The sequence below is a fragment of the Impatiens glandulifera genome, unplaced genomic scaffold (genome assembly GCF_907164915.1).
Source record: "Impatiens glandulifera unplaced genomic scaffold, dImpGla2.1, whole genome shotgun sequence".
In the NCBI taxonomy this organism is placed as follows: domain Eukaryota; kingdom Viridiplantae; phylum Streptophyta; class Magnoliopsida; order Ericales; family Balsaminaceae; genus Impatiens; species Impatiens glandulifera.
Window position 1 is genome coordinate 335,209 of NW_025919138.1, and position 144,179 is coordinate 479,387.

The 144,179-nt window shown below is 35.4% G+C and overlaps 6 protein-coding genes across 8 annotated transcripts; 4 read left to right on the forward strand and 2 right to left on the reverse strand.

Moving 5' to 3' along the window:
• The first annotated feature begins 10,122 nt into the window (after positions 1-10,122).
• LOC124917530 lies at positions 10,123-13,037 on the forward strand. Of its 2 annotated transcripts, XM_047457941.1 has the most exons (8): positions 10,123-10,439; positions 10,753-10,893; positions 10,990-11,085; positions 11,176-11,302; positions 12,229-12,335; positions 12,410-12,490; positions 12,564-12,643; positions 12,711-13,037. In XM_047457941.1, the coding sequence occupies exons 1-8, from the start codon at positions 10,131-10,133 to the stop codon at positions 12,928-12,930; spliced, it is 1,161 nt and encodes a 386-aa protein (XP_047313897.1). In that variant the 5' UTR covers positions 10,123-10,130; the 3' UTR covers positions 12,931-13,037. The 2 variants fall into 2 exon arrangements, with proteins under 2 accessions (XP_047313897.1, XP_047313898.1); XM_047457942.1 differs by lacking the exon at positions 12,711-13,037 and having other exon boundaries at positions 12,564-12,647.
• Positions 13,038-16,864: 3,827 nt separating this feature from the next.
• On the forward strand, positions 16,865-19,223 carry LOC124917525. The gene is made up of 3 exons (XM_047457934.1): positions 16,865-17,130; positions 17,329-17,616; positions 17,968-19,223. The coding sequence occupies exons 1-3, from the start codon at positions 16,969-16,971 to the stop codon at positions 18,844-18,846; spliced, it is 1,329 nt and encodes a 442-aa protein (XP_047313890.1). The 5' UTR covers positions 16,865-16,968; the 3' UTR covers positions 18,847-19,223.
• A 12,292-nt stretch (positions 19,224-31,515) lies between these two features.
• Positions 31,516-45,267, forward strand: LOC124917526 (two pore calcium channel protein 1-like). 2 transcript variants are annotated; one of them, XM_047457935.1, is made up of 23 exons: positions 31,516-31,737; positions 32,214-32,357; positions 32,453-32,563; positions 32,738-32,833; positions 33,482-33,612; positions 34,424-34,484; positions 34,698-34,864; positions 35,679-35,784; positions 35,894-35,971; positions 36,374-36,435; positions 42,183-42,255; positions 42,573-42,638; positions 42,750-42,893; positions 43,118-43,175; positions 43,265-43,372; positions 43,564-43,627; positions 43,792-43,960; positions 44,110-44,174; positions 44,308-44,398; positions 44,482-44,568; positions 44,660-44,737; positions 44,823-44,857; positions 44,963-45,267. In XM_047457935.1, exons 1-23 carry the CDS (start codon positions 31,591-31,593, stop codon positions 45,054-45,056), a joined length of 2,235 nt encoding a protein of 744 aa, XP_047313891.1. In that variant the 5' UTR covers positions 31,516-31,590; the 3' UTR covers positions 45,057-45,267. The 2 variants fall into 2 exon arrangements, with proteins under 2 accessions (XP_047313891.1, XP_047313892.1); XM_047457936.1 differs by having other exon boundaries at positions 31,553-31,737; positions 32,189-32,357.
• Positions 45,268-51,647: 6,380 nt separating this feature from the next.
• On the reverse strand, positions 51,648-58,964 carry LOC124917512 (putative ubiquitin-conjugating enzyme E2 38). The gene is made up of 7 exons (XM_047457923.1): positions 58,844-58,964; positions 58,202-58,382; positions 57,970-58,064; positions 57,808-57,868; positions 56,496-56,635; positions 55,977-56,276; positions 51,648-51,914 (listed from the first exon to the last, which is right to left on the reverse strand). Exons 1-7 carry the CDS (start codon positions 58,913-58,915, stop codon positions 51,648-51,650), a joined length of 1,116 nt encoding a protein of 371 aa, XP_047313879.1. The 5' UTR covers positions 58,916-58,964.
• Positions 58,965-78,515: 19,551 nt separating this feature from the next.
• On the reverse strand, positions 78,516-83,403 carry LOC124917513. Its single transcript, XM_047457924.1, has 4 exons — positions 82,644-83,403; positions 82,300-82,541; positions 79,092-79,292; positions 78,516-78,725 (listed from the first exon to the last, which is right to left on the reverse strand). The coding sequence occupies exons 1-4, from the start codon at positions 83,401-83,403 to the stop codon at positions 78,516-78,518; spliced, it is 1,413 nt and encodes a 470-aa protein (XP_047313880.1).
• A 41,412-nt stretch (positions 83,404-124,815) lies between these two features.
• LOC124917514 (protein DEK-like) lies at positions 124,816-125,466 on the forward strand. Its single transcript, XM_047457925.1, has one exon. The coding sequence runs from the start codon at positions 124,816-124,818 to the stop codon at positions 125,464-125,466; it is 651 nt and encodes a 216-aa protein (XP_047313881.1).
• Positions 125,467-144,179: the final 18,713 nt, after the last annotated feature.

Genomic DNA, 144,179 nt, shown 5'->3' on the forward strand with positions numbered 1-144,179 from the left:
ACATGTAGGGATGAATTCCAAGTAACTGTTTCACCCTTTTGATCATGTTTGATCAAATTTGGTTTTTGAAAAAAGTTAGATTTTGATTTTATTCATTTTAAATTAACAAAAAGGTCCCTAGCAAAGTCGCCAAGAAAGTTTTAACACCGATTATCCCCCTGGTCTATGTCCTATTCCATAGTTTATCACGTGCTGGTGAGGCACGTGGCAATATGGAAGGACTACCGCGAGGCAGCTTGAGGTTACATGATTTCAACCTTGGTTTACGTGCCAAACATCTTTTAAAATGAAACATTTAATCTTTAAAAGATTTTGAAAATACTTAGAGCGATAAGAAATTAATTATGAAAAATAATTAATCTTTTGTTCAAACATTAATAATCTAGGAGGCTAAATAACAATTTAACCAAACCCGATTTAAATCAATTAAGCATAATTAGTTTAAAGATTATTCATTTGAAAATCAGAGTCGCCAAGAGATATTATGAAAATCAATAAAATGATACGTGTACAAAAGTATTTATACCAGAGTTTCTGAAAAAAGTGGTTCGTTGTTTGTTTTCGCTCGGGAAAGGGCTTTTGCGCTATGTCCTCTACGCCCGCCTAAGGACAGTTTTCAAAATCCTTCTAAAATAGACAAAGTCTGGCTTCTATAAATCTAATTATAACATTTCTTATCTTTAATTAGTAGTTTAGGGGTCCTAAATGAGGATAGACTTTAAATAATTGTACAAAATCATTTAAAGGAGGTGTGTACATGTTGCGTTGGGGTTCAGATTTAACAAAACCTGAAAATATCAGAAAAAGATGTTAGAGAGTATAACCAAACAAGACCTAGCAAAAGAAAATTGCTTTGGGAAACATCCCAGAGAATCTTGAGAGTTACTTTATGACCTTGAGAATACCATTTTTTAGAAAATGGTGGTTTGGTTCCAAAATAGTTTTGGATTTTTGAAAATTGGAACCAAACGGGCCTAAGGATTAAACCCTAGGTTTGAGTCCGATCTTGTCAATTTGGGCTTAGTAAGGTTGAAGAGGTTCAACTTTGAGTGAGGGTTCGGACTTAGGCCTAGGGCTATAACGGTCTTAGGCTAAGTGGGGGTTTGATCCTAGGCTAGGGCTAGGGTTTGGCCTAGCTAAGATGAGGTTAAGCTTAATTGTTGGTCTTAGGTTAGGTGTCAAGGTCAATCCTAGGTCAAGTGGAAAGGTTTTTCCTAGGTTAATTTGGTCTAGGCTAGTTTTGTCGGCCCTAAGACGAATCTCTCGGTCGGGTGACACGGTCCTGAGCGGTTTCCTCGGTCGGGCGGCTCGGTCCTGGCTTGTTTTTCTCGATCCTAAGGCAAAATTCCAGGACCGGGTGCTCTTGTTTTGGTCCAAAACTTCAGAAGGCCATAACTTTTGATTGGGATGTCCAAATCACAATCCGTAAGTTGCAGTAGGTTCATATTACCATGAAGAACAAAAGCCCTAACATAAATCACGATTTTGAAAATCATAAGAGGATCAATTTTAAAACACCATTTCTAGGTCAAATTTTGGGATCTTTTAAATTAGGCCATTTCAAGGCCTGATTTTTGTTTCATTAGCTTTGAAATGATGAATATAGTTAATCCATACCAAAACAAGAACATCATTAAAATGGTTTTTGAAGACTGAATTAAAATCTAACTTTTTTCAAAAACCAAATTTGATCAAACATGATCAAAAGGTGAAACAGTTACTTGGAATTCATCCCTACATGTTAAGAATCATGTATAGCTACTAATTGAATCAACAAATCCAACTTAAAAGCAAGAACATGAAATTTCAAAAATCTAGTTTTTTAACCTTTTTTTCCAAAATCTCAATTTGATCAAACATGATCAAAATATGATTACAGTAACTTAGAAATCATCCAATCATGTATACAAACATGTAATACAACTAATTGAACCAACAAAATCAGATTAAAAGCAAGAACACAAAGTTTTAAAAATTCAAATTTTCAAACTTTTTTCTCAAATTTCAATTTTGATCAAACATGATCAAAACTTGATTACAGTTGTATGGAAATGATTCAAACATGTTTATAAACATATATAACAACAATCTGGATCAACAAATCTAGATTTAAACTAAGAACACAACATTTCAAAAACTCCAATTTTCAAACTGATTTTTGCAAAATTCTGTTCTAGGTTGATTTGATCGGGTTTTTTTCAACATAAAGCTTACACATGATATATATAATGATTCTCTACAAATAAATCACACAATCAAGCATGAGAACACGACCAAAGTGATCAAACAAGAAAATTTGAATAAATTCAAAATTTTGAATTACAAATCGAAATCAAGGCTTCTCGAATCATACCAACAGCTGGAAAACATTCCTGGGCAGTATTGGAAGTTATCCAGAAGCCTAGATCGAAGCTTGGCTCACCTGAGAAGGTTTTACAAAAAACTGTATTTGGCCAGAAATTGTAAGTCTTCGATTGAGGCGATTTGATGTGTAATTTACAGTTATTGTTTGATGGATTGGTATTAGGATGATAGGGGAGTATTTATAGGGTGGATAGGTCAGCTGTAGAAGGCCAATTCGACTTGATTTTGATTGTCGGCGTTATTATCCCTAAAATCTTATCCAGTAGCTAGTAGTCTTATCCTGGGTAAGATAAGGCTTCTAGATAAGGGAGAAACGTAGGCGCTGATGAGGGGATCACGTGGGCGAAAAATTCAACGGATTTGATCGCTTGTAGCCAAAGTTAGAGCTTCTGGAAGGTTGGACGCCGGTGATGATCGCAAATCCGGCGACCCCTGCATCCCAACAAAGAAGATGAACAAAACGGCGTCGTTTTGAGTAACGGAACGCCGAGTTCCGTCTGGTTCCTTCAACGGTCAGCCTGGTTGACTAACGGGGTCAGTCTGTCCCGTTAGTTGATCCGGTGCGGGTGCGCGTGCGTGGTTCCGCTACAGCTGGATTTTTGGCGCGCTCTGAGCTGTCGGATGAGATCTGGGCGCTCATCTGATGGTCCAGGATCCTGCTGCAAAGTTTAAACATAAAATCAGCCACACAGGATTATGCAATTTTAATTTTATTTAAAAGATTATTAAAAATCGAATTTAATTCCTTTTAATTCCATTTTTCCACAAAAAAAATTCACAAAAAATTATTTCTAGATTCATAATAACAATTATCATCATATTTTATTTTTGGGGGAATTTTTAGGAATTTTGGAGTATTTTATTTAATTGGTTTAAGTCAAAAATTAAACATAAATCATGAATAAATCTTAATTAAATACTTTTTAACCACTTCTTTGGTCTAATTTGGATAAAATATATACAAATATTTTAAGTTATTTTGAATATAAAAATCCAAAATATTATTTTAATATTATTAAACATAATAATATTATTTTGCAAATAGGGTAAGTCAAATTTTCATGTTTACAAAATATATATATATATATATATATATATATATATATATATATATATATATATATATATATATATATATATATATATATATATATATATATATATATATATAAAAGTGAAAAAGAGAGTTTATTAGTTAATTAAGAAAGAAATTAACACATTTTATTATTTTTTATTCTTAATATTAAATTTAAATAAATAAAATTAATAATTTAAAATATTTTTAAAATAATATTACAAAATCAACATTAATAGTATAATAATAATTCATGTATATATTAAACTTAACAGTGAAAAAGAAAGTTGAGTTAATTACTGTAAAAAAAAACTGATACATTTCTTTAATTTTTATTTTAATACTAAATCTAAATAAATAAAATTAATAATTTAAAATTTGTTTAAAACAATAATAAAAATCAACATTAATAATATAATAATAATTGATTCATATATTTATATATATAATAAACCTAAGTGAAAAAAATTAATAAATTTAAAAAAAAATATATATATACTAAAATAATAAGTATTTATTAAATGTTTAAAAATACAAATATTATATATATATATATAAGTATTTTTTAATTGTTAGTCATAAATTATATATTTATACACAAAATTATAAATATAAATCAACAATCTTAAATTGTATAGTGGTTGAAGTGTTAATGCTATATATTAAATAGCATAGTTCAAATCTCGTTAGGCATAATTTTTAAATTATTAAAAAATATTGATGGTTAATATGTGAAATAAAAACGTTGGTTTATCGAAGTGAGGAAATTGTTAGATGCGAATGAAATTGGTGGTTGGGTAAATGACATTCAAGGTATGGAAGACGATGATTTATTCTTTGTTGATTTGACAGAAGTGAATGTGTAAGATCACAAGATTAGAGGTCAATTGAGGTGGATAAAAATATGGAATGAGATGGTTGGTTAGTTGAAGTGAGTATGCCACACCATGAGAGATCGATTGAGGATGAGATAGATTGGTCAGTAGAAGTGATGATAAGTAAGTCGGGTTATTTATTGTAAAATATGTGAGGAGATGAATTGTTTGACCGAAATGAAAGTAAAGTCTCGAGATGAGAGGATGATTGAGATTAGTGGGATAGAAATGTGGAATGAGATAGTTTTGGTTAATCAATGTAAGTAAGGTCATACTATGAGAGTCGATTAGGGAATTGATGGGTCAAAGTGAGGGTAAAAGAGATTGGTAAAGATAGTTGATTTGACCGAAATGAAATTGTGAAAGGTCACACAATATAAGAGGTCGATTAGGATGTGGATAAATGTAGAATGAGATGGTTGGTTATCCTAAGTGAGGATAAAAAATCAGGTTGTATATTGTCAAATATGTGAGGAGATGAGTCACGAGATGATAGGTCAGTTGGGAATTGGTGACCAAAGTGAAGAGTAAAAGAGATTGGTGATGTTGGAGATGGTTGATTTGACCGAAGTAAAAGTGTAATGTCACATATGAGAGGTCGATTATCGGGGTGGATAAATGTAGAATGAGATGGATGGTTAGCCGAATTGATAATAAATAAGGTTGGGTTGTATATTGTAAAAATATTAGAAGATAAGTTGTTTGACGAAGTAAAAGAAATGTCTCGAGATGAGAGGTCGATTGTGAATAGATATATAAATGTGGAATGAGATGGTTAATTAGTCAAAGTGAAAATAAGGTAACGAGATGAGAGGTCAATTGGGGTGGATAAATGTGGAATGAGATGTATGGTTAGCCGAAGTGAGGATAAGAATGTCGGGTTATATATTATAAAATATGTAAGAAGATGAGTTGTTTGATGAAGTGAAAGTAAGGTCTTCGAAAGAATATAGGTCGATTGTGATTGGTGGATAAATATGGAATGAGATGTATGGTTAGCCGAAGTGAGGATAAGAATGTCGGGTTATATATTATAAAATATGTAAGAAGATGAGTTGTTTGATGAAGTGAAAGTAAGGTCTTCGAAAGAATATAGGTCGATTGTGATTGGTGGATAAATATGGAATGATGTGATTTTTGATTAGTCGAAGTGAAAGTAAGGTAAAGAGATAGAGAAAGAAATTGATATTAGTGATTAAAATATTCGATAAGATTAGTTATTTGACCGAAGTAAAAGTTAAAGTCACGAGATGAGAAGTCCAATATGAATTGGTAGATAAATGTGGAATAAGATAGTTGGTTAGTCTGAGTGTTTTAAGGTCACGAGATGAGAGGTCGATTGAACATTGATTGGCTAAAGTGAGGATAAAAAAGAGATTGGTGATGTTTGAGATTTTTGATTTGACCAAAGTGAAAGTGTAAGGTCAAGAGATGAGAGGTTAATTGGGAAAAATATGTGATGAGATATATGAGAATATGAGTTATTTTATCGAAATGAATAAAATATGGAATGAGAATGTTTTATTTTTATTTTAATATATTATTCGTGATTTATTAAAAAAAATCTAAATATATTATTAATATTTTTTTATTATATTTTTTTATTTATATACATTGCACGAAAATAGATTTTACTAGTTAGTATTAATTTCACATATATTACTTCCACTCTATTTAGCTCAATAAGTTTGTATGTAAAGTATAAGATATTATTAGATATAAAGATTAACTATGTTTATATATTTTATTTTTAAAATGTAAGAAAAGTAACTTATAAATATATAATATATATTTCTTAGTGAATTTTGAATGTTTATTTTGATATTTACCACTGGGCCTATAAAATAGGTTATGACTTTGTATGGGCTGATCTATTTTCTCTAGTACAAACATTTACATTTATTCTAGAACTGGACCAGACAATTTTCCAATTATTTAATAATACATTTTTTTTATGTTTATTTAAGTTTGTATATTAACTATGACATCAAATGACTTACAATAAATATAGTGAAATTTTGTTGAGATAGTGTAAACAAATGGTTTTTTTTATTAAATTTATTAACATCATTTTCAAAATTATGTTTATCAATCTAATTTATAATTTAAAACGTTTTAAGTACCTCATTTGTCACTTAGCTATCCTAAATGACGTTTATTTTCTAGAAAGCTAGTTCAACAACTCTTTCAAACTTTTTTAAAAGTGCGATTAATTCTTACGCGTTAAATATACTTACACATAAGATTTCAAAGACCGTAATATCAATCTCAACAAATTTTATAATAAAGTAAACAATGCAAAAATATATTTAGTGATGTTTTGACGCATTAAGTTTACTATGTCCAAGTGTTATATGTTTATAATTGGTATAATATTTTATTTGTATTTCTGATGTAGTGTAAGTTTTATTTAGATAATTTTAATAATTTAGTTGTCACTAAATAGATAAATAAAATTAATTTTATCCTTTTAAAAGAAAAAACCCTTAAAAAGAATGAAAAGAATCTTTTGCAGTTGTTGAATGATGAGTTTACTAATAACTTTAATATTAACTGCATTTTTTTTATTTTCCTTTTGTAGGCTTGTTAGTTTAAATTGGAATTATTTTTTTGAATAATTGGAGTGTATGATCAAGATTGTTCACTCGATGTATTTCCTATTTAATTTATTTTAGTCAAATGAGTCAAACTGAAGAAATTGTAAGGGTAACCACTACGGAAGAGTTCTTAGATTGTTTTGATAACACAACAGAATCCGTTAAGGAACACTCGAATCATGTTGAAAATGAAATAGAAGAGATTAGTGAAAATGCTACTCCAAAAAAATATATAGAAGTACGATTTGGGAGCATTTCACTAAGGAGAATATTGAAGGAATTCTTAAAGCCAAATGTAATTATTGTGATAAATATTTGGGTGGTTCTTCGATCAATGGAACTTCACATTTGTTTAAACATCATGGAAGATGCAAGAAAGTGCAAGAAGTATATTTGTTGAAGGAAAAACAAGTTATTGAGACTGATTCATTTACTGATGAAGAATTTCGAAGACATGCTACAATGTTGATCCTTATCCATGACTATTCACTTTCTATGATAGAACACATCAAGTTTAGAGATTTACTTGAATATGTTTGTCAAAAACCGATGCAATTTCCTTCGAGAAACATCACAAAAAAGACGTGTTAAAGATTTATGAGGCCGAAAAAGTTAGAGTGAAACTTTTGGTAAAAAAAATGAATCAAGAATCGCTATCACCACTGACATGTGGAATTGTACATACCAACGGAAAATGTATATGGTTGTGACAACACATTTTATCGATGATAAATGGGTGCTGCAAAGTTTTTTGTTGAGATTTATCTACGTACCATGTCCACATAAGAGCGAAAATTTGGCCAATGTGTTACAGAATACATTGTTGGAATGGAATTTGGACTTCAAATTGTCAACCATCACTGTTATCAATTGCTCTACAAATGATGTAATGGTTCAAGATGTGGTGCGTAAGACTATAGGTTGCACAAAAGTCATTTGTTATCTAACGGTGAATATGTTCATATGCGTTATTGTGCACATATTTTGAATTTGATTGTAAAATATGAGTTAGATGTTATTAAGTCGTTAATTGAGAAAATATGTGATAGTGTCGTGTATTGGTTGGCTTTGCCTAGAAGGATTGAGGAATTTGAAGATAATGCAATGACACTAGGAATTCACATGGGTAATAAATTGTCTTTTGATTGTCAAATTCGATGGAATTCAACTTTTTTCATGCGAAGAACTACTTTGCAATATAAGTTGATTTTTTGTCGATGCTCTCTTCGGGATAGACAATATAAACACGAGCCAAATGATAATGAATGAGATCTTGCCCAAGAAGTATGTGAAAGACTTGAACTATTTTTCAATGCGACTGAGCTATTTTCTTCAACAAAATATCCTACGTCCAATATATGTTTTGCTAAAATATGTGAGATTAAACTGACTTTCGTTACTTGGATAGAGTCTCTCATTGAAAAGATTCAAAATATGACAATTTTAATGATGTCAAAGTTTGACAAATATTGGTTAGATACACCTATCTTGATGGTTGTTGCTTTTATTCTGGATCCAAATAGTAAATTGAAGTTGGTTCAATATTATTTTACACATTTCTACCCAAGTGAATGAAAAACAAAGTTAGATGAAGTGCATTAAGGCCTCGTTCTTATTCAGGTTTTTCAAATAACCCTACAAAATTAATTATCACATTACTCTCTCTCTCATCCATCAAATCAATCAATTCATTAACCAAAATACTAAAATACCATATATTTTAAATTATTATTTATTTTATTTATATATATGAATACCCTTTAGGTTTTTTTACCAAAAAACATCATCATTTTCTCAAAATCATCACCCATAATCATTATTTTCTCCTTTTAGATTATTTAAATAACCTGAAACGAACAAGGCCTAAAAGTTTTATCAATTGTTGAAGGAATACACAAATAATATTCCAATGCCCCACTAACCACGAGTGACACAATTATTCTCCAGTCAATGAGTACTATCTATCATGTAGACTTTACTAGTTTTTGTGAGAGCGACGAATATATAAGCACACAAATGAAATCTGAGCTAGATATGTATTTGAAGGAAAAATTGTTTCCAACAATCTTGAATATTAATGTTCTCGCTTATTGGAATGGTGACTTTAAATATCCCACGTTACGAGCAATTGAAGAGATTTGTTGGTGATTCCAATGTCAACAGTTGTTTCAGAGTCTTTTGATAAAATTGTTGGTCCTCATCGGAGTAGGCTTAATGTGAAGATGATGGAGGCTCTTATGTGTGCAAAAAATTAGTTACCAGGTATTGTTAATAATATTTTGAAAACCAATAAAGTTCTTATTCTATTTTCTTATTATTATCCATTTTTTTTTATTAATAATGTGTTGGTGAACCTCCAAATGAAACATCGTTCATGGACGCAGATATAGATTTAGATCTAAATTGCGATAAAGATTTTGGTATAATTTTATTATTTGCGATCATAATTTGTAAATGATTTTAGCTAATTATTTTTTAATTTTTACAGATGTAAATGACGTTGAGGAGAGGATTGAAAAATGAAGATTTCAAGAATTTGATATATTTTTAAGAAAATGTATTTTGAATTTGATATAATTTGGAGATCTATTATTTTGTTTGTGTTAGATCTAGTATTTTGTTTGTCAAAATTAATTTTGGATCTGGTGTGAAAAAAAAATTATTATGTTATATATTATATTAATATATTAGATAAATATGTAATTTTGTGTCAAAATAATGAAAACATCTTATTGTTGGATTTTTTTCTAAATTGATTGAAAAAAATTGATTCTATAATAGTTAAAATGGTATTCAACTAGTTCATGTATATTAAGATTATGAGTTTTTTTAGTTGACTAGAACAAATAAATGTAACAATAAATGTAACATGTAACTTTTTCTAGTTTGTACATAAGATTACTTATAATTAATTTTTGTTTATCTTATTTTAAAAGAATAAAATAAATATTTTAAAATGTAAAAATAAATATTAAATTATTAATTAGTTAAAAAAAACTAGATAGACTAAAAAAAATCGTAAAAAAATAATTATGAACTTCTAATTTAAAATTCGGGTCGGTTCGAGTATTATTGGGTCGGATTGAGTTCTAGTAATTATAGACACTTTCGGGGGAAATTTGGGTCCAATTCAGTTCGAAATCGGATCCCCGAAACCCGGAAATTTGTCATGCCTTCAAAAGATAGGCGGGTGGGGATTCTAAGAACCGGGGTTCGACAATGCTCCGGCTTCCAACTAGTCCTGCTAGTGCTAGAGCCGTGATGCTCCAATGCCATACCCTCTTCTTCGCAAGACCTCAAATGGGTCCGCCACCAACAACCTTTTCTCCATCAGCCATGTCTTCTTCTTCCCGTGAAGCTCATGGCTTCTGCGAAAACACTTCTGCTATAACCCTTCATGAATGGCAAGGATGGGGAACACATTCTCAAGTACCCGTCATGGTTGGGGAGATTGTCGACGACTTAATGACTCTTCAGAGAGACGCCGATGCCCGTTTGACTTTCGGTGGCCTTGGTGGGAAATTGCAGGTTCAATTTGCTTCTACCCATCATCGTTTTTCATCCCTGTTATTCATTCTCATCAAATTATACCCAGCTCAATCGTAATAGTTCTTGGAATGGGTTGGTATCTTGCTTCAAAGCAAGCTAATTTGTTTCATTGGAACCAAATTGTTCATTGGTGCTAGGTTTTGACCATGAATATTCTAGACCTAGATTGATCTAGATCCAATTTTGAGCATGAACATTGATCTTGATTAAAGAACTCTAGATGATATTGCATTTGTACAAATATCTATTGATCAGCTTTCATTTATTGTTGATGTAAAATTGTGTTAATCAGGGAGACTTAAAGGTGTATGAAGATAAGAAACATAGAGCAAAATACCAATCTTTGAGTGGTTCTGAGCAGAAACTCCAATTCTTTTCTGCACGACAAATAGCATGTCGTTTGCTTGGGAGCAGAGGTTACCTTTGCCAGAAAGTATGAATTTGATCATTGATTATTCCTTTATGGGTTATAAGTGATTTCAATGTGCATTAACTTCTTTGTATGAAATTGATGATTTTTGTTGCATAGTGTTGGCTTTCTATGGAAGATTGTATGTGTTCGAGACTGATACCATCTTGCTCATTGTGGAAAGGAATGCGGTTTTGGGTGTATATGCACCCGAAGGTTTTGAAATTTTAGTCATTTTAAATAATGTATTTGTTTTACTTAACTCTTGGAATGAAATTCAATAATGGTATGGTGGTTGTTTATCAGGATTTTTTAAGACAGAACAACACGGGTAAATTGTTATGGCAAGTTTTTGGCTCCCAAGATGCGAGTTTGTGCCTTTATGGGATTTCTGAACATGAAGAAATCATGTGGGATGCATTTAAACATGCAGGTATCAATCCGTCTTGCTCTTTTTCAGTTTAATATTACTCTCCTCTTTAGGCACGAGAGTAACATTTTTGTTCTCCCATTTTATTTTATTTTAATTTGAAAACTAGTATTTTTTTTGCGACTATGGTTTATTCCCTTGAGGAGGTTAGCACGACCTCCACTTAAATTAGGTATTCCTTAGTGGGAATCGAACCTCAAGATTCTTTCCACTTGAGCTACATTGGGTCAGTTAAAAAAATGATTTTTCTCCATCTTTGTCACAATCACAAACAGATTTGAAAATTGTCAAAGTTATTATTGAAAATGATTTTTTTGTCTTTTGGTATAAGATTTGTTGTGAATCATGATCCACGTTATCTTCTAGATCATGACCCAACTTATAGCGTGATTTTTATTGTTTTATTTGGTATATAAATTATTTTCTAGATCACGACCCAATTATAGCATAATTTTGTGTTTCATTTGATATAGACATCATGATCAAATTATTTTTGAATTATATTATTTTCTTGATCATTGTAATTTTTGACCAGACATAACAAATCTAGGTTTTGGGATCATGATCAACTTGACAAAATTGTGTAACAAAACAACCTATTATATTACCTTTCTTGAAAAACTATGTATATATAGGCTCGATTTGGAATCACCATTTCGATTAGATTTCTCATCGGACGATTATCCGGATGGGATCACGTTTGGAAACAGAGTGTACTTGAACTTAATCCGCCTTAGATCCAGATAGTTCAAAAAAAGGTGTCAACAATAGAATTGCTCTTCTGGCTCGAGGCAGTGAGGGCTAGAAAAAATTGTTTTAAAAACATTTCATACCGAATATATCTGGATTGTCTTTTGAAATTCATTCACGGGTTCTTGTTTCTCCCCTTTAGTTATGTTTTATGACACATTGCTCTCCATCAACTGCAGGGAGGGGAAACGTTTGTTGTCTTTATCCTAATAAGAATGCTCCAAGCTTCAATGTGCAAGAGTTCTTTAATATAGATTCATCTAGAGATCTAGAGTGCTCAACAATGGTGATTTGTTTATACATTCTTGATTTTTTTAGTAAGAATCTTCTTGTGGTGATCTTGAAATTGGTTCTACACAGGAAAATGTAGACAAGACTTTAAATTTCATATTGATTGATGGTACATGGAATAACTCTGCTGCAATGGTTAATCGTTTAAAGGTCATATTCCTTTTCACATTCTTTTAGAATATGTAAGTTTTCTGTCTTCATTCGAATATTAATTTTCTAACAGGACCGATCAAAGGAAGTATGGGGAGATGACATTCATTGCGTTTCTTTGTCTAATGGCGAATCTGCTATGCATAGACTTAGGTGAGACAATCTTGATCTTCATGTTTTTTTGTTTTAAGGATTGATGAATTATATGTTTGAAGGACAGGCCACAACCGTCGTTGGATAGGACTTGTACAGCAGCAGCAGGCATCAGCCTGTTGAGTGAGCTTCACGAAATACAAATACTGTCGAAAGTTGGTTTGGATAAACAAGCCGAAGCAGTTGAAGAAGCTTTAACGATCCTTTTAGAAGCTCTTACTGCTCGACGGCTTCGAATGGGAAGATCCACCACTCGAAAAGCTAGACATGACTATAATATGGATTAGAAAATCTTCACTGTTGGTAAAACATTCTTTTGTGGGTTAATTTATACATGAACTGATAATGTAGACAATTTTTGACAGTATAATTTTGAATTTGGTAATGTGACAAATTAAGATATTATTTGATAATTGTCTTTTGTGAGCTCTAAAATTCTTTTTTATTCAATAAAAACATAAAATATGTCTATCTAATAGTAAGAAAATAATAATAATTTTATTAACATTTAAAATTTTTACATTATTTTTTATTTTGCTTTTCTCCTCCCTTTGTAATGTTTTGTTCTCTTTCAATAAAAAGTTAATATTTAAAATAAAATTTTCTAACTAAATAAAAAAGAATAACTAAAAATGAAATATTTTAATTGAATAAAAATATTTGAATTTCTTAATAAATATAATATTTAACATCATCAATAACAATCAATACCTTAATTTTTTTTAAATCTTTAAATTGCTTAATAAATATATAATAATAAATTAATGTTTAATAAGTTCAATTTTACAAATATTAATTAAAAACAAGCTACCAACTTTCATATATTTCAATTTGGTCATATCTCTAAAATTTATAGTCTATACTAATATTACTTAGTATATTTTTTACCTTCATTTTTCGTTCAAATTGATTTTATATTACCTATCTTAACAAATTTATTTTAATTATTTTAAACTTAAAAAAATACTACAGTGATTTAACTCAAATAATACCCAGCAATTATTATTTTTTAAAAAATAATAATTGTATGTATTTATATAATATTAATATAATTCCAAACTCCCTGATTGTCCCATACTCCCAATGGATCTGAAACTAAATAAACTACATATATATAATTGAAGGATATTCATGATTCGGCATAAAATCTGGTGATATTAATTGTAAACCATTCTCCTATAAAACTATTAGAAATATGTTACTTCAAACTACAAAATTTTATAACTTAATTTAATAGTATTTGAGAACAAAATATTGATATTTTTTTATTTAAAAAATTCAAATTATTTTTATTTGTGAGAATCAAACTCGTAATATTTAATTTGTTAGACACCGAATTGTTAACATTTAAATTAACAATGTTGAGCAATACTAATTTGTATGTATTTATTTTTGTTTGAATATAAGAAGTTAACATGATATTGATATCAAACTTACATTTTTTTACCTATTAAAATTATAATATAGTTGATTTTTTTTATTCTTTCTTAAATAGAGTGACCTTATATATTTTATTTTATTTTTTTGAAACGAAACAAAATCTTATTAAATTATAATTGTCATATCAATTTTAATATTAATAGAAATATGTTTTAACTAGTACAAATTATCCAAAAGCCATGTATTCAGGGACGTATATACATTGGGGGCTGAGGTGCATCCCTTGATTTTTTTTTTCTTCTCTTTTTTTTTCCTTCTCATTCCTTTAATTTCCAATTACCATATATATAAACATAATTTCATATTATTAATTATCTTTCCATTTTATTTAAAATTTTATTAGACATAATTTTATTTAACTAATTTAATATACTACTAATTCTTTATCATTTAATTATTTTTATTTAAAATTTTTATATTTAATTTTCTAAGTTGAAAAGTGATAAAATATCATATTTTTTTTCTAATTCTCTTCTTTACCATCCATATTCTTAATTTATGGAAAATAGTTGAGAACTTTAGATATTAGGTTTTGAGAGATTAAAAAAATAGTTGAGAACTTTGAAAATTAGATTTTGAGAAATTAAAAAATTCACTTTCTGCTTGAAAGTTTTCTCATTATAAGTACTAACAAAATAAACAAACAAATCCCTTAAGTTATAAGGTAAATACAAAATGAAAATAATATAAACGGTAATAATAAAACAGTAATAATTCTTTATAAATATTATTATTTTTATTCTAATTCTCTTCCATAATATCCATCTTCTCAATTTATGTATTGATTAATTTTATTATGTTTAAAACTGATTTATTTTATAATGTTGGATTAATATTAATATCATCTAATTTTTTTTCTTATAATTTTCATTATAACTATTTAATAAAATGTTTATTTAGTTTTAACGTTACAACTTTTACTACTACGGAGCAAACATTTTCAGCAATGAAAATGTAAAGACGGAACTTCGCAATAAAATAGAGCATGATTTTTTTGCCGACTCTTTACCCTTTATATTTAACGAGATTTATTTAAGGATGTAAATATATATTTTATTATAGATGAATTTTATGTTTTAAAATCCGATAGAGTTTAACTTATTTAATTTAATTATTATAGGATGACGTCTTCTTTTGATATATAATTTATTACACAAAATTTAAGCTCACCACAATATAAATTTCTGGATCCGTCCCTGATGTATTCACGAGTTCTTTCCAATTTTGAGTTTTCATATTTTTATTATTATATACTATTATTTCACATATATTACCATAATCTTGAAAAAGTGTACTGCTAATATTCAAATCCTTTTACATGTTTCACCAATTTATTTAAATAATTTGATCCATCCCTTTATCTTACAACTTTGATTATTAAAACATTTTAACACACATGGTCACTAAATGTGGCACATTTACCAAGTGCTAATAAAGGGGGAAAAGCAATCTCTATATGATTTCAAGATTTACTTTCTTCCTTAAATTTAAACTAAAGTAAACTAAAATATTATTTTACTAAACTTTTTTTCTTCTAAATATAGTAAATTAAGCTCTTTTTTAGTTTTTTTTTTTTAAATATCTTAAATTGAAGTAGATAATTAAAACAAAGAAAGAAGTTAATGATAAATTATTGTGTGAGCATATTTGCAAAATTAGATATTAGATAGAAGAGATAACAAGCTAATAAAATAATGACAACAATTTAAAAGAGTTAATCAAGTAGGACATAAACTTCTATTGAATTTGAAGCCCCATCCCCACCTAATGCAAAAACAAAGCTGACTTGATATCATCCACATATCTTGGACATCTAAACATATAAAAATGATTAAATAACAATATAAGAAGTGTGAATTAAAATTATATATTTTAATTTTGAATTTAGCAATCAGCATAAAGTAATGCTTCCAACTTTAGAATTTTTTAGAATTTATTAGCTTGATTTTAAAATTATACTCTAATTAAAAACATTACTTAATTCATTAATTAAAATATAAAAATATTTTTTTATTAATTTATTATATATTAATATCAGGTAAGATTTTGTATTAAAAAATATCAACTTCCTCACAATCATTAAATTCAACATTTTTTAAAATAATTTATATTTATTTTAATAAATAAACGAACAAGCTTTAGTTATTATTATTATTATTATTTTAGTGAAATTGATTATGTGACATTTTATCTATATACTGTACAATTATTGTTACTTAATATACCTAACAAGATATCATTTAATATTACATACTAATATTAAAACAAAAATCATAACTTATTAAGGTAGTAGTTAATTTGAGAGAATTTTAAATATAAAAAGTCCTAATTTTGATTATAACTTTTGAACAATAAATTGCATTAAAATAAATGATGAAAGTATTAATGAAACTAACTTATTGTTTTCATAATTTTATTAATACTTTCATAATTTTTCACTATAATTTAATACGTTCAACTAAAATGTCACGAATTTGATTTTTACTATAAAATCAAATATTTTTGAATAAATGCGAAAAACATGATAATTGTGTCTCCTACCGCTAATTCTTATTTATTCAAAAGTAAAATAAAACAAAAAAATAATAGACTAACTTCTTCTAGATGATTCAAGACCATAAAATTTTTGGTTGATAATTAGTAGGTACCACCAAACAAGCCCTAGCAATAATAATACGGGTCGGTGTGTGTTATCTTCTTAATTACGATCTTGTCTAACATTTTGGCAACGTTTTTTTTTTTGTTTGTTTTTTTATAAGACAGACAGACAAGCAAATCTGTCTTTCTTTCTTTCTCAATCTCTCAAGGTTCTACATAACCTTATTTCTCTGTGTTATCATCCTTCAATCCCTTGAAAGAAACTATCTTTTTTGGATTCTCTAGTTATGGCATCTGGATCGTCGGGCCGTAATAACTCGCCTTCTAAAGGTTTCGACTTCGCCGCCTCTGATGACATCCTTTGTTCCTACGAAGACTACGGAAACCAGGACGATGCTATTAATGCAACTCACTCTGATCCCGCCGCTATTCTAACCAATTCCAACAAGGTAACAAACAAATTCAATCAACACCCATCTTGTTTCTTTCTTTCATTGATTCTTTTTTTAGGGTTTGTGTCGTTTAGCTTCAGAAATTAGCTTTTGATTTGTGTTTGTTATCTTCTTAAACATTCTATTCGTTTATGTAATGATTGAACCAGATTCAGTTGTTCTTTCTCAGTAGTAGCTGTTGTTTATATGTATCAGGAATTTAACAAAAGCAGGATGGCTAGGTCAGCTGTACATCCAGCTCCAGCTTATGGTACAATAGATGAATCTTCTAACCATGAGATGATGAATACAATTGAGAAGACCATGAAGAGACATTCGGACAATCTTACGAGGTTTTTGGAGGGTCTTAGTTCACGTTTGTCGCAGTTAGAGTTATATTGTTATAATGTTGATAAATCAATTGGAGAACTGCGTTCTGATTTAGTTCATGATCATGGTGAGCAAGATTCTAAGCTCAAGTCTCTTGAGAAACACCTTCAGGAGGTGAGTCTATGTTACCTTTCGTTACCTGTTTGGTTTGATCAGTTACATCCATATACGAATTCAAAAGCTTTGTTTAGTCTGTTTCACATGGTTGTCATTCATGTTCAATTTTTGGTTCTATGGGAGAAGGCTTTTTAGTGTGTGGCCTTTGTGATATAGTTGGATTTGCTGGATCGCATTTTGGATGATATATATCTGCATTGGATCTCAACATGTATTGATGAATTATTTCATTCATGTTTCTTTTCGGTTGTTTCTATTGTACTTATGGATTAATAATGTCCTTCATATTATCACTTTCTAAATTGAAATTTAACGTTTATATCCCTATTCTGTTGTACTTGTTTTCAGGTTCACAGGTCAGTTCAGGTTCTACGAGACAAGCAAGAATTAGCCGACACCCAGAAAGAATTGGCTAAACTCCAGCTCGCCCAAAAAGAACCTTCCGATATCCACTCCCATCAGAACAAAGATAGACCACCACAGGTTCAGTCAGTTTCTTCCGAGTCAAAAAAACCTGAAATCATGCCAGACCTACAAAACCAACAATTAGCCCTAGCCTTGAGTCATCAAGTTACCTCCAGACCACCAGAACAACACCAGCATCAGCCAATCGGTCCTCCACTGAATACACCTCAAACACAACCAACATCATACTATATACCTTCCCAACCAATTCAAGCTCAGTTCATGCCATCATCCGAACCTCAATATCGAGCCAATCAGCCTCCACAGTACCAGCAATGGTCAACTCAGCAGATCATAACCCCACAAATTAGACCACAAACAGCGAATCCTGGTTATACCATTAACCCTTCGCCTGCAGATACTATACCGTATGGTTTTAATGGCCCGGTTAGAACAGTACAATCACCACCCCATCCTTCATTGCCACCAAACACGTATGTGATATACGAAAGTGAAGGTGGCGGTGGCCCACGAACATATCGTCCTTCCCAACCCACTCATTTTCAACAGGGCAGTTATACACCAACTAGCTCACCAATTCAGAACCAACAACCAAATCAGATGAACCGACCTGGACCTCCCCAATATGTGCGTAGCCATCATCAATATGGGGATATAATCGAGAAAACCATTTTGATGGGTTATAGGGGAGATCACGTTGCTGCTGTGATTCAGAGGTTGGAGGAGAATGGTCAACCTGTTGATTTCAATGGTGTTCTTGATAGGTTGAATGGGCAGCAAAGAGGAGCGTGGGCAGGGTAATGTTTTCTCCTTTTTCTTCAATATTCCTCGAAAGCATCGCACCATCAGCCTCGATAGGATTATGGTTATTAGTTTTCTGGTCTCTTGTTGAATAAAGGAAAACGAAGCATTCTATGTTGTTTGAGTATATCCGGGGAGAGATGAGAACATCTTGGTATTATTGATGAGTTCTCGTCTTGAACCGGTTTTGGTTTCTTGCCACGTTTTAGTGTTTGGCAACTAAAACCAACTAAAGATTTTTTTTTTTCAATGTGCTGGTCTGGCTGATTATGTCGGGTATCTGTTGTAATGTTTGAAGAACTACGTGCTGGATATGTCTGTTTTAAGTTCTTAGATTTTTTGCTTTTATTATGATTGCAAGGTTTATGCTTTGTGAGTGTTTTGTTTTTCTTCTTTCTTAGATGTCATGTTTGTCATCGATGAGCTTAAATGATTGATCAATGTTTTAAATGTTGATCAGTTGCAGTTGTAATGTTGATCAATATAAGTAGAAATACATTTAAATAAATATAATCTAGTAATCTCAGGCCTTACAATATCTCCTCTAAGTATATTTTCTCATAATTGCCATTTAGAACACTGTGATGATTTTTTCCATTGGGTGGTTTGTACAATGAGATGTTACCATTAAGTCAGTTTAATAAATAAAAAATTAAACTGTCGGTTTAAAAAAAAAAAAAATTAAAGTTTTGGTTGATTTGGTGTTTAGAAGATTGGTTTGGGTTGGTTCTCAAAATTATTGTTAAATAATATAATTATATTTTAAATTTGTTTTGAAAAATAAATATAAATTATATATATTTATTTTAAAAAATAATTATATAAATTATTTGAAATAGAATTTTAAGTTGTAAATAAATTATTGAAAAGGAAAATAAGGTATTAAACTTGTAACCTAGCTATTCTTACACAAAGGACCAAGAACACGTTATATTCAAAAATAAGTTTTTAATTTAAATTTGGGTTTTTTTTTTAAATGAAGAAGAATGGCATCTATTTAGATTTAAAAAAATGTATTTAAATTATCAATATAATAATCAATTTACATTAAAAACGACATCATAACAACAATAAAGAAAATGTAAAAATGAGACTTTATTGATTTGAGCTTATATTATATATATATATATATATATATATATATATATATATATATATATATATATATATATATATATATATATATATATAGAATGGAAGAATTATGGAACCATAATTAAAAGAGAATATGTGTGAATATCCCAACAACAGTTCCTAGGCTAGCTAGCAACCTCAAACCAAACTACAAAGCCTAGCTATGAAAATAGAAAAACTTAAAAGCTTATAAAAGGTTCTCGACTTGCGTGTCCACTTCTAAACTGCTCTAATTAAGGTGATTAATGAAGGGCTTTAGCTAATTCAAATCCAAGCTACGTACTCCAATTTCTATAAGTTTCTTTTGGCAACCAATGTTAATTTGTCTCAAGACAAATTCGAATTGTGTGGCTCTCCTTTTTTGAATTAGCTGGCTTATTTTAATCCTCGTGATATCCCCGGTGTCATTGATCAGAAACAACTAAGATATCAACCGCCCTCGAAATCAAAAGAAATTAAAACGGGGTATTCTACCTGTTGCTGCGCGAAGAAGAAGGAAGATGTTGTTGGCTAGCTGTGCGTCTGCGTTCGGGTCGAGTCCTGCATGGCCTAGGCCACTCGCATGTGTCCATGCATGGATTTAACGCCTTCCTACGTTCCGCTTGGGCCTAGATCCGGAGACTAAGGTCGCTAGTGACTTGATTGTATTGTTGGTGCATTTACCAACCCCCTAGGCCTGAGTCTGGATTAATCCACGCTTGGGTTTAGGTCGCTCAGACAAAGGCGGAGCCAGGATTTGAAATCTACTCGGGTTAATTTTTTATCAAAAAATCTATCAGGGCTAGTTTGATAATAATATTAAGTAAACAAACAAAATTTTAATGTCGCTAGTATCTTTTAGCGACGGAAAATCATCAATAACCACATTGATTTACCGTCGTTATTTATCGTCATTGTCAAATACATACAAAATATTTTTAGACTACCCGGACTACAGCCCGGGCAACCTTGTATTTGGATCCGTCCCTGCGCTCAGACCTTGACTACACCGTAGACCGCTGACTAGTCTGGATGGGCCTAAGCCCGGGTTCCGCGCCTGGGTTCGGGTCTTGCACCATTTGACCTGTGTCTGGGTCCTTTGATCAACCTGCATGGGCGCTACTAACCTGTCTGGGTATTATTAATTGTTGAGAATTTTGTTACGAAGATTACTTTTATACTGTAATCTAGCAATGTGAGATGGGTAAATTCACAGGTTATCCAAGTCTAAAACAGAAGATCAAACATAGAACAAAACAACACCAGATTTACGTGAAAAACCCTCCCAACCTGGAGGGTAAAAAACCACGGGGCCAACCAGCAAATTTCACTATAAGCAAGAAACAAATACAAATGTTCTTCTCAACTTTAAACCCAAAGTTGAGGCATACAAACAGAGAAAACCAATTTCATTTAGACTCAAGCTAGTCTAGATATAAGACACCAAGAAATTGGAACCTGAAGGTGAAAATGTAAGAGATCTACAGCCTCCTTCTCTTCTTCTTCCTCTGTTTCTTCTCCTCTATTTCTTCTCTTCTTTGCAGAATGACTTCTCTCTCTAGAAGTGATAGAATGAGCAGCATTCTTAAGTTTTGCTTGTTTTATTAAATGCCTAATTGGGCTGGACCCAAAGGCCCAACAATCTCCCCCTCCAACCCACGGAAAGAGGTACACCGATCTTCAAGTCATCACTTGGTATTCATGCCGACAAGCCGACAACAGAGTTCGAGCTTGTCTTTTGGAACAATCTTCGTAAACATGTCTGACGGGTTCTTATCCGTGTGGATTTCTTCAACTTCATCTGCTGGTTTTCTATTACATTTTTAACCAATGAAACCTCACATCAATATGCTTAGTTCTGGAATGATATGTAACATTTTTGCTCAAATCTATGGCACTCTGGCTATCACAGAAAACAATTGAATCTTCTTGTTGCATACCAAGCTCTAGGAGAAATCTAATCATCCACAATAACTCTTTACTAGCTTCAGTTGCTGCAATGTATTCTGCTTCTGTTGTTGATAAAGGCACACATTTCTGCAACTTGGATTTCCATGACACGACTCCCCCTGTAAAAGTAAACACATAACCCGAAGTGGATTTTCTATGATCTAGATTTCCAGCCATATCAGCATCTGTGTAACCTTCTAACACAGCTTCACCATTTCCAAAACTCAAACACAAATTGGAAGTGCCTCTTAGATATCTAAGAATCCACTTCATTGCTTCCCAATGTTGTTTTCCTGGATTAGAGAGGAACCTACTTACCACACCGACTGTATGCGCTATATCTGGCCTAGTGCAATCTATTGCATACATCAAACTCCCTACAGCTGAGGAGTATGGTACACTTGACATTTCATCATTTTCTTTCTTTGTTGATGGACACATCTTCTTGCTCAATTTAAAATGGCTAGAAGTGGACAACTTACTTCCTTTGCTCCTTGCATGTTGAATCTTTCAAGCACCCTTTCAATGTACTTCTCTTGTGACAACCAAAGTCTCTTAGCCTTTCTGTCACGAGTAATCTGCATTCCCAATATCTGACGTGCTTGGCCCATGTCCTTCATATCAAATGTCTTGGACATATCCTTCTTCAACATTGCTATTTTCTCAGCATCATGTCCTACAATCAACATATCATCAACATAAAGTAAAAGGATCAGAAACTTTCCATTAGAAAATCTTTTGAAGTAACACACGGATCTGCATTGGTTCTCTGGTACCCATGACTCATCATAAAAGAGTCAAATTTCTTGTACCACTGTCTCGGAGCTTGTTTCAAACCGTATAGACTTTTCTTCAATTTGCAAACCATGTTCTCCTTTTCTTTCACTTCAAAACCCTCTGGTTGCACCATTTAGATCTCTTCTTCCAAGTTACCATGAAGAAATGCTCAAGGTCTAAGTTAGCTACTAGACCTAACACTGTACGAATGAAAGTCATCTTTACCACTAGTGAGAAAATCTCCTCAAAGTCAATGCCCTGTTTCTGTCCAAAACCCTTTACAACAAGTTGAGCTTTGTACTTCATAATTTCTCCATTTTCATCTCTCTTTAGCTTGAACACCCATTTGTTTCTCAATGCCTTTCGGCCCTTAGGAAGTTCCACCAACTCATATGTGCCCATTTCTTGCAATGACTTCATCTCATCTTTCATTGCATTCTGCCACTTAACTTTGTCTTTATGAACTTGTGCCTCCTGAAAACATTTTTGCTCTCCTTCTTCTGTCAATAGAATATACTCTAAAGAAGGGTACCTTTTAGAAGGTTGGTACTCTCTCTCAAACCTTCTTAATGGGGGCTCTTCTGGCTCCTCTTGATGATGTTGCTCCCCCTGCTCAGAAATATCATAAACAGTCTCATCATCATTACTACCATTCATGTCAGAGGTTTCCTCAGTGGCTTCTTCATTATGTTCATCTTCATCTGTTACTGTTGACTGTACATGTGAAGGAATTGGTATGAGTTCTATGGACTCATCAACTCTCTCTGACTTCTCAATGATTTCTAGATTTATCCCATTCTGACCCTCGAAGAACACAACATCTCTGCATCTAACAATTCTCTTCTTTTCTGGGTCCCAAAATCTGTACCCAAATTCCTCATTTCCATACCCAAGGAAAATACATGGAATTGCTTTATCATCCAACTTGGATCTTTGCTCCTTTAAAATATGCACATATGTTTTGCATCCAAACACTCTTAGATGCGAGTATGAAATATTCTTCTTAGACCATACACTTTCTGGTATTTCAAACTTCAAAGGAACAGAGGGTGACCTGTTTATGAGATAGCAAGTTGTGCGAACTACTTCTGCCCAAAACTGTTTTGGCAACTTTGTCATCTCCAACATGCATCTCACCTTTTCTACAATGGTGCAATTCATTCTCTCAGCCACACCATTTTGTTGTGGAGTTCCAGGCACTGTTTTCTCATGTCGAATTCCATATTTTACACAATATGCTTTAAACTCCTTGGAGGTATACTCTCTCCCGTTATCAGAGCAAAGACATTTCAACTTATTGTCTGTCTCTCTTTCTACCATGACATGAAACTCTTGAAAATAATTAAATACCTGGTCTTTCGTTCTCATGAAATAAACCCACACCTTTCTAGATGCATCATCAATAAATGTTAGAAAGTATCGATTGTCATCCAATGACTCCTTCTCAAAAGGACCACACACATCAGAATAAACCAAGTCTAGCACATTCTGTTTCCTTTCTGATGTTTGACTAAAAGAGACTCTGTGTTGTTTACCAAATAGGCAGTAGTCACATAGATCCAGAACCTCATCTTTGGTTGAGGGGATGTGAAGCTTCCTCACCAGAATTCGTAACCCTTTCTCATTCATGTGGCCGAGACGTTGATGGCACAGATTTAAAGAGCTTTCAGCTTGTACTGCATTCAACCCATTCTTGAGTATCTTCACATGAGTTCGGTATAAGGAGTGCCATGACTTCCCTTTTGCTACAATCATTGATCCCTTACTGAGCTTCCATTCTCCACTACCAAGATAATGCTTGAATCCATCTTTGTCCAATGCATCACCTGATATCAAGTTTAAACGCGAATCAGGAATATGTCGCACATCTTTCAGTGTTAACTGATGTCCCAGCTCTGTCTGCAAGCAAATATCACCAATACCCATAATGCTCGAGTGACTAGTGTTACCCATCTTCACTGTACCAAGATCTCCAGCCTTGTATGTCATGAAGAACTCTCTATTTGGTGTAACATGATAGCAAACACATGTATCAACTATCCACTCAACTCTTTGGTGACTTTCTATAGGTAGATATTGTTCTTTTTCACAAGAAAGAATTACTACATCATCTGCAGTTACTGTGGCTGTAGTATTTCTGATCTCATCATCTTTCTTCTGATTTTTGTCTTCATTCTGAAGTCTTTTCCAGGCTCTACAATTTTTCTTTATGTGACCTTCTTTACCACAATGATAACATTGTCTTCCCTTAGATTTTGATCTGCTTCTGGACTTGCTATGGCCTCTTGATTGTTGTCGGTATTCAGCTCTTCCCCTGTTCTCTATGACAAGGGCCTGTGCACTATTTGTATTAGTTGGCTTCCTTCTTGTCTCCTCATTGAACAAGCTGCTAGTAACTATACTCATAGTAAGAACACCATTTGGAGCTGCATTACTGACTGTCACAACCAATGTCTCCCAACTGTCGGGCAATGATCCCAAGAGCAATAAAGCTTGCAACTCATCTTCTAAGGTCATCTCCATCACTGACAATTGATTAATCAAACTCTGAAACTCATTTAAATGCTCAGCAACACCTGCACCTTCTCTGAATTTCACATTTACTAACTTTCGAATCAGAAACGCTTTGTTACCTGTTGTTTTCTGCTCATATAATGACTCTAGCTTCTTCCACAACTCATGTGCACTCTTCTCATTTGCTACATGGTGATACACGCTATCATCAAGCCATTGTATGATTGTGCCAACTGCTTTCCTGTTCAATTTTGTCCAATCACCGTCAGACATATCTTTTGGCTTCGCACTATCTCCTTCAACCGGCTCATACAAGTCTTTACAGTAAAGGATATCCTCCATCTTGTATTTCCAAATCTGCCAGTTATTATTTGTCAACCAGATCATTGTGTTATTGCCTTCCACCTCAACCTACAAAAGCACTCTTCAAAATAAACCTAACAGCTCTGATACCACTTGTTGAGAATTTTGTTACGAAGATTACTTTTATACTGTAATCTAACAATGTGAGATGGGTAAATTCACAGGTTATCCAAGTCTAAAACAGAAGATCAAACACAGAACAAAACAACACCAGATTTACGTGGAAAACCCTCTCAACCTGGAGGGTAAAAAACCACGGGGCCAACCATCAAATTTCACTATAAGCAAGAAACAAATACAAATGTTCTTCTCAACTTTAAACCCAAAGTTGAGGCATACAAACAGAGAAAACCAATTTCATTTAGACTCAAGCTAGTCTAGATATAAGACACCAAGAAATTGGAACCTGAAGGTGAAAATGTAAGAGATCTACAGCCTCCTTCTCTTCTTCTTCCTCTATTTCTTCTCCTCTATTTATTCTCTTCTTTGCAGAATAACTTCTCTCTATAGAAGTGATAGAATGAGCAATATTCTTAGGTTTTGCTTGTTTTATTAAATGCCTAATTGGGCTGGACCCAAAGGCCCAACATTAATGGGCTTACCAGTGGCTTTGGCAGTGACTCGCCAACAGACAATTTTTCGGTCAACTCCAATACAATTTTTCCCCCCTAAAATACCTAAAAACAAAACAATATTAATAATAGATAAATTCATTCAAAATTCCTTTCTATTTTTCTAAACTTATGTTTTAATTAAAATATAGTCTAAAATTAATTATTTTAAAAATTAATCAATATATCAACGTCTCCAAAAAATAATTATTTATTTTTAATATCGTATGAATTTTAAAAAATAATTAACTTAAAATTTAAAATATACTATAAAATTGGACAGCAAAAATTAAGTGTCTAATTGGATTAGTGAAATTAAAATTTAAATTCACATTATAATTCTATAAAAATTATCATTAAATTATAATTCAATTTATTTATTTTAAAAAAAATATATCTGTTAAAGGTTAAAGTACAGACATTTTAACTTTATAAGTTAAAAAATGTATGAACTTTTTAAATTAAAAAAAATTAATTTAAAATATTAACTTATTAAATTAAAAAAAATATTAGTTTTGCATATTAACTTCCTAAATTCAAAAAATAAATTATCGGTTCAACTCGTTAATCGTGTGGTAATAATAAAATAATAAGATATTTTATTTGAAAAACATAAAAAAAAAATAAATATTGAAATTACAATTCTGAGATAAAAAAAAGAAATTGAGAATGATAAAATTACATTGATTTGAATTCTAATTCCAGTTCTTAATCTTAATAAATAATTTATTAAACCTATGAATTAAAATTAATCTCAATTTTAATTATAATTTTATGATTATCATACATACCCTTAATAATTTATTTATAAACACTTATGATTATCTTGATTTTTTTAAATATTTATATTTTTTTTAATAAAAAATTATTTTGTATTAAATCAAATAAGGATTTAAACAATGATAAAAAATATCTACAAATTTAAATGAACTCTGACTAAAAAAACTCATTTGAATGAATTCAATAACATTCAGAGATAAAAAAAAATAAAGTTGAACAAACTGATTGAAAAGAATTAATTCCTACTTAAATTTATTTTTTTAAAGTGAAATTTATCTTTGAGAGATATGTAATACCGGCTTTTTTTTATCAAATAATAACTAACCATATATAAATATGGTCAAATATCAAGAAATTCATATTAGATGACATCTATAAAAAAAAAGCTTCGAATTGAAAAATGAATTCAAAGAACTCTTTATTATTTTTTTTTTAAAAATTTCATATCCGACAACATAATCTCATTTGGTGTAAAGAAGGAAACGAATACGAATTTGAGAAATAGTTATTAATACGATCAGTGGCGGACCTAGAAATGTTTTCTCTGAGGCAAATACATAGTAACGTAGCATTTTTTTGGCAATCAAATAAATGCATTTTCTAATTAAAAATTTACTTGGTAATTACATAAAAATACTAACACACAATTACAAAATACTAATAAGCACAATTACTAAATTATTCTTGTCCATGAGTCGGTACAAAAGAAGACAAATTTATTTTACGAGATTCCATTTGTTGAAAATATTGCAATATTGGCTCATTTTCAATTGTTGAGAAAATATCTTTCTCAACATATATAACTAAATTATCATTCATCCATTCATCTCCCATTCGATTACGCAAATTAGTCTTTACGGTTTTCATTATAGAAAAAACTCTTTCAACAGATGCAGTTGCAACTGGTAAAACTAAAGTCAACTCTATCAATCGATAAATCGATGGAAACACTATATGTCTTTTCTGTTGCAACCAATTTCTGAGCAAAAATTCTCAAGTCTTCAATTGAAGAAAATTGAGGATCATCCCGCAAATTAAATAAGTAAGCCCAAAGTTGTTGTTCCAAAAATAAATAATCACTGCCTGTGAAATCTTCTGAATAAAGTTTGGCAAGACGAATGAGTTTACGAATATCAAATTTGGAGAATGAATTTCTGGGATGAAGACATGATATGCAACCAAGTAATTATGTATTAACTTCTGAAAAACGATTATTCATTTCTTGCATAATCAAGTCAACAACCTAGAATTAAATAATAAATAATAACTATTAATAGATAATAGATAAGAAATAATAACTATTAATAAATAAGAAATAATATTTATTATACCTGACAAAATATTTCCACACGATAATGATGAAGATTAGTGATAAGTTTCCCTTTTCCTCTTCGCCTACCATTGCTATCAATTATCATATGCTCATTCATATAAAGTATTGAGATCGAGTGTAACTGACAAAAACTGTTAACTTGGTCCAAAATATCATGCCATCCATCTTCTCTAATTTTTTGTAATTGATTTTTCGAAGTCGCAATCAATGACATGGCTTGAACTATATTTTGATCTCCTCTTCGTAGACAAAGTGATAACTCACTTGTAATTCCTAATAAATTTTTCATCAAATGCAACACAAAAACAAATTCATAAAAAACTAACTATATAAAAAAAATATGAAAATCTAATTTAATAGATTTCAGCCTAGTTTTATGAGAATATAAAAAAATAAAAAATGTAAATAGGAACAAAAATACAAAAACGTGATAAATATATATCATCAAGTGAATAAACACTCGAGATTACGATTATAGAATATTAATGCATATAAAAATAATATATCAAATTCTTTATTTAAATACCGAAATAAATTAAAGGTGAGACATGGTTTGATCACCTGAGCTCATGTTCACCGTTCAATTACAAAGCCAACTGGACTAAGAGTTACTTATCAAATATATATATATATAAACAAATTATTTTAAGGTTGGGGGAGGTCCGGGGCCAAAGCCCCCCTTGTAGGTCCGCCACTGAATACGATTGGAGAATATGAGAATCATACGACTCGTAAAAAATGAGAGTATTATTGGGAATACAAAAATTTGAGACGACAAATTCGATCCAGCTAAATAGAATGTTGCATCGAACAAAACGCAACACCAACTCAAATTAGAATGATAAAAAGAGAAACAAAACACTCCATGCTAACAAAATCATTGAAAGGATTATTAACCATATGACTTTTAATTGTTCCAGGTGTAGTTCAATTTGAGTTATTTTAATAATCAAAACAAATTAAATATTATTTCACTTTCTCAATTTATTAATTAAAATATTAAAATACATTTTATTTTAAATTATTAATTTAATTTATATATATCAATACCTTTTAAATCTTTTTACAGAAAAAAATTATTATCTCCTTAAAATCATCACCCATCCTTAATCATTTTCTTTATTAAATTTTTAAATAACCCATACCGAATCAGTCTTAGACCATCTCTAACATAACTAGATTCTCATATTAAAAACATTTTTTTCACTCCAACCAAACTGCATACGTAAACTCATTTAAGATTTTCTAAAAATTAAAAATAAATGTGTTTACATTATTCATAAACCCATTTTTTTAAAATTTTAAATTAGTCCTTTAATTGTTAGACTAGGTTAATTTTATATATTTAATTTTTATATAATTTTTGTACATGTTTAATTTTTTATAAGTTTAACTTTTTTTTATATAATTTCTTTTATATGTTTATATATTTTTTTTTTGTTAAAATTATTAATTTATAATTAATTTTATCATAATTTTTTTAATTGGATAAATTTAAAAAATATTAGGATTTAACTTATAAGGTTGATAAATACATAAATAAGTAGTATTAAAAGTATTAAAAAATTGGTATAAATAAAATATTCCAAAAATATTCTTTTAAGTTTAAAATATAGAATTTTGGGTTGGAGTTAAAATATTGTTTGATTTGATACTTTGAAAATAAATTTTTAGTATTGTTTTAAGTTGGAGTTAAACATACAAATATTATTAAATTTATTAAGATATAAATAATTAACAAATATTGAGAACATTATTTCATTTCAATACACACTCAAATAAAGTAGTGTAAAAAATATATAACTTTTAAATAAAAAAAAATTAAAATAATCGGCTCAAGCCCATTTTTAGCTCCGAGCTGATAAACCAAACAGAATCTTATGTCCAATAAATTAATATTTTTATTTAAATTGATTTGTTAATTTTTTAGGTAAGGCCGTATTTTTCTAAATTTTATAAAAATTTAAATCAAATCAGTGTTTCAATCAATTATTTCTCATCAATTACATGATTTATTTTATTAATTAAAATATTAAAATATTTTTTATATTAAATTATTATTTTTTATTTTATTTATATATATTAATACCCTTTAAAGTCTTTTAACCAAAAATAATCATTACTTTTTTAAAATCATTAATAATTATTATTTTATTTCTCCCTTTAACTTTTTAAAAAAACTCCAATCCAAACGAATCCTTAAAAGTTATATATTAAATGAATTCAGCATGTGCTGGTGAGTGGTACTGGTGAGAAACAGCAAACAAGTTGACACGTGGTGAGATCTGAATGGAAAATAGAGAATTGTTTTATTTATTTATTATTTCATTTTATTCTCCATTGTGTTTATGATCTTATCTATTCCATTACTAGGAATAAATCTACCATTTTACTTATTCACAATCCTTAATTAAAAATATTAATGGTATGATATTTTATGTGTAAAATATTTAATAATGTTAGTTAAAAAGTTCATATTTTAAAGAAAAATTCCAAAAAACATTTCAAAACCATCTCAGAATTTAATGATAGATCTATCTATTAATAATATAAAAAATGTATTATTCAAATATTACTAAAATAAAACATTCAACATTAATCTACTCCATTTTGATTTATATAAACTACATGCATGCAAGATTGACAACTTGACACGTTACTACATTTGTAGTTGATTAATTAATAATTCAATTATAATTAATTTCATGAAAGTTGACTTTCTTTTCCTAAAACACATAACAAGTCATTTTCATTACATGTAATTATTTATATTAAATCCTATTAATTATAAACTTTAATTTAAAATGAAAAATGAATATTACAAATATGATAAAGAATATTAATATTGAATTTTTAAAAGGTTTAAAATTTCTAAAAATAGAAAATAATAATAATAAAATGAATGTTTGCCGACAGTGTGAACAACCCTAGTTATCATACTGACCAAGTGACTACATCGGCCATCATTGTCATAATTAACAAAATCCAACTATATATTTTTTTCAATCAATTTTTGATTAAGATATATTAAATATAAATAAATTTGTGGTATGGAATTTTCATAATATTTAAAAAAACAAATTTTAACTAATTCGTTATTCTATGTTCTATGGGTAAGTTGATTGAAACGTTGTAAGATATAATAAAAAATTGTGTTTAAACGCAAAATATATATACGATGGATATGGGATTATTTGAAAAAAAGATTAGAGTTTATCTGTTATTACGGTAGATAAAAGCATTAAGAGATTCAACCGATTCTCGATTTGATCCAATAGTCGCGATAGTTTACGCGCCACGAAGATGGATGAAGCTTTGCTGAGCGAGGAAGGCGGTGGTCAACCTGGAAGTTCCGATCGGGGGAAATTTCATCCGCCGTTGTTCCATCGAAGAGCCGATGCCATTGCTTACGGTTCACCTTATCAGAAAGCGGCTGCACTCGTTGATCTGGTTCGTCATATTCATCTTTCTCTCTCTCACATACTCTATTGCTGCTGATTCATGTTCATACTCATATTTATACAAGCATCTTCTTAATTATGCTGTTTAGATTTAATGCCTGTGATTAACGCAACTTTTAAGTCTTTCTAGCTTATATAAGGATGATTTGTGTTTGAATATTTTCATTTCCGGATGTTTGACTTTCTTTTATATGTAAGAACTTTCCAGGGATCATTGGTCATTTCTAGGTGATTTTACTAATATATCAGAAGATAGAAGACATTTCTTCTTTGGTAGGATGAAGATGAAAATAAACTATAACATGTATATCTATATCTATACACATAAATAACATAAGATCAAATATTATGTGCTGTTAATTAAGGTAAAAAATATGGACGATCTCTACACTTTGCTCTTATTTTGCTATAAATTGAAATAGTTATCCACTTCTGATTAGCTGGGAATGGGAACGGACTTTGCAGGCTGAAGATGGTGTCGGGTTGCCTGAACAAATTCTTGATCAGCCAAGCTTTGAAGCTGCAGCAAAGCACTACTTCATGTTTATTCGGTTTGACATTCTTTGGACTCTTAATTTCTTGGCTTTGGTAGTTCTGAATTTCTTTGAGGTAATTAGCATATTTAAGGTTGTATTGATGCCTATAATTCTTAATACTTTGCGAGATATCAATCAAATATAAGTGGAATTATTTTCTATTTTCAGAAGCCACTGTGGTGCATTAAAAACTCCTCCGGGATTTCTTGCAATAACAGAGAATACTATTTCCTTGGCCAGTTGCCGTATTTGACTGCTGCGGAATCACTAATTTATGAGGTGAAGAATATTTCACTGATTAACTTCTTCACAAGTTCACATGGTTGCTCTGTAGTTTTTTCTCAACTTTATCTAGATTTGTTCTAGCCATTTTACTCAACTGAATGGAGAAATAAGTAGCTTGCATATCTGCTTCTGCACATACTTTCTCAAGTAATATCTACTTCCTTGCAGGGTGTCACTGTTATTGTTCTCTGTGTACACACGTTTTTTCCCATCTCCTATGAAGGATTTCATATTTTCTGGACAAGACATGTCAATAAATTAAAGGTACTCACTTCCAGTTTCGACCCTCATTTGACTAATCTTCCATGATGACAATGCATAACAACCAGTAGAATTGCCTTCTCATTCATAATATCCATTTTTGTTGTGGTTCTCTTTATAATTGGTACTGCAAACATTAAATGTCTATCAAAAGTTTGTATGACTTTTATGTCAGTTCCAGAACCTTTTTCTAGAAAATATGCGTAGGGTAAAAGATATGTGTCATGATGTTTTGGTGAAAAAGTATGTCTAATAATGAATAGAATGTCTACCACGCACAATCAGAGACAACTTTCCATATTTTTCATGGGTTGTTGGCTATATAGGTATCAATCATATTCTTGAGAATGTAAATAGTGCCTCATTACTTGCAAGCAGTTACTAAACCATGTACATGAAGAAAATGTGCTTCCACATTGTCTGTTCGGTAGTCCTAATCTTGTTGATTAGTATTTAGCTTATCAAATCCTATTAATTACCTTTGGAATATTTGAAATTGATTAAATCATCCGTTTGTAATTTCTATAATCTGTTGCTACCTATAGAACCAACCCATAATTTATAGTTTATACTATGAATTTATTTGATGGTTGAATTTCTGGTGGTTACTGTTTAAATATTCTGATATTATCTCTAACTTTTTTTTTTCAGGTTCTTTCCCTGCTAATTTTGGTTGTTGATCTAGTAGTCTATGTGCTCTATGTATCTCCAGTGGCCATCTATTTTCTTCCATTTAGGGTTGCTCCCTATATACGGGTCATTCTTTTCATTCTCAATATTAGGTATGGAAGACAAGGGCTCATTCTCTAGGTTCCTTTTGATGTCATGCTTATTTAGATATAAATCTTCCTCCTATTGAGCAAAATAATAATTGAAGCATTGCTGCATGTTTACAAACATCCGGGGCAGAGTTGAAACCTTATTTGACCTCTGCAGCTGGCTAAATGTCTGATTAACCTCATAATGTTTTCCCAAATCTGAATTTTTTTTCTTTGGGGCGTGGTGTTTCCAATCAAATTAACAATAACTACGGGATTTATGTTTTAAATGATGTAATCAAGATCTCTATTTTACTCCTTGAGCAAAACACAACAAATCATACAGTTATTGTTATTGTTATATGTCTTGATCTGGAAATGCACGAATGAATTTGCCTCATCTCTGGACTGACTTCTATTTTTGTCGCCATTTTATCTTATTTATGTTATGTGTCTAGATTCCCTGTCTATACCAAAACCTCAGCTTAAGAATGACACTGGTTCAAATGTATGTAACTAACTCTTTAAGTCCTTACATGAGAGCAAGCCTAATTTTTTTTAAGCCCCATAACCATTGCCTGAGAAGATTAAAGAAGGAAGGAGATGGTTACAGATGAGACATGATGGATAGAATTTGTCATTTCTAGAAGCCACATGGATGTTACATCGACATCACAACTTGGAAAAAATTAAAGATTTTTCTCATTTATGATAATGCATTTTTGCCTCACTTTTCTTGTGAAGACAATATACTTTTTTTATTAGAATAAGGAATAGTTATGATCGCGAGAAGAGATCATATTATTTAACAAATTGCAATGTTCCATTTGTTTAGGGAGTTGCGAGAGAGTATTGTAATACTGGCTGGAATGCTTAGCACATACTTGAATGTTTTGGTTAGTTCCCTTCTGAAGACATCTGAATTCCAGTTGCTATTTCTGATTTATTTTTCCTGCTAATTTATTTAGATAAATGCTTCCTCTAAATGTGTAATCAGGCATAGTTCTGTCACTTGATTAAGTATTGAGAAAATATTTTGTATGAGAATTTCCAAGTTCACTTATAAGTTATAGGACATTTTGCTAGTTCCACGTTTTCTTCTTGTGCAGGCTTTGTGGCTATTATTTCTGCTCTTTTCCAGTTGGGTAGCGTATGTTATGTTTGAAGATACTGACCAAGGGAAGACAATTTTTACATCCTTCGCGGAAACATTGTATCAAATGTTTATCTTATTCACCACATCAAACAATCCAGATGTATGGATTCCTGCTTATAAGTAAGTGATCTATATAAATTTTGCTAGCCTTTCAACAATTTTTGAGATATTTTGAGTCTTTTGCATCTTTTAGCAGGACTTCCCAGTATAGGATGCTCTTAAGAAAAGCATCTTCACTCTCTCTATCTACTTCACTGATTAACGCATTTCCTTTAGACGTGAATAATGTGTCATAAGTAATCTATGAGCTGGTTCACAGAGTCTTCTTCAAGTTGTCAGACTCAGTCACTGCTAAAGTTGTAGTGCAATTGGAATATACATTCTTAAAAGACATCGCCTTAGAATATGAATTAAAATTAGTCATGTTTTGTCATTTATATCATATTGCATGGACCTTTTTCAAAAAAAAATTAATCATGTTTTTTTACATACTTGTATAAACATATTACACATGTGATTTTAACATTGAAGTTTGTGTTTGGTTTACTCAAACTCACCCCCTTCCCTCAGTTCCAAACTATTGATGTAATAGGAACTAGCATGGAGAACTGCCACAACATTTCTTCTTGGTCATGTTGTCATCTTTTGTCCATTTCAATTGATTTTTAGTTCCCCTGGGCTCTCCAAATTTACATGCTCACTATGTAGACTGTGAGCTAATACTTCTAATTCACATGGCTATCTGGTTATCTATGGGAAGGCGTTTCTTGTCCTATTTCTGGAATTCAGTCTACTATATTTTCTTCTACCGTTTCATTATTTATTTTGAACACTTTGAATAAATTAGGTTTTCTAAAATGTTTGAAATCTATTTATGTAAAGTGATAAGTTTTACTTCTCAAATGTTTTATTAACTGCCTTATTCTTGTACCAGGGCTTCACGTTGGTATTGCTTATTTTTTGTTTTCTACGTGCTGTTGGGTGTCTACTTTGTCACAAACTTGATTCTTGCTGTTGTATATGATAGTTTCAAAGATCAGGTATGGTTTTCTTTTTTCCCATTTCTTGTTTTAATAGGTTTAAGACATCCTAGGTTTTACAATCATCTCACTGAGTCACTGTCTTAATCTTCATTTATTTTCATATTAGCTTGCAAAACAAGTGATAGAGAAAGACCGAATGAGACAAAGGATTCTAGGGAAAGCCTTCAAGTTAATTGATAAATATGTAAGTACAACACTATGTATTCTCTTTGTTAGTTTTCCTTTTTTCCCTTTGCTTGCACTTTTCAATTTTGTAACATTTGCGACCCATCAATTATTTTTACAAGCATCTTCATCTTTTCAAGAAAAGTAACTACCACATGAATATTCATGCTTATGATCTGTCAATGTGTGACACCTATTTCTGACAAAATTGTTTCCAAAGCATGAGTGCTCTAACAAGTACATGCAACTTCAGTTAGCTTCTTTTCATCTTCTTTTAAATTCGAACATGACATTGATATAGGAAGTTCAAATTGGTTTTGGAAAACAAGGACACTCCTTCCAATGATCACTTCCTTCCATCCTTATAACATTGAGGTAGATTCTATGTGGTAATATTTAAAGGTTATTCCTTTTTTTTCAGAACTATGGATTTATTGATAAGGAACAATGCATCCATCTTTTCGAAGAACTGAATAATTACAGGTATGGTTGACCTCCCAAATTTTCGTATACAAGTTAGCATTTTCTTTCAAGTTATATTGAAGTTATGTTAGCTGAGGAACTTAACAAATTCAGACTACTAAACAACTTATCCTTGTAGATAGTAGTCTTTTTTTTTTGTCACTTCTAGTTTTCTCATGTCCTCCAAACAAACAAGTCCTTACCAAAACTCTTTCCCATGCAAGACACTTTATGGTTCCTTTTTAATTGTGTATATGTGTCGTAATCCTCATTTTTCTTATATTTTAATTCCTGCAGACTTTCCCTATTTAAATCTTTGGTTAATGAAATTGAATTCCTTAATGTTTGTCATATTTTGTAAATAACTTGCCATTGGAAAAGCGTATAAGAGTTTTTTTTTGTAAAAGAAAAGCATATAAGAGTTCTGATTGCACGGTCCTTCTTTACAGGAATGGCATTGTCCAAACAAGTATTCCTTCCTATCCATATTTGGATATAAAATGAATGATATTAAATTCTTGCCTGAGAAATTGAATTGGAGTAATATGGGTGCAGATTCAAATTTTAATTTATAATGTAAGATTTTATGCCATTGGTAGAATTATGAGTGTTGTCAGTTTTTACCTTTATCACACTTAATGTCCTTTAAATATCCAGATTTCTCATATAAACTTAACTAACTATCTAAATAATATTTTCCATCTCTCTGTAAATTTCTACATGATATCAGAGTGAGTAGGTTTTTTCATCTCGAAGAAACCTATTCGCAATTTTCCGTTGCCTCCTCCAATGGTGAAAATAGCCATTGGAGGAGAACTCAAATAATTCTATAATCTCATATTTTTCCAAAATTGTATATCACTAAATCCCAGTGCGTTTTTGATCTCTTTTAGACAGTTTCGTCGTTTCGAAACTACAACTTTTTTCTCAGTCGAATCTGTATCGAGCTTCATCTTCGTGTCTTGACAAATTTTTTCCCAACATTTCATCTGTCTAAAAATTATCACTTTCACTTCAAAAACTCCAAGAGCCAAGTTCCAAGAGTCAAGAGCCACTACTCTGACAATGTGAAGCATGGATTAGAATCAGTCAAATTGAAAGAATGTCATCAACATTTTCATCTCTTCGGCAACATCCTCTCCACTCTAATAGCTGCCCAAGGCTTTTCCTATTAGGTGGATGACATTCTCACCAAAGTTATTCCCAAGTGGAATTTCGAAGAACTATGTGGCAAGTTAGGTTCTCTTAATATCGTTTACCCAACTTGAAGGGGAGTGTAGAATTATGCAGTTACTTGCACTCAACATGTTGCTTTGTTTACACTCAACATGTTGAGTGTTGTCAGTATTTATCTTTGTCACACTCAAAGTCCTTTAAATATCTGAATTTCTCATGTAAACTTCAACTAACTATCTAAATAATATTTTCCATCTCTCAAATTTCTACAACATTCAAATAAGAGCTACCACTAAAAGCGACCAGAACTGAATTATGCGAGAATTGAGAGGAGAAGGATGAAGTAATCTTTGAAGTTTTATTTCTCACTGGTGAATTCTTATCAAATTTTCTCTTTTCCTAGGCATGCAACTAATCTTCTTGTACTGATCTTTTCACTTCAGGTCCATTTGTTGTTAGTATGGCATTGTGTGAAGTCTGACACCATCTTTTTCCATAGACTATACTTTTCATATATTGGCTTTTAAACATAAACTATTGAAAATTACTCCTATATGCATATTTTTTATTTGGAGCCTTGTGTCACGTCCCATTTTTATGGGGTGCAAACATCGAGCCACGAGGCGTACTTCCATGATATTCCAGAATGCAAGTCTATGTAATCTGTGCTCAAGGGACTTGTGCACAGATACGAGGGACCGTGTGGGGAATGTTTCAAGGAAGAGGTTGAAGAGTATCATGCCAAGGTCGAATCGAGGACGGCCACGACTAAGGTGGGGGAGTATGTCACGGCCCATTAGAGTCACGACCCAATCCGGGGGATGTCGAGGCTCATTAAAGTCTTGGCCCGATAGCGCGCAAATCTTCTTAACCCAAGGGGAGGCCCAGTTGCCTATGTGGGCCCGGCGAATCTTCTAATCAAGGAAGAGATTGGAAGATAATCTAATTAAGGAAGGGATTGGAAGATATATTCTAATCAAGGAAATGATTATAATATATATTCTAATTAAGGAAGAGATTACAAGGGATATTCTAAATTAGGCAGGGATATTCTTGATATGGAAGGAATATCCTAAATTAGTGTAATTAAATTGTAATTAGACGTAATTCCTAATTTAATACGTGTAAGTCCTATAAATACCCTGAAGGTATTCCATTGTAATTATCAAGCATTCTTTCAATATATTCTTATTCTCAAGAGTTTTCTCTCTCTAAGTCCTTTCTTGCGTTTGAGTTCTTCTTGCATTGTGTTTAGAAAGGCTTTCTAAGCTAGAATCAGGGTCGATTTAGCTTAGTGCCGCACGGGTCGAATTTTAGCCCGTGACAAGTGGTATCAGAGCAAGGTTGTACTTCCGCATTCAAGCTGCAAGAAATGGATTCACGAACTACCGTCACTAAGGTTCCGACCGGCCAACATAAGGACAAGGGATCCAAGAGGGATAAGTCCGTCGAGAGAGGTGCTGCCATGGAAGCGCGGGTGACCCGACTTGAAGAAGGCATGAGCGATCACCAAGAAGCTCTCGAAGTGTTTAGCGCGGTGGCCGAGAAGGTGACGATGTTGGACGAGGGTGCTGAAAAGTTGGAGAATGAGTTAATGGGGATCATTAACGGTTCGAATCGTAGCATTCGTGACGAAGTGCTGGGTTCGGTTCGAGGGGAGGTTAATGACATCTGCCAGAAGGTGCTTGATCCAATCCGGGTAGAAGTCCAGGCGATGGTCGAGACCCTCAAGAGGGAGATCTTGGGGAGGCTAGAATCGATGGAAAGGCGGATTGCGAGGAATGGAGGGGAACATAGAGGTGCGGCACCTCAACGGATGGATGTTCCTAAGCCAACTCCATTCAAAGGCTCGAGGAGTGCAAGGGAAGTGGAGGACTTCCTTTGGAACATGGAGAGGTACTTTCGGGCATCAAACATACTTGATGATCGTGACAAGTTGGAGACGGCACCTTTCTTCCTACAAGAGATGGCGTTGCTGTGGTGGAGGAGGCGAGAAGGAGATATTGAACGAGGGACCTTGAGGATGGAAACGTGGGAAGACTTCAAGACCGAGTTCAAACGCCAATTCTTCCCAGAGAATGCCGAGTACGAAGCAAGGAAAAGGTTGAGTCAACTTGTGCACAAAGGAACCATCAAGGAGTATGTGAAGGAATTCCAGGAGTTGATGCTCGAGTTACCCAGTCTAACGGAACAGGAGGCACTGTTCACGTTTGTTAATGGCCTCAAGACTTGGGCACAGTTGGAGCTGCAAAGGGCCAAAGTGCGGGACGTTTCCGAGGCAATAGCGGTTGCAGAAAGACTGATAGAGCTCAAAGTGTCTGTGGACAGGCCGAAGTTCATCAGGGATGATGGGGAAGAAGGTGGGGGAGACCGCCCACAGGACCAGGAGAAATGTGGGGGAGACCGTTCATCTAAGAAGGGGCATGCACATAAAAACTCAGGGAGGCAAGCCGACGAGTCGGAGAAGCCAAGAGCCTGTTATATTTGTGGTGCCCATAATCACATAAAGTTTATGTGCCCGTTTAAGGGGGAAAAGGTTGCAGCAGTTAAAGGAATTGAGTCATCTGATGAGGAAGAAGAGACTCAAATAGGATCCTTAAGACTGCTCAATGCCGTAAAGACTAGTGTTGCGAAGCCGGACAAGGGAACAAGGAGGGGCTCTTTGTTTGTGGAAGCTTGGATCGGGGGAAAGCGCATCAAGGCACTAGTAGACACAGGGGCTACACACAACTTCATGCGAGAAGGAGTAGCCAAGGCGTTGGGTCTGCGGATCAGCCCAACAAGAGGGATGGTGAAGTCCTTCGATGTAGCCAAGCCGGTAAATGGGGAGGTTAGGAGAGTGCACACCAGGATCGGAGGCTGGAATGGGACAGTCTCATTTACCTTGGTCCCAATGGAAGACTACGACGTAGTGTTGGGACTCGAATGGTGCGATCAGGTACGCGCTTGCATAATGCCTTATTCCGATTCTTTAATCATTTCGGATCACGGGAAGACTAGCGTGATTCCAACAAGGAGAGAATCAGAGGGAATAAGCAGGTTCTCGGCGATGCAATTCGTTCGAGGTCGCAAACGTGGTAAAGAGATATTTGCCACTTTTGCCAAGATGGATGATAGGGACGGGTCCAAGGAAAAAGAAGAAGTACCCGAGGAAGTCCAGATAGCGTGTGTCGAAGCCTTCGAGGGGCTCAAGGCCAAAGACAACACACAACCATCAGATCCACAAGGTTTGGCCACAGGCAACGTAGGCCAAAGTCAGTCTGCCTTCACTCGCACCAAGTCCGGGGGAAAGGAAGCAGGTCGTGCTCAGGCATATTCAGGGGGAGACATCGAGAATATGAAGAGAGGGGCAGATCTGAGAGGGTGTGCAGTTACGAAAGGGGACGATGGAAAGGGGGAAGTTGCCCCCGCAACTGTTGAAGTCTATACGGTATGTGCTCAAGGGGCTTGTGCGCAGATTCAAGGGACTGTGTTCAATCGAGAGATGTGTGGGAAACATCTTATATCGGTTAAGGCTGGCGACCATAAGTGCACCCAATGCCGTGACGTGCAAAGGGGGAGGAAGAGCGCTCAGAGGACGCCAGAAAGAAGATCACCATGCACCGGTCTAGGGTCGTGCCGAGGACGGCCACGACTTAGGTGGGGGAGTATGTCACGTCCCATTTTTATGGGGTGCAAACATCGAGCCACGAGGCGTACTTCCATGATATTCCAGAATGCAAGTCTATGTAATCTGTGCTCAAGGGACTTGTGCACAGATACGAGGGACCGTGTGGGGAATGTTTCAAGGAAGAGGTTGAAGAGTATCATGCCAAGGTCGAATCGAGGACGGCCACGACTAAGGTGGGGGAGTATGTCACGGCCCATTAGAGTCACGACCCAATCCGGGGGATGTCGAGGCTCATTAAAGTCTTGGCCCGATAGCGCGCAAATCTTCTTAACCCAAGGGGAGGCCCAGTTGCCTATGTGGGCCCGGCGAATCTTCTAATCAAGGAAGAGATTGGAAGATAATCTAATTAAGGAAGGGATTGGAAGATATATTCTAATCAAGGAAATGATTATAATATATATTCTAATTAAGGAAGAGATTACAAGGGATATTCTAAATTAGGCAGGGATATTCTTGATATGGAAGGAATATCCTAAATTAGTGTAATTAAATTGTAATTAGACGTAATTCCTAATTTAATACGTGTAAGTCCTATAAATACCCTGAAGGTATTCCATTGTAATTATCAAGCATTCTTTCAATATATTCTTATTCTCAAGAGTTTTCTCTCTCTAAGTCCTTTCTTGCGTTTGAGTTCTTCTTGCATTGTGTTTAGAAAGGCTTTCTAAGCTAGAATCAGGGTCGATTTAGCTTAGTGCCGCACGGGTCGAATTTTAGCCCGTGACACTTGGATGTATTTTCTCTAGTGTTCAATAATTTCCTCTCAGAATTGATTTCTCCTCCTGATAGGGTGCTCCATCCCTTGATCTTTTTTGTTCTGAATACATTTTTCTTTATGCTAATATTTGAGTATTTAAAATTGATTAACCATGTGATGTTTTTCTTTTCATATGAATTTTAACTCATTTTATTGCTTATTCAGGACATTGCCAAAAATATCAAGGGACGATTTCGAGTTGATATTCCACGAGCTAGATGATAGTCAGGACTTCAAGGTTTTTCTTTTATCATTTATTTTTTTGTCTCAAATGAAGTATCTTTCTTTTAATGTAAACAAAATGGATTTTTCAATTGAACTTATTGCACTCCCTTTTGTGGCAATCCAGACAAATCTTTTTTTCATTTCTACTTGACTATAATAACATAATTAGCAAAGAGATTTTACATTGTTTGGAAATTGAGTTTAATGTTCATCACTCAAGTCCCAGATAGAATATTCCTGGTAGTTATAGAATAGCAGCTGTTAAGTAAAGTATGATTTTGTCCTTTGCTTCCCTACCTCTAGTTTTTATGAGTTTGATTTCTAATGCAGATCAACAGAGATGAATTTGCTGATCTTTGCCATGCTATTGCATTGCGATTTCAGAAGGAGGATTGTGTATGTTTTTCTTCTTGTTTTAAAGGATCAGAACGTCAGTTCATATGATTATTTCAATAAGGAATTCTAATTAAATGTTTAGAATCTTGAAGAATATTCTTTGTTTTGCAGCCATCTTATCTTGAAAACTATCCATATGTATACCATTCATGCTTGTCTGAGAAATTGAAAGAATTTGTTCGAAGCCCCATGTTTGGGTATATAGTGGCTTTCGTCCTCATCATGAATCTTGTTGCTGTTATTATTGAAACCACGGTATGACTATAATAGATTGCCTGATGGATACTAACTTTCTTCTTTGTTTTTTTTCTGCCTTTTGTGTTTCTTTTGACTGTAAAATGATTGCGTGCACCTTGGTTCATAAACTTTTTTCATACAAAGTTGACCCTCTTTAAAAACATAAATCAAATAACTGTTTGTATACTACTTTGGAAATATGTCTCACTTATACAAGCTGTTCTCTTTATCGCTGGTTGCAGCTTGATATTGAAAACAGTTCCGCACAGACCATTTGGCAAAAGGCGGAGTTCGTCTTTGGTAAGTTCTTAAATGATTTAATACGTGGGTATAATTATCTATATTGTCCAAGCACTTGTATATATTATTTACATTGTAATGTTCCACAGGGTGGTTATATGTCTTAGAAATGGCATTGAAAGTTTATGTATGTGGGTTTGGAAACTATTGGAGAGATGGGCAAAATCGTTTTGATTTCTTTATCACATGGATCATTGGTGAGTAAACTTTCTTTGATACATTCGTGGTAGAAATCAAAGAGCTCGCGCAATAGAGATTATCTATAATAGATACATAAAGATAATACTATCAAATTCTTAATCAATTTCAATCACATATGGTTATCTTCATTCATATCCAAATCATGGGATATATCGTATCTAATATTTCAATACATATTTCATTGCAGTTATTGGAGAAACAGCAACTTTCGTGTCCCCTAAAAATGTAACGTTTCTTTCTAATGGAGAATGGTAAGTACTAACATACTTTATGCCTCTTCATAAACAGTATATTTATAACATACAAGAATAGAATTTTGCTTGAACAGGCTGCAAGTATGTTGTGTGATTGAATCCTTTTCTTGTATATAATCTGAATAACGCAAATTGTCTTCAACTGCCTCTGGTCACTACAGGATTCGTTATCTTCTTCTTGCAAGAATGTTAAGACTTATTAGACTCTTGATGCATGTCCAACGCTACCGTGCATTTGTAGCCACATTCTTGACCCTAATTCCAAGTTTGATGCCTTTCCTTGGGACCATATTCTGTGTCTTGTGCATCTATTGCTCCGTTGGTTTACAGGTAATCAAGTTAATTTGATATCCCAATCAAATCATCAAAGTCAAATACTAAAATACTCTTACTTTATTTTTTATATTCCATAAATAAGTTGACCTATTTTACAATTTCATTTCATAAAGTTAAAAATATTTTTATCTTTACTGTGGCAGGTATTTGGAGGGTTGGTGAATGCTGGCAACACTGAGCTGAAGGAAACAGATCTTTCTGAGGATGAGTATCCTTAGTCATGTAAAACATTGTTGAAGAAAATTCTATATTTTGAAAAAGAAGTTAATAGGCAGAAGAAGCTCACAACAGTTGATAAGAAAATTATTTACAAACTAAATTCATTTTTCTTAACAAGACAGATATTTACTTTTCAATTTTAATGACTATCCTAATGGAATGGTGACACTCTTCAATTTACTCGTGATGGGGAATTGGCAAGTGTGGATGCAGGTAAATTGATCTTATACTAGTTTTAATGATATTAGCTAGCTTGCGATGATTTGATTAAATATTTTTATTTTGTTTAATGTCAGAGTTACAAGGATCTGACAGGAACCTATTGGACATACACATACTTTGTCAGTTTCTATCTGATTACAGTTTTACTGCTTCTAAATCTGGTTAGTCTGATCAGTCACTAACTATTACTAAAAGTTATAAGAAATTGTCGCGATTAAAATATATAATTCCATTCTTTCGGTTTACTTTCAGGTTGTAGCATTTGTTCTGGAGGCATTCTTTGCTGAAATGGAAATGGAGACATCAGATCAATCTGAAGAAGCTTCAAATGTCAGTAATCTTCAACTCGATATCTATAATATATAATTTAACAAAAAAAAACAAAAAACTAACCTCATATCTCGTATAAATGCAGGAAGTTGGTGTCAAAAACAGGCGTCGTAATGTTGGGTATTTAACTAATTTTTCATTAATCATTCTTATGCGGGAAGTTGTATTAATAATTTATAATTAAGTTGGGTTGGCTATAAATGAATGATTTAATTAATTGTGCAGAACAAAATCGAGGAGTCAAAGAATTGATGCTCTTCTTCACCATATGTTGAGTGGAGAGCTTGATCAGACACAAACACAATTACTTAGTACTTAAAGTAAGCATACTTTAATTCCTTAGTTTATATGCAAATGATTCATTTCTATTTCTATATTTGTGTTTTTATTTTTTATTTTTGTCTGTAGCAATCTATTTTTGAAAGTGAGGCTATTTAATTTTAATTTCTTACTCTTCTAATTAAGGAGAGTACTCATCATTTGTAATATGCTATATATAACTTTATAGTAAAAACTCAAATTAATCTTTTTATCCCTGTTTAATTTATTTAGAAGCAGGGTAATTACATGTTTTGAGAATTATTACATCCATTAAAGTAACTCAAGTGGTTGGAGTGGTTCATAAGAAACAAAAAATTACGAATTAATGCAAGCTTCGCAACTTAGTAGGAGTAAGGAAATTAATACTAGCTTTATTTTGTCTTTGTTTTTTCCATTTTGTTCCTTACATAATATCCTTTAAATGATTTTTTATTTATTTATATTGTTAATAGTTAATCAATTAGATATAGTTAGGACTCATGTGAGACCACAGTGGAGAGGCATGGTGGGTTAGCTCTTTGGATAGTAAATTTTGGTTAAAATATAAAAATAAATTACAATTCAATATTTGAAACAATTTAACTAACAAACATTTTCTAAAACATAAAACATGGTTTTATAAAGGAACTGTTGGAACTAATTTGGTAAGGGAATGATGCGGTGCGAGTCGAAGAGGCGTTTATGCGAAAGTTGCAGCATCCGAAAATATCTCGCAAGTGTCAGATTTCGACGATTGCCTAGTGTTTTTCGGGCGGAAATGTGGTGCTGTGAAGAAGTCATGGTTTTGCCATGAGGTATGATGGTTTAAGGCCATCTGACGACGTTTAGGAGCTCAAAATCGCATTTTTATTAGTTTCGGGTGTTTTTTGCAATTTATTAAAAGTTGTTTATTTCTTTTGCAAGCTAGGGTTTGAGTATTTAAAGAATCTTAAAAACACTTTGTTAGGGGAAGATTATTAATCAGAAAACGAGGTTTCCTCAATATCTATCAACTTTCGGTATTCGTAAGAATCAACGAATCTTGATAAAGGTTCATCCTAGCCACGCACGCTGCATCAGTTGGTATCAGTTTCCAGTCGACCCTGAGGTATGCCGCCCCGAAGACAGCCGCGCAACCCTACCCCTGGTGCTGATGATGGTGACCTTGCTGAGTTGCGACGTGAAAACGCTGAGTTTCGCCGTGATAACGACGATTTGAGGCGGCAGGTTGAATGGTTGACGCAACGGATGGATGCATCTATGCACATGCACCACCCTGAAGATGATGTTACGATGACAGATGAAAACCCTCTCGGTGGTCTTCGGAATCGATCCCCTGAACGCCCCAATCATCGCTGGGAGCAGGCTTTCAGGGTGGACATCCCTAAGTTCGATGGTAGTCTACCACCGGAAGAGTTTATTGATTGGCTTTCTCAGGTTGAAGAGATTCTGGATTTCAAGGAAGTTCCTGCAGATCGTCGTGTACCCCTTGTTACGATCCGCTTACATGGTCGTGCACAAGCATGGTGGCAGCAGTTGAAACAGACACGTGTTCGTCATGGTAAGGCAAAGCTCACGAATTGGGACAAATTCAGGAAGCATATTAGGGCTGCGTTTCTACCATATAATTACGAACGTAACCTGTACCAGCGGTTCCAGAATCTTCGTCAGGGTTCTCGTTCCGTGGATGACTATTTCACTGAGTTTTACACCTTTGTGGCTCGTGTTGACCTGTCTGAGTCCCCTCTCCAGTTGGTTTCTCGCTATATTGGTGGCCTTCGCCTCCAGTTGCAGGATATTTTGAATATGTTTGATCCCTTGACTGTTTCTGAGGCACATCAGCGTGCTTCACAGGCTGAGAAACAGCTAGCCAGGCGCGGTTCGGGTAGCTTTGGAAAACAGGTTGTCCCCACTAGTGGCATTGGTTCTTCTTCCCAGCCGGCCCATCCCACCCCAGCCCCCCCTCGCAGCACTACAGCCCCCCCGCAGGGACGTCCCGGTGGCTTGCGTTGTTTCAATTGTGGTGAAGTTGGCCATCGTCAAGCAGAGTGTCGCAACCCAAAGTCCACCAATCGTGGTCTTTTTACTGAGGTGGATGATCCTGACTCTGCTCTTCCTTCAGATTCAGCCCCAGTGTATGATGTTTATGATGATGAGGCAGCGGAGGAGTATGTTTCTGGTGATGTTGGCCCCCTTTTGGTGATTCGTCGATCATGTTTAACCCCTCGTGCTCCTGACAACGAGTGGTTACGTAATAATCTGTTCCATTCCACTTGTACCATCGGTGGCAAAGTTTGCACCTTCATCATTGATGCTGGGAGTTGTGAGAATGTGATTTCTGAGGTTGCAGTTTCGAAGCTGGGTCTGTCCACTGAACCTCACCCCAAGCCTTATCGCCTGTCCTGGCTGAGTCAATGTACGGATGTTACAGTTTCCAAGCGCGTACTTGTTAATTTTTCCATTGGTTCCCATTATCGTGATGCTGTATATTGTGATGTGGTTCCTATGGATGCTTGTCACCTTTTACTTGGTCGCCCTTGGCAGTTTGATCATTCTGTTATACATGATGGGCGTGCTAATACCTACACGTTCTTATTTCATGGTACCAAGATTGTGTTGATGCAAAATCAGCCGAAGAAGGGTGCTGCCCCCACTCATCATGCGTCCCCCCCTACCACCTTGTTGTCTCGGGGTCCTTTTCAGACCGCCATGGTCGAATCGGGCATGGTGTTTGCTCTATTTTGTTCGCTGATTACCTGTGGTGCTAGTTCTGAGGTGCCTATTCCAGTGCAGCCGCTGTTACAGGAGTTTGCAGATGTTTTTCCTGAGAATCTGCCTTGTGCCTTGCCTCCTTTGCGTGATATCCAGCATCACATTGACTTGGTTCCAGGTGCTGCCCTACCCAACCGTCCTCATTACCGCATGAGTCCCAAAGAACATGAAGAGTTGCGTAGACAGGTGGAGGACTTGCTGGTTAAGGGACACATTCGAGAGAGCCTTAGTCCCTGTGCTGTCCCGGCCCTTCTTACCCCAAAAAAGGATGGGTCTTGGCGTATGTGCATTGATAGTCGTGCTATCAACAAGATTACAGTGCGTTATCGGTTTCCTATTCCCCGGTTGGATGACTTGTTGGATCAGTTGGGTGGTGCTTCTGTGTTTAGCAAACTGGATCTCAAGAGTGGATACCATCAGATTCGTATTCGCATGGGTGATGAGTGGAAGACTGCCTTTAAGACTCGTGAGGGCTTATATGAGTGGCTGGTTATGCCGTTTGGTCTGTCGAATGCTCCTAGCATCTTTATGCGTGTGATGAACCAGGCTCTTCGCCCTTTCATTGGGAAGTTTGTAGTCGTTTACTTCGACGACATCTTGATTTACAGTGACAGCGAGGTAGCACACCTCTCCCATCTTCGTGAGGTGTTATCTGTTCTCCGGCGTGACAAGTTCTATGCTGCTTCCTCGAAGTGCACATTTCTTACTGATTCTACCCAGTTCCTCGGTTATGTGGTGTCTCGGGAGGGCCTGAAAGTGGACCCGAGTAAGGTACTGGCTGTCAATCAGTGGCCCCGCCCCTCTTCGATCACTGAAGTTCGCAGTTTTCATGGCTTGGCTTCCTTCTATCGGCGTTTTATTCCTCACTTCAGCAGTGTTACGGCTCCTATCACTGATTGTATGAAGGGGGTTAAGTTCTTCTGGACGGATGATGCCGAGGCTGCCTTTGTTGAGATCAAGCACCGACTCACTTCAGCCCCTATTTTGGTTCTTCCTGATTTTTCCCAGCCATTTGAACTACATTGTGATGCTTCGAAATTGGGTATTGGGGCTGTACTTAGCCAATCTGGGCGTCCTGTTGCTTATTTTAGTGAGAAACTGTCTAGCGCTAAACTTCGTTTCAGTACCTATGATATTGAGTTCTATGCTATTGTCCAGGCAGTCAAACACTGGCGTCATTATTTATTTCAGCGGGAGTTTGTCTTATATACGGATCATGATTCCCTCAAGCATCTTGGTGGTCAAGACAAAATTTCTCATCGTCATGCTTCGTGGGTCTCTTATTTACAGCAGTTTACTTTTGTGATTAAACACAAGGCTGGTGTGTCTAATCGCGTGGCTGATGCTTTGAGTCGTCGTCATGGGCTGTTGGCGGAGATGCGTGTCCATGTACCCGGCTTTGATTCGTTTGTGGACCTCTATCGTGATGATCCTTTCTTTTCTCAGGTCCTCATTCGCATCCAACAGGGGGATTCGAGGGACTTTGTCTTGGAGGATGGGTTCCTTTTCCGCGGTGTGCAGCTGTGCATTCCAGATTGCAGCCTGCGTTTGAGGATGATTCAGGAACTCCACAAAGAAGGCCATGTTGGGCGTGATCGTACCTTCCAGCTTCTTGCAGCTTCTTATTTCTGGCCTTCGATGCGCAAAGAGGTGGGGCGTTTTGTTGCTCGCTGTCGTGTTTGTCAGTTGGCTAAGGGCGCTTCGACTAATGCCGGGTTATACTTGCCTCTGCCTATTCCCACTCAACCATGGTCTGATGTCAGTATGGATTTTGTCCTTGGGCTGCCACGTACCCAGCGTGGTTCTGATTCGATTTTTGTGGTGGTTGACCGATTCTCGAAGATGGTTCATTTCATTCCCTGCAAGAAAACCTCCGATGCTGTGGCTGTTGCACAGCTTTATTTCAGGGATGTGTATCGCCTTCATGGACTTCCTGCCTCCATAGTTTCTGATCGGGACACTCGCTTTGTGAGTCACTTTTGGAGGAGTCTTTGGCGTTTGGTTAATACTCAGCTGAATTTTAGCAGTGCCTATCACCCGCAAACTGATGGCCAAACTGAAGTTGTTAATAGGTCTTTGGGGAACCTTCTGCGCAGTTTAGTTGGGGATCATCCTAAGGCTTGGGATCTGAAGCTGCCTCAGGCCGAGTTTGCTCACAATCATGCTGTTAATCGCTCCACTGGTTTCAGTCCTTTCCATGTGATTTACGGGCTGTCTCCGCGTGCTCCTCTTGATTTGTTAGCGCTGCCCAGCAAGGTGCGTCCTCATTCCACTGCTGCGGATTTTGTTGGTCAGTTGGCTCAGGTTCATCAGACCACTCATGACCGTTTGGTTGCTGCTACTGCCAAGTACAAGGAGAAGGCTGATTCGAGAAGGCGTGCTGTTGATTTTGAAGTTGGTGACTTTGTGTGGGCTATTCTGACTAAGGATCGTTTTCCAGCTCATTAATATAGCAAGCTTGCTGCTAAGAAGATTGGTCCTGTTGAGATTGTGGAGAAGATCAACCCCAATGCTTATCGTTTACGCCTTCCCAGCCATGTGCGTACCTCTGATGTGTTCAATGTGAAGCATCTTGTTCCTTTTGTGGGTGAGTCTTTTTCTGATGAGGATGATGCGGTTCCAGATTCGAGGACGAATCTTTTCTACCCTGGGGGGAATGATGCGGTGCGAGTCGAAGAGGCGTTTATGCGAAAGTTGCAGCATCCGAAAATATCTCGCAAGTGTCAGATTTCGACGATTGCCTAGTGTTTTTCGGGCGGAAATGTGGTGCTGTGAAGAAGTCATGGTTTTGCCATGAGGTATGATGGTTTAAGGCCATCTGACGACGTTTAGGGGCTCAAAATCGCATTTTTATTAGTTTCGGGTGTTTTTTGCAATTTATTAAAAGTTATTTATTTCTTTTGCAAGCTAGGGTTTGAGTATTTAAAGAATCTTAAAAACACTTTGTTAGGGGAAGATTATTAATCAGAAAACGAGGTTTCCTCAATATCTATCAACTTTCGGTATTCGTAAGAATCAACGAATCTTGATAAAGGTTCATCCTAGCCACGCACGCTGCATCAGGGAATCAAGTATTTAAAAAAGATGAAAGTGTATTAGGAATCATCCCAACCGAGTCAAAGCCAAAGAAGGGCAGCAAATGAACAAGAAAGAAATGATCGTGTTTTTAAATCTTCAACTTAGGAAGATCACCAATAGAAACATCTATATCTTCTAATGGAGATCACCCATAGAAGCTTCCAACTCCTCCCTACCAATAGGTTAATAATTCAGATTCTCTATAGCCATATTTTTCACCAAAATATGATACACGACTTCAAGGTCGTAATTCATGCCTCATAACCGGCCCCAATGATTTTGGGCATAACTCAACTATTGTCAATTGAGTTTGATAGAAGGATTGGATAATGAAGCAAAAATTGGGATTAGACTCTACCTCCTTAAAACACATACACCATCACAATTCACATAATATACATCTATTGTCGGTCAAGATCCTATCAATGATAACACTACAACCAAAAAGTAGATCTTCCAAACTCTATATGTTATCACAGACACTAAGGTCTCAGAAATAGTTTACCCAACAAACACATTTTTTATATAACTATGAGGAGTTGATAGAGAAATTGCATTTATAACAACTTTTCAAGACATTTACTTACTGTGAAACCAATATGAATGAATCCAGCATATATTTGAATCAATCAAATAATCCAAACAATTATCTGAAACAAAAGTTGTCAAACGTCTTAGTATCAAAGGTGCCTTTTGAAGAAGCAAACAAAAGAAATGATCCAATGTCATATAAAATTTGAAGTGAACTGAATTGTATAATCTAAATATTAGACTTTATAGATGGATGCCACTTTACGTAGCGAAATTTCTCACAGTCGGTTGCTCCGTTATCAATAAATTTGTTGACTAAGTCATCCATCATTCCACACAACGCAATCTTAAACTCATTGCTTGGACCAGATTGATCATCGTCAACAAATCCTCCTCCAAACGCCCCTATTTGAGTACCATCTATGTAAGATTTGCAAGCCGACAAAATATGATGTGCACGAACACGAAAATGCCACTTAATCAACTCTTCAAAATGCTGCATCAAATATAAAAAAATATATATATATATATTAAATTAAGAAACAAAGTAATCCATAATCATGAAATATCTATAAATAAATCTTCAAAATAAAAATAACCCAAATATAACTTGAAATAAAATTAAACTATAATAAGATATTGAGATGGCAGTGGAGGAAAATAATTCAAAATAATTTGGGAGAAAATATAGGTAATTAATGTTCAAAATAAAATTCTAAATAAATAACAAAATTAGTCATTATATAATAAAAACTGAAAAATTGATTTTTATTTTGCTAAATATTCTGTCTTCATGTTGATAAAGATCTTAAAAAGTTTAAATCTGTGAAGTATTTTAATTAAAAATCAAAATAATTAATAATAATAATATAATAATAATGACAGATAATTTTCTTTTCTTCTTTTATCTGAAAAAACAATTCATCCTGAAGATAGTCATCATTCATATTGGTAAATATGTTAAAAAAAAATGTAAAATTGAAGTGACAAAGTATGTGAAAGAGAGAATCCTTTCTAAAAGAAGGGAGAGTATGAGGTTTATTAGAGATATCGGTTTGAACTCACCAAATTCTATATATTTTTATTGTAAAATAATAATAAAAAACAAATAAATTACAAATAAATTGAAAAAGAGAATATCGTAATTTTAAATCAATTATACTTTAATGACATATAACACCGACTCTCTTGTTCATAACTGAACAAAGTTTAACCTTACATATTAATGTGAGGTTATCTCACACATATTATGTTTGTTATTTTGGCCAAATATGTCATATAAAACTTCCAATACAAATTTTAGAGCGTAAATCTCCATTTAAAGTACTAAAGTTTTTTTGGTACGAATGTTATTATATTATATAACCATATAATTCACACAAACTAGATTTTAGATCTATCAATGTTTGTTTCTTGATTATAGATCTTCTCACAAATATATAAATGTCTACATATTTAAACATGTCGTATTTTTATATCTCGTGTCATTTTTAATGAAACATTGTTCTCAATATCACTCTCCCATCAACATTAACACAAAATGTGACTAACACTAACATTGGTTCAAATTCCCCTTGAGATACATATTGATCTCTCCTCTACACAAATCTCAACAAAGTCTATCTTACCACTATGTATAAGTTAATTCTACATACTTTCTTTATGTTGAATCGTATGTCTACTCATTCTAGAATGTAAATACAAAGTCCAAACTTATAGAAGATGATGTCAAAATCTCATCACCGCAATGGATGTCTTCAACTCAACTTGTGTTGACTTTGTGCTCGATCTCATGTTCCTACTAAAAACTATGTTATTACTAACACTTCCGTTTTAGAACCAACATGCATAATAGTGCCAAGAAAGATTTAGCATGAAGCTCTCCCATGGTTTCTAAATTCAATATCTTTCTCTACAATCACACATCGTCAGTTCTTACTTGCTCGCCAAAACAAAATATTGTTGGATGCAAATAAATTTTTAAAATTAAACATAAAGTTAATAGTTACTAAACAATACAAAGTATGTCTCGTTACTAATGGTTTTCATCAATATGGAGAAACATTGAGTCTTGTAGTCAGATCAACGACAAATTTTACCGTTTTAACTTTTGTAGTTACTCGTGGGTGGTCGATTCATCAATTAGATGTGCTTAATGTATTAATACATGATACACTTGGCGAAGGAGTCTAAATGACACAAACTCTAGGTTTGTTTTATCCCAAATTTATTAATCATGTTTATCGTCATAACAAACCAATTTATTGCCACAAAACAGACCCCTCGAGCTTGATAGGCTATATTCCTCAAAGAATTTAACAAAACAAATTTAATATATCATAGATCTTGCCAATAATATAATCTTCATGAATGAGCTCATATCTCTACAACAATTAAACGTTTGAGTGATATATTCACAATTAAATATCTCGGTCACATAGAACAAGTTATAAGGATAAAAACATGTATTTCTTCCGGATTGATCATATTTCAGACAAAATACATTAAGAAATTCTTACATGATATGCATCATGTCAAACCACTAACATACCTATTGATTCAAATTCATGATCCACTTTCTAATTCTACAGTCTAGAAATCATTGGATTGATGTCAAATAAATTTTTCGATACCTACTACATATTCTCAATCATGGATTATTTAATTCAAATTGGGTTGATTGTCTAGATGACCGAAATCAATAATCGATTATTTACGTTTTTCTTCATAATAACCTCATTTTCTTTTGAATATTCAAAGAAACAATAAGTAGAGGCATAATCTCATATTATTGTGCAGTTGCTCATGCAACAACAAAATTATATTGACTTTAATCAATTAAGTGAATTAAAAGTCATGTTACCTACTCCACATACACTATGGTGTGACAATATTAAATTTATTTGTTTATCTTCTAATATAGTGTTTAATGATCCTAAATACACATAAAAATTAATTTCATTTTGTTCACGAGTTACAACAAAATTGTTTCAAATCTAATCTATACTCACCTAATACTAAATTAGGTATACCTCTTGGAAAACCATTCTTCACATAGTATGTTTTACTTTCAGGTATATAAAAAAGTAACAAATTTCTAATAATTAATTAAAATCACATTATGTTATTCGTATTTATATTTCTATTCATACCCTAGTTTTTTTATTCTTATTCTTATTTCTGTTTCATTTTTTATTTATTTATTTTCTCAATTCAAATTTTTGAATGTAATTGTAAATAAGACAATTCAATTATATATTATTCTAGTAATAAAATATCTCAACAAAAGCAGCTCGGACATATTTTTCAATTTTAGAACTTATTATTTTTTTAATTTGATCAATAAAGAATAATAGTTTTGAAATTGGATCTTTCATATTTTATTATATATCATTGAAAATCAAATTAGAATGGTCTTCACACACACAATATACAACTAATACACATATTTTAGCAAGGTTAGCGATAACATTATCTAATTTATTATCTAGTAAACAAAAACCAAAAATAATTCTATGAACAAAAAGGATCTTTAAGCCTTCTTGAAACTAACAATGCTTCTTATTTGCATGACAATTGATATTATTGACATGAGGATGAATAAGGGATATCCCTGAAAAGGAACTTAGTGACAAATTTGAGGTTCTCCATTATATTGATTTGTTTTTGTATCTGAAAGGAGAGCAATACAAGACATAAATGGTCGAGTGTCAAGCTCAATAACGATACCATCGTTAACCTGATCTGCTCTGAGTTATCGAGAGCAGTGTTGAGAACTCTCGTGAAATTAAAGACTCCATCATATTTTTTTTACACAAAACTTTGTTCCTAGCCAAGGCAAGTTAGCCTTATTAGATGCAATCTCATTACGGTAATATTTTAATTTTCAGTGAGAAAAGTTGTAAAACATTAAAAATTGTCTAAACAACAAAGCCATTCATCATGACTTCTTCACATTGGCTTTGGTCAAGGAGGCTTGAGGCTATTTTGTTTTTCTTTTCCTTGGTAGGTCATTCACAGGTAGGTCTTTAATTGGGACATACTTTTTGGTAGGTAATTTATTTTTCTTTACCTTCTTTCCTAAAAATTAATGGATGTGGGATTTTAGTCTATATAAGAAAAAAAAATAGAAGATCCTAATCTCATTTAGTTTTAAATTTCATTTTTCATTCCAATCTAACTTATGATGGAATTTAAAATAGATCAATTACGCTATCACACAAGACACATGTAGCAAAATTTGAATTTATAATACATATTTGTCAATCAAAATTCAACACTTTTACCAAATACAAATTTATAAAAAATGGATTAAGACAAAAAAAAAAAATAGGAAAAATGGTATCCTATTTACAAATAATTTTATTGTATAAAAAAAAAATCCTACATCTAACCGGTCAATTAAAATTTAAGAGAGAAAAAAATGTAACCAGCAATTTATACATACATAAGTCATTTTTCTTACTTTACTAGTAAAAACAAATTGCTATGTGTAAACATAACTATCATAAACTAATAAAATAATTTTGAAGTAATTATAAATTATACATATACATACCTCTGGTGGGCTTGTAAGTGTGTTCATCATTGTCTTTAGTGATAGGATGAAGACAGACTCATTGTAATCCTTAGACTTCTTTTTACCCTTTTTTCCAACATAAATTTCTGAATTTCCAGGTTCATTGAAAAAGGGTTTAGAGTTGAAAATCAAAACTTGTATGGAGCACAAAACTTGTGCCATGGTTGACATTTTCGGTATCGGTTCACCTTTCTCAAGCTTCCATGTGTTCAATCGCACTATTCCATCTTTGGACATGTTTGGGTTCAATTGAAGACCACCCGAATGGTAGTAAACAGTCTAAAAAAGTATTTTTGAAAGGAACAAATTAGTATAAGTACTCTTAACATCCAAAAACATAAATATATGAATTGTTACAAACATAATTAAAAGTTGATGACTTCTATTTTCTTATAACGTTTTATCGTAGTGTGATTAAATAACTTTTATTGTGATTATGTATCGACTATTTTTTAAAAAGTGAACGAAAGATAAACTCTAAACCCGAGACCTACATACCGGGAGTACATCTGGATATGAAGGAGGGAAGGCGAGATCAAAGACAAAGAGACCATCGTGATATGGGGTTCCAGCTGATCCCACTATGACGGCTTGTATAAGATCCGTTCTTGCTTCACATGCTTTAACATTTATGGAGTCTGCAAAAGATGGATATTTAACTTATGATTAATTCTTTAACAAACCAAGTTAATGGAAATAAAGTTGATTGATATATTCATGATAAAATCATTTAAAATCTCCTTGATACAAGTTATAACACAAATAGTTATAACTATAAGTCATATAAAATTCAAAAAACTACTGTTAGAAAAATAGTTAGATCAACAAAAAGAGAAAGTAATAATCCAATTCAAGGCAAACATGAGTCAACACATATCCTATACTTCGAAAAAAATGTAAGATATATAGGAAGGAAAATCGAACTAGATATGCACAAATTTTAATAATGATTGTCAAAAATTTTAAACCCGAATCACATTCCAAATCAAAAAGAAAAATAAACATCATAAAAAAGGACAAGTCAATAAATTAAACAACTTATGTTACAATTATTATTATTTTAAATTTATTTTAACGAGTTACAAAAACACAAAGTCACTTAGGCCCATTTGAAACACATTCTGAAACTAGATATGGACAGTTTCCATATTGATTGAGGCAATCAAATACAACTTCATCTAGACCTTTAAACCTTTAAGACGCTCAAAGGCAATCACATCTAAGTCTAGGGGGAATTGATTAATAGAAATATCTAAAACACATTTGATCTTTTAAAACACATTTGATCTTTTAGATGAAAAAGATGAATTTAATTTTGATGAAAAAAGTGAAGAAGAGAATGATGTTGAGCATTATGCAATTTCAAATGAAGAATATGATCTTGATCTTGATGAAGAAAAAGATTACAATGAACTTTAGATTATGTTTTGAACTTTTTAAAGTTTAAGAATTGGGCGATATACACTATTGACTATGCACTAATAATTGGGCGATAGTTTAGCCATGAACAGCTTTGACGCTATTGAGCGATATACACTATTGATAACTATGCACTAAGGTATGAAAAAAATACTATTCCTATGGTAATAATGTAGTTATCCTGAAGTACCCTAACCTAGAACTAAATATTAAGTTTTGAAGAGCATAAACCAGAATTCAAGTTTCAATTATTAATATATAACCTAGAATAGAATATTGATGACTTATCACCTTCAATTGTAGTAAGTTCTCTTAATTTTATTAAAAACCTAAATTCCATGATTTATTCCAGAAAAGAATAAAGAAGAAGAAGATAAAGCAAACTCCTCACCTGGCATGTTGTCCAGAAATTTCAACTCTTCCTGGACTCTCTTAATCCACATCGACGAAGGCTGCCACAAAAGAAGCTCATTAAAAAATTGACATATATAAGCATGCATATGTGCAACATACACATGAACACAATCAAAGATGATAATTAACATAAATTCACCTTGTGCAGATTCAATGTTTCAAAGAAGTGATTTGGAAACCTATCCACAAAATCGAATCTCCCATAATGTTTAAACTCGGTCATGTCTTCGCCACCTGCATTTAATTTAATCGTTAGAACCAAAACTGATCTACTGTCCTTCTAGAAATATGGATAACTGCACATTTTGCACTAGCACAAGATGCACAACACTCAATCGAAGATTCAATATACGACAAAAACACAAACTTACTAGGAATAGTATAATTGGGGAAAGCAACTGTCGCCAGAACTTTATCTACTTGAGTTTGCAGCGCTCGGAGGCAATCATCCGATTCATATCCGTCGCTATCATCATAATCTGAAAGACCTTGATAACTAGCATCATTATTTTCATGAGATCCAGATTTCCCCAATTCCTCAATGATATGTGCCTGAAGAAAACAGATTAAAAGTTGTCACCACCAAGCAAATTTCAGCAAATCATAAAAACCCATAAACAGGAACAGACATGGGTGTGCTAAATAAACCTCTATAAGGACAGATTGAGAGAATATGGTGAAAATATGAAGAATTTGATGAGTATAAAAAAAGAGAAACAATAGATTTAAGTTTCACCTACCATAATTGAAACACATTACTAGGTTTGTTTTCAATCCAGTGACATTTCAAGGCTTAAAGGCTATCTAATCACCAAGAGAAGCATATATCTATCTATCTAGTAAGTTGTTTATGCAACTGCAAGACCCAATTTGAATTAACACAAAACATAGTACTCTTGCCTACCAGAAAGGATCTAGAGAAGAAAACACATTCCAGATTTACTACAGAGCTTTGATCAGAGAAAAAGTAGTGATTAAAGAAAGCGATAGACTAAATGGGTAAACAAAAAGACCTGATTTTGAATTTCCTTGTTTGAGATGGAATCAAGGTAAGCTTGCAACTTCAAATGGTTAATACGATCCATATCTCTTGATCAAAACTTAGCGGCGAGCGACTGAGCGATGTTTTCTCCGTTCTTCTCCCTCTCTAGGTTCGTTCAGTAATGATGAGGATTTCCAGCATCATGGACTATTTTCACTCAAGGCGCCAAATTCTGGCAATCCCAAATGATCTTAAGGTCTTGTTTGTTTCATATAAGTTATTTCCAATAAAGCAAATTAAAGAACTATAATAATATTTTTTTGTATTTAATATTTTATTTGTTACTTTTAATTTAATAATCTAGTATCAATGTCCCCAACTTTAATTTAACAAGTTAGTTATTGAGTTAATATTTTAATATAATTTAATGAAGGGATTGGTTATCTAATTTGCTAATAAAGTTTGCAACCTATTTTGAATTTGCTCTATCTTGTTTAATAATTTTTAAATTTACATTGAATTTGGTTGTGGTCATGCTCTTCAACTAGTCATAAGTTGTAGAAGAGATGAGTTGTCGGGATCAACAAAGGTAGGTCGTCTCCCTGTCGGAAGAATCAGTATCTTCTCAGCACAAAAGATTTGATTGTTGAAGTCACATTGAAGTCGGAAGACATTCGCTATGATGCTTGAAGTGAGGTTTTCACGTCAGCCCTACACCAATTTTTGCATGTGAATCCACCTATGAACATTAATAATGATGGTCGTTGGAACTAGCCTATACTCATCTTCATTGAAACAATCTTAGTTATGCACACTGCTTAGATTTCTTCTTTTATAGTTCACTGCTTTAATTGTTATATAGTAAGATGTCATAAATAACTTGTACACTATTATTTTGGTGAGTTGTTAGTATACTTTTAATCAATTCACTACTATAAGAAAAAGAAAAAAAAAACAATTAACATCTCTTATCAAATTTTTCTTTTTTATTTAATACATTTGTAATAAATAATAAATAGCTTTATTTTGATATTGGAATCCAAACCCATTCTTGTATGGGTTACTTACCATATAATTGTCCTTCAATTTTTAAATAAGAAAAATAATAAGGAAAAATGCTAAAAATAACTATACTAAATTGTGAAACAAATCCATATCTTTGAAATATCCATGTTAGAAACATTAATAAAATCTTCAAAATTAAAAAAATATTGAATCGAACCATATCAATTTTGAGAATTTAATGTATTCACTACTTTTTTTTCCTTCTAAATCAATAATTATTAATATTTTAATTACATATTAGTTGGCTGCTCTTGATTCTTTCTAACCTTCATTTAGTATCTTGTTAGCATGAAATGATGATTTATTAATACTTGTCTGTCAATGAGTATTCATTTCAAGAACAATGGAGAAAACTTCATAGGAGTGATTTTGACAATTTACGAGCCTTTGTTACCCTAGTTCAAGTCTGACTTCTTTAGTAAGCTCCTTATAGGGTTTGTTGATGAGATTTGTCTATAGTGTTTGTCGGGACATGAGTGTAGTAAGACATCTAAATGAACGAAAAGGGGTCAGAAGACTCACGAGTCTTGTGTGTGAGTTTTCTGAAACGATCCAGCACTTTGGCTTATTAATTGGCCTTTGAAGGCTATCAATTCCCATTCAGAGAGCTAATTATAATTGTGGCTCCATGCAGTCTTGTATTTGTATTGACCATATAAAGTGAGTGTTTCTATCCTCTTGAGTGACCAATTTATTGTAAAAGTTAATTTTGTCGTAATTGTTCATATAAATAGTTCAATTTGATTGATCGTAAAGTAGTAGAGTTGGTTTCTCTTCAATAAGATTTGAGAATAATTTGAGAATAAGTAATTGGTTAGAGACTTTATCACACACAAACATGATTCAAGTAGGTGGTGGTTCTCCTTTATTGTAATAGTTCGTGGACTTGAAAACTCTTCCAAAATTGTTTAAAGTTGGTTTGTTGGTGATGGAATATTTTATGCACAAAAAATTTCGGTTAATAACAAGTAAAAAGATGCATAACATATTATTTAGCTTTATTTAGGAGGAAAATAATAAGAAATAATACTATTAATGTTCGATTTATATGAATTAAATTTTAATTTATGTTTGAAAAATTAAAACTAGCCTAAGTTTAATCTTTTTTTTTCCTTAAAATGGAATTATTTTTAAATTGATGAGTACATCATTATCTTTATCTCTATTGATAAGATAAAATTGAATCCACCTCATTTCCGGGACTATCATGGTTAAAAAAGTTACCAACATAATGTTAGTTATTTTAGTTTGGTTATTTCTAATTTAGTCATTTATAAAATTAAAAATACCACTTAAGTATCCTCACTTTATATAAAAAATAAATATACCCATAAGCTATAAACTTGATTTCACATTATAATACTGATAAGAAATAGATCACTGACTTTGAATATTTAGTTTAAATAATTAAAAAGGGAGAATTCTAAGATTAATTTAACTAATTAACTTAGGATAATTAGCCAACGATTATAAAACTAACAGGTTTTGAATATTTAGTTTAAAATAATCAAAAAAGAAGAAATTGTTAAGTAAAAATAATTAATTAAATATTAGTATTAATTAACTATTAAATAAAGAACCTAACTGTGTTAATTTAATTTTGTGCAGAATTAAATTAATAAAATGCCCAGTATTATACTAAAATCAGCATTTAATCAAAGATCGGTTGCATTTTATAAAAAGGCATAACCGGTCATTTTACAAGATCGGTAGTTTGTAAAATCGACATTTTGCAGATCGACTTATATCAAAAATACGCGTCCGGCTTTTGGACAGTTCAGTAGTTTGTAAAATTGACATTTTACAAACACGTATCCGTCATTTTACATAATCGACATTTTGGCAAGTCGACTTTTTGGCATATCGGCATTTTGCAGATCAACCTTATATCAAAAGCACGCGTTCGACTTTTTGGCAAATCGACAGTTTGTAAAATCGCCATTTTACAAACACGTATCCGATATTTTACATAATCGGCATTTTGGAAAATTGGATTTTTGGCAGATCGACAGTTTGTAAAATCGGCATTTTACAAACACGTATCCGACATTTTACATAATCGGCATTTTGACAAATCAGCATTTTACAGATATGCTTTATATCAAAAGCACGCGTTCGGCTTTTTGGCAAATCGGTAGTTTGTAAAATCGACATTTTACAAACACGTATCCAACTTTATCTATATGTGTTCGACATTTTTACAAGACGCGTCCGACAGTTTATAAATCGGTATTATGTGAAGAGTAACCGGTTATTTATGAATCGATATTTTACATCAATTCGACATTTTGCAAGTCGACTTTCTTTTTACAAAACACGCGTCCGTTATTATATAATCGGTATTATATAATCAGTATTATAAAAACCGCCTCCGATAATTTGTGACTTCAGCTTTATATCAAATTGGAGCGCATCCGGTACTTTACTATTTTGGTGATACATTGGAACGCTTCTAGTTTTATCAGAAGTCAACTTTATGCTTCTCCAGTAGTTGTTTCCTTTTTGGTGCAAAGACTGATGAAGACATTTTTGGCAGCAGCAGAGCTTTGCTAAAAAATCCAAAGACAAGTCAAACTTCCGAGATTTACGCTCCCCGTAAATCATAATCCCATTAATGACATTTTGGCTTATTATCATTCAAGTTCAGAAAAGATCAAAGAATATCTCATCTAATGTACTACTCTGGACTTCAACCAATCAAGATCAAGATAAATGTCTTATGAAGCAAATTTGTCCGTTGAGCAGCAAAAATATGTCCGTTGACATTTGCCTAGTTAAGAAGACAGAGGAGAAATTGCTTCACACCGATTTTCTCTCTGAACAATCTCTTTGCAAACCTTAAGCCATCAACTCTCTCATGCTCTATGTTAGAAAAATTAAGTTGATTAATTTTAAACTGGCCACACATTACAATTTTTGAATATTTATTCTAAATAATCAAAAAGGGAGAAATTTTTAGAAAAATTAAGTAAGTTAATTTTTAACCGGCCAGAGAACTTAATTAATCTCAATTTCCATGTGTAGGTACAGATCAAAGTCGTATCAGACCGGCTGAAGCATATACCGTAGTAATACGACTCCAAATGATCTGGCCATAATCAAGAGGAACAGACTTCAATATCATAACCGGATCGGCCAGATATAACCTTCAAATCCAACTGGCTCACATTACGAAAAGATCAACGGGAAACTTTGAAAAATGATGAAATCGAGAAGATGACGTAACATGACGAAATAGAGATTTCTCGGAAAAATACAAGAAGATAAGATTCGGATCATAAGCATGCTATAAAAACAATGATGATCTGCTTATCCAAGATCCCAAGCAAAATCTGAATCAGACGGCGAGTGCGTGCATGTTTGCCATATGTCCAAAATACAAGCCGCTCACGTCATCAGAACCTGACCGGCGCGCGCATGTTTGCTAAGTGTCAAAAAGATTAAACGTGCACGCAACATCTCTGAACCGGCGCGACTTCAGATGACCAATCCAACGGAGAGAGAAAAAGATGACCGTTAGGATATTTTTCACTATAAAAGGAAGACGAAGGGTCTTCATTAAAAACAAGCGTGAAAAAGCTGTAACAACAAGAATTGAACAACGAACAGAAAAAGGAAATCTCACGCGCGACTCTAAACAATAGTTGAAATTCTAGAAAGCATTATTGTTGTGTATGTGTATTGAGTTATTCTATTACATCATAGTGAGTGGTGTAACCGACGAGTAGTGATTAAGGCTTGTTCGGCATTGTGTGAGTGTTATAACATTCAAGTTAGTGAAAATCCTTCTCATCATCTGAGAAGAAGGGGTGATGTAGGAGAATTTGCTCCGAACATCCATAAAAAATCTTGTCTTGTGTTATTTTCCTTATTTCTTGTTTACTCACTATAAACCGATCTATCACTTACTCCAAACCAAACCGGTCCATTTCTCCTCTCTAACCGACACCTTCCAAATATCATCCATATCAAACTTTGTGTGTTGCTTCAAGCTGAAATAGACATTTCTTCCCTTGAACCCGGTTCAAGAGTCTGTGACAACTTGTGCAGTGTTAAGAAGGGGTTTTAGTCTCTAACCGGACTATCACCAATTAGTGTGTGTGTATTGTGTTGTTGTAAGCGTTCTCCCATATAAAACCGGAACCCCGGTCCTTCAAGGGCGATCCCGATCCTAACAAGTGGTATCAGAACGAGGTTCTTAACACTCAAGCAACCGAAGAAGATGGGAAGCATGACCCACAACGATAAGCCACCTATGCTAAACAGTGAAGCGTTTAGTAGTTGGAAGAAACAAATGTATCTACATCTAATTACGCTGGATGATGAGATGAGCAGAGTTCTACAGGAAGGACCGATAAGGATCAACAAGGAGATAGATGCATGAACGGCTGAAGATCGAAGAAGAAGCAACCTGGACAACCATTGCATGAGACACATCTACAAAGCTATAGACGACAACACACTCAACAAAATCTCAGATTGTCAAAATGCAAAGGAAGCCTGGGAAACGATCATTCAGGTTCATGAAGGAAATGAAAGAACAAAAGAAAACAAAATCTTAGTGGCAACTCAAAAATATGAGAACATTAGGATGAAACCGGGAGAAAACATGAAAGAATTCAGTAACCGGTTCACTAGTGTGGTTAACGAATTACAAACACTCGGAAAGAGATATGACAACCGGGAGATAATCATAAAAGCCTTAAGATCATCACCAAGCACATGGGATATCAAGACCATGGTGATGAGGGAGTCAAGCAACCTCGGGCAGATGAAGCTGCACGACGTTTTTGAAGACCTAAAAGCATACGAGTTCGAGATAAAGTCTCGAATCGAAGACGAAGCATCAACGTTAACCGCAACCAAAGCTTTGGTGACATCGGTGGAACCAGCGGTCCGTGTATCAACCGCTCCGGCTCCCGTCAAAAACGCTGACCAGATCAGTGAAGACGTGATGACGATGCTAGCACAGAAATTCGGGAGATTCATGAAAAAGAATCAATCACCATCGAACAACAATTTCAATTATAATTATGCCTATAAATCTAATAAAAGATGTTATAACTGCGACGGTTTCGGTAATTTTAGGTCGGAATGCAGGAAACCGAGGAGAGACGACCGAAAACTGGGAAACAACTATCAAAACAACAACTATCAAGGAAACAACAATCAAGGTAACAACTACCAAGGAAACGACTACCGAAGGAATAACAACTAAAGAAACGACTACCGAAGGAATGACAACCAGTAAACCGATGAAGGAAAAGAAATTCAAAAGGCACTCATCGCATCCGACGGTGGAAGCGACTGGGCATACTCCGACAACGAAAACGTTGAAGACAAAGTCACCTGCTTCATGGAAAATGAAGAATAGGTATTTGATTTCTCTTCTGATTAATTTACTAAAGAAGATTTAGTTACTGCACTCAACGAAATGGTCGCTGAGTTTAGAAACTTATCTGCTTATATACTGACCCGGTTAGAACATGAAACCGGAGAGTCAAGTGGTACTGCTGGTGAGTCATGCGAAACCACGGTATATGAACCAGCTGGACTATCCTTAGAAAATGAGGAGACATTTCAACCGGTAACCGAAGAATATGAACGAATAAAATACATTACGGATGCTTGGGAAAGATCCCGTGAAGCCGTAAACCAGATGTGCAAATATAATAGACATCCTAAATGTAAATTTGGTATTGGATACAAAGATAACAAATCCGTCAACCAAAACAATTCTAACGGGATGAAACTCACAAAAGACAATCTTCCTTTCGTAAGATTTGTCAAGAGCTCATCAACCAACATTGAGGCAGAAACGGTCCTAAAACCGGAACTAAAATATATAACGCCAACTGACTCGGAGAAATGGTTTCATCCTGAGAGAAGGAAAGCCAACCGGTCAGGAGACAAACAAACCAAAACACGTTCACCCAAAACTAATCAACAATCACCATCACGACAACATAAGGAACTCTTAGGCAAACAACAAGAGATTAAGCCGAACACTATTAGAACTATTACCGGGAAAGTGATCCGACTTATTAAAGTCTGGATACCAAAGGTACTAATCAACCATGGACCCAACTGAATGTGGGTACCAGAAATGTGTAAATATTTATTTTTTGCAGGTTAGGAGAAGTAACCGGCTAAGAAACTCGGAATGGTACTTGGACAGCGGATGTTCAAGACACATGACTGGGAACATCGGATTGTTAATCGACATCACTCATGAAACCGGAGCAATAATCACATTTGGTGACAACTCAAAAGGTAGAACCGTGGGCAAGGGTAAGATTGTCTATGATAACCTATCTATAAATAATATATTGTTAGTAGAGAACTTGCATTTCAATCTATTAAGCATTAGTCAAATGTGTGATATAGGGTATACGGTTGAATTTTATAAAAACGCATGCTTAGTTAAAAACATCAAGGTGATACATTACTAACCGGAAACCGGATAGGAAACATTTACAAGGTTGATTGGAAAACTAAGATTGAAAACCCCGTATGCATGATAGCTGGAAATGATCCAAACTGGCTTTAGCACAAACGGATAAACCATCTGAACTTTAAAACAATAAATTTCATATGCTCTAAGGAATTAGTTCTTGGTTTTCCAAACATTAAGTTTTCAAAAGACAAAGTATGTGCTGCATGTCAAATGGGTAAACAATTAAAATCATCTTTCAAAAGCAAGGGAAACTACCAATCCAAACGATGTTTAGAACTTTTGCATATGGATTTGTTTGGTCCGGTTAGGGTAACAAGTCTAGGAGGCATGCAATATACTATGGTAGTAATTGATGATTATTCTAAATTCACTTGGGTAACATTTTTGGCTTCTAAAAGTCAAGCTACACCGAACCTGATTAAACTGATTTTAAGGATACAAAATGAAAAGTTTATTCGAGTAAACAAAATTAGGAGTGATAGGGGAACTGATTTTACAAACAATAATTTAACCACTTTTTCTTGATAATTCCGGCATTAGGCACGAGTTTTCTAGTGCCAGAACTCCTCAACAAAACGGCCTGGCTGAGAGAAGAAACCAAACTCTCAAGGAAGCCGCAAGGTCAATGATAGCCGATTTGGGTGTTGCTCAAAAATTTTGGGCTGAGGCTATCAACACTGCTTGTTATACTCAAAACCGGTCCTTAGTCACTAAACGATTTTCTAAAACACCTTTTGAAATATACTATGACAAAATTTCTAACATCCGGTATTTAGGATCTTTGGTAGTAACTGTTATATTCACATCAACGACAAAACTTATTTGACCGCATTTGATGCTAAATCTGATGAATGAATAATGTTAAGATATTCAGCCGTAAGTAAAGCATATAGAGTTTATAACACTAGAACTTTAACGGTTGAAGAAACATCTCATGTCGTTTTTGATGAATCGATTGAACGAAACACTGCATTACCCTTCAACCTTCACAACAAAATGGAAAATTTCAATATTTATTCTGATGATGAAGATGAGGTTCCGGTTTACAGACGATTTGTCAATGATCAAGCGGTTGATGCTGAACCTCAGCCTGATTAAGCTGCTTTACCGCAGAAAGTTGACTCTTCAGTTTCAACTGAAAAAATCGGTCGACATGACTTTGTTCAGCCTACCGATCAGTCTAACCTTGATCAGCCAACCGAACGCTTGGAAGACACGTCCCGAATAAACCTTAGAAGGAACATAAATCATCCTCTTAAACTAGTAATAGGTAACATCTCATCACCCGTCCGAACTAAGCGACATAATTTGGAACACTATGAAAACTCAGCTTTCATATCACAAATTGAGCAGAAAAAGGTGGATGAAGCTTTGCTAGATCCCGATTGGATTTTAGCAATGCAAGAGGAATTAAACGATTTTGAGAGAAATGAAGTCTGGTACATAGTCCCTAGACCGAAACATAAACAAGTCATAGGAACAAGATGGGTATTCAGAAATAAATTCAATGAAGACGGTTTAGTTACGAGGAACAAGGCCCGGTTAGTGGCTCAAGGTTACAAACAGGAAGAAGGCATCGATTTTGAAGAATCATTTTCTCTTGTAGCTAGACTTGAGGCCATTATAATATTTTTAGCATTTGTGGCTTTCAAAAATTTCAAAGTTTTTCAAATGGATGTTAAAAGTGCATTTCTAAATGGTAAAATAAATGAAGAGGTGTATGTTGATCAACCTCCATGTTTTACAAATCCAAAACACATGAATTATGTTTACCGGCTAAACAAAGTTTTTTATGGTTTGAAACAGGCTCCAAGAGCCTAATATGATACATTAACCGCATTCTTATTTGATCACAAGTTTATAATAGGTTCGGTTGATAAAACCCTTTTCAAATTTGAGAAAAAGGAACACATATTACTTGTTTAGATATATGTCGATGATATCATTTTCGGATCAACCGATCCAAAATTATGTGATAAATTTTAAAAATGATGACTGACAAATTTCAAATGAGTATGATGAGAGAATTGAGTTTCTTCCTAGGTCTTCATGTCAAACAGATTGAAACCGGAACCTTCATAAGCCAGCCAAAATACACAGCCGAACTGTTGAAGAAATTCAGAATGGATACATGTGCCGAGGCGGCTACACCGATGAGCTCATCCGTGAAGTTAGATAAAGATGAGGACGGTCATGTAGTTGACATTACAGCATATCGAGGAATCATCGGTTCACTACTTTACCTAACAGGCAGTCGACCGGATATCCTGTTCGCGGTCGGAGTATGCGGGAGATTTCAAGCCAATCCAAAACAATCACATTATACCGCTGCTAAAAGGATTCTAAAATATTTGAAAGGAACTCAAGATGTGGGTCTTTGGTACCCAAAAGACTCAAGCTTTAATCTAATAAGTTACTCTGATGCAGACTATGCAGGCTGCAAAATCGATCGAAAGAGTACAAGTGGGACTTGTCAGTTTCTGGGAGACCGGCTTGTCTCATGAAATAGAAAAAAGAAAACCTCAGTCGCAACATCAACCGTAGAGGCGGAGTACCTAGCAGCCGGAAGCTGCTGTGCACAACTCCTCTGGATCCAACAACAACTAAGGGAATTCAGTGTGACCGCTGAAGAGTCACCAATATTTTGTGACAACACCAGTGCAATAACGATCACATACAATCCGGTGTTGCATTCAAGAACTAAACACATTGACATAAGACATCACTTCATCCGGGAGCATGTGCAACAAAAACACATCCAACTAGAATATGTCTCAACCGAACAACAAGTGGCTGATATCTTCACCAAACCGCTATAGGAAGCTATGTTTTCTTACTTCAGAAATATTTTAGGACTTACTGATAGTAAACAACTTATGCCATAATCATTAATGCATGTTTTCAAATATACATCATCATGAAAAACTGGGGTATGAACTCAGGGAGAAGCTCACGCTTCTCAAGCCGTACCTCAATAGGAAATTAAATATTCAAGGACGCCAACCAGAAAGATATCTCTAGTTATGCCTGATAAATTTATATTACCAAACCACATGTATCTATATTGAGCTGTTCAAATGACTTGGTAAAACAGATAGTTTCAATTCAGAGCTGAATAAATGTCGATCCATTTTGACATTTCTTCACACCAGAATGAACTATTTTGATAAAACAAGTCTTGGAAAACCAACCAATAAAATGCATCATGGTTTCGGTAAAATAAATTTTTCCGGCTAACTAGGGACGGCTGACCGCGTTTCCATGCACACTGAATCCTATAACTCATAAAATAGTCTACCGCAATCGAGATGACGACACGTGTCCATCATCAAGAGAGGAAGACTAACATTTTGTCCATATATTTATTTTCATAATGAAAATCTTTAGTCATCATTACTATTTCATTGGAACTAAACATTGTACATTTTAACAAGTTAACTCCATACTAATTACCTGATGACATCACTAAGCACGCTCATACTATCAACCTAGACGATCCCTCGGCTATATAAACAACCCTTCACATTTCAAAAACATCTCACAAGATCATTATTAACAAAATACTGGAGCTAATCTTATAACAAGAACATGAACTCATCTCCTCTCTTTAAGAAGATCCTCTTAGCCGACTTTGATTCGATCTACCAATATGAAGATCACAGCATTAAGGAGTTGTTTCTTGCCCTTGAAAAAACCGGGCTAAGAAAGTTCTTGAAGAATCGCTTCATCATCGACTACTTGGTAGTCGATGAATAGGGAATCGAACGCATTAAGGGCATCATTTTCGATACCGTCTCCACCTCCATCAATGAATATCACACGGTCACGGAAGCAAGAACCTCCTCTCTCAATGCTGAACTAATTGAGACGGTTAAAACGATAGTTGAAACGTCAACTGCCCCGCTCCTTGAAATGATGCAAGTCATGGTAGCTCAGATTGAGGAGCTAACTAAGCTGCAAGCGACTAACAATCAAGATCAGATCCGAAGGGACGCAGAAGTAGCTCCTCAAATCCAAACCGAAGAAGAAAATCAAGAGCGATTGAGAAAAGAGATCAAGGCCAAGGACTTCGAGCTCGCAAAGGAACTCAATGAGGAAGAACAGGCCAAACAACCAGAAACCGTACCGATTCAAGCACAACACCAAATGGTAACAAGGCGTAAGGGAAAAAGAAAGCACATATCAGACTTGTTACTGCAGATAGAACAAAGTGGTCTTCAAGGCCCACAACCGGTCGGTCAATCCGAAGAACCTCTCGACGAAGAAGAAGAGGAGGATGCTGAACCCCTACACCCAAGGAAGAAGAAAGTCGCTACATCCTCATCTGCCGTATCCACAAGTCAGAGATCATCAACCGTTCCCCAGCCTCGATCATCTAGACCGAAAGGTGGCTCTTTCAATTCAACCGACTTCCTACCGGAAGAACAAGTCTCTTAGATGACTGGTGCATGGATGCGGACAGAAGGGAAAGAGAATGGAAGGAGCAGAACGCTAAGCGGAAAGACAAAGAAAAGGGAGGACCATCCAACCCCTAGTCTTCTTTTATTATTACTTTATTTTAAGGCTTATGAACTTATCAACTTTAGTTATCGTTTATTTTATTCCGGTGTATGAACTTAGCTCTTTTTGAAAAATCTTAAGAAACTTCAATTGTCAATTGTAATTTTGAAAAGTAACTTGTTTTGAAACTTTTCTTTGAAAAGTATCAAAAAGGGAGAAATCACTATTTTTTTTTTCAAAAACTAGCCAAAATTAAGTTCTCTCAAAACCGGCCACACATTACAAGTTTTGAATATTTATTCTAAATAATCAAAAAGGGAGAAATTGTTATAAAAATTAAGTAGATTAATTTTAAACAAGCCACACATTACAATTTTTGAATATTTATTCTAAATAATCAAAAAGGGAGAAATTGTTAGAAAAATTAAGTAAGTTAATTTTAAACCGGCTAGAGAACTTAATTAATCTCAATTTCTCTATGTGCACGTACAGATCAAAGCCGCATCAGACCGGCTGAAGCATATACCGCAGTAATCCGGCTCCAAATGATCTGGCCATGATCAAGAGGAACCGATTTCAATATCATAACCGGATCGGCCAGATATAACCTTCCAATCCAACCGGCTCACATTACGAAAAGATCAACGGGAAACTTTGAAAATGATGAAACCAAGAAGATGACGTAACATGACGAAATAGAGATTTCTCAGAAATATACAAGAAGATAAGATCTGCTTATCCAAGATCCCAAGCAAAATATGAATCAGACGACCGGTGCGTGCATGTTTGCCATATGTCCAAAATACAAGCCGCTCACGTCATCAGAACCTGACCGGCGCACGCATGTTTGCCAAGTGTCAAAAAGATTAAACATGCACGCAACATCTCTGAACCACCGCGACTTCAGATGACCAATCCAACAGAGAGAGAAAAAGATGACCGTTAGGATATTTTTCACTATAAAAGGAAGACGAAGAAGGGTCTTCATTAAAAACAAGCGTGAAAAAGATGTAACATAAAGAATTCAACAACGAACAGAAAAAGGAAATTTCACGCGCGACTCTAAATGTTAGGATCCAGGTAGCCGCTGGAGGACCAGGGGTTAGACCGGTTAGCGGTTCTCACTCGAGGGGTGGTGGTTAATCCGGTTAGAGATTAACACCGGGGTTTCAATACTACACAACTTGTCACAAACCCTTGAACTAGGTTCAAGCGCGGAAGAGGTTTGCTTTCAGGTTGAAGCAGCACACTTGTTTGATGAACAAGGCCGGTTTCGGATGATGGAGGTTTGAAAATGGTGGGTCGGTTTCGGTAATCTGGAAATAGAGTCGGTTTAGAACGGTGTAGTTGAGTTAATCGGTTAGACAATAGAGCCGGCAGAAAGTAAATAACAAGATAGATTTTATGGATGTTCGGAGATAAAACTCCTACGTCACCCATTCCTCTCGAAACCGCGAGAAGGATATTCACTAAGGAATACAAGTACAATCCGATCGAGACTTATTTCCTGCTCGATAACACTTTTACAGTTTACACCGAAATTGTGAAACACACTTTATCTTTAGCACTTAGGCTTTCTTAGAATAACACAATCTTATCACTTGTAGTAAATGCTCTTAGCGTTTCACTTATCTCACTGTGTGTCCCACATTTACTCTTCTTCAACTGCCCCCTTTTATAGGTGAAATATGCCAACGGTCATATTTCACTACCTTGAATCTGATTGGCTGAGCAGGGTGCAGTGATTCAGTGTTTCAGAGATTCAGACCTGCGGTCGTTTCCTCAGACCTGATGGTCAACCTCAGACCTGATGTTCTGTCTCAGACCTGGCGGTCTGTTCTTCCGGTATGTAAGACAAACCTGCCGGGTTTGTCTTTTACTTGATGTAGGCACTATCTGTTGGACAGTTGTCTGTACTTGGAAGATCTTCTTTCTGACTTATCCCGAAGTGGAAAGATCCGGTAGTACTGATTTCTGCAGCCTACAGTCTTTCCTCAGACTTGCATGGATATGGAAGTGTTCAGTCTGTTCCTTTGGTATCGTTCTCAACAGATACCCGAATTGTCTTCTTGTTCTGGTCGGCCATTTGTCTTAACCGAATGGCTTTTGGTATGAGTGATGTAACCGGACTTCTTCTGGTTATTCCTCTGTCTTGTGGCCGATCGGCTGTTTGATGATTCCGGTTTTAAGCTTTGGCCGATCCTTTCTTTGTGCGGTCATGTGCCGAGTATTCTTGGTCGGTTTAGTAGCTTGACCGGCTAGTTTTCTTAGCCGATTCTTTTGTTTATCTGGTCCGGTTCCTTGTTCCTGCATGGAGAGTTTATTTGAGTTAGGTTTATTTGAACCGGTCTGATTTTATCTAACAATTTCTCCCTTTTTGATTATTTTATTTAAAATTATCAAAATCATGTAAGTTTGCAACCGTAGGGCGGTTGTTTTGTTTGTCCGGATTTTTGAAACTGACTTAGGAAAATTTTTCGAAAAATTTGAGAAAAATTTTGGAAGAGTCTTTATCTTATCACTAAACAATAGTTGAAATTCTAGAAAGCATTATTGTTGTGTATGTGTATTGAGTTATTGTATTACATCATAGTGAGTGGTGTAACCGACGAGTAGTGATTAAGGCTCGTTCGACATTGTGTGAGTGTTGTAACATTCAAGTTAGTGAAAATCCTTCTCATCATCTGAGAAGAAGGGGTGACGTAGAAGAATTTGCTCTGAACATCCATAAAAAATCTTGTCTTGTGTTATTTTCCTTATTTCTGACTTACTCACTATAAACCAATCTATCACTTACTCCAAACCAAACCGGTCCATTTCTCCTCTATAACTGACTCCTTCCAAATATCATCCACATCAAACTTTGTGTGTTGCTTCAGGCTTAAATAGACATTTCCGCCCTTAAACCCGGTTCAAGAGTCTGTGACATCTTGTGCAGTGTTAAGAAGCGGTTTTAGTCTCTAACCGGACTATCACCAACCAGTGTGTGTGTATTGTGTTGTTGTAAGCGTTCTCCCTTATAAAACTGGAACCCCGGTCCTTCAAGGATGATCTCGATCCTAACACTCTATAAGTGTCATAGTCCAATTTGATTGATTGTAAAGTAGTGGAGTTGGTTTCTCTTCACTAAGATTTAAGAAAAAGTAGTTGGATAGAGACTTTATCACACACAAACTTATATGGTGATTCAACTTGGTGGTGGTTCACCTTTATTTTAATTGTTCGTGGACTTGAAAACTCTTCCAAAATTGTTTAAAGTTGGTTTGTTGGTGATGGAATATCTTATGCACAAAAGTTGAAACATTATATTTTACGATTAATGACAGGCAAAAAGATGCATAACATATTATTTAGCTTTATTTAGGAGGAAAATAATAAGAAATAATACTATTAATGTTCGATTTACATGAATTAAATTTTAATTTATGTTTGAAAAATTAAAACTAGCCTAAATTTAATATTCTTTTTCCTTAAAAAATGGAATTATTTTCCAATTGATGAGTACATCATTATCTTTATCTCTATTGATAAGATAAAACCGTACCCACCTCATTTTGGGGACTATCGTGGTTAAAAAAGTTACCTACATAATGTTAGTTATTTTAGTTTGGTTATTTCTAATTTAGTCATTTATAAAATTAAAAATACCTCTTAGGTATCCTCACTTTATATAAATAACAAATATGACCATAAGCTATAAACTTGATTTCACATTATAATACTGATAAGAAATAGATCACTGATTTTGAATATTTAGTTTAATTAATCAAATATGGAGAAATTGTAAAATTAATTTAACTAATTAACTTAGGATAATTAGTCAACGATTATAAAACTGCTAGGTTTTGAATATTTACTTTAAATAATTAAAAAAGGAGAAATTGTTAAATAAAAATAGTTAATTAAATATTAATATTAATTAACTATTAAATAAAGAACCTAACTGTGTTAATTTAATTTTGTGAAGGATTAAATTAATAAAGATGTCTAGTATTATACTAAAATCAACATTTAATCAAAGACCGGTTGCATTTTATAAAAGGCATAGCTGGTCATTTTACAAGATTGGTAGTTTGTAAAATCGGTATTTTGTAGATCGACTTTATATCAAAAGCACACGTCCGACTTTTTGGCAGATCGACAGTTTGTAAATTTGGCATTTTACAAACACGTATCTGACATTTTACATAATCGACATTTTAGCAAATCGGCTTTTTGGCATATCGACATTTTGCAGATGAACTTTATATCAAAAGCATGCGTTCGACTTTTTAGAAAATCGGCAGTTTATAAAATCGGCATTTTACAAACACGTATCCAGCATTTTACTAATTGACATTTTGGCAAATCGGATTTTTGGCAGATCGACAATTTGTAAAATCGGCATTTTATAAACACTTATCCAACATTTTACATAATCAGCATTTTGGTAAATCAACATTTTGCAGATAACTTTATATCAAAAGCACGCATTCAGCTTCTTGACAAATCGACAGTTTGTAAAATCGACATTTTATAAATATGTATCCGACTTTATCTATATGTGTTCGACATTATTACAAGAGGCGTCCGGTAGTTTATAAATAAACATTCTATGAAGCGTAGCCGATTATTTATGAATTTGTATTTTAAGCCAGTTCAACATTTTACAAGTCGACTTTCTTTTTGCAAAACACGAATCTAGTATTATATAATCGGTACTATATAATCACTATTATAAAAATCGCCTCCGGTAATTTGTGACTTCAGCTTTATATCAAATTGGAGCACATCTGGTACTTTACTATTTTGGTGATACATTGAAACACTTCCAGTTTTATCAGAAGTCAGCTTTATGCTTCTCCAGCAGTTGTTTCATTTTTGGTGCAAAGACTGATGAAGACATTTTTGACAGCAGTAGAGATTTGCTAAAAAAATCAAAGACAAGTCAAACTTTTGAGATTTACGCTCCTCGTAAATCATAATCCCATTAATGACATTTTGGCTTATTATCATTCAAGTTCAGACAATATCAAAAAATATCTCATCTGATGTACTACACTGGACTTTAACCAATCAAGATCAAGATAGATGTCTTATGAAGAAAATTTATCCATTTTGCAGCAAAATTATGTTCGTTGACATTTGCTTAATTAAGAAGACAGAGGACAAATTGTTTCACACCGATTTTCTCTCTGAACAATCTCTTTGCGAACCTTAATCCATCAACTCTCTCAAGCTTTATAAGTGTCATAAGCCTTCAAGTGTGTTAGAGTTCTAAAAATTTGTATTACAATTCTACCTATTTTGTGTGAGTGGTTCGCATTGTAAGTTGATAGAATTCATTTCTGATCAACAGAGAGTGTGTGCTAGGAGTTCGAAAACATGCAGTAATTAAGTCCTAGTTGTTCGACTAGGTTGTATACAAGTGTTGTATCCAATCAAATCTTTTATTGAATATCCTTCTCAAGGTTGAGAATAAGGGGTGACGTAAGAGTTTTATCTCCGAACATCCATAAACATCCTTTGTGTCATGTGTTCTTTCCTATTGCATTACTCTAATACTGTTGTGTTGCGTCAAGTCGAAACAAACATTTTCGCACTTGAACTCGGTTCAAGAGTTTGTGACGTCTTGCGAAGAATAGAAACAAATATTAACTTCTAACAGAGTTAATATCAAATCGGAGTGTGTGTAAGCGTTCAACTTTGTGAGACCCCCGTCTCCATTGTCGATCCCGATCCTAACAAATACATTATTTTGACTTATATTAAATATGATATTTGTACAATTATTTATTATACTAGTGACTCATAAATTCTAATAATCTCTCACAAAATCATGTATATAAAAAATAAATGTGTTAACCATAATGCACTAATTTTTTTTTTCTGTAATCTCAATCATATATTGTATAATTAATTATATCAACATGGGATCAAAGATCTCGTCGATGTATTTAATCACAACTAGAACCAATAATGATCACATAAATCAATACAATTAATTGAAAAATTATATTATTATGTGAGACATGAATATTTAATGCACAAAAATATGTTCATGTCAATTTTTAACAAGTTCTACTTAAGTGAGATCAAACTTTTAATATTAATGTATAAAATGTCTTTAAAGATTATCTTAACTAAAAATATAAGTGTATACACAAACACTTGTAAGTCATAAAACAACAATGTAATATAAACCCTCACTTAAACTAAAGATCCTCAATATTAAAATATTCATGTGAGTAGTGTGCTCACGAAAGACCTTGGTACCAAGTCTTTTGTAAGATATATGATAATATAGGTTTGTTCATATATGTTATATGCTTAATTATGTACTATTTCTTTAACAACAAATATTTAATGTCAATAAATTTTGACTTTGTCATTAATTATTACTAAAGGTTATAAGAAATGGCCGCAATTAAAATATATAATTCTTTTCTTTCGATTTAGGTTGTAACATTTGTTCTGGAGGCATTCTTTGCTGAAATGGAAATGTGGGCATTAGAAGCTGCAAATGTATTTAATTTTCAACTCGATATGTATAATATATAATTTAATCAAAAGATAATTAAATTAACCTCATATCTCATATAAATGCACGAAGTTGGTGACAAATGTTGTTTTTTAGCACAATTCAAATACCACATCGGATGATGATGGGAGTGAGGAAAGTTTCTTAGTACGTATATAAAGAAACTCTTCTCACAATTAGAATCCCATGTCAGAAGATGATGAGAGTGATAAAAGTTTCATAGTCTATAAAAGTAACTCTCCTCCCTTTGATTTGTGACACCATATATTTGTATCTCTTCTTCCTTATTAATTTATATCCTTTGTGCTTGAAGACGTATACAACATTTGGCCGAACTCCATTATCAAATTCTTTTTCTTATATTTCTTCTTTTCATCTATCAGTTTTCCACAACAAGTGGTATTAGAGACGAATGTTTATCCTTGACATGACGGCTGAGGCTTCAAATGGCCATCAACTCCTTCGTCATTTTGGATGAAGACCTCGATGTCGAATTTGAAATTTGCGGTGGAAGTATTTGATGGTACTGAGTATTTTGATATGTGACAAGATGAAGTTTTAGATTGTCTTTTCTAACAGTGTCTAGACGCTGCTATTGAGGTCAAAAAGCCAGATGATATTGAAAAAAAGAATGGAGTATCATTAATTGATTGACGTGCGAAATAATTCAATTGTGCCTGTCCAGAGAGCAAACGTATGCCGTGAAGAATGAAACTTTTAAATAGAAACTATGGCAAGACTTGGAGGACCAATTTTTGAAAAAGAGTGGTCATAATAAGCTCCTTATAAAAAACATTTACTCATGTTTGATTACCGGTTAGGTACCACCATGAATGAAAATATCACTAAGTTTATGCATGATTAATTACTCTGAAATTACAAGTTACTTAAGCACAACTCGTTACTCTGAAATTACAAGTTACTTAAGCATAGCTCGTCTGATGTGTGTCATCAGCCGACTCTTCTTTCAGTATGGTTGAAGACAGTGGTTTCAACGTGTCTGACTTATAAGCTGAGTTTCAAATTCCCCCTAAGTTTATGCATGATTAATTAATTTAGATCTAGAAGACCTAAAATTTTTATAAAGTAAGAAAACTTATTCTCGGGGAGTGGCTTTGTGAAGATGTCGACCACTTATTGATCGGTGGACACGTATTCTAGTCAGACGTATTTCTGCGCTACATGATCCCTGATGAAGTGGTGTCGGATGTCGATATGCTTCGTTCTTGAGTGTAACACTGGATTATAAGTGATCGCAATATCGCTGGTGTTATCACAAAAGATATGAGAATCGTCTGCCTGAATGCCAAAGTCCCTTAGTTGTTGTTGAATCCACAACAGTTGAGCACAGCAATTGAGCACAATAACTACCTGTAATAGATATTATGCTTCTGCTGTAGACGTGGAAATAGATGTATACTTCTTGCTAAACTAAGAGATCAGGCGATCACCAAGGAACTGACACGTTCTTCTAATGCTCTTCCGATCAATCTTGCAACCTGAATAGTCTTCATTAGAGTAACTGATTAAGTTGAAACTAAAACCCTTCGGATACCACAGTCCAACACATTGAGTTCCCTTTAGACATTTCAAAATACGTTTAGCAGCTATGTAATGAGATTGTTTAGGATTATCCTGAAATCTTCCACACACGCTAACAATAAATAGAATGTCTGGTCGGGTGGCTGTTAGATATAATAGAAATCCAATTATTCCTCGGTAAACTGTTATATTTACATCTTGGCCACCTTCATCTTTATCCAGTTTGCTCGAAGAATTCATGGGTGTTGAAGCAGCTGAGAAGTGCTCCATACCGAATTTCTTTAGTAAATCATTGGTATACTTCGCTTGATTAATGAAAGTTTCAGCTTCAAGTTGCCTAACTTGAAGTACAAGGAAGAACGTCAGCTCACCCATCATACTCAACTCAAACTTGTTCTGCATCAGCATAGAAAACTTTTCAAACAGTTTGGGGTTAGTTGACCTAAATATGATATCATCCACATAAATTTGTACAAGTAATATGTGTGAATCTTTAAAAAATATGAAGACTGTTTTATCTACTATGCTAATAATAAAATCATGCTCAAATAAGAATTTATTCAATGTATCATACCAAGCTCTAGGAGCTTGCTTAAGACCATACAAAGCTTTATCTAACTTGAAAACATGATTAGGTAGAGAATGATTTTGAAAACTAGGAGATTGTTCAACATAGACATCTTCATTAAGTATATTGTTAAGAAAAAACACTTTAAACATCCATTTGATATACTTTAAAGTTTTTAAAAGCGGCATAAGCTAGAAAGATTCTAATAGCTTCTAGTTTAGCTATAGGAGCAAATGACTCCTCAAAATCAATTCCTTCCTCCTGTCCATATCCTTGAGCTACTAGCATAGCTTTATTTCTCACAATTATTCCATCTTCACTTAGTTTATTTCTAAAAACCCATCTAGTTTCAATAACAGATTGATCACTTGGCCTTGGAATTAGATGCCAAACTTTATATTTTCAAATTGATTTAATTCTTATTTTATAGCATTGATCCAATATGGATCAAGCAATGCTTCATTAATTTTCTTAGGCTCGATTTGAGAAATAAAGGCAGAGTTTGCAAATTCATTCATTAGTTGATTCCTGGTCTTAAGAGGTGCAACTAGATTACCTATCATTAATTCAGATGGGTGGTTTCTGTTCTATGTGAAGTTTGGTCCTAGAGGATCAATTGTCTGATCAGCTGTTCCAACAACATCCAAACTGTTAGCTTCCTGCTTACTTTCAGTCTGGCTGTCTATTAGACATCAACCAGTTCAGCTGACTGATTTAACGGACTGTTAGTATTGACTTGAACTTCATCATCGCTATCTGATTAAAGATTAGTTGCTTCCAACCTGTTAGTCACTTCGATGATTTCATTTGAATTATTTTCAACAGATTCATCAAAAACAACATGGGTAGATTCTTCAACAGTTAGAGTTTGTTTATTGAAAACTGTATAAGCTTTGCTAACTGAAGAATAGTCTAACATTATGCCAACATCTACTTTAGCATCAAAAACAGTCAAATGAGTTTTGCAATTGTTATGATTAAAATAATTACATCCAAATATCCTAAAGTATGAAATTTTAGGAACTTTTCCATCGAAGATTTCGTAAGGTGTTTTATTAAAATGTTTATTAATCATTGATCTGTTTTGAGTGTAGCATGTTGTGTTAATAGCTTCTGCCCAAAGTTTTTGAGATACATCGGAATCAGCTAGCATTGACCTAGCTGCTTCTTTCAGTATTATGTTCCTCCTTTCAGCAACTCCATTCTATTGTGGAGTTCTGGCACTAGACAACTCGTGTCTAATAATAGATACCTCAAGGAAAGAAGACAGATTCTTGTTTGTAAATTCAATTCCTTTGTCACTTCTAATCATTATGATACTTAAGGATTTTTCATTTTGTAGTCTTGTAAGGATTTTATTTAAATTTTCAACAATTTGATTCTTAGATACTAAGAATATTACCCAAGTAAATCTAGAAAATTAATCAATTATAACTAGAGTATATCTCATTCCCCCTAAAATGGTTACTGGAATTGGACCAAACAGATCCATGTGCAATAATTCCAGACACCTGTCAGATTGAATATTCCCTTTGTTTTTAAAAGTTGATCTGACATGTTTGCCCATTTGGCAAGCTGGACAAACCTTGTCTTTTGAAAATTTCAGTTTAGGAATTCCAATTACAAGATCTTTTGAACCAATGTTGTTAATTGTTTTAAAGTTTAATCGATTTAGTCTTTTATGCTATAGCCAGTTTTGATTATTTTTAGTAATCATGCATACATGATAAGACGTTTTATTCTTCCAGTTCATCTTGTATGAGTTTCCTATTTTACTTCCTGTCAACATGATGTTCCCCTACTAATATCTAACAAGACATGCAAGTTTTTGAAAATCTACCATGTACCCATCATCACACATTTGACTTATGCTAATCAAGTTATAACAAATTTTCTACTAACAACACGTTGTTAATAGTAAGATTACCGTTAACTATCTTAACCTTACTCATAGGTTTACCTTTGTTGTTATCACCGAATGTGATTTTTGGTCCTTAACATTTTGTTATTTATGTTAATAGTTGACTGTTTCCTGTCATGTGTCTAAAGAAACCACTATTCAGATACCAAACAGAGTCTTCCTGGAAGTTGTCCTAATTTAACTATATATATATACATTTACAACTTTGGTACACATATTCATTTGGGTCTATGGTTAATCAGTCATTTGGAGATCCATATTTGAGTTATTTTTATGGATCTCCCACTTTGAGTTGTTAATAGTGCGTATGATTTAGACTCGGTAGACGTCTTCATGTTAGCTAATGATTCCTTGACTTTAGAAGATGATTTTTGATAAAAAATTCTTGACTTTTTGTTAAGTTTTTGCTTGTCAGACCAGCTGGCTGCCTTTTTCTTAGGTTTAAGCCAGCTTGAAGTTGGCTTAATATATTTAATTTCATCTTTTAAATTTAATTCATCGCAGCTATGGTTAGTTCCAATATCAGTTAAATTTCCCTTGACAAAGCTTATAGGTTTAAGCTCGCCTTTTAATGGGTTCAACTTTTTGCTAGACTCAATTGGATTGCTCTTATCAAATCCTAGACCGGATTTATATCCGACAAGCCTTTGCTACATAATCAGCTATTTAACAACATTTGCAGATTTCGTCCAAGAACTAACCACATAGTTTAATCTTTATTTTTTAGTGGAAAATGTTTGGATTGTTTCTTTGAGCTTCTGATTCTCAGTTGCGAGCTCATTTATTTTGTTTTTCAAAACTTCCAGTTCGTTGTTTTGGGATGAAGAACTTGTACTGTCAGATTTGTTTTTCAAATTTATTTCATTAAAAGAGTCTGACAGTTTCTTGTACTCAATGACCATGTTATTGAGTACAACACTTATATCATCTCTTGTAAATTCGTCAGAGGTGAAGTCAAATACCACAATGTCGTATGCCATGAAGAATTTAACACTTTCGTCCTCACTTTCGCTTGATGAGCTTTCATCTGAGTCACTGTCAACCCACTTGCTCTTGCTTTCCACTGTCAGTAGGGCTGTTTGATCCTTTTTTTTCCTTCTATCAAAAGGCTTCTTGTCATCCCTTTTGAGGGTTTTGTAGTCAGCCTTGAAATGACCTGATTTATCACATTTAAAGCATTTTAAGTTAGCATTTGATTCATTCTTATAAATATTTCTATTAGAATTAAAGTTAGAATGATTATTCCTAATGAATTTGCCACACTTCTTGACAAATAGTGACATAGCGTCGTCGCTGATCTGCTCAAGAGACTTCACAGCTACCAGAGAAAGTGTCTCTTTAGTAGTCACCAAGGATTTTGTTATGGCAGCCATGGATGACTTCTTTTCATTCCTTGAGTTTATTTCAAACTCATAGGCTTTCAGATCAGCGAACAAATCGTACATCTTAATCTTATTGAGGTCTTTAGATTCCCACATGGCCATTGTCTTGATGTTCCATTCTCTGGGTAAGGCTCTCATAACTTTAATAACAACCTCTCTGTTTCTATATGTATTTCGCAGAGTTGAGAGTTCAATGACTATACTGTTGAATCTTTCATCGAAATCAATCATTGTCTCTCTAGGACGCATCTTGATGCTGTCAAACTTCTGTGTGGCAATCATCAACTTGTTTTCTTTCGTTTGGTCGTTGCCTACACAGAGTTGAGTCAGCTTCTCCCAAATCTCTTTGGCAGTATAACATGACTTGATTTTGCTGAACATGTTCTTGTCTAGAGTCTTGTAGAGAATGTATTTGGCCATGTTGCTGAGGTTGACCTTCCTCTTGTCTTCATCAGTCCACTCATATCCGCACTTCTCCTTCATCTCATAAGCATCCTCAGTTGTGCTTGTGGTTGTGCTGACCTTCAGAATCCTCATCGGCCCATCGATAATGACATACCAAATATCATCATCTTGAGCTTCCAGATGAGCTTGCATTCTGATCTTCCAGTCATCATAATCATCCTTTGAAAACATTGAGATTTTTTTAGAAGAGACATGATTCAAATATATGTAGTTGCTTGAGAATAGAAAACCCTCTCTAATACCACTTGTTAGGATCAGTGTCAACAATAAAAGGGGGAAGGGGTTGAATATTGCTGTGCTAATTTTTACTTTTAATGCGATTTTAATCTTGTTGAAAAATTTAAATCTATTTCTATTCTTCAAAAAATCGTAGCAAGCTCTTAAACGATTTCAAGTGCGGAAAATGCTTGCGGGATTTGAAGCTATAGATTCAGAACTGAATAAAGAACTAAAGTAACAAAACAAGATTTTATGGATGTTCGGAGATAAAACTCCTACACAAGATTTCTAAAAGGATTCCACTAGAAGACTTTGATTTGTATAGCCTATACACAAACCCACTCAGATAACAGGTCTTAACAACTGCCTATTTTGAACTCCTAGCTATCACTCACTATTGAACAAACAACATTCTGTTCAACTTACAACACTGAAATAACTATCAGGTAGTATAAAAGATTATTGCTCAACTTATTACAGTGATTTGCAAAATACACTTAGTGAGAGATTAATCAAAGAGCTTTTTGGATCGTGAAAAGACGGAGAGTCGAGAGATCTAGAATTCAAGAATTCAAGCGTTCAAAAAAATTTGTCGTTGTACTCTAATACCCTTTTTTATATTCTAATTCCTAGATATGTGGCAGCTTTTCATTTTTTGTACGCTGGGTGTATGGGATAGTACGCATAATAATAATATTCGTTGGATTGTGGCGTACAAGATTGTACTACGAAATATTCGGTAGAACGTGGTGTACTAGATAGTACTGCGCGGGCTAGTGGAATAATTGTGTACGTGGAAGTTGTATATTTTGGCGTCTTAAGATGATGTGGAAGATGTCTGATATCGAGCTCTACTGATGATCAACTCTCTTGATAAGAAAGTCAGCTGTTGGCAACTCTGCTATTGACGCAACTCAGCTGTTGGCTCAACCCAGCTATTGTCGTAGCACTCCTGTTGGCAACCCAACTGTTAATGCAACTCTTTTGTTACCACAACACTGCTGTTGGCAACCCAGCTGTTGATCCACTCTCACTAGTGAAAAGGGGATCAAAACTGAGAGTAAATAATCTCGTTAATGACCCTATATCTTTCGATATAGACCTAATACCGAAAGTTTGGGTGACTCTCGCCATTCCATGGTATTGATACTTTCGGTAAATATAATTGGGCATTTACCGAGAGATATCGTAGAGTTTTTGGTTTAGATACCCGAGAGAAAAACCGAAAGTTAATTGGAAAACTCTCGGTTTTACTCTATGAAAAAAAATCGAAAGTTTTCCAATTAACTTTCGGTTTCCTTTTCAAAAAATTCGAGAGTTATATTAAAAACTTTTGGTTTTCCTTTTAAAAAAAACCCGAGAGTTATATTAAAAACGTTCGGTTTTCCTTTTTAAAAAATCCCGAGAGTTATATTAAAAACTTTCAGTTTTTCTCTTTCAAGAAAAACCGAAAGATTTTCATACAACTCTCGGTTTTTCCTTTTCAAATAAACCCGAGAGATATATAAAGAACTTTCGGTTTTTCCCTTTCAAGAAAAACCGAAAGCTTTCCATTTAACTATTAGTTTTTCCTTTTCAAATAAACCTGAGAGGTATATGAAGAACTTTTGTTTTTTCCCTTTAAGAAAAACCGAAAGCTTTCCATATAACTCTCGGTTTTTCCTTTTCAAATAAATGCGAGAGGTATATGTAAAACTCTCGGTTTTTCCTTTTCAAGAAAAAATGAAAGATTTCCATTTAACTTTCAGTTTTTCCTTACAAAATGTACAAAATAGGCTGATTGTTTTGTGCATAACCAAAACCTGTTCAGGCAAACAAATATATCAATTCATAAAACAAATGACATTCATAAAGTAAATGACCATTATCATTCCAAAATTCTCAACCAAACCAATCATCCAAACAACTTGTTTTAAATTCAAATTAAATGTACTCAATCAATTCATAAACCCGTTTTCAGTCGAAACAACCAATCAAAACGTACTAGAATTAGCTAGTGGGGGGAGGAGGGGTGGTTGTTAATGTTGCCTCATAAACATTTCAAATCTCTCCATTCTTGCATTCATTTCTAACTTTTCCCTTTCCATTCTTGTCACAATTTCTAACTTTTCCGATTGTATTTCATTAATCGTTCGAGTTCTTTTTCATCCCTCTTTTCCTTTCAATTCCTGCAATTTTATCGCCAATCTTTGATTCTCTTCAAACAATCGATTAGTGGATCATTGTGAACTGTTGCCACTTCGACGATCCTCACGAAAGTGTGTGGGCTAGATGCCTGATCCCATACCGATCACTCCCCTATGCTTTTGTTGTCCGAACACCCACTCCGTCAATTCAAAGTCTGATATTTCCGGTTCGTTACTTCTTACTTCCTCCATCTCAACCTGCACATTTAAAATAAATTTTTATTTATATAATAAATAAACTAGATATATGTAATTTATTTAAATTAAATTAACTTACAATTTTATCTTGCGATCGTTCATCCTGGACGGGGGTTGGGTTTTCTTTTATAGGTTTTGGGGTACGGGTCCTCTTGAATATTTCAACGACAGAGGGAGTCCGTCCCATTTCAAGCGCCTATTGAAATAAATGATTTATAAAATTAATAACAATCTTTATATTAAGTTATTAGAAATAATGTACATACCAATTCTTCCTCCACTTGAGCAAACGGTCTACTTCCAGTATGATGTGAGAATTTTAGCTTATTTTTGTTAACAACATTGGTACGACAATTGTGATGTATTTGAAATAAAAAATGAAGTTAGAATAATTAATATCAGATTTTATTTGAATTATGAAACCGTACCTTAAATTTTTCCGTGAAGTAATGGTTGCGACACACAAATTCCCAATCATCTCGATTCTAGTCTCGTGGAGGATTGGCCAGTACCACCGCCTTGTCTCTTTAATGAATGCGGATATAATCCCTGTTCAAATCCGAGCGCCATCTATCCCATATCTATTTGGCGTGTGCCAATCCGGACCTTCGATATTGATCAATAGAACCATCAGTACACTCGAACGGATCCTGAAAAATAAAATATTATAAAAAAGTATTGAATGATTAATGTATAATTATGTAATGATTATCGTCATAGAAATTCAAAGTGAATCCAATTGGTTAACACTTAATGCCTTCCAATTCAGAAGATGTGAGACGGCTGAGGGGTCCCATACAACCGACCCCAAATGTCTAGACCATATTATTCTTCCCTCGCCGACACCACCGGGCCTCCCATCTACCGCTATAAAAGTCAGAGCAATCTTTTTCTCCAGTGGCATCTTAGATAGTGCGATATTCTTGTTATTCCCCCATCTCTTACGGGCGGAAGATTCTTCAAAATTATCAAATTCATAATTAGATATAAGTAATTACAAACAATAACTAAGTGTAAACATGTTACCTGTCAATGATGGGTCGGGAGTGGAATAATCCTCCTCGTCATCCTCCTTGTGAGCCTCCTCGTCATCCTCCATCTCAGCAAACATACTCTCAATAAACTCTTCAACCTCAGCATCAATATCCTCGTCATGTGTATCTGCTAGGGAGTAGTAGCTAACGGGTCCACAACTAATGGTGGTTGATCTCTAGAAGACTCTTCTCAGAGCCTTAAGTTTTCTGACTGTACAAGTATGTTTTGGTATGGCTTACACAGTTTGCTGGGTCTTTTCTCCATTTTCTTCCAAGTAGTTTTCGGACCTTTAGACATTCTTAATGCATACCATTAATAAATGGGCGAATAATTGAAATAAAGTAGTAATAAGAATGAATATAAAATAAAAAACATAAATCTACCTAATTAATTAATCGAACTATATATTGGTAAACCGCAGATTTATTTTAGTCACAATCTTCCAACCGGGTCGGGCTGATATATCAAGGGCGTAGAATACTTGTTTTGATTGACTCGCCAATGTATATGGGTCCTTACTTTGGGTTTTAAAATTCGGTTTACATTTATACTTACGAAGCCATATTTATCCACTTTCACTCATAGTTCCCCCGAGTGTGTATAAAACTACTTACACTTGAACAAGACAACTCGTTTGTGAGAAAAGTATTGTACTTCGATTATATCCGTTAAAACTCCGTAGTTTGATATAGTATCTGACCTGTTGTACCCTTCAACAACCACCCCACTATTTTGAGTGGTCAAACCTTTGTCGTGTTTCTCAGTACATAATTTGTATCCGTTTACTTTACACCAAACATACATACACGAGTACATACTTGGATCTTCGCCTAAGATATTCAGGTCTCTTGATATGTCGTTATTTTCTGCTAATTGAGCGACCTATATATATACATTCCCGAAATCCAGTTGTTAAAATAAATTTAAATTTATTAGATATGATTTTGAATTTACTCACTCTATGCTTGAAATAGGTGGCATACGTTTCTCCACGGGACTCATTGTTATTGCAATACTACATATAATCACTGTAAATAGATCAAATATTAAAGAGCATACTCTTTAATGCTAATTAATAAGACGTACCATAACAGCAAAATATTGAATCTTACATGTAAAAATGTCCTGCTTCGGGGCAATTTATCAAAATGTATGAATGAGCAGTCACTCGATCGCTATAATCCAAGTTGTATATTTTTCCGTTGGATAGGTCTTCCAACAATGAAAATATTGAAATGCCCGAGATTTCAGTTTGTGCATTTTCTTGGTCTTCTTCCTCCATATACCTGGCACATAAATTAATAATCTCATTTACAAGATAGCTCTCGCTTATTGAGGCTTCATGGTGGTTTTTATTCCGCAAATATCTTTTTATTGTACCCATGTAATGTTCAAACAGATACATCCATCGATACTGGACAGGTCCCTAAAGCAAAGTCTCAAATGACAAGTGAACCGGGAGATGCATCATGATGTCGAAGATTGACGGTGGAAAAATCATTTCAAATTTGCGAAGTGTCAATGTAATATCCATGTACAATTGTTCGAGGTCCGTTGCAATCAACTCTTTGAAGCACAACAACCGAAAGAACCGAGACAAATTTACTAACGCATCATACACAATATTTGGAAGTAATCCATGGGTTGCTAAAGGAATAAGATATTTCAATAAAATATGACAATCATGACTCTCTAATCCCGTAATTTTTTTCTCTTCTAAATTTACACAACCGTCGATATTTAAGCAAAAACCATCAGGCAACTTGAGATCTTTCAAGAATTTACAAAGACGTTTTTTATGATCGGATGTCAAAGTGAAAGGCGCTTCTGGATAATGAACCACTCCTTCATCATTTATAGGATGTAACCATTGTTTTATGCCTAAGAGTTGTAAGTCTTTACGGGCTTTAGGATCATCCTTAGTATTCTCTTTCACATTCATTATTGTTCCAAACACGCTATCACAAATACTTTTCTCAATATGCATCACATCCAAATTATGTCTCAATAATAGTGATTTCCAATAAGGTAAACGAAAGAAAATTCTCAGTTTGTTCTAATTGTCTCCCCATATTTCATGATACATCTTGGTTTCTTGCTCATATCCGTAGTAAGAATTGTTTCTTCTAGGTCTCGTACTTGCTCATAACTTTCTTGCACCATTAACAATCGAGAGGGATCTTTGTAATCTGTTCGACCATCAAACGACTCTTTATCCCTTATGTATTTGTGCTTTGGTGGAAGGAAGCGTCTATGACCCATGTAACATTGTTTAGAACCATTAACTAATCGAAGAGATACGATGTCGTTGTTACAATAAGGACAAGCGAATTTCCCTTTCGTACTCCAGCCTGACAAATTCGCGTACGCGGGAAAGTCGTTAATGGTCCATAGCAACGCCGCTCGCATGTTAAAGTATTGCGAGGTGTGTGCATCAAACGTTCTCACACCAGTTTACCACAGTTTAGTCAACTCATCGATCAATGGATGAAGAAATATGTCAATGACATCTCCCAGACTCTTTGGACCTAGAATTAACATAAATAGAATGAAATTTCTAGAATCCATGCAAGTAGTGGGTGACATATTATAAGGAACGTGAATAACCGGCAAAACACTATATGACTTTCTCCCATTTGCAAATAGTTGAAACCCATCGCCTAATAAACCCAGTCTTACATTTTGAGATTCCGACGCGAAATCTTTATAATTTTCATCAAACATTTTCCAAGTTAATGAATCATCCGGATGTCTCAACGTATCACTATCAACTCTTCTTTCCTAATGCCATCTTATCATTGGAGCCGTTTTTGAGGACATGTATAGTCTTTGTAGTATTGGTATTAGAGGGAAATATCTTACCTTAGTTGGAATGAATTTCCCATTTTGTTTCTTTCGAACTACCCACTTGTTTGGTCGACTTTCCATCTTGAAAGACCGCAAATTCTACAAGACTCTATATTTTTGTCGTTCTTCAAAAATAGCATACAATTGTTCTTACATGCGTCTATCTTCTCATACCTAAGCTCGATATCTGTAATGAATTTTTTACATTCGTAGTAGGAGTTTGGCAATTGAGAATCCATTAGTAATATGTAATCTTTAAGTAGACGCAACAACATATCGAACGAAACATTTGTCCATTGAACGACATTCTTTATGTGAAGTAGTTTCAGTAGTGCTGATGATTTCGTTATTCGAGCACCTTCATACAATGGCCGTTTGGAATCATCAAGCAATTTATAAAATCTCTGCGTATCTTAGACTGGTTCATGGTTGTTCGGGACATCATTAACGTTGGAGAACATATCACTTATAAAATTGTGCATATAACGTTCTTCATTGACATCTTCATTAACTATATTATTCATCTCCGTTCTAGAATCGTTGAATTCCGGCACCTCATCCTCCGATTGACCATCATCATCATCCAAGTCATCGGCATCATCATTGGAATCATCATTAACCACCTTAGTAGTGAGTCTATTTTCTCCATGAAAATACCATAACTCATAATGAACATTTATTCTATAAATGGTGAGGTGATTCCATAAACGACGTGTTCAAGCATTTCATGCAAGGATATTTCACGGTTTGTCGTCTTGTACTCCCAACGACAAACTCGAGGAATTTGTCAACACCTTTCTCGTAATCTAGATGATCTCGACGTAAGGTCATCCAAGTTTTATCGGGTACTTCCATCTTTCTAATAAGATGGAAAAGAACCCGCATTAATTAATATTTACTTAGTTTAATCTAAATATAAATTAAGCTTAAATTATCTAATACTATATCACTAATTTGGCTTAAATTCTCTAAATATAAATTAGGCACTATAACAAATAAACTAAAGTGAGAAACCACATGTTTCAAGGGTATTTCAATAATTTTTTAAAAATCTAATTACTAATCTAACATTCATATATATCTAATTAGAAAATCAATTCAATCAATACATATAAAACAATCAATTCATTCAATACATGAATCTAACCTAAATCAATAATAATCAATTTATTCGATACATGAATCTAACCTAAATAAATAATAATCAATTCATTCAATATATGAATCTAACCTAAATCAATAATAATCAATTCATTCACAAACCTAAATCTAATCAAATCTAACATAAATCAAACCTAAACTAACATCAATCAAACTTAAATCTAACATAATCTAACATAAATCAAACCTAAACTAACATCAATTAAACTTAAATCTAACATAATCTAACATAAATCAAACCTAAACTAACATCAATCAAACTTAAATCTAACATAATCTAACATAAATCTAACCTAAAACTAACGTCAATCAAACTTAAATCCAACATAAATCAAACCTAACATAAATCAAAATTAAATCTAACCTAAATCTAACATGAAAATCTAACATAAATCTGACAAAATCTAACCTAAATTAAACCAAAAACTAACCTACATAAACCTAAATCTAACATAAATCAAACATTAAACTAACCTAACTATATAATAAACCAACAAAAACTAACCTTGCAGGAAAAGAGCGACGAAGAAGAGTGGCGTCGTTCGTCAATGGCGTGGGAGGTGGCGGTTGTAGGTAGATCGACAGGCGGCTTTCGGCGTTCGTCGAAGGCAACTACCGGTGATCGTCGAATGAGTATTCCAGCGTTCGTCGGCCGTTCTAGAGCTGAGAGGGAAGGGCTGTGCGATTATGATCGGGAAAGGAAAGGAATTTGAATTTTTATAGGTTTTTACCATGAGTTTTTGGTAAAACTTTCGGTTTTAACCTTAAATTTTATCGAGAGTTTTTGGTAATTCTCTCGGTTTTGATGAAAAGGGATTACTGAAAGTTTTATATAGTTCTCTCGGTTTTGATATTGAAATGGAAAAAACCGAGAGTGTTTGGATAAATCTCTCGGTTTTTATTGATCTCCTACCAGTTTTTAAAAGTGAAAAACCGAGAGATTTGTGTATATCTCTCGGTTTTGATAATTATTACAGAAAGATATACTTAAATCTTTCGGTATTACCACTTCATAAATTGTTGAATTAATTGGTTTTTCACCTTTTAATAACCTTGAACAACATTAATTTAACACATTTGATAACCTTAAAACATTACACAATTCATATGATCAAACATTACACACATTCATATGATAATCAAATACAAACATACATATACACTTCTTTATATAATCCAATACAATCATATTAATTTTAACATTAAACACAATCTCAATTCTTAAAAAATAACACACACTTGATTAGCTAAGTTAGGAGTCTAGATTAGAAAGTGAAATGCCAATTAAATTAACAAATTTTGTAGTGGTAATACCAAAAGTTAATGGTATAACTTTCGGTCTTGATGGTTATTTCCGAAAGTTATACCATTAACTTTAGGTATTACCACTTCATAAATTGTTAAATTAATTGATTTTTCACCTTTTAATAACCTTGAAAAACATTAAGTTAACACATTTGATATCCTTAAAACATTACACAATCCCAATACATCATTAAAATCAAACCTTACACATAACCTTATTAACATCAAACACAAACATACATATATACTTCTTTATATTATCAAACACAATCATATACATTTATAACATTAATCACAATCTTAATTCTTAAAAAATAACACACTTGATGTGATTAAATAGTTTAGACAAAAAATGCAAAAAATCAAATAAAATATGGAATGAATACCGAAAGTTATATAATTAACTTTCAAAAATAACTATCAAAACCAAGAGAATTTCAAATATCTCTCGGCCCTATCCTTAAACAGAGGTTTTTAAGGAAGGGTAAAAAGCCAAAGTTTATGGAAAACTTTCGCAATTACCCCTTCACCCCACTTAGAAATTTTTCAAATTTTTTTGAGGAAGATTCAAAAGCGAAAGTTTATTGGAAAACTTTCGCAATTACCCCTTCCCAACACTTAGAAATTTTTCAGATTTTTTTGAGGAAGGGTCAAAAGCGATAGTTTTCCAATAAAGTTTCGCAAATACCCTTCCCAACACTTAGAAATTTTCAAATTTTTTAAGGAAGGGTCAAAAGCGAAAATTTATTGGAAAAATTTCGCAATTACCCTTACCAACACTTAGAAAAAATTTAGATTTTGTAAGGTAGGGTCAAAAAGCGAAAGTTTTCCAATAAACTTTCGCAAATACCCCTTCCCAATTCTTAGAAAATTTTCAGATTTTTTTAAAGAATGGTCAAAATTGAAAGTTCATTTGAAAAGTTTCGCAAATACCCCATCCCAACACTTAGAAAAATTTCCAATTTTTTTAAGGAATGGTCAAAATCGAAAGTTTATTTGAAAACTTTCGCAAATACTCCCTTCCCAACACTTAGAAAAATTTCAGATTGTTTTAAGGAATGGTCAAAAGCGAAAGTTTTCCAATAAACTTTCGCAATTACCCCTTCCCAACACTTAGAAAATTTTCCAATTATTTTGGGGAAGGGTCAAAAGAGAAAGTTTATTGGAAAACTTTCGCAAATATCCCTTCCCAACACTTAGAAAATTCTCTACTTTTTTTAAGGAATGGTCAAAAGCGAAAGTTTTCCAATAAACTTTTGCAAATACCCCTTCCCAACACTTAGAAAATTTTCAGATTTTTTTAAGGGTCAAAAGCGAAAGTTTATTGAAAAACTTTTGCAATTACCCTTACCAACTCTTAGAAAAATTTCCATTTTTTTGGGGAAGGGTCAAAAGCTAAAGTTTATTGGAAAACTTTCACAAATACTCCCACCCAACACTTAGAAAAATTTCAGATTTTTCTAAGGAAGGGTCAAAAGAAAAAGTTTTTCAATAAACTTTCGCAATTACCCTTCCCAACATTTAGAAAATTTTCCAATTTTTTGGGGGAAAAGTCAAAATCGAAAATTTATTGGAAAACTTTTGCAAATACCCCTTCCAAACACTTAGAAAATTTTCTGCTTTTTTTAAGGAAGGGTAAAAACGAAAGTTTTCTAATAAACTTTCGCAATTACCCTAGTTCAAAAGAGAGAGTTTTACAATAAACTTTCGCAATTATCCTATTTATTGCATTTTTTTGACAAGAGTATAAATCAAACATGTTCAATAATTTTCTCAAATAAAGGCAAACCAATAAATAAAGAAAAAAAATTCATAAACCACATTAATAAACCAAAAGATAATAATAATTCATAATTATAAAAACAAAACACACCAAATATGTCATCAATCGAACGAAAACGTTTACAAATAATTATTCAAAAACATTAATCTACTTAGTAGTTGGGGGGGAGGAGGAGGTGGTTGATTCTGCCTCATGACATATTCAACTTATTTTTCAAGAGTCTCCAATTTCTACTTCATTTGGACCCTCTCCGCTTTCAATTCAGTAACCAATTGATCTCTTTCCATGTCCCTCAATCGGATTTGCTCCAATTCCAATGCTATTTGTCTCGCCTCTTCCGCCGCGACCGAACCTGAGTCAGAACTTGATGCTCTTGATGCTGCTAGCAAGTTCTGGAATGGCAGGGACAATTTCTCTGGTGTTTTCCGAATACGCTTCCATTCACTCATCATGAATGTATTTCATTAATAAATTTATAAATCTAACCACAATATAATATATATCAAATAAAATTTAACATATATCATACTAATCAAACTAAATAACCATAATCCAAATCTAATATAACTTAAATCACAATACCCTAAATCCAAAATATATCATACATATTATAACCTAATCCAAACATATATCAAACAAAATCAAAATCATACGTATACTTAACAAAATCTAAAAAAATCATACATATATTTAATAAACAAAATATAATTTAAACTAACCTAAATCTAAACTAAAACTAAACAATAATAAATCTAAATCTGACCATATAATTACCAAACAAATAATCTAACATAACCAAATTATAACCTAATCCAAATATATATCAAACAAAATTATACATATATTTAACAAAATCTAACCTAATATATAACATATATCAAACAAAAAATAATATAAACTAACCTAAATCTAGCTAACCTAAAACTAACCAATAACAAATCTAAATCTAACCATATAACATAACCAAAAAAATAAAATCTAATCTTGAATTGGCGGTGGCGAAGGCGAGACGGTGGTTCCGTTGAGGGCGTCGGCGCGGGGGAAAGTGAAGAGAGGAAGAAGAAGTGGAGGCGATGGCGCAGGCGGAAGAGAGAGAGAGAGGGAAAAGAGAAAGGCGGAAAGAAGAAGAGAAGAAGTAGGGTTTCGTATTTATAAAGGTCATTACCAAAAGTTTTCATATTACTTTCGGTTTTGAACCTGAGTCAAAATTGAAGGTTTATAAGAAAACCTTCGGAATTAATCCTTTACAACACTTAGAATTATTTTTAAAAGTTTTATGATGTGTCAAAACCGAAGGTTTATTGGAAAACCTTTGTAATTAATCATTCCCATACTTAGAATTATTTTTCATTTTTTTGGGATGAGTCAAAACCGAAGGTTTATTGGAAAACCTTCGCAATTAACAATTTCAGGAAATGTAAACCCGAGGGTTCTTTGAATAACCTTCGCAATTACCCCATTTCCAACACTCAGAATTATTTTGTTTTTTTGGGAAGGGCAAAACCGAAAGTTCTTTGTAAAACTTTCGGTAAAAAGTTGTAAAACCGAAGGTTTTACACGACACTCGGAATCTATTTTTAATAACGAAATATTTGTTGCTCTCGAGATCATTTCCGATAGTTTTTTAAAACTCTCGGTAAATTCTGTCGGTAAAAGTCATTTTTTACTAGTGTCTGTTGTTCGCTACTCGACTGTTAGCGTAACACTGTTGTTGACGCAACATTATTGTTCGCTACTTGGCTGTTAGCGCAACACAGCTGTTGACGCAACACTATTGTTCTCTACTCGGCTGTTAGCACTTCTTATGACTTCTATTAGCGCTAGACTGCTGCCAGCGCTTCTTCAGACTGCTGTTAGCGTCAGGCTGCTGTTAGCGTCAGGCTGCTGCCAACGCTTCTTCAGACTACTATTAGTGCTAGGTTGCTGTCAGCGCTTCTTCAACTCTTTTGTTGGAGTAAGGTTGCTACTAGCGCTTCTTCAACTCTGTTGTTGAATCAAGGCTGCTGCTAACGCATCTTCAGCTCTACTGACGTTAACTCTACTGCCAGCGCCTCTACAATTCTACTGATATCAACTCTACTGCCAGCGCCTCTTCAGCTCTACCTGCGCATTAAACATTTACAGAACTTAGTTTTATTCATTTATCAATGAATCATCAAAACTATATCGTATTTTTTTTATTATCCTATATTCATTTTAATCGATTAAAGCGTTTTTTCTTAATTCAACTTAATTAATGATTTCTCTTTTAATCCTAATTCCCTCTTTTTCTTTATTTAACTTAATCTAATATTATGCGTTTAATTCGCTCACCACACGTACCCACGAAGATTTTTCTTTGTACATGAGATCTTCTCTCCCTTTTCATCCTAAGCGTCTACCAATTTTAGGAGTCCACTTAACGTCTTGTATTTTAGTGCATGAAGAATTTTATCCTAAGATAGATTTATCCATTCAAATGTTCAGTCTTTAAGAGCATTTTGTGCGATCCGAAGTTGGTAGATCTTTGTCGTACCTACCTTTCGATTTCTCCGTCCATGGAGGGGACGCATCAAAGGATTTAAATGGTAAACACGATCCGTACAATTTTACAAAAAGGTTTTCTCTTTGAAAACTATGCTATAGAACCCCATGATTTACTTTCTTTTCGAATCTCACAATAAATAGATAAGATAACTATCTATATAGAATTTTTTCCTATCTATTTGAGATGAGGAACCAAAGTGAAGTTTTATATCATAGATCTTTCCATGCTTGGCCCGTATAGGTTCCATATTAGTACGTGTTCAAAATATAATAATCTGGTTGACTTTAAGAGTCGCCACTTTAGTTTACTTCATAAAAAAATTAAAGAATGAAATAGAGTATTCACGGATTAAGGGTCCGATTATTGGTTACGCATGAGGAAAGAGTCAAAATAGCTATGTCCTATGCGCGTATCTTGTGAGATAGTCTCTACTCTGATGTAGTTGGCCATTGTTTGTGTAGGTACATTACACAATTGTATTATGAGTTCATAATTCTTTTGCTTGTGAATTCCCTAACCTTGTCTCTAATCTAGAAGGAGTAATCTTACCTCTTAATTAGTTTCCAATGAAGGTTTGCATCAAGCCATTAAATTCTTGAATGTCCATTTATCATGTCTTAAGTCCATTTATCATATCTTAAGTTTATTTAACGAGATATCCTATGCTTAGTCTAAATGTGATTCTGGAATCTCGTTAGATATTCTTAGACTTAAAGAAGATGAAATGTATTCTCGGATGCGCTCCTTAGGCACACATGTGAACCACAATGTAAACTCTCGCATTTCCTAGTTTGCTTGAATATTTTCTTGTTGATAGACATTGAATCCTTGCACATGAAGGACATCACCAATTCACGAGAATGTGGATTAAAGAAACAAAATGGGGGAATTTGATCCCCAAAGTATGGAACAACCGAAATCGGAGTTGGAAAATCTCGAGAGTTCTTGTGCATGTTAAACATATTTTTAGAAACACTTTACTCTTGGTTACAAAACTTTTCGGTGTTACGAGACACCAGCTATGACTCTGATAAAAAAATCTTTTTTTCGAAAGTGTTTTGAAAATTTTGAAAATTTCTAGGTAGGTCAAAAGTATTTTTATGAACCTACTGCAAAAATTTCGTAAATTTCGAGGCTATGGAGCTCCTAAAACGAGCATTCCAAAATAATCCATTTTTCAAACGGGCCTAAAAAATTATGGAAAAAATTATTTTTATTGAAAATATCATTTTGGACCATCCCTGAATTTTTGAATTTTTATAAAATCGTTTAAGGCTGCAATTAGAAGAACAATGTTGTTTGGCAGAAAATGAATCCAAACAAGCTTATAGAATTTCAAAAAAGTTGGAAATTGAAACTTTATATCCAAAATTGGACAAATATAATGTTGGAAGGCCGAATTGGACATTGACTCCAGGGCCAAATGAATTCAAATTCTCCTAAAATAATTCGATTTTAGAAGTTTGGGTTAAAATTGCACAAGGCTAGAAGTCCAAGGGCCTAATTAATTATGAATTAAGAATTAATTCGGATTTAAACTTTCTAGAAAATTTTAAACTAAAGGAAAGTCCATGGACAATTTGAATGCACCCTGGAATTCAGAAAATTAGATAGAAAAGGACAGGAAAAGGTTGCAGACGTCTCCGTCGTCTTCCTCGGCTTTATGTTCGTGTTCCTTTCTGACGCGGCGCAAGGGAATCTTCAACATCAAAGATGATAGCTGCAGTCGCCTCAGAATAGATCCAGGATTGTTCGCCTTGCTGTTTGTCCGAAGTTCTTGTTGGATTCTAAAGTCGAAGAACATATCATACTCCGTTCTTCCGATCTGGACCGTCACCTTCTCTAGTAGAGTTTCGTTATGTCTTCGATGCTACTCTGGATGATAGGGATTCAATGCAATGAATCTTAAATAAGGAGAATAAAGGAATCCAAAAGTGAATCACATATGGATCTGAAAAAGAAACAGATGACGATTATCGTCTATACTTTGCTCGTCAATGACCGGATGACTCCTCAATCAACACATGAGCAATCCTCGCCGCTTAGAGCTTCGAACACACTAATGCTACGCCAAAGAAGCCTTCTAGAACGTCGTTGAAGAACTTACCGACACTTATTCCTTCAATGACTGAACTTTGATGTTTCTGGCAAATTTTAGAATTGAGAAACGTGGCTAGTCTCGACCTAGCCTCTTCCTAAGTCTAGACTCAATCTGCTAGGTAAACCAAACATCCAAATAGAATTAAAAAATCATTCAATCAATTGAAATTAAACATAAATTAATTGAATGTGTTTTAATCTAACCTCTCAAGTGTGAATTCTAACAAAATGAATGTCAATGGTCATAACTGCCTTGCCACAAATGATGCAAACTCTTTAAATACCCCCATGGGCAAGGTTAACTTAAGAATTAGAAATTTTGGAAAACCGACAACTACTTCTTAGAGTTCAACCAACTTAAATTCTTTCGTAGCTGCGTCTGTGCTCATTTTTCTTGTGTAGGTAACAGGTCAAGCTACACTTTAGGCCTTTACTCTGGCAAAATGGATAAGTGTAAACCGAGTTAAAAAAAATTAAGTTAAGCTTTTTCTAGTTTCGGTTTTTGCAAATTTGGATCAACCGAAACTTTAAATGGCCATAACTTTTGACTTAGACCACTATTGAGGCTGAGCCAATACACGTTGGAAAGGTGAGCGTGTTAGCTTCTACATGGTATATGAAGGAATCTTCAAGACTAACCATAGGTCCATGAAATTCTTAATGGAATGTTAAGGGTCTCAGATTGGGCAACTTGATTTACGAACGAGCTCACATGAGCTGTAGGTTGACCCATGAGCGTTACTTAATATCAAATGAAAGCTAACTTAAATATCTTTCCAATAGTAACTCGTTTTCTCAAATTGGTTGAGACAAAGAAAAGATCACCCCATATTCTAGTTCGCTCATGGAACGAAGTGGGTGAACTTACATTGGGTTGTCGAGCTAAATTAACCACCATAACGTTTGAATGTTGAAAGGATCGGCAACAACAATAGAGACGGGGGTCTGGATATTGATGTCGGCTTACGAAAAACGGTTTGATAGAAATCCTGTTAGGGATTAATATCTCTTTCTATTATGCACAAACCCTTGCAAACTCTTGAACGATTCAAGTGCGGAAATGTTCGCTTAGGTTTGAAGTTAAGAACCAAGAATGAAAAGATGACAGAAAGAAACAACACATCAGTTTGTTTATGGATGTTCGGAGTTAACTTTCCTACGTCACCCCTTCTTCTAACAATCGGAAGGATTCACTAAACTTTCAACGAATCAAATACAATTGCACGACTAGCTCACTGTTGAATAGAACAGACTCTGCTAAACTTACAATATGAAGAATATCACTCAGTTAATACAATGCTTTGATTCTAACTCTCTTGATTGGACACAAAGTAAAAGCAAGAAAGTAGCTTACTCAATGTAACAGTATGCGTAAGATAGAATAATCTGAGTATCGATAGATCGATGATTCTTCCGTTGTCCTTGTGGATCTTTAAATAAGGTGCAGGTACCAACGGTCAAACCTTCATAATGACACGTGGCGAACTTCCATTGGAGCGCCTCCATAGTACACAACAGACTTTAAGCACTAGGATCGTGGTCGTACCAATCAGGTAGTGCGCCAAATATTCTTCAAGGATATTCCTGCAAAAACAAGTAGTGGGAAGAATATTTGCTTAACGTCTAATTACAATTCACTTCAAACTAATCTGAAGAAGTTAGACTGCACGTCTAACTTACATTAGTTAGACTGCACGTCTAACTATACATCCTCTCAGACTAATCTGAAGGAGTTAAACCTCACGTCTAACTTTCATTAGTTAGACTGCACGCCTAACTATACATCTCTTCAGACTAATCTGAAGGAGTTAGACCTCACGTCTAACTCTCATCTATTAGATTGCACGTCTAACTTCGCTAGTTAGACTGCACGTCTAACTTCGTGTGTTAGATTGTACGTCTAATTATTCTAGTTAGACTGCACGTCTAACTCTGCTAGTTAGACTGCACGTCTAACTCCGCTAATTGGACTACACGTCTAACTCCACTAGTTAGACTGTAGGTCTAACTCCGTGTGTTAGACTGCACGTCTAACTCCGTGTGTTAGACTGCACGTCTAACTCCGCTAGTTAGACTGCACGTCTAACTCCGTGTGTTAGACTACACGTCTAACTTTGCTAGTTAGACTGCACGTCTAACTGCGCTAGTTAGACTGCACGTCTAATTCCGTGTGTTAGACTACACGTCTAACTCCGTATGTTAGACTGCACGTCTAACTCCGCTAGTTAGACTACATGTCTATCTCCGCTAGTTAGACTGCACGTCTAACTCCGCATGTTAGACTACACATCTAACTCCGCTAGTAAGACTACACGTCTAACTCCTCTAGTTAGACTGCACGTCTAACTTCGTATGTTAGACTGCACGTCTCACTCTACTAGTTAGACTGCACGTCTAACTTCGTGTGTTAGACTGCACGTCTAACTCAATGCTTCTAATGTCAAATCAGTCTAATGAACCTCATTAAGACTGAGTCTAATAAAACCTGTTTTTGATACACCCGCATAAAAAACAATTAGACGCATAAATTGAGTTTTATATACATTCATCATCAAAATTCCAATAGTCAAATTACTTTGACACTTAGTCAAAATAATTTGACCCAACAATTTCCCCGTTTTTGGTGATGATGTTAAAACCTTTGCATAGATAACAAATTAAACATTCATCATATAAATAAGAAGTAAAACTTGTTCATCCATCTTACATAAAGACTTTTCAAAACCACCAATATTCAGAAGTAAGTTCATAATTAATACCATTAACAGATAAACATGTCAGATAACAATAGAGAATTTTTTTCAAGAAGAGTACAAAAAATCTTTTCAAACTAACCAAAACACGAATAATTCTTATCCTTCTCCTTTTTTCTCTCTCTTTTCCCTTTTTAACATCATCAGGAAAGACGAATCTACAACCTAAGAAGTCTCTAAGACTGCGGTTAGAGAGGAGTTGTAGACACTTATGTCCTTTTTCTTTGATTTGAGCCTACTTACCCTAAGAACATAGTCAACAACATTCTGGCTGTTCAGGGTTTTAGAAGTTTAATGATAACCATTACCATATTCATCGAGAAGACAACAAAGAAATGCTCTAAGAGGACCATCAAATCCGAAGATAGTCTTCCTGGCATAGAGCATTCTGACTAGGTTCCCGAAGGGGACTCTCTTCCAGTTGATGGCAACACCCCTTGTGATGGCCACCATCATCTCAAAGACTTTTGAACAGTACGTGTAGGAGGAATACTTTGCAAGGAGAGATTTAGAAATGATGTCGCTGAGTAAGGCAAACTCAACTTTCAAGAAGCTGCTCTTCCCGTGATTCTTCACTAGAAGGGTCGCGTCTGAGAATACTTTCATCAACTCTGACCGCATTTCGGGAGAGGAGGGAGGAAACTCATGGATTCCTACGATTGGGAGAAGGAAGAACAAGCTAAATGTATCTTCATCAAAACAAGTCATTCTGCCAAGAACAATCCCGTAGACATATTTGTCGTTGTAAAACTTGGCAGTTTCAAAGAACTCACGAATGATCTGATCGTGATAGATGCAATGGGCGCGAAGAAACATCTTCAACCCAGAGGCTTCTAATGATTCAAACATTTGAAACATTCCACGGATTGGAGTAGAATACAGAGACTGCAAATCTACTTGTAGAGATTTTGGAGAGAAGGAAGTCATTTTGACGATTCGAATTCTAGACAGAGAGAGATACAGACTTGGGAGTACTCAACCATTTGAGTAAAACCCTTTCATATATATCAAGAACCTAACGTGTAGTTAATATCTTATGATCATATCAACTGTCAAAGAGTCATAGACCTATTCCCTAGGAACACAACTGTTAATGTTAATCATGAAAGCATGCAATTAATATTAAAAGTATAAATGGAAATAATATCAGAAATGTCAGTCATTCTTGAAAAATTGAGAGACACTTGTCTTCAATTTATTTGAGAAGTGACTGGTTCATTTTATGCGGGAAAATACATGGACAGATTCATATGCAGATGACAGTTGTCCAAATAGCCATAAAATTAAAAATCTAAGTACACAAGTAGTTAGATGTTTATTTTAATTTTCACATTCTTCACTTCTTTTCTATTAGACGAAGCGTCTAATTGTGCATAAATAGCATGTGTTTCACGTGTGTCTGGTTAGACGTGAGCTTCCATTTGCTCTAGACATAACAACATCTAACGTCTATTAGACGTTTACGTCTAACCGCAAAGGAAATAAACCAAGAAATAATTTTCCAAAAAAAGATAAAAACTGCTAGAGTAGACATACATCTAAGTAGTTATGCTTCTTAAACTTTTAGTTTATTGGACGTATTTAGACCTCTGTCTTCTTGTCTGTCCACTTACACTGTCCACTTACACTTTGAACAACATGTTCCCCCTCAGTTTATGCACGTAGAAAAATCAATCAAGATCAACAAGACCTAAAATGTTTCTAAAAGGAGAAAACTTAGCTTCAGGCAGAGGCTTCGTGAAGATATCTGTCGTTTGTTGATCTGTAGGGATATACTATAGACGAATCAGCTTCTAATTGACGTGTTCTCAGATAAAATGATGTCTAATTTCGATATGCTTTGTCCAAAATGAAGAACTGGATTATAGGTAATTGCAATAGCACTAGTGTTGTCACAAATTATTGGAGATTCATCGGCCTCAATCCCATAGTCCCTGAGTTGTTGTTGAACCCATAAAAGCTGAGAGCAACAACTGCCAACAACAAGATACTCTGCTTCAGCTGTAGACGTGGCGACTGACGTCTGCTTCTTGTTGAACCATGAAATAAGACGATCTCCAAGGAACTGGCAAGTTCCACTTGTGCTCTTTCTATCAATTTTGCATCCTGCATAATCTGCATCTGAGAAACTTGTCAAATTGAAACTGGAATCCTTTGGATAACACAGTCCCACATTTTGAGTTCCCTTTAAATATTTAAGAATGCGTTTAGCAGTAGTAAAGTGAGAGAGTTTAGGATAAGCCTGAAATCTTCCACAAACACCAACAACAAATTGGATATCTAGTCTACTCGTAGTCACATAGAACAAAGATTCGATTAGACCTCTATAGGTTGTGACATCTACACTTTGGCCACCTTCATCTTTATCCAATTTACTAGAGGAGCTCATTTTGAGTGGCTGCGATAGAGTAGTTCTCCATCCCAAACTTCTTAAGCAGTTCTTTAGTATACTTGGCTTGATTGATGAAGGTTCCTTTTTCCAGCTGATGGACTTGAAGCCCAAGGAAGAATGTTAGTTCACCCATCATGCTCATTTCAAATTTGTCCTGCATCAGCTTAGCAAATTTCTTACACAATTTGAGATTAGTTGAACCAAATATAATATCATCAACATATATTTGAACAAGCAGAATGTGAGAGTCTTTAGTGAATCTAAATAGTGTTTTATCCATAGTTCCGATGATAAAGTCATGATCAAACAAAAATTCAGTCAAAGTGTTATACCAAGCTCTAGGAGCTTGTTTCATATCATACAGGGCTTTGCCAAGCTTATAAACATGATTTGGTGACGTATGATCTACAAAACTAGGGGTTGTTCAACATAGACATCTTCATTTAATTTTCCATTTAAAAATTCACTTTTCACATCCATTTGAAAGAATTTAAAGTTCTTAAATGATGCATATGCTAAGAATTTAAAGTCTTTCTACAGGTGCAAAAGACTCATCAAAGTCGATACCTTCCTCTGTATGTATCCTTGAGCAACTAAACGAGCTTTGTTTCTAATAACTAAGTCATCTTCACTAATCTTATTTCTAAAGACCCATCTTGTTCCTATGACTGACTGGTCATTCGGTCTAGGAGTTAGATGCCACACTTTATTTCTCACATATTGGTTTAACTCCTCCTGCATAGCATTTATCCAATATGATCAACTACTGCTTCACCAATTTTCTTGGGTTCAATATGAGAAATAAAGGCAGAATTGGCCATTTCATCTATTAATTGACGTCTTGTCCTTCGAGGAGAAAAGGGATTTCCGATGATCAATTCAGGTGGATGATTCCTGTTCCATATGAAGTTGGATCCGCGACGTCTAAACTTTCAATAGTTTTTTGAATAGGAGTTTGTACGTCTCATTGAGTCTCAACCGGATCAGCCACAGAGTCAGACAGCGAAATCCGTTTATCCAGAGCTTCTTCCTCACTTACAGACTCAAGACTTGTCGCTTCTAATCTGTCAGCAATGTCAATGGGATCGATGGATTTTCTCTCAACAGGTTCATCAAAGACTACATGGAGGGATTCTTCAACGGTTTGTGTTTAGTTGTTGTATACTCTGTAAGCCTTGCTTACTAAGGAATATCCCAACATGAATCCCTCATCTGCTTTAGCATCAAACGCAGTCAAATAAACCTTTCCGTTGTTATGAATAAAACATTTACACCCGAATACTTTAAAGTAAGAAACTGTGGGAATTCTTCTGTAATACTATTCATAGGGAGTTTTATCAAAACGTTTGTTAATTATTGACCGATTTTGTGTGTAACAAGCAATGTTTATGGCTTCTGCCCAGAACCTCTGAGGTACGTCTGATTCAGCAAACATAGATCTCGCTGCTTCCTTCAGAGTCCTCACTCTTCTCTCAACAATACCATTTTGCTGTGGAGTTCGGGCACTAGACAACTCGTGCCTAATTCCGGACTCCTCAAGATAAGATGATAGGTATCTGTTAGTGAACTCAGTTCCCTGGTCACTTCTAATGCATGCAATATCCAAAGATTTCTGATTCTGAATTCTTTTGAATATTCTAATCAAATTTTCAGCGGTTTTATCCTTCGATGGCAAAAATGCTACCCATGTAAATCGAGAAAAATCATCAATAACAATTAGGGCAAATATTATTACTCCTAGACTCTTTACAGAAATTGGACCAAAAAGATCCATATGTAACAATTCTAAGCAACGGCTGGATTGAGACTTCTCTTTACTTTTGAACGATGATCTGCCTTGTTTGCCTAACTGGCAGGCAGAACATACACTGTCCTTTGAAAACTAAAGTTTAGGTAAGCCAATAACTAAATTATTTGAACAAATCTTGTTGATGGTTTTGAAATTTAAATAGTTCAACCTTTTATGCCATAACCATTTCTGGTCATTCTTGGCAATCATGCACATAGGATCAGAAGATTCTTTTTACCAATTCATTTTATACAAGTTTCCTACTCTACTACCAGTTATTAAAGTGTTACCATGTTAATTCTTAACTAAGCATGCATGAGTTTGAAAATCAACTGACAAACCATTATCACATAGGTGATTAATACTAATCAAGTTATAGCACAAGTTGTCCACAAGTAACACATCATTAATGGTTAAATTACCATGGATAATCTTACCCTTACCCATGGTTTTACCCTTCTTGTTATCAACAAAAGTGATCTTGGGTCTAGAACAATCTGCTATATCGGTGAGAAGCCGTCTGTTTCCTGTCATAAGCCTGGAACAGCCTCTATCTAGATACCACACAGATTCCTCGAGACCATCATTCACTTGTATCTACACAAAACAATATTTACAATCTTTTGGTACCCACATTCAATTGGGTCCTCAGTCAATCAGTCCCTTAAGAATCCATATTTGGGTTATTCTAATGGATTTCCCATTTTGTTTAGTAATTAGTGCGTATAATTTTGACATAGCAGACGCCTTCCTGCTAGCCACTGATCCTTTAGCTTTTGAAGAAGATTTTCTTTAAAAACTCTTTGACTTTGAGTCAGGTTTTAGGTTGCCAGACCTGCTGGCTGCATCTAACTTATTTTTCAGCCAGCTGACAGTCGGCGGAACATAAGTTATTTCATTCTTAAAAGCTTCTTCTTCATAAATTGGATCAGATTGAATATTAGTCAAACATCCTTTAACAAAGCTTATTGGCTTAAGCTTGTCATTCGATGAGTTTGACTTTTTGCACGACAGGTTTGAGTCATAGCCATCAAATCCTAAACCGGATTTAGATCCAACAGGTTTTAACATGCTGATCTAATATTTGACAGCTTCTCTAGACCTTGTCCATGCAATAACTACATAGTTTAGCCTTTTGTTTTCAGTAGAAAGAACCTGAATCTATTCTTTGAGCATCTAATTCTCATATGAGATCTCTACTTCTTTCTTTTCAAAATTGTTTGTTTCAAAAGTTTTATGAAAGGGCGAAATGTTGGCTTCATATTTCACTTTCATCTCATAAAACGAATCTGATAACTTCTTGTACTCAATGGCCATTTCATTGAGTGCAGTATTTAACTCTTCGTTGGTAAATTCTGGTTTAGAGATATCATTTACCTTGGATTGGTCGTCTACCATCAAACATGTTACAGCAGGAGACTCATCTGAATTGCTGTCAGCCCATTTGGATTTGTTTTCAACACACATGAAGACTTTCTGGTCTTTCTGATTCTTTTTTGATGGAGCGTTTCTACCATAAATCTGAGTCAGCTTCTCCCATATTTCTTTAGCAGAGAAACATGACTTGATTTCGTAGAATATGTTCATGTTGATCAATTGATATAAAATATTCTTGGCCATATTATCCAGGTTATTGGTCATCTTATCTTCAGTAGTCCACTCACTTCTTGGGTTCGAAATTTTTATGGGTCCATCAGTAATGACGCTCCACATATCGCAATCAAGAGCAGCCAAGTGAGCTTGCATTCTCATCATCTAATAGTCATAGTTGTCTCTTGACAGAATAGGGATCTCATTGATGATAGACATGAATCAGGTTCTTTAAGCTTGATAATAGGAAACAGAGCTCTGATACCAATTGAAAGGATCGACAACAGCAATAGAGACGGGGGTCTGGCTATTGATGTCGGCTTACGAAAAACAGTTTGATAGAAATCCTGTTAGGATTAATATCTCTTTCTATTCAGCACAAACCCTTTCAAACTCTTGAACGATTCAAGTGCGGAAATGTTCGCTTAGGTTTGAAACTAAGAACAAAGAATGAAAAGATGACAGAAAGAAAAAACACAACAGTTTGTTTATAGATGTTCAAAGTTAACTCTCCTACGTCACCCCTTCTTCCAACCACCGGAAGGATTCATTAAACTTTCAACGAATCAAATACAATCGCACGAATAGCTCACTATTAAATAGAACTGACTCTGTTCAACTTACAATTGGAAGAATATCACTCCGCTAATACAATGCTTTGATTCTAACTCTCTCTTGATTGAAAACACAGTAAAAGTAAGAAAGCAGCTTACTCAATGTAATAGTATGCGTAAATAGAATAATCTGAGTATCGATAGATCGATGATTCTTCCGTTGTCCTTGAGGATCTTTAAATAAGGTGTAGGTACCAACGGTCAAATCTTCAGAATGACACGTGACAGACTTCCATTGGAGCGCCTCCATAGTACACAGCAGACTCTAAGCACTAAGATTGTGGCCGTACCAATAAGGTAGTGCACCAAATATTCTTCAAGGATATTCCTGCAAAAACAAGTAGTGGGAAGAATATTTTCTTACGTGACATTAATCAATTGGTTGCAACTGGCTGTTGTACTTATCTTCATAGGAAAGTGGAGCAGGAGTAGCGTAAAACTAGTTGATCGAGGGTAGACGGGTGCTAGCTTCAAGCAACTGCTTAAGCCTAGCATTAAACATATTTCACTTAGACGACCTCGTCTAATGAAAATAAACGCCCCGTCTAATAGTATAATCCATTAGACCAGTTGGTCTAAAGGGATTAGACTTCACGTCTAATTACAATTCACTTCAGACTGAAGGAGTTAGACTGCACATCCAACTTTCATTAGTTAGACTGCACGTCTAACTATACATCCCTTCAGACTAATCTGAAGGAGATAGACCTCACTTCTAACCTTCATTAGTTAGATTGCACGTCTAACTATACATCCCTCCAGACTAATCTGAAGGAGTTAAACCTCACGTCTAAATCTCATCTATTAGACTCCAAGTCTAACTTTGCTAGTTAGACTGCACGTCTAACTCTGTATGTTAGATTGCACGTCTAACTCTGCTAGTTAGACTGCATGTCTAACTCCGCTAGTTAGACTACACGTCTAACTTCGTGTGTTAGACTGTACTTCTAACTCCGCTAGTTAGACTGCACGTCTAACTCTGTGTGTTAGACTGCACGTCTAACTTCGCTAGTTAGACTGCACGTCTAACTCCGCTAGTTAGACTGCACGTCTAACTCCGTGTGTTAGACTGCACGTCTAACTCCGCTAGTTAGACTACATGTCTAACTCCGCTAGTTATACTGCATGTCTAACTCCGCTAGTTTGACTGAACGTCTAACTCCGTGTGTTAGAATGCATGTCTATCTCCGCTAGTTAGACTTCACGTCTAACTCCGTGTGTTAGACTGCACGTCTAACTCTACTAGTTAGACTGCACATCTAACTCAGTGTATTAGATTGCACGTCTAACTCCATGTGTTAGACTGCACGTCTAACTCAATTCTTCTGATACCAAATCAGTCTTATGAACCTCATTAAGGTTGGGTCTAATAAAACCTGTTTTCGATATACCTGCATCAAAAACAATTAGATGCATAGATTGAGTTTTATATACATTCATCATCAAAATTCCAATAGTCAAATTACTTTGACACTTAGTCAAAATAATTTGACCCAACAAATGTAGATGCGGAGACTGGTGACATTCGAACGGGGTATGTCTTATCTTTCCAACCATAGATCACAATTCAAAAACAAAGCATTATATAATTAGTTATGAATCAAATATCGATGGCATGTCTTGGTCGCATCGTATTCTACCTACGATTTGAGGGGGTTAAGCGCATCGACGTTATTCCGAGTATAAACGAATATGGTATAGGACTCTTCCAACTTTCTAAAACATCTAAGATCAGATAATTCCATTGAGTATAGCGATCTGGATGAATTTTTGAAATTGAAGATGTCTCTAGAATTTCTTTAACGAATATGGCTAAAAATCCTAGATTTTAAAAGTTTTTTTCCAAATGATCCGCACTTGGTGTCAGCATTGACGTTAGTACTAGCGATTTTAAATCTTTTTGTGCACGAAGCCTAATGTGTTGACCTCCATAAACTCACTCTCGACTCGCCCGTTTCGACTCGATTTTGATGTTTTTGGCCTTTTTTAAAAATTTGTTTACAACAATATTATACTCAAAATTCAAGTTGTTTTGAAGCGGTCAATCTGAACATTTCAGGTTTACCAAATTTCGACTATTTATGAAAAGTGACATTTGAACACACAAATGAGCCCCGAACTAGTGTTTCGATACATTTTGTCCAACAACAATATTACTCTTGTAACCCTCGGAGGTGACCCCGTAGCTTAGCACGTGTTGATGACACATGGTAATACGGGAGGATCTGAGATGGTTGGAGGTTCGATGCGTTTCAACCTTGGTGTGCGTGTCATGCATCATTTTTAAGAGAAAATATTAATTTAAAAGATCTTGAAAATACTTAAGAGCTTTAGAAATTAATTATGTAAAAATAACTAATTATATTCAAATTTTAATAATCTGGACTAATTAAGAATTTGATTAAAATATGATTTAAATTTATTATATAACTAATTTAAAAAATTATTTATTTAAAAAATAGAGTCACCAAATGATTTTAAAATCAGTAAAGAATACGTATATAAATGTACCTTATACTAGAGTTTCTATAAGGGGTTCGGTTTTTAGTTACGCTCAAGAAAGGGTTTTCGCGCTATGTATTCCACACCCGTCAAAGAATGGTTTAATTTTTTGAAATAAAGTCGGATTATTACATGATTTATTTATAATTTTATTTCCTTTAATTACTAGTCTGATGGTCCTAAACAAGGATATGTTTAGATTACGTAAATAATTGTATAAAATAATTTAAAAGGGCATACTTAGGGTTGCGTTGATATAAGATTAAGTAAAAACCATAAAAAATATCAGAAAAAGTGTTAGAATTTAAATAAATTCCAAACGAGGCCTTAGCCATAATATTTGTTTAGGAAATCTCCCGAAAATATTTAAATATCATTTTCTGACCTTTTAAAATTATTTGAAAATGGATTAGTGTTCCAAAATTACAAAAATAATTTTAGATTTTGAAAAGTGGAACCAAACAGGCTTTAGGAATGGAGTCCTAGGGTCTGAGTCCGTTTTTCGATTTTGGCTCAGACAGGCTTGGTCTAGACTGGGAAGGTCAAGATCAAGGCTCGGGAGTGTGGGTCCTTAGATCCGAAGGGTTCGGTCCTGGGTTTGGGAGGCTTGGTCTCGAACTCTAACTACTTGGTCGAGGGGCCAAAGTGCTCAATCTTAGGGCTTAGAAGGCTTGGACCTAGGTTTGGGAGTCTTGGTCTTGGACCTGGGTGGCTTGGTCCCAGGTCAGACCTCTCAGTTTGAGGTTAGAAACCTCGGCCGAATTCCTCGGTCGTTGCTTAAGAACACCGGTCTTAAGTCTCGGTCCTAACTCAAGAACATCGGTCCTTGGTCTTGGTCTAGACTCAAGAACATCGGTTATTTGTCTTGGTCCGGACCGAGGATTCTCGGTCCCAAGTTAAGAACCTCTGTACTTTTCCTTGGTCCAAGAGGACCGATTGTTCTTGAATTGATCAAGAATTGCCGATCATGTATCTTTAAATGCAGATCATTAAATCATGATCTGTATGTTGCAATCAACTCTTATGTCTGAAGAAATAAATATCAACTACCATGTGTCTGAAGAAATAGACATTACAGTGTCATCGGGAAAGTCGTGTTCAAAAGAAGGCTTAATCGTGATAGGTTGACATGCTAGGAAGTCTGCAATAATGCTTCATTTAATAGACTTCTGAACCGTATATGTGATAATGTATTCAAAAATCATCATCATCATCCATTTAGAGAGTTTAGGCAAAAGCAGCGTTCATTGAAATAGAAAGTGGATTGGATCTAGTCGGGATACCAATTTGATAGGGTGAGCTTGCATATAATGTCTCACTCTTTTGGTGACCCAAGCAAGTGCCCAACATATTTTCTCGGGTGTCGAATAATTCAATTCGTACCCAGTCAATCTATTGTTGAGGTACTAGACGACAATTTCGAATTTGTTCTCATTTTCTCAAGCCAACAGACTGCCTTTAACCGAATCTATCATAGTGAGATAGAGAAATAAAGGAACACCGGGCCTTGGAGGCATAAAGACCGGTATAGTATTTTATTTTTTCAAAATCTTGCTAACAAGTTTCATTCTATTAGAATTTCTGATCCTTTTTCAGGAGCTTGAAAAGAAGATCATATGTGAGAGTTAGTTTGCTAATGAAACGACTGATAAACTGGATTTTGCCGAAGAAGCCTCAAACTTCTCTCTCATTTTGAGGCGGAGGCATAGCCGTAATGGCCTCGAATTTAGAGGGATCAATTTCTATTCCACGTTGGGTAATTAGAAATCCTAGCATCTTACTGACGTTAACTCCAAAGCACACTTATTTGGATTTAGTCGATATTTTTGAATTCTTTTTAAGAATTTATCTAAGTTAGGAATATTACCCTAACAATCTTTAGACTTCACGATCATGCCGTCAATATAAACTTCCACCTATTTATGAATCATGTCGTGTAAAATCATTGTTACTGCTCGTTGATAGGTAGTTCCGGTGTCTTTTAGATCGAAGGGCATGACTTTAATACAAAATGTGTCTACCTTTGTGATAAATGTGGTCTTCTCTTGTCTTCTTCAGCGACTAGGATTTGGTTATATCATGAGAATCCATCTATAAAAGACAAAAGTTGATTGTTAGTAGCATGATCGACCAGAATGTCGATGTGAGGCAAATGAAAGCTATCCTTAGGGTTAGCTTTGTTTAGATCTCAGTAGTCTACACACACGCGCATCCTTCCATCCCTTTTTCAAGACGGAAACCACATTGGCTATCCATGTGCGGTGCGGTAGTCCACCGCTTCGAGGAATTTTGCTTCCAACTATTTCTGGACTTCTTCTTTATTCTTGGTAACATCCTCAGTTTCATCTGTCTCAACTTTTTTTTGACGGGTTTATCCTTCAGATAAGGAGGATCTGATGTTGAACAATAATAGGATCCACTCTGGGCATATCCTTGTAATACCAAACGAACACGTCTTTGTAGGTCTTCGTCAATTCTATCATCTCATGACTTTCGTCATCACTTAGGCTTTGTCCAATCAAAACGATTTGAGGATTGTCCTACCTATTGAGGTTTACTTTGATCGTCGTTTCAGCTAGGGAAACAATTTCTTCTTCGTGTTCCAAGAAGTTTTTCAATTCGAAATTAAATTCAGATTGGAATGAAACATCATCATCATCTGACATATATTTAAAACTGCACTCTAGCATTTTATTGGACGCTTTATTACAAAAAGACGAAGACATCCCATCATGATTGTCTTTATAGACTTCTTTATTTATTACAACATCAGATACTATTTCACAGTCCAAAAGGGGTGTGATATTGTTAACAACACTCAAGTTGATTATAAGAGTTTTATCAGCCGCTGGTAGGTTTGTGAAGTTTATCTTACAAGAGCTTTCATCAACATCCAACTCTTCTTCCGTTAGAGAAAAATCTCTGAATAGCTTTTCCAGAGTTTCGTACCGATAAGTAGTCATTTTCCTAATCATATTAATGGATGAATTAATATTAAAAGAAAAATCTAAAAAGATTTCGAAACCTAGAGAACGGGTTTGTAAGACTTGGTTGAAGAATAACTCAGAGAAATCAAAACACAGTGTGGTTTTCCCTTCTCGCACAAACTGTCTATTTAGGTTTGGAAGAATATGTATATTATTTATATATTTTACCTTTTCTAGATCCTTCATACCATGTCGACATATAACCGATACCGAAGTTATCTAAGTTGTAATAAGACCAAGGAAAAGAAGTCATGTCCATAGCATTCGGCCCTAGACCCATTCCTTGGAAATATCCATTTTCTTCTTGAGATGCATGGAGATGACATTGTATGGAGTAAAGTCAGGAGTGGAATACGAGTTTTGACATTACCTAAATATATGACAGATATTTAACCCACTTAACTCAATCTCTAGGTTAGTGGAATGAGTTAAACCGACTATGACTATGACGTATTTCTTACCTTCTATGGTGACGAGCTTTCCATTAGCCATGAAACATATATTCTGATGCAAGGTAGAGGTAAAAGCCTTAGCCTGATGCAACAAAGATCATCTCAAGATTAGGTTATAAGATGGTCACATATTAATTACGCATAATTCAACCTCAAAAGGTGTATCAGCTTGTAAATCATTGTTCGAAAGCTACACATAATCTCTCAGCAAGAATTATCAAAGCCCCGGACGCACAAGTCTGAGGGAAGAACTTAATTAGCAGAAATGTCAATCTCTTGGAGAGTCTTCCATGGACATTGTCAGCCATGGCGAGAGTGCTGAACCATTATGGATTAAAGACATAGGAATGACTTTGTCATCCATGTTTACAGAAAAGTCTTTAACATGGGTTTCGTTAGGAGAAGGTATGTCTTTGTCCTCAAATCCTATGATGTTGATCTTTGGAGTTGCTGAAATGATTCCAACAAACTCTTCAAGAGTCGTGTTGGATGGAATACTAGCCTGACTTAGTTCATTCAGAACAGCTTGCCGGTGTTCGATAGAATATATCAAGATATCCTAGATGGAAATTTTGGCATTGGTCTTCTTAAGTTGAGTAAGAAGACTATCACCAGGGTATAAAGCTCTTGGCTCGTTTTCGCTTCTTGGATCATTAGATGGTCTAAGAAGATTAACCGCATGGGTTGTTTTCATAAAAAACTAGGTTGGAAGTCGGCTTCACTCCAGGTTGCTGAGACTTCTTGAACACATCTTCTTGGAGAATTAGTGCTAGGATTATCGGAAATCCACCAATTACGAGCTATGAGCGGTGGTGGTGGGATTTTCGATTCTCCTTTTTGGGCCATGGGTTGACCATATTAACTTCTAGAGGGTTAATAGGTTCGTCCTCAGAAATCAGGTTTACCTGATGATCGGGCAATGGATTTCTCGCAATTTCAGGTTTAGGAATGATCTTTTGATCAATCAAGTCTTGACAACAAAGATAACTTAAGCTTTCCATGCATGTCACTAAACCCAATAGTAGAGTCACATTCACAATTCACTTTTTCATATCTAGGATCCACGATAGTATGCCCCTATGATAGAAAAAATAAGTAGAGTTAATTTTTAGAACCGGCCAGAAAAACTAAACAACTATTAACTTCTATGTGCAGGAATAGATCGAATTGCACAAACCGGCTGGAGCCTCATAAACCAGCTGAAGAACACCTCAATGAAATCCAGTTCCAAGTGATCAAGTTAAGATCAGAGAAACCGGTTTCAAACTTTCTCAGAGAGACCGGCTAGCAAAGACAAGTCTACATTCCAGCCGGACTATACTGTGTAAGAAACAAACGGAAACTGCAATCTGCAAAGATGACGTAATATGACGAAATAGACGTGTCTCGAAGAGATAAAAGAAGATAAGATCCGATCAGAAGCATGCGAGGAAAACAATGATGATTTACAGATCCGACTTCGACAGCCGGAAGGTGCATGCCTGACACGTGTCCGAATCTACAAACCGGCAACGTCATCTTTACTTGAGGAGTGTCTGCATGCTTGCCAAGTGTTGAGGAAGGTTAAACGTGCAAGCAACCTCCTTGCACCGGCGTGACGCTGGATTAACCAATCCCACGGTGAGAAAAGAAAGTGACCGTTGGGATCATCCTTACTATAAAAGGAAGACGAAGTGACCTCATTAATGGCGACACAAGTTACAAAAATCTTAGAAAGATAAAGAAATCTTACGCGCGACTCAAAACCGTTGTGTCATTAACCGGAAGCTTTGTTTGTGTTTGTGTTGTGTTGTGTATTACATCAAGAGTGAATTGGTGTAACCGGCGAGTAGCGAGTTAGGCTCGACCGGCATTATAAGTGTTGTAACTTTGAAAGTTAGTGGAGATCCTTCTCATAATCTGAGAAGAAGGGGTGTGACGTAGGAGGGTTTGCTCCGAACATCCATAAAAAATCTTGTCTCGTGTTACTTCCTTTATTTACTACTTACTCACTTAACCTAACCACAAACCAAAACAATCTTACTCCTCAGATCAAAACCGGCCCACTCATATTTCTAAAACCGACTTCTCCTAAACATCATCGAAGTCGCATACGTTGCTTCAGACTGAAACAGACATTTCCGCCCTTGAACCCGGTTCAAGAGTCTGTGACAGTTTGCGAAATGCTGAGAACGGTTATAGTGTCTAACCGGACTATCACCAAAGTGTTGTGTGTGTTGTAAGCGGCCACCCTTCCTAAAAGCGGAATCACCCCGGTCCTCCAAGGGCGTCCCCGATCATAACAAGTGGTATCAGAGCGAGGTTCTTAGCACTCAAGCAACCGAAGAAGATGGGAAGCATGACCCACATCGACAAGCCGCCAATGCTAAACAGTGAAGCGTTTAGCAGTTGGAAGAAACAGATGTATCTACATCTGATCACTCTAGATGATGAGATGAGCTGAGTTCTAAAAGAAGGGCCAATCAAGATGAACAAAGAGTTAGACGAATGGACAACTGAAGATCGAAGACGAAGTAACCTGGACAACCATTGCATGAGGCACATCTATAAGGCTATAGACGATAATACCTTGAACAAAATATCAACCTGCGATAATGCAAAGGAAGCCTGGGAAACGATCATTCAGATCCATGAAGGAAATAAAAGAACAAAGGAGAACAAAATCTTGGTGGCTACACAAAAATATGAAAACATCAGGATGAAACCGGGGGAAAATATGAAGGAATTCAGTAACCGGTTCACTAGTGTGGTCAACGAGTTTCAGACACTCGGAAAGAAATACGACAACCGAGAAGTAATTATTAAAGTCTTAAGATCACTGCCGAGCACATGGGATATCAAGACCATGGTGATGAGGGAATCAAGCAACCTCGGGCATATGAAGTTGCATGACGTGTTTGAGGATCTAAAAGCATACGAGTTCGAGATCAAGTCTTGGATCGAAGATGAAGCATCCACATCAACCGCAACTAGAGCTTTGGTTACATCGGTGGAACCGGCGGTCCAAGTATCAACCGTTCCGGCTCTAGTCAAAAACGATGATCAGATCAGTGAAGATGTGATGGCGATGCTAGCTCAGAAATTTGGGAGATTAATGAAGAAGAACCAACCTCCATCTAACAACAACTTTAGTTATAATTATGTAGATAAATCAAATAAAAGATGTTATAACTGTGACGGTTTTGGACATTTCAGGTCAGAATGCAGAAAACCAAGGAGAGACGATAGAAAACCGGAAGGTAACTATCAATGCAACAACTATCAAGGCAACCAGTATTAGGGTAACAACTACCAAGGGAACAACTACTGGAGAAATGACAACCAACAGAACGACTACCGGAGAAACGATGACCAACATCCTGTTAAAGGGAAGGAAATTCAGAAAGCACTCATTGCATCCGACGGTGGAAGCGAATGGGCGTACTCCGACAACGAAGATAATGAAGAAAGGGTAACCTGTTTCATGGCGAACGACGAAGAGGTATTTGATTTCTTTTCTGATGAGTTCTCTAAGGAAGATTTGATTTCTGCACTCAACAAAATGTTCGCTGAGTTCAGAAACATATCTACATACATACCGACTCCGGTAGAACCTAAAACCGTAGAGTCAAGCAGTATCGCTGTTAAGACATGTGAAACCGCAATGTATGAACCGGATGAACTATCCTTAGATAATGAGGAGACAATTCAACCGGTAACTGAAACCGATGAACGAGCACTGTATGTTACGGCTGCGTGGGAGAGATCTCGTCAAGCCGTAAAACAGATGTGTAATTATAAAAGACATCCTAAATGTAGATTTGGTATCGGCTACGAACAAAACAAACAAAATGAATCAAAACAACCTAACGGGATGAAACTCACGAAAGACAATCTTCCATTCATAAGATTTGTCGAGAGTTCAACAACCGAAAATGAGGAAAAACATGATCTAAAACCGGAAGAAGAACTAAAATATGTAAGTCCGACTGAATCATAAAACTGCCTTCATCCTGAGAGAAGGAAAGCCAACTGGAAACAATATAAAACAAGCAGATCTCGGACTCAAAAACATTCATCACCACAACATAAGGCATTCTTGAGCAAAGATCAAGAAGTTAGGCCAAACATTATAAGAACAGATACCGGGAAAGTGATCCGACTTATCCAAGTCTGGATCCCAAAGGGACTAATCAACCATGGACCCAACTGAATGTGGGTACCAAAAAGGTGTAAATAATTTTCTTTTGCAGATTAGGAGAAGCAACCGACTAAAGAACTCGGAATGGTATCTGGACAGCGGGTGTTCAAGACACATGACCGGCAACGATGAACTACTAACCGACATCAAGTATGAAACTGGAGCAGTCATAACATTCGGTGACAACTCGAAAGGTAAAACCGTGGGCAAGGGTAAAATTGTTCATGGTAACCTATCCATAAACAATGTACTACCGGTAGAACAATTGCATTTTAACCTGTTAAGTATAAGTCAAATGTGCGATGTAGGTTATAAAGTTGAATTTCATAAAAACGCATGTTTAGTTAAGAATCAGCAAAATGATATCCTTTTAACCAGTAACCGAATGGGAAATATTTACAAAGTTAACTGGTTAACCGATTTTGAAAAACCTGTATGCATGATAGCTGGAACCGATCCAAACTGGCTTTGGCATAAACGGCTAAACCATTTGAACTACAAAACAATTAACTTTATATGTTCTAAAGAACTAGTTCACGGTTTTCCAAATGTTAAATTTTCAAAAGATAAAGTATGTGCTGCATGTCAAATGGGTAAACAGATAAAGTCATCTTTCAAAAGTAAAGGAAATTATCAATCTGAACGATGTTTAGAACTTTTGCATATGGATCTGTTTGGTCCGATTAAAGTAACCAGACTAGGAGGCATGCATTACACTATGGTAGTCATTGATGACTATTCTAAGTTTACTTGGGTAACATTTCTAGCCTCTAAAAATCAAGCAACTCCAAACCTGATCAAATTGATTTTAAGAATATAAAATGAGAAATCTATTCGAGTAAACAAAATCAGAAATGATAGAGGAACTGAGTTTATAAATAGCAGATTAACTACTTTTCTTGATGATTCCGGTATTAGACACGAGTTGTCTAGTGCCAGAACTCCTCAACAAAATGGCCTGTCTGAGAGAAGAAACCGAACTCTCAAGGAAGCCGCAAGGTCAATGATAGCTGATTCGGGTATTGCTCAAAAGTTTTGGGCTGAAGCTATCAATACCGCATGCTATACACAAAACCGATCTTTAGTAACTAAACGTTTTTCCAAAACTCCTTTTGAAATATACTATGATCGAATTCCAAACATACGGTATTTTCGAATTTTCGGTAGCAAATGTTTTGTTCACAACAACGGCAAGAATTACTTGACCGCTTTTGATGCTAAATCCGATGAGGGAATAATGTTGGGATATTCAGCTGTAAGTAAAGCCTATATGATATATAATACTAGGACTTTAACAGTTGAAGAAACAACCCACGTTGTTTTTGATGAATCGGTTGAACGAAACACTGCATTACCCTTCAACCTTCACAACAGAATGGAAAATTTCAATATTTATTCTGATGATGAAGATGAGGTTCCGGTTTTTAGACGATTTGTCAATGACCAAGTGGTTGATGCTGAACCTCAGCCTGTTCAAGCTGCGCTACCGCAGAAAGTTGACTCTTCAGTTTCGACTGAAGAAATCGGTCGGTCTGACTCCGTTCAACCTACCGATTAGTCTAACCTTGATCAGCCAACCGAAAGCTTGATAGACACGTCTCGGATAAACCTCAGAAGGAATAAAAATCTTCCTCTTGAACTAGTAATAGATAACATATCCTCACCCGTCCGAACTAGGCAACAAAATTTGGAACACTATGAAAACTCAGCTTTCAAATCACAAATTGAGCCGAAAAAGGTGGATGAAGCATTTTCAGATCCCGATTGGATTCTAGCAATGCAAGAGGAATTAAACAAGTTTGAGAGAAATAAAGTCTGATACCTAGTCCCTAGACTAAAAAATAAACCGGTTATAGGAACACGATGGGTATTCAGAAATAAACTCAATGAAGACGATTTAGTTATGAGGAACAAGGCCCTGTTAGTGGTTCAAGGTTACAAACAGGAAGAAGGTGTTGATTTTGAAGAATCATTTGCTCCTGTAGCTAGACTTGAGGCCATTAGGATATTTTTGGCATGTGCAGCTTTCAAAAATTTCAAAGTTTTTCAAATGGATGTTAAAAGTGCTTTTCTAAACGGTAAGGTAAATGAGGAGGTATATGTTAATCAACCTCCAGGTTTCAAAAATCCAGAACACGAAAACCATGTTTACCGGCTGAACAAAGCCCTTTACGGTTTGAAACAGGCTCCAAGAGCCTGGTACGACACGTTAACACAATTCTTATTTGATCACAAATTCACAATAGGTTCAGTTGACAAAACACTTTTCAAATTTGAGAGAAAGGAACACATATTACTTGTTCAAATTTATGTCGATGATATTATCTTCGGATCAACCGATCCAAAATTATGTGATAAATTCTCAAAAATGATAACTGACAAATTTCAAATGAGTATGATGGGAGAACTGAGTTTCTTCCTAGGACTGCAGGTTAAGCAGATTGAAGCCGGAACATTTATAAGTCAACCAACGTACACAGCCGAACTATTGAAGAAGTTTGGAATGGATACATGCGCGGAAGCGGCTACACCAATGAGTCCTTCTGTAAAGTTGGACAAAGATGAGGATGGTCAAGCCGTTGACATCACAACATATCGAGAAATGATTGGATCCCTACTTTACTTAACAGCCAGCCGACCGGACATCTTGTTTGCGGTTGGAGTATGCGGGAGATTCCAAGCAAATCCAAAGCAATCACATTACACCGCGACTAAAAGAATATTAAAATATCTGAAGGGAACTCAAGAAGTGGGACTTTGGTATCCAAAAGACTCATGTTTCAACCTCATAAGCTACTCAGACGCGGATTACGCAGGATGCAAGATCGATAGAAATAGTACAAGTGGAACCTGCCAGTTCCTAGGTGACCGAGGAGCAGCAAGAAATAGACCTCAGTTGCAACATCAACCGCAGAAGCAGAGTATATAGCAGCCGAAAGCTACTGTGCACAACTCCTCTGGATCCAACAACAACTAAGGGACTTTGGCGTAGTAGCCAAGGAATCACCAATATTCTGTGACAACACCAGCGTGATAGCAATTACATACGATCCGGTGTTGCACTCAAGAACAAAGCACATTGATATAAGACACCATTTCATCCGGGAGCATGTTTAGGAGAAACACATCCGGTTGGAATACGTCTCGACTGAGAAACAAGTAGTAGACATCTTCACCAAACCGCTACAGGAAGCTAAGTTTTCTCACTTCAGAAATATTCTAGGAATCACTGATGTTAAGCAATTTATATCATGATCATGCATACTGCTTACATACATAATAATAAGAAACCGGGATATGGGTTCAGGGAGAAGCTCTCGCTTCTCAAACCATATTCAAATAGGCCATTAAAAATTCAAGGATGCTAACCAGGAGGAAGTCTCCGGTTATGTCTGATCACTTCATGATGTCAAAATCACGTGTATACTTACTACAAGGTGGAACTGACTTGGTGGAAGTGGATATACTTAATCCAAAGTTGAACAAATGTTGATGTGACTCAACATTTCTTCACAATAGGAATAAAATATCCAACTAAAACCGGTCATGGAAAACGATTAGTACAAATACACTATGGTTTCGATGGATTGAACTTTTCCGGTTAACTTGGGATAGCCAACCGCGTTTTCATGCACACCTTGAGAAATGAAGCCTGTAATAAATAAACAGTCTACCACAATCGAGATGACGACATGTGTCCATCATCAAGAGAGGGAGACTCACATCTTGTCAATAGATTTTTGTCATCATGAATATCTTAGTAATAATTACCTTTGCATTGGAAATAAACGTTATACACTTCAACAAGTTAAAGCCTATTAACTAATTGATGACATCATTGAGCATGCTTAACCTATTGATCTAGCCGAACCCCTAGCTATTTAAACCACCCTCAAATCCTCACAAATCTTCACAAAATTCACTATTCACAAAAACTGTCTTGAGCTTAAAACTATCTCAAGAACATGAACTCCATCTCACTAGCAAAGAATATTCTATTGGTTGACTTCAACTCGATCTACCAATACGAAGATCACGATGTCAAGGAAATGTTCTTAGCCGTTGAAAGAAGCGGGCTAAGAGGATTTCTAGAAAACAGATTCATCCTCGACTACCTAGTAGTCGATGAGTTCTTCCAGACTGCAAAGGAGGTGCATCGAGACATAATCGTTGCACGAGTTTACGGTCAATCCTTTCTATTCAGCGAGACGGATTTCGCTGAATACTGCGGTTTGCCCACTAAAGGGATAACCGATTTAACCTACTCTCCGGTGACCATTGAAGAAATGTGTCATCGGTTCTCCAACTCTAACATCCCGGTTAGACCATGGGGTGCTAAAAGTCAACTCTCTCACAAGTACCAGCTTCTTTGTGAGATTCTGGGAAAGTCTGTTCTGGGCAGAGAGAAAGGCTATTACTACACTCAAAGGATTTTCGAGATGATGATCTCTGTTACGGTTGGGACACCGATAAATTGGTCCTGGATCATCTTCAGCAACCTGAAGAAGATGATTCTTTCAAACAAAACCAATTATGCTCCCCAGCTAAGCGGTTTTTGTGCTAGTCTGGATATCCACTCCGGACCCTTCGTCACTCTTTATCCGAAGCATGTGCTCACTAAGGAGAGAGTCCAAGAGCTGATCGACCGGTGGGAAGTAGCTAAGGCAAAGAGGAATCAAGCGGCCGAGTCATCAAATGTTTAAATCATCCCTCCTCTTTTTATCCTTTCCCAAACCGGTAATTTTGCTGTACTATCGGTTTGGTAACTTGAATTAATGAAGATCATTTCTTTCCATTTCAGTCAAAAATCAAAAAGTAAATGACCAACATTAAATGCGCCGTATCAAACCAAATCAAATCACTCTTGGAAACAGAAATATTCGCCTTCAAGAAGCATGCCTGATCCGATTTGACTAGACACACCCTTATCCTCTTGAAAATTGACAAAACATTTATGACCAGACATAAACGGTCTGATTTTTCAAAATATTCTCATTTAATGCACCCAACCGCTCAAGCTATAAAAAGGGCTCAATCTTTCATCTTCAAACACGCTTCCATTACTCTTCTCTCTCTAAAGCTTGAAAGCTCAAGGAACTCCTTTCGATTCTCATTCCCACTCTTCTCCAAAATGACTGCTGAACTAAGAAACTCAATCGTAGTCAACTTCGAAGATATAAAAGATGGCCGGTTTCACGATACCATCTTCCAACCGATCATAGAATCGGGGCTTCAAGTCTTTCTTGAAGGCTCAAACACCATCCTCGTAGAAGAGGTGTGTGAGTTCTTCAACAATGGACACATTCTTGATGATGGTAGTATAAGGACCATCATTGACGGAAAATTTCTTCGGCTTACCGAAGAGAATTTTGCTGCCTTCTTCAACCTTCCAACCGAAGGATTTTCTGACTTCCCTACGCCATTCTTTCCGGCTAAGGAAGACTTCGGCTATATCTTCTCCTCTTCCATCGAACCGGTCGACGACCACGGGAAGAAAGAAAAACTCGCTCCTCACTACCAAGTGTTTCATGATTTGGTTCAGCGGTCTATCATGGGCTGAATGCCAAACCAAAACTATAACCGGGAGGCTTTCGACATCATGATAGCCATCATCCGTAAATCGTCCATCAACTGGTCCTCCTACCTCTTCAACAACTTGAAGCAGCTCATAACCGCTCCAAGAGGAAGGATCGGTTTCGCTCCACAAATCTCTCGATTTTTGGAGAATCATCGCCGTAACCTCGGGTCCGGTGTTCCTGTCGGACCGGCCAATACTCTGACTCTATCCATGCTAGATAGATGGATATCGAGGATTGAGGAACGGACACCCGACAACACCGTGACCAAGTGGCTTGTTAGAATGCTAGAAGGGGATTGGATCGTTCTAGATTAAATTGTCTGTTTTTCTTTCCGGTTTTTGGTCATTTTGTTGTACGACCGAAAACCGCTCCACTACTCTTTGTTTCGGACTTATTTATAAAATTGTCTAAATTTTAAATTCTCCGGTTATTCACAATATCTTTCTTTCCGGTTTTTGACTTGAATAAGCATAAGATTTCATGTTAAACGAACCTTCCGGTTAACAAAGCTTCCGGTAAATCAAAATCTCAAACAAAACCTGAAAAGTTTGGAAAACTTACCGCCCACGGTTTTACCGCACAAAATTACCGCCCATTGTTTTCGCCGCATTTACCGCCGAAAGTTACTGCAGTAACTTTTGGAGGGAAAGTTGGCGCCAAAAACATAACCAAGTGACGGTTTATCTTCCAACCGTTCAAAACCGCCTCCTATATAAGTTCAGACTAGTTCATTTTCTACACAAGCTTTCTCTCTCTAAAATCTCAAAATCTTAAAAAGCTCTCTAACTTCTGTTCATCGCTGTTCTTCATCTCTTTCATTCACAAGATCAACATGGCTCTCGGTAAAGCACCATTTCAATTCATGTTGCAGGTCAATTTCAACGACATCGACGAACACGCCGCGGAGGAGAACAAGGCCGTGCTGCAATCGCTGAGGGATGCGGGATTGGAAACGTTTCTGTCTGGTCCGTTCGTCGTGCACCCGACGGAAGTTATGGAGTTTCTTGCGACGACGACTTTAACGAAGAGGACGGTCTCCGCCACCGTCAGCGGCAAAACTATTAACATCACGGAGGAGCTATTCTCTGAAGCACTTGGTTTGCCGAATACCGGGCTGGACTTCAAGACAAGCCTAACAGATGCAGAATCGAACGTTGTCCGGTTGGTGATATCGGCTGACGACCAGGATCTGGTGACTCACTCAAGCCGGAAGAACAAACTCAAGCCGGAGTTCAAATGGCTGATGAACATAATATCTCGCTCACTTCAGGGTAGAGGAGGTAATTTCGATAACATGACCAAACTCAAGTTGAAAATGATGATGGCGATTGTTCGCAGTGACAAGATAGATTGGGGAACTGTTATCTTCGAATAGTTCTGTGAAATGATAGTAAAGAAGGATGACCGGGTTCAGGCCTTCGCGATGCAAATTGTCAAAATTCTTAAGTTCCTTAATGTGGAACTTGGTGAAGGTGAACCGTTCCCATCCTCTAACATTCTTAACTCCGAGCTAATGAGCAAGAAGACTGTCAAAGTGGCTAAGCCGAAATCCTCCAGAACGAAGTCCTCAAAAGGAACAGGCTCATCCGCACCGGCTGAAGAAAATTCGAAACAAGAAGATCCCAAGGGGAAGGCGGTTCAAGACGAGGCCTCCCATAAGAAAAAGGGAAGGAAGAAGTCATCAGCAAAGAAGAGCTCCAACAAGCCGGCTGATTCCGAGAAAACTCTTTCCTCGGATCATTCGCCAAAAAGAACCGGAGACGTCTTTCAGCCCATTCCCATCAACACAGTTCATCCCATTCCAGTCGACTCTCCACCATCCAGGCAAGCCGAACCCTCGGGGAGACAAGAAACCGAGTCAACATCGAAGGAGGAAGCAGAGGTTAGTAATCACTCTGAAAACTCCAAGTCTCCTAACAAGAACCTCGACGAGATAATGGCCGACGTAGGTTTAAAGACCTCAGAGGTCATTGTGGACATAGTGAAAAGGCAGCTCTACATGAACCCCCACCGGCTCAACCCTCGCACTCTATGAAGACAAGGAATAAGAACAAGCGAAAAGCGGTTACAGAGGTAATGAAGTTGGCAGAACGAAACAGTCGAAGAGAGACACAACCGGTCGGTCTAAACGAAGAACCTCTTGACGAAGAGGAAGAAGAGGACTTCGAAATACTCACCCGGCGTAAGAAGAAAGCAATCGAAATTTCAACCGCAACTCCAAGTTCCAGACCGATCGTTGCTCAAACGCCTCGCCTACCAAAACCAGCCTGTGGCGGTTTTAGATTCGGCAAACGAACTCCCGGCATCTCAAGTGTATGGGCCGGTTGGCAATTCGACGCTGAACGACGAGACAGGGAATGGAAGGCAAGGGAAGAGGAAGAAAGGAGGCGGAAAGAAAAAGAAAATGAAAAGGGGGGACCATCCAAACCTTAGTTTCTTTTCTTCCTTAAGAACAATTTATATATGCTTTGTTTGGTTTCAGAACTCAGTAGTTTTTATCATACTTTGAAGTAATTAATTTTCTTAATATTCCTTTGAAAAATCAAAACATGTTTTGAAATTTTTCCTTAGACAGAAAAACATCAAAAGAGAGAAATTTTTAAAACACATTTTTAAAACCGGCCATACATTACAAGTTTTGAATATTTATTCTAAATAATCAAAAAGGGAGAAATTGATAGAAAAATTAAGTAAGTTAATTTTTGGAACCGGCCATACATTACAAGTTTTGAATATTTATTCTAAATAATCAAAAAGGGAGAAATTGATAGAAAAATTAAGTAAGTTAATTTTCAAACCGTCCATACATTACAATTTTTGAATATTTATTCTAAATAGTCAAAAAGGGAGAAATTGATAGAAAAATTAAGTAGAGTTAATTTTTAGAACCGGCCAAAAAAACTAAACAACTATTAACTTCTATGTGCAAGAACATATCGAATTGCACAAACCGGCTGGAGCCTCATAAATCGGTTGAAGAACACCTCAAAGAAATCCAGTTCCAAGTGATCAAGTTAAGATCAGAGGAACCGGTTTCAAACTTTCTCAGAGAGACCGGCTAGCAAAGACAAGTCTACATTCCAGTCGGACTATACTGTGTAAGAAACAACCGGAAACTACAATCTGCAAAGATGACGTAATATGACGAAATAGACGTGTCTCTAAGAGATAAAAGAAGATAAGATCCGATCAGAAGCATGCGAGGAAAACAATGATGATTTACTGATCCGACTTCGACAGCCGGAAGGTGCATGCTTGACACGTGTCCGAATCTGCAAACCGGCAACGTCATCTTTAACTGAGGAGTGTCTGCATGTTTGCCAAGTGTTGAGGAAGGTGAAACGTGCAAGCAACCTCCCTACACCGGCGTGACGTTGGATTAACCAATCCCACAGTGAGAGAAGAAAGTGACCGTTGGGATCATCCTTACTATAAAAGGAAGACGATGCGACCTCATTAATGGCGACACAAGTTACAAAAATCTGAGAGAGATAAAAAATCTTACGCGCGACTAAAAACCGCTGTGTCATTAACCGGAAGCTTTGTTTGTGTTTGTGTTGTGTTGTGTATTACATCAAGAGTGAATTGGTGTAACCGGCGAGTAGCGAGTAGCGAGTTAGGCTCGACCGGCATTATAAGTGTTGTAACTTTGAAAGTTAGTGGAGATCCTTCTCATAATCTGAGAAGAAGGGGTGTGACGTAGGAGGGTTTGCTCCGAACATCCATAAAAAATCTTGTCTCGTGTTACTTCCTTTATTTACTGCTTACTCACTTAACCTAACCACAAACCAAAACAATCTTACTCCTCAGATCAAAACCGGCCCACTCATATTTCTAAAACCGACTCCTCCTAAACATCATCGAAGTCGCATACGTTGCTTCAGACTGAAACAGACATTTCCTCCCTTGAACCCGGTTCAAGAGTCTGTGACAGTTTGCGAAGTGCTGAGAACGGTTATAGTCTCTAACCGGACTATCACCAAAGTGTTGTGTGTGTTGTAAGCGGCCACCCTTCCTAAAACCGGAATCACCCCGGTCCTCCAAGGGCGTCCCCGATCCTAACACCCTGTTTATTTAAAGTAGTTGAATCTGAGGATCATTTTTTATCAAGGGAAAGGTTGGCAGCTCCTGTATTGACAGATGAGTTACTAGTTTTAGGATTCTGCTTGGTGGAAATTTCAACAGCTGATTGGGCCAACAAAATAATGGGAGCATCTTGGGCATGATTTGATTGTTTGGGCTTGTGACTTAGGTCCACGATCTATGAATATAAAAAGTATTCTCCCACTTGACGATAACTAGTTTAGTTGCTCGAATCTGAACCATCATGAATCTCCATATGCATACTGATATTCGTCCGGGTATCATCTGTAGGGGAATGAACTATCTAGATTTTTGGTCAAGACTAGTGGCCACGAGCGAGTTACACAGAAGGAGCTTTCTCCAAAACGGACAGGCAATTTTTAGTAGAGTGACCTTTCATTTGATGATACACACATCACGCCTCTTCAAACTTTCTAAGGAACTCTTGTTCCTCTCGAGGAGTTAAGGGTTTGATCAAATTCCTATGTTGAAGCAGGGTAAGGGCTTGACTCAGGTCATACCCAAATCGTCAAAAATCCTGAGAGGTTTTGGGACCCTCGTTATTGGCGGTTTAGATGTCGCCAGGACATTTGTTTTAGCCAAAACTAGTTTGCTTGTACTGAGCTTAGGAGAGACTAGAGCTTTCCATGTAGCTTGGACTTGGTGGATTTCGGCTTTGTCCTTCCTTTAAGGTCGAGGAGGAACAAGATATGCCTTCACGGTTTTGCACTCTTTTCTTTCCTAATCAAAGGCTTCGTCAAGGTTATTACCCATTTTGAGGATCTTCTTCATGTTTTGGAAAGTTTTGACGGTAAATCCAACAGAATATCGTCCGTTAACGTTATCCAAAATCAAGGTTATTTGTCTTTGCTCGCTATTTAGAGAATCAATCTTTTCAGCAACAACTTTCCACCTAACGATGAAGGCAACAAATTTCTCGTTTTCACCTTGTTTCACATTCTTGAGTTTCCTCTCAAACCGTTCTAAGTTGAGATGCATGCTGAAACATTTTATGAAGGCTGATGCGAGTTCCTCAATAGTTTGAAGATAAACTATCTTCTTTTGGTGATATCAACGCATGACTGCACCATCTAAATAATGTGGAAATAGATGGAGGATTTTTGGTTCTCTCATATATAAAGGTGTCATAACCTTGGTATTTATCTGAAAGAGTGCAGCAAGATCAGTCTTGCTTACATACTTTGACAAAAAATGTAGTTTTATCCCAAAGGGATCATTGCTCGTTCGGTAGTTTTCATTGCGTTTTTCCAATCATGGTGTTCATCCAAACTACATTTGGTAAATTGATTGAGCTGTTCTTGGAACTTGGCCTATTTAGCATTCAATTGAGCTATTTAGACCTCATATGTAGGAGGAATGATCATAGGGTTTACCCCTTCTTGGGCGTTGGGTTTATCAATAGCTTTTGGTTGAGTCCTTTCTGATCTGTTATCATCTTCAAGAGGTTCCTCGTAGATAGAGGCTTCTTCCATGTTACAATGCGTTTGAAGATTAATCATGATCGGAGTGGCGATATGTATATTATGTTGTGGATGTCGTAATGAGGATGGTTTCTCCTGAACAGGGATAACAAGCTTAGTCATCAAGCTTGTTAGTATTGCCAGTTGCTTAGTTACTTGCTAAAGAGTAGCTTTTACTCAGAAAATTCAGTTGGGGATACTCTATAATTGTCATTCTTTGGAGTTCCTTTGGCCATTACTTGGCGCACAAAACGTCGTGTTCTTGGATCTCTTCTTTGCGGGACCGTAATTGTTCAAAAGTAACTAGCAAAATGTGAAGAAGAGTGAGAGATAAAGCTTTTTTGGGAAAACGGTTAAAACTATTTCATTAAAATCCCAAAAGTGGGAGGGTCAAGAATCAAAGCTAGACAAACCCTAGCTATGATTAAAAGATTACAATCAAACGACCCTAAAGAACCTAATTAATATCAATTAAACATACGAGAAACAAAGATTACCAACAAAGATTACAAATTGTATCAAATTCTAATTATCTCAATCAGGATTTTTATTTCCACATCAACTTGATGTTTCAAGAGGTTGTCTTCCTCTTCCCCTTGTTCATCCTCTTCCATTCTCCTTCCTCTTGTAATGAAAGGGGGATAATTTGAAGAGGTTGATGAATACTGCATATTCTCATTTTGATTTTTTTTATATGACTCGTTCTGATTTGATAGAAAGAATTATTTTTTAGGATTATTTGGCTCTTCACCTTGTTGTTCTCAACTTGAATTTCTAGATCATTGTATTTATTTCCTTTAACTTCATCTTTGGAATCCTCAGCAACTTTGGATTCCTCTGTATCAATCTTGAAATTCTCTTCTTTCTCTTGATTAGTTTGAGTATCTTCCTCTCTGTTTTTATCACATCTTTGTGAATTTCCTGCATCTTTATTTTCTGACCTTTGTGAATTTTTTGATCTTCTCACATTTTGGGCTTGCATGTTGGAAGGTATTGCAGAAAGAGTATCTGTCTAGCCTCCACTCATAAGTGATTTCCATGATAGTAGGTTTTCATTTTTTGTCCACTACTATCATACTTTTCGACAGTGTGCTTCTAGGATGCACCTTAATGCTAATTCTAGCAAATGATAGGTGCTCTCATCCTTCAGTAATTAGGTCCATGTATAATGGTCTACCCAATAAACTTGCAAAATGACTAAGAACTTCAGAATTATACATATGTGCAGGTATATTTCTAGAGTTTGAACCATATATGTGTAGTTTCTTTTGGTTTACTCAATAGGTTTAAGTCTTCAAACCATTTTCCAACTTCATGCAGTTGGAGATATATATGCCCATTTCCTAGAATTTCCTTTAGATTAGATCCTTCTTGAATTTAAGGAAATATAGATAATAGACATTTGCTGAAATCTTCTTCAGCCATTTTCCTTCTCATTGCTTCAATAATGCATCTTTAGTAATTGGGAAGGAAGATAAAGCTTTTGTAGATGTATAAAATACAAATGCAAACACGAGATATGAATCTTAGAGTGTAAGGATCTCATTCATGATTCGATCAGTCAAACAAACATAGAGTTGTATATAAACATACTCGCAATGTTTGTTATAAAGACACTCTCTTATTGATATTTTACAAAAAAAAATTCTAAATAGGAAAAAGTGCTAGACGAAAGCGAAAACATCCTAAGTCCATACATAGTAATTTGTAATATATATGACTTCTTCCGCCTTAGCTTGTAGAGCTCTCTCATACTAGTTGGTGATAAATTCCAGGTATTTCCTTCACTTTGGAATGATATTTAGTTGAAGAGAATCGTGCTACCTTTTAAAGTATTTTGCATAGAGCCTTCGAGATATAAGCCTATTGGGTGTGACAGTAGGTGCAATGTGACTATAACCGAATTGTCTGAACAATTCAAGAATATTGTAGTAGGTGATCCATTCTAAACCCATGAGCAAAATTAGTGGCTTATCGTCCATCATGAAATTCAATTTATTGATGGGATATTAGGGAAGAATGTCCCAGATTTCATCATCGTCCTATACCGGGAGTTTGGGTAGGGCCTCTCTCATTCTTTGGTACTGGACGAAAGGAGATAAGATACTGTTAGTAAAAACTTTCTAGGCGCTTGAGCATATCAAGAAGTCAAATGTAAAGGATTTGGGAGAACCCCTTTTACTCACAATGGAAGATCGATAAGAGCTGTTCAAGACCATGAGTGTCTCTGCCAAGACAATGCCAGAAGGATCCTTATTGTCTTTTAACAATTGATGTATGTTGGGTCAAATTATTTTGACTAAGTGTTGAAATAATTTAACCACTGAGATTTTGATGATGAAATGACTTATGAGTTTTGATGCAGGTGTATTGAAACAATATTTCATAAGACTTGGCTCTAATGAGGGTCATTAGACTGATTTTGGCATTCGATGCATAGAATTAGACGTACATTCTAACTCATCGGAGTTAGACGTGTAGTCTAATGAATGCATAGAATTAGACGTACAGTCTAACTCATCAGAGTTAGACGTGTAGTCTAATAGACGTGTAATTAGACGGATGGTCTAATAGATACACAGAATTAGACGTAAGTCTAATGCATAGAATTAGACGTACAGTTTAACTCATCGGAGTTAGACGTGTAGTCTAATAGACGTGTAATTAGATGGATGGTCTAATAGATACACGGAATTAGACGTACAGTCTAACACATCGGAGTTAGACGTGTAGTCTAAGGAATGAAAGTTAGACGTGCGTCTAACTCCTTCAGACAAGTCTGAGGTAGAACCGGAATTAGACGTGCAGTCTAACTCAGTGGAGTTAGACGTGCAGTCTAATGGTTATTGGATAATTAGACGCGTAGTCTAATTAGTGAAAGTTAGACATGAGTCTAACTCCTTCAGACAAGTCTGAGGTAGAACCAGAATTAGATGTGTAGTCTAACTCAGTGGAGTTAGACGTGCAGTCTAATGGTTATTGTAATTAGACGTGAGTCTAATTCTATTAGACCAGGCGGTTTAATAGACGTTATTATTAGAAGGAGATGTGTGATTTCATTAGACTGATTTTACAATCCGTCTAACTGAAATACGTCTAATGCTTAGTTTAAGCAGAATGCTTGAATCTAACATTTCACCTACCCACGTGCTATAGCTGTACCCTACTCCTGTTTCACTTTCTAGTGAAGATTAGTACAACAGCTATATGCAAACAACCAAGCAATGCTACGTAAGAGAATTTTCCTCACATTACATTTTTTGCAGGTACATCTTTGATGGAATATTCGGCGCACTACTAGTGATGTACGACCATGATCCTTGTGCTCAGAACCTGCTATGTATAATGGAGGCTTTCCAATGGAAGAGTGCCACGTATCATTCTAAAAGATTCGATCGTTAGCTCCTGCTCAGTATTTAACAAATTTAAAGGACAACAGACAATTGGCGCCTCAGATAACGAACAAGCAATCGGATTTTACAGAGAGAGAAACTGTTCTATCTTCTTGCTTACCGAATCCAAGCCTTTGAACATTCATACTTTGAAGCTGCTTTCTGATTGTACTGTGTGTGAATCAAGAAAGAGCTAGAATCAAAACACCTTTAGCTGAGTGATATTCTTCATCTTGTAATTGAACAGAAAGTGTTCTGTTCAATAGTGAGTTAAGTGTGTGTAAACTGTATTTGATTCGAATCATATTATAGTGAATCCTTCCGGTGGTTGGAAGAAGGGGTGACGTAGGAGAGTTTATCTGAACATCCATAAACAAACTGCTGTGTTCTTTCATTTCTATCATCTTTTCACATTTCATCTTGTGCTTCAAACCCAAGTAAACAATTCCGCCTTGAATCTGTTTCAAGTGTTTACAAGTGTTTGCTTAGAATAGAAAGCGAATTAAATCCCTAACAGGATTTCTTTCAACCTGTTTTTCATAAGCCTTCATCCTTATCCGGACTCCCGTCTCTATCGATAAAGCCGATCCTATCAATTGGTATCAGAGCCCTGTTTCTATTCTCAAGCCTTTCCTAAAATATGTCGACCATATCCAAATATGCCAGTGCTACAGCCATTCCAACTTTCTCTCAAGAAAACTACATTGTTTGGAAGAAAAGAGTTCGTGCTCATCTCTCTTCTCTTCATGATGATATGTGGAGCGTTGTCATAGAAGGTCCTATTAAGATTGATAAGGAGAAGGCTGACTGGACCGCTGATGAAAAGAGGCAGAACAACCTCAACAACATAGCTCTTGATGTTCTGTACAGATCTCTCGATGACAGTATGTTCAACTACATTATCAAATGTGATACTGCCAAAGAGGTCTGGGACAGACTCACTCAACTGTGCGAGGGCAACGAGCAAACCAAGGAAAACAAGATCATGGTTGCCACTCAACAGTTCGATAGCTTCAAGATGCGTTCTGGTGAAACAATGAATAATTTTGACACCAGATTCAGGAAGATTGTCTCCTCTCTATCTATCCTAGGCAAGACCTATAGCAACCGGGAGCTTGCTATCAAGGTCATGCGTGCTCTTCCAAGAGAATGGGACATAAAGACTATAGCGATGAGAGAATCCAAAGATCTTAACAAGATCTCTCTCTTTGATCTCTTTGCTGACCTCAAGGCCTATGAGTTCGAGCTGAACTATAGGATGGAAGAAGATCAACCCACGTCCGTTATCATTTCCAAGGCGCTGGTGACTGCTGAAGAGCCACCAACCGCTCCAGACGTGAAGATGGCAGCTTAGCAGCTGAGCAGCGATGCCATTTCTCTCTTTGTGAAAAAGTTTGGCGACTTCATGAAGAAGTTTGGAGACTTCATGAAGAAGAGCAACTCTAACTCAAACTCTTCAAATTCTAATGATAATAGAAAATCTAAATCTAATGTTACTTGTTTTAACTATGGTATTAAAGGTCATTATGCATCGTAATTCCGGAAGCCAAAGCATGAAGATGCCAAGGATGATGGAAAAGAGCTAAAGGCTCTTATGGCTGGTGACGGAAAGAACAGAGGAAGCAGCCGTGGCTCCTATTTTTCATCAAGTGAAAGTGATGAAGAAGAGGTGGCTTGCTTCATGGCAAGAGAAGATGAAGAAAGAACTTAGGAGACTGAGGTATTTGATTTCTCTTCCGAAAGGTTTTCAAGGGAACCACTGATAGCTGCACTAGATGACATGGTCATCGAGTACAGAAAGCTAGCAGAATCCCTAAATAAAACTAAATCTTCATCAGATGTAAACAAACCAAATTTGTCTCAAGCTGAAGAGTCAAATGTTTTTGAGAAGAATATTGAAGAGATCTCATCTAGAATGAGATGCTCAAGGAACAGATTCAAACCCTTTCAACTGAAAATAAAAGGTTAAACTATATTGTCTGTGCATGGACAAGGTCTGGAGATGCTGTCAAATATCAGATCAGCATGTTAAATCTGCTGAATCTAAATCCGGATTGGGATTTCATAGCAATGACCCTAATCTGTCATGCAAAAAGTCAAAACCATATGAAAAACTTGAGCCAAAAAGTTTTGTCAAAGGGAGTATGTCTAACATTGAATCTGATCCTATTCATGAAGAAGTTGCTTTCAAAAATGAAATAGTTTATGTTCCGCCTACTGTTAGCTGGCTTAAGAATAAGCTAGAAGCAGCTAACAAGTCTGGAAATCTAAAATCCGACTCTAAGTCAAGGAGTTTTAAAAGAAAATCTTCTTCAAAAGTTAAAGGATTAGTGGCTAGCAGGAAGTCATCTGCTAAGTCAAAATCTTATACATTAATCACAACACAAAATGGGAAGTCCATCAGAATAACTCAGATATGGATTCCTAAGGGACTAATTGATCGAGGACCCAATTAAGTATGGGTACCAAAATGTGTAAATAGTTTCTTTTGTAGATGATGCGGGAGGATTGCAGAAAGGAAGCTAGAAGAGTACTCTTCTGAGTACACAGCCTGGAAGATCAACAATGGCATTTGCTATTCTAGAAGAATAAATGTTTTTATATTTGTTTTTATTTGTTAAAAATGTTTTTGGTCTTTGGACCACAAAAATTGTCTATTACATTCTTATGTCCATATTCATAATGAGAGGGAAAAATTACTTTGGAAGTAAAGATACTCTCTAGACGAATATCCTTAATCGGTCTAATTAGACAATGGTGTCTAAAAGAAACAGTGTACATATTTTTGCTCATAATCTATACATTTAAGTCGATATGTTGAGGTGCTATACCTACGCGATTATACGGACACGTCTAATAGACGTTAGACGTTTTTACGTCATGAGCAAGTTGATGCTCACGTCTAATCAAACACACGTCTAACACATGGTGTTTATGCGAAATTAGACGTACATGTCTAATAGACATTAGACGGATTTTATAACACGGAATTAGACGTATGCGTCTAATAGATGTTTTGTTATATGGATTTGTGGAGTAAGAAAAACATCTAACTACGTGCTGATTAGACTGATCAAGGACAACTGTCCCACGATTGAGAATTATTTACTTTTCCCACTCAAAATATCAAACAGTCATCTCTTATTAACATGAAGACACATGTCTCTCAAGTTTAGAGAAAATGACTGATATACCCTCATTTGTAATGATGACTTCTTGAAAAATGACGTCTAACATTTATTAATGGGCCATACCCTTAAGAAGAGACGGTTATTCTGTGTTTCCCTCTTCCATCTATATAAGGACATCAGTGCATGAGCTTGAAAATTTTCAATCCTTCGAAACTCTTAAGAACCCTAGTTCTCCTTGCATTTCTCTCACTAAATCTCTCTGAAATATTGTGTCGTTTCATATTCCTTCGAAAATGGTGAAGAAAATCACTCTCGGTCACTGTACTTTGCAGGTGGATTTTCCATCGGTGTACACTCTCGATCAAACGGAGGTGGTAGAGATGTTTCGAACCCTAGAATATTCTGGGTTAAGTAAGTATCTTGGCGGTCCGTTTATTTTTTATGAAAAAGAAGTTCGCGAGTTCTTTAAAACAGCAACTATGGTGGGTGAATCTATCGTAGCAACCGTCAACGGCATGGAGTTCTCATTCGATGAAGCAGTTTATGCGGAGTTCTTTGAACATCCGACGGAGGGACACTTATTCGACTTGATCCTATCTTCAGAAATCATGGAGGAGATGAAGAGAACCTTTTCTGTCGATGGTTCGATAATCCATGTAAATGGACTCAAGAAGGCGTTCAAACCGCATTTCATTCTACTGAACGACGTGGTGGCAAAGGCACTACAAGGGAAATATGGCTCTTTCCATCTCTATAGTCAAGACCGTTTTGACTATATGTGTGTTATCTTAAAGGGAATCCATGTAAACTGGGCTCATACCCTTTTCCAGAACTTGTGCTTTTCTATCTGTCAGACGAACAAGGAAAGCATAACATTTGCGGCTCAACTGAGTCATCTGTTGAAGCATTTGAGAGTTCCTATTGGTGAACCTGTGCAGATCAACTCTCCAAGAGTATATACTACCCTTACAGTGGCTAACACACTGATGAGGTTGAAGAACAACCTTGAATCTGCATCTGGTGCTTCTAGTTACCAAACTGGTGGAAAGCCTTCTACCCGATCCAAGCCTTCTACATCTGTTATGTCTACAGGGGCTAAGAGATCGAAAACGGTGAATGAGTCGGAGGCCAGTTCCTTTAGTCTGAAGAGTCCAAACAAGAAGGAATCTGAATCTGTCGATTTAAGGTTGAAGCAAGGTCCAGGCGTACTTGTTGCAACTCCAATGTCCTCTATATCTACTCCCTCAACAATTTTGAGGAAGCCTTCGAGATCCTGTGTCTCAAAGGAGAAGAAGACGAAGGCGCCCCACACGTCTAAATCTATAAAGGTAAACTCTTCCAAATCTTTGGCCGCTGTGCCTAAATTTGATGTTCCCATAGTGGAACAAGCTGAATCTGTATTTTCTCCCTTAAGGGAATGTGCTGATGGGCCTACTGTTGAGTCTGCCGGTCCAAATGAAGAAACTATTGACAGGATTGAGTCTCCTTTTGTTCAAACTGATCTTTTAGCCGTCGGTGCTACAGAGTCATCTCAACTAGAACAAGGTGTTGTTCTTACCCTTGTGGCTGGTGAACCCACCGTTCCTGCTCCTATAGATTCATTGGTAGCTGGGAAAGTTGTTCGCGTAGAGCTCCCTGCTGAGCTCTACAAGAAACCCTAATTTTCTTTCGAACTGATGCGTTCCAAAAGACAGACAGGTGGAATCGTATTCGGTGAACCCAGACCTGCTCCAAAACCTGTAGAGGTTGTTGGAAAAGGTAAAGATATTGCGTCTCCAGTTCCTGAAAAAGTATCGGAGGCAACAGGGATTGTTGACCTCATTTTAGAGCAAGTTAAAGTTATTACGGCTGAAAAAGAGATTTTTGAATCATGGTCCCTAGAGAGACTGTCATCCAAATATAATGATTCTTTGTCGAATTCTGCAATAACAAAAGAATGGAAGAAGCGGGTGGCAAATGAAAAGAAAGTTCTGAAATGGGCAAGAACTTCAGAGATTGCTGAGGCTCTGAAGAGAAAAGATTTAGTGGAAGCTTGTCTATATAGAAAAGATCTTTTCCCAATCTTCGAAGCCAGAAAGGCTAACTTCATTCCTGCTGAGAAAGGATATGAAGTTGAATTAAAAGTTTTGAAAAAGTTGAACGACATTCTGGACAGTTACATCTCTGTAGCTTCTCGACACATTCATGGCATCGATTGCTCTAGCGCAGAACCTCTCAATGATGATAAAGCTATGGATATTCCAGATGTTGAGAATGATGCTGATGAGCTAGATGTTGCTCTCTTGATCGAATTCGGGAATCTTTCTGTCGAAGAGAGACGCATTCTAGATCAACCTATTCAAGAGTGTCCAAATGAAGAAGAAGAATAAGTGATTGTCCAAGAGCCAGAACTAGCCCTTGAGACGAATATAGAAGAAGTTCTTGTGGAAGATGTGTTTGAGGAGGCTGTTCAAGCTCCTATTGAAGAAGATGTTGCGATAATCCCTATTGTGATAACAGAGGGAATTCAAGTGGTAGTGGCTGAGGTAACTCAGCCAGAAACTGTCAGATCTAAGGGGGAACCCTCCAAAGAAAAGAATGTTGAAGAAGTGAGTTTTTCATCTGAGGAGGAACAGGATCAATAAGCAACTTTTATCAAGAGCGAGATGAAGCTACTAGGGAAATGTTCACAAAAACATCAACATTCCTATCCACTACTCTAGAAATCTGTATGAGAGATTTCAGAGAGCTGAGGAAGAAATTTCAGAAGAAGAGCGAGATGAAGCTACTAGGAAAGCCGAAATGAATCAACAGGAGCAATCCTTGCAGATTCACACAAACTTTGAGCCAATTCAGAGTATGGCAGCCGAGTCGGAAGAGATTTCATCACATAAAGAATCTTCTGCTGAAGGAAACAAGATGTTAAGATCTATGAAATCTGTGCTTACTGAATTGGATAACACTTTGAAGACCATGACAAAGGTCATGAACACAAAGGAAGAAGAAAGAGAGGGTTTTTGCAAGATTATCAAGGTCCTTACTGAACTAGATAACACTTTGAAGAAGAACACATATGAGACTCGTGTCGCAAATCTAAACTTCTCAAAGTTTGAAAAACAACTCTTCAACCGTCAAACTAAATTACTGGACATTGAAAGGAAATTCAATGATGAACGTCACAAGGAGACCTTAGAAGAATTCTGTCTTGTGAAGAATCAGATGGTGGAAATTTAGGGTTGTTTGAGTAGAAATGACAATGAACGACAAGAGTTTGCTGACTCCATTGCAAGGAAGTTTCAAGAAAAGGAGGACGCAAAGGCCAATGCTGAATGTGCTCAACCTTGACCAGCTCAAGGTGAGTCAAGTAGAAGAAATGACGGCGTGTCAACCGACACTATATCCAGGCGAGCTCCATGCAGCGATGATAATCCCAGGTCAACTAAGAGAGGTGGAGGTCGAAGTGGTAATGATCGTGGAGGTCGAAGTGGTGGTGGCCAGAGTAGGCTATCAATTGTTGATCAAAGTGGACGTGCCAGTGGTGGTGAACGCGGTGGAAGATCAAGTGGAGGAAGTTGTGGTGCTCGCGGCTATCCTCCTTATCTCAACATGCTTCCCGGTCAAGAAATGAGTCCAACCGATCCTCGAGTTAAAAGGGAAGAACAATGATCTATTTTCTTCTACTTTATTTAACTCTATCAAACAATATTTCTTTGATGATTTTTCAAATACAGGTTTTAGATGTATGATGTAAGTGAACAAGGGTTTTGTTTATTTATATGATGAATGCATATTTTGGTATATGTATGCAGGTTTCCAATTTCTTCATCAAAAAAGGGGAAATTGTTGGGTCAAATTATTTTGACTAAGTGTTGAAATAATTTAACCACTGATATTTTGATGATGAAATGACTTATGAGTTTTGATGCAGGTGTATTGAAACAATATTTCATAAGACTTGGCTCTAATGAGGGTCATAAGACTTGGCTCTAATGAGGGTCATAAGACCGATTTTGGCATTCGATGCATAGAATTAGACGTACAGTCTAACTCATCGGAGTTAGACGTGTAGTCTAATGAATGCATAGAATTAGACGTACAGTCTAACTCATCGGAGTTAGACGTGTAGTCTAATAGACGTGTAATTAGACGGATGGTCTAATATATACACGGAATTAGACGTAAGACTAATGCATAGAATTAGACGTACAGTCTAACTCAACGGAGTTAGACGTGTAGTCTAATAGACGTGTAATTAAACGGATGGTCTAATAGATACACGGAATTAGATGTAAGTCTAATACATAGAATTAGACGTACAGTCTAATTCATCGGAGTTAGACTTGTAGTCTAATGAATGAAAGTTAGACGTGCGTCTAACTCCTTCAGACAAGTCTGAGGTAGAACCGGAATTAGACGTGTAGTCTAACTCAGTGGAGTTAGACGTGCAGTCTAATGATTATTGGATAATTAGACGCATAGTCTAATTAGTGAAAGTTAGACGTGAGTCTAACTCCTTCAGACAAGTCTGAGGTAGAACCGGAATTAGACGTTCAGTCTAACTCAGTGGAGTTAGACGTGCAGTCTAATGGTTATTGTAATTAGACGTGAGTCTAATTCTATTAGACGTTATTATTAGAAGAAGATGTGTGATTTCATTAGACTGATTTCACAATCCGTCTAACTGAAATACGTTTAATGCTCAGTTTAAGCAGTATGCTTGAAGCTAGCATTTCACCTACCCACGTGCTATAGCCGTACCCTACTCCTGCTCCACTTTCTAGTGAAGATTAGTACAACAGCTATATGCAACTAACCAGGAATGCCACGTAAGAGAATTTTCCTCACATTACTTGTTTTGCAAGTACATCCCCGATGGAATATTTGGTGCACTACTAGTGATGTACGGCCACGATCCTTGTGCTCAGAACCTGCTGTGTATAATGGAGGCTTTGTAATGGATGAGTGTCACGTATCATTCTAAAAGATTAGACCGTTAGCTCCTGCTCAGTATTTAACAAATCTAAAGGACAACGGATAATTGGCGCCTCAGATAACGAACAAGCAATCGGATTTTACAGAGAGAGAAACTGTTCTATCTTCTTGCTTACTAAATCCAAGTCTTTAAACATTCATACTTTGAAGCTACTTTCTGATTGTACTGTGTGTGAATCAAGAGAGAGCTAGAATCAAAACACCTTTAGCTGAGTGATATAATTCATCTTGTAATTGAACAGAAAGTGTTCTGTTCAATAATGAGCTAAGTGTGTGTAAACCGTATTTGATTCGAATCATATTATAGTGAATCCTTCCGGTGGTTGGAAGAAGGGGTGACATATGAGAGTTTCTCCGAACATTCATAAACAAACTGCTGTGTTCTTTCATTTCTGTCATCTTTTCATATTTCATCTTGTGCTTCAAATCCAAGTAAACAATTACTCCTTGAATCTGTTTCAAGTGTTTACAAGTGTTTTCGTAGAATAGAAAGCGAATTAAATCCCTAACAGGATTTCTTTCAAACCGTTTTTCATAAGCCTTCATCCTTAGCCAGACCCCCGTCTCTATCGATAAAGCCGATCCTATCAATGTACTACCTCATTAATTCTTGAGTAAGGCCTATCATTTGTCAGAATGATAAATAAACGAGCGACTATGATTGACATTGTGATTATAAATGATCATGCTCATACCAGGACTTCTCCATCTTTGATTTCCATCTCGGCCCAAGCTAGGAGATTGATGCTCATGCCATTGATGATGGAATCAGAGGTTGTTTTGGAGTATTGGTACTCCTCTTGTAGAAGTCTTCTGATAGACATCGAGTCTATAAATGGATTTAGATGTATAACATTGATGTTATCTATCATTATGATAGCCCGAAATTCTTCTATGGTAGGGCATATAATCCCGTTCTCGAGGAAATAGGCTCTTTTGTCAAAGTTCCACCTTTACAGCATTTCCATCATGAAGTTAGAGTTTAGTTCGTATTTTAGGAAACTCATGATGGAGTTGAGGCCATAGTCCTCGAAGAACCTTTGATTTTCATGAAAGTTCTTTGTTCAAGGGAGCAGATTGATATCCGTTAGCATTGACATCGTGAATGACGTAGATAGTAGAAGAGGGAAGGTATTGCAATTGTAACAACAAAAGAAAATGCATATGCAAATAACATGACATATATATAAACATCTCGTAAGGTTTTATATATTTTCTTTTAAAAAGAACTTCCGATGTTACATTTTACAAAATTTCAGAGTTCTTAGGGTTTGCCAGTTTGACTACTAGGCTTCTAACTTTTTTCGTTTGTACAAAAAGGGTAAAACTTAGACCTTCTCTTTAGGGGAGCGAGTTCGGCTACAACAAGTAGAGGTGATAGAGTCTTCACTTTCTTCTTCTGCTTGTTGTTGATGGAACTCATCCATTATTTGGTCGATGTAGTCCTTTCTATCTTTGGGAATACTCATTTTGACAAAATCATTCCAAAGCTCCAGATAGTCGGTGAAGTCGTTGTGTTCAACTGGCCTGTCTATGGCCAATACACAGTCATGACAGGGAGGCATGGCATCTCGTCAAACTATTTGAATAGTTTACCGGTGTAGTACGAAGTGATCCATTTGAGGCCTATAAGTACAATTATGGACTGGTCATTCATCAAATAGACCATTTTCTTGATACCGTACTATGGTAGAAGTTCTTGAATGATATCATTGTCGTATATGGGAAACTCTGGGTTAGCATTCTTGAGACATAGAGTCTAGAGAGTGCCATTCATTTCATTACCTAGAAGTGGAGGAGGTATGCGCTCCATTTTCTCTAGAAGCCATACATAGAGGATGGTAGGATCTCCTCTTTTATTGAGAGAGTATGAATAATAGGATTTGTTGAGACCTAACAGTATCTCAGTTAGGATGATTTAGTGGGATTATGTTAAATTAAGTTAAAATAGGAAAAGAGGGGAAATTGTTAAATTAGGGAAAAAGGGGGAAATTGTTAAATTGGGAAAAAGGGGGAAAGTGTTAAATTAAATCAAATGGGGAAATCATTAAATTAAGTTGAACTATGAAGAACGATTTAATTTATTAAAATGAATAATTAAAATGAACACACTTGGTTTTGATGAATGAATAAAACTAAGTTCAGTGTTTTGATGAATGAATAAAACTAAGTTCACCAATATGTTTATGTGCAGGTAAAGTCGAAGAATCGTTGACAGTAGAGTAGCTCGTCAGCTGAGTGCTGGTAGTAGAGTAGTTCATTAGCTTAACGTTGGCAGTAGATTAGCTCATTAGTAGAGTAGCTCATAAGTTGAGTGCTGGTAGTAGAGTAGCTCATCAACATAGTAGCTCACCAATTGAATGCTGGCAACAGAGTAGCTCATCAGCAGAGTCTCATCAGATGAGCGCTGACAATAGAGCATCTCATCAGCTGAGCACTGACAGCAAAGTAGCTCATCAACAGAGTAGTTCATCAGCTGAGCGCTGGAATAATAGTAGCAAATTATCAGAGTAGCTCTACACCTGAGCGTTGGCAGTAGAGTTCTCTATCAGCAGAGTATCTCATTAGTAGAGTAACTCATCAGTTGAGCACGGACAGCAGAGTTTGCTATCAGCAGAATAGCTCATTAGTTGAGCGCTAACAGCCGAGTTCGCTATTAGTAGAGTAGCTCATTAGCAAAGATGATCATTAGTAGAGCTCGCTATCAGCTGAGTTCCACATCAGCTGAATAACGAAAAAATGTATAACTAGCACTTTACTTTGACAGGAAAAATAATAAACGAATATTCCATTTGCATGCGCACTATCTCGTACTAACGGATATTATAAGATGAAGTCTGGAGAAACCATGACGGAATTCGATGAAAGATTCACCAGCATCATCATCGAGCTATCCACATTGGGAAAAACATATAGTAACAGAGAAGTTAATATGAAGGTGGTGAAGGTTCTTCCTAGAGAATGGGATATAAAAACTTTGGCTATGAGGGAGTCAAAGGATCTGAGCAAAGTAGAGCTGCACGATCTCTTCGCGGATCTAAAAGCTTACGAGTTTTAGCTAAATGAGAGGAACGAAGAGGAGTAGTCAATCTCAACCATCACTAAAATTTGGTGACCACTGAAGAGTCACTTGTTACTGCTATCACAAAGACGGATGAGAAGATCAGTGAAGACGCCATGACACTTTTCGTGAAGAAATTTGGCAGATTTATAAAGAAAAGCCAATCTTCTCCTAACTCTAGCTCAAATGCAAACAATTATAATTATATAAATGAGTTTAAGTCTAATTTGAAGTGCTTTAATTGTGATAAACCAGGACACTTCTATCAGATTGCAGGAAGCCAAGGAGAGATGACAAAAGACCATTCGAGTAGAAGAAGAAGGAGCAGAAGGCCCTAGTAGCTGAGGAAAGGAAGAGCCAGTGGGATGACATCTCAGACTAATGTTCTTCGTCTGAAAGTGAAGATGATGAAGGAGTTCAATGCCTCATGGATGACACTGATGAGGTATTTGATTTCTCTTCCGAAGAGTTTTCGAGAGATGAGTTCATAAATGCACTCAATGACATGGTTATTGAGTACAAGAAGCTATCAGATGCCTTTGATGAGATAAAGGTGAAACAGACGTCTGATAATATCAGCTCATCTCAAGATACTCAATCAGAATCTTTGGTAAACAACATGAGTGAGT

Coding starts and splice junctions, on each gene's coding strand:
- LOC124917530 (XM_047457941.1), top strand. CDS start 10,131: ATGCTCCGGCTTCCAACTAGTCCTGCTAGTGCTAGAGCCGTGATGCTC. Junction 10,894..10,989: donor GAGGTTACCTTTGCCAGAAA/GTATGAATTTGA, acceptor TTTGTTGCATAG/TGTTGGCTTTCTATGGAAGA. Junction 11,086..11,175: donor GGGTGTATATGCACCCGAAG/GTTTTGAAATTT, acceptor GTTGTTTATCAG/GATTTTTTAAGACAGAACAA.
- LOC124917525 (XM_047457934.1), top strand. CDS start 16,969: ATGGCATCTGGATCGTCGGGCCGTAATAACTCGCCTTCTAAAGGTTTC. Junction 17,131..17,328: donor TTCTAACCAATTCCAACAAG/GTAACAAACAAA, acceptor TATATGTATCAG/GAATTTAACAAAAGCAGGAT. Junction 17,617..17,967: donor TTGAGAAACACCTTCAGGAG/GTGAGTCTATGT, acceptor ACTTGTTTTCAG/GTTCACAGGTCAGTTCAGGT.
- LOC124917526 (XM_047457935.1), top strand. CDS start 31,591: ATGGATGAAGCTTTGCTGAGCGAGGAAGGCGGTGGTCAACCTGGAAGT. Junction 31,738..32,213: donor CGGCTGCACTCGTTGATCTG/GTTCGTCATATT, acceptor CGGACTTTGCAG/GCTGAAGATGGTGTCGGGTT. Junction 44,569..44,659: donor TTTTACTGCTTCTAAATCTG/GTTAGTCTGATC, acceptor GTTTACTTTCAG/GTTGTAGCATTTGTTCTGGA.
- LOC124917512 (XM_047457923.1), bottom strand. CDS start 58,915: ATGGATCGTATTAACCATTTGAAGTTGCAAGCTTACCTTGATTCCATC. Junction 56,636..57,807: donor ATTTCTGGACAACATGCCAG/GTGAGGAGTTTG, acceptor CATCTTTTGCAG/ACTCCATAAATGTTAAAGCA. Junction 56,277..56,495: donor CATATCCAGATGTACTCCCG/GTATGTAGGTCT, acceptor ATACTTTTTTAG/ACTGTTTACTACCATTCGGG.
- LOC124917513 (XM_047457924.1), bottom strand. CDS start 83,403: ATGTTTTCAAAGGATGATTATGATGACTGGAAGATCAGAATGCAAGCT. Junction 82,542..82,643: donor ACTATTTGTCAAGAAGTGTG/GCAAATTCATTA, acceptor GTGATAAATCAG/GTCATTTCAAGGCTGACTAC. Junction 79,293..82,299: donor CAAGAGATGATATAAGTGTT/GTACTCAATAAC, acceptor ATGCTGATGCAG/AACAAGTTTGAGTTGAGTAT.
- LOC124917514 (XM_047457925.1), top strand. CDS start 124,816: ATGATAGTAAAGAAGGATGACCGGGTTCAGGCCTTCGCGATGCAAATT.